Source organism: Mus musculus, chromosome 6, assembly GCF_000001635.26.
Source record: "Mus musculus strain C57BL/6J chromosome 6, GRCm38.p6 C57BL/6J".
Classification (NCBI taxonomy): Eukaryota; Metazoa; Chordata; class Mammalia; order Rodentia; family Muridae; genus Mus; species Mus musculus.
Genome location: NC_000072.6, coordinates 34,867,743 through 35,004,734, shown reverse-complemented (window position 1 = coordinate 35,004,734; position 136,992 = coordinate 34,867,743). Strand labels below are relative to the sequence as shown.

Sequence of the window (136,992 nt, the reverse complement as noted above, 5' to 3'; positions counted from 1 at the left end):
CCTACCAGCTAAATAAACCTTTCTCCCTTCAGTTGCTTTGTAAGTAATTTATCACAGTGGCATTCCCTTAAAGTCATCAACGTATGTAAGCACATTATTTAGATTAGTGACCAATTTTTCCCCTTGGGATATCTAAAAATTTTTTTCCTAATTGAATGTATAGTTTTCTGTAACTATCATTCAAAGGCATTATTATTGGGATATTTAGGTGTTCATTTATTTACAGGAACAATAATATGCTCATATTGTTGAAGCACGTTAATATAATTAGCCCGTTTAGTGGGAAATACCTGTGTTTTTAGGATCAAGTTGCAGTGGAGAGTGGTGTTTTCCTCTTTTGGTCCTGGGGACTGAAGCATGGCTGTGGGGGACATATATAATACTACTGTACTATCCAGAGATTTCTGCTTTTTTGTTACTTTCTGTAATATCTGGGTTAGTGGAGACTGGCTGAATTCTCTTACCTGCTTCTTCATTCAATTTGTTGCAATATATTTTTAAAAATTGTCTTCTATTGCAGTCGTGTTTGAATACTAGAGCCACTCAGCCATTTTCTAGTTAGTAAGTTCCTTCGGTTGCTGTGATAAAGCATCCATACACAAGGAGGAATGGGTTTATCTCATTTTATATTTCCAAGTCACAATCCATCACTGAAGGTAGGCAGGGCAGGAACTCAAGGCAGGAGGAGACAGGGGCAGAAGTGAAGGACGATGCTTTCTTGGCTCATCTTTGGCTGGCTCCCTGGCCAGTGCTCCCTTACACATCCCAGGCCCACCTGACCAGGGTTAGTACTCTTCACAGTGAACTGTACCCTACATTAATTAGCAATAAAAAAAAGTGTCTCACAGCCATGTTGATGAAGGCAGGTGTTCAGTTGAGGGTCCGTCTTTCCAGGGATTCTGGGTTGTGTCAAGCTGACAATAACTAACTAGGACAATAAGCTTTCTCTTTGTCTCATATAGTTTTACCATCATGAATAATGCTGTAACCAAATTCCCTTGAAAGTTTAAAAAGACTGAATGGCAACTGTTGAGGTTTGGTCTGTTGTAATGCTAAACACTGCCCCCCAAAATCTTGTTGCCCCCAGGGACAAGGGGATCCTTAGTACACCAAGTGATGCTTTGTAACCTTGCCCCCCAAGTTATCCCTGATTGGTTAATAAAGATGTCTACAGCCTATAGTTGGGCAGAAGAGAGGTAGGTGGGGCTTCAGTTCCAGGGCTTGGAGTTTGAAGCAGAGACCACAAGGAAGAAAGAGGAGGTGAAGAAGATACTGTGAGGAAGGTGAATCAGGAAAACACCATTTTGAAAGGCTGACCAATTGGAGTAAAAGCAGCCCAGGTAGAACACAGCAAGTTGTAACTCAGGGTTATTGATAGGGAAGTAGATACTAACAGCTTAGAGGGAGATGTCGGCCCAGCTCTTGTGCTGTTTGAGGCTTATTATAAATATAAAGGTTTTGTGTCTTTTACCTGGGAACTGAATGATCAAAGGCAGGGTAGAAACCCCCAATTAATATCAAATGTTTACCACTACAGGCTACTGTAGAGATGGACCAGCCAGTGAAGACTAATTTCTCCAATATATGAGCGTTCCCATTTCCCAACTTCTTTGCTGACAGGAACTCTGACATGTTGTTGACATGTGATTCATTGGGTGTGGGTAAACCTGGATCCGGCTCTATAGGGCTTCCGGCTTCTCACCAGCCGTGTGACTACTGCATAAGTTAACAGTTACCGGACAACAAGATACCTGAGAGAGGTCCCGTAAGGCTCTAGTATGGATGGTGGAGCAGAAGCCAGAGGCCTCAGACCAGACAAATGGCTCATTGCAGTGAACGTTTGCAAGCAAAGAAGTGTGAGCCAAGGGGTATTCTGTGGGACACACTGCAGCTTCCACAACGAGTTGTTTGTTTTTTAATTTGGGTTCTTTTTTTTAAAAGACATGGATGCTGTGTAGGACCTGGGGATACAGCAAAGTTAGCCGCTGCACACTGGGACTTGGCACTCTTTGGCATAGAACGTTGGTTTGTCCTCTTCCCTGAGGTCATCTTTAAGACCAGGAGCTGTTCTGAAAACTCTGGCGATGGGAAGAGGAGATGGGGCCAGAGCGCTCGAGCTGTGGGGAGAGCTTCTTCTGGGTACCTCACCAGGCCGTCCGTGTTCCTTTCCCATTTCATCCTCTGCGTCCATATCCGTGTCACTCATGAAGACAGGAGAGCTAAATGGCAGGTGGGTTCCTAGTACAAGCCCCTAAAAATAGCAGAGGCAGGGCTCCGCTCCAAAACGCCGGCAGTATCAGCAAGCTAATTAAGAAATCTGCTGATGATGACGAGGAGCTGGCGAGCTTCCCGTTCCCATCAACTGCTGCAGACGGAGAGAGCAGGCTCCTTCATGTCAGAGATCCGGAAAAGCCCACGTCTCTGTGCATATGCTCTGAGATGAGATGACATTTCGGTGGAAAGCTGTGCCGGGTTTCCATTTAAGCACCTAGATCCGTGGCCAGTTCTCGGAGTTCCTTTTCATTTTTCTTTCCATTTGCCCGTTTAAGTTCCATGATGCTTAGTTTTGAATCCAGCCCCAGTTAGATGAACTCTGCCCAGCTTCAGACGAACTGAAGAAAGGAGAGAACTTCAGGCTTGCTTTATTTAAGCTCCTCAGCCAGTGCTCCACTACATTTTAAAGTGTGTGTGTGTGTGTGTGTGTGTGCGCGCGCGCGCACACGCTTGTGCCCCCAAGAGGCCACAGGCATCCTGGAACTGGAATTACAGGTGTTTGTGAGCTGCTTCCTATGGGTCCTAGAGACCAAACTCATGTCCTTTGTTTGGATGAGACATCCTTGTTCATAACCACTGAGCCGTCTCGCCAGCCATATCTAATCTTATGTACTCAGCCCATCTCCTTAGGGATAGCACCACCCACAGTGAGCTAGGCTCTCCTAAATTCATGACCAATCAAGAAAATGCCTGCACAGACATCCCTGCAGGCCAGTAAACAGTATTCCTTCAGGGTTCATGCTCCAGGTTCCTGTCTTGACTTCCAGCCAAGGAATAGAATGTCTTCCCTTATTACTAGCTCTGGATTACAGCAGACTGCTGCTCCTCCATATCAAATGGTATGTTGAACAATAGTTAGGGCATGGAGCAAGTGGGTTGGTAAAGGGAACACAATGGGGGGGGGGGGCAGCAACTAGAAGAGCTGGCTGTGCTGATGCTTGTCTATAATTCTAGTACTCCAGGCTCAGAGGAGTCAAGAGTTCAAGACCAGCCTAAGCTGTAGGAAGACCTTTTATCAAAAAACAAAGAGAGGGACAGAGAGAGAAGAAGGGAAGAATAGAGAAAGGAAGAAGAGGAAGGAAGGAAGGAAGGAGGAAGAGGAAGAGGAAGAGGAAGGGAGGGAGAGAACCCTGACCTGTACCTTCCTGGAGTGTGGCTCTCCTCTCTTCCTGCTCTTTCTGTGAGTAGCTGGCCCCTAAGCTAGCGCCTGCTGAGAGGGCTGTAAGCCTTTTCCCTATCTGTCTGATATTCAGAGATGAGGGCCATGGAGGTACCTTTCCGCCTTCTGTTTGTTAGTCTTGCATGTCCAGTAGCTGTCCAGCATGTCCCATAGTCTCCCTTCCCACACAATGCATGAAACCTTCTATTTTGCTCCTTGGTTTTGTCAGTTTAAATAAAGGAAAACGCTTAGCTATTAGGGAAACCATGGGCTAGGGGTGGGCCTAGGTTCTGGTCACCACTGGGAAGATTCTGGACCCGCTGGGAGCTGCCTTCCAGCTATTCCCGGCCACATGTGGTTGGAGTACTGAATGCATACTGCTGTCAAGACTTCCAAGCTCTGTCATAACTTCCTGCCTTTGACCAACTGCTATGAATAGTTTTCTATGGGTCATTATTTGGTGCCTGTGCTCCATATTTTCTGATTGCCCTCTCATATCTACCTTTTGTTTTCCTGCCAGGGAGGTAGAGAGTGGGCAGCTCTTAGATGTTTGGACTGGAGCATCTGCTTGCGCACACCCCGGAGTTCTGGGGCAGAGAACAATGGACGAGCAACTCAATGATAGGAGGGTGGTTATGAGCCAAGGTCTGGCCTCCCTCTGCTACCCTGTTTGAACACAGAGTTCAGGGAGTCTGAATTCCAAGGGGAAAATGAAAATTGGCTGTTAGGTTGTTCTTAAGGAGTATCTGTCAAGGCTGGACGCCAGTACACTGATCAGTTTGCTTGCTTGATTTATAAATTCTGTAACTCTTTACATGACGTGTGAGACCAACGTGTTTACTTTCATGGTATCAGGCCCTGCAGACACTATAGGTGTGTGGGTTGCACTGTTCCCAGTTGCCCCTACTTAGTGGTCATCAGCCTATCTCCTTCCAAAGACTCCCAGGGAAAGAGAGTCATCCCAAGTCCTCAATAAAGCTCTCGGGGACCCCGGCTTCTTTCTGAGATTCCCCTGTCGAGTCCAACTTCTGTCAGATACGACATATGGCAATGGAGAGAGATCTTTCTGGTGCCAGAATGAAGGTTGTTCACAGAGGCTGAGCCTGTGTTTTCTAGTTCAAACCAGAAAAGACTGGGACTGGACCCCATAAAGGACAGAGAACACAGGGCCAGTGTGGTGGGTGGGTGACAGCTCTCCTCATACCATACCACATACCATTCATACCATATCATATCATACCATATACCATACCATATACCATACCATATATCATACCATATACCACACCATATTCTATACCATATACCATACCATACCATGCTCACTGCAGAACTCAGAGAGGATGATTTCTGCTGAAAGCCACATAGCCAGGACTTCCTGGCTATACTCACAGGACCATGGCAGGAACCCAGGGTGTAGCTCCTGCTATCCCTTCTGGGGCAGACAAGGCCTTCAGGAAGCAAGGCCACCTCCATGGGCCTGTGTGGGGAGGCCTGTGGAAAGGAGAGCCCCATGCAGGGCTGGAGGGCACCAACAAAAACGGGGTAGAAGAAGCTGCCCTAAATCCAGCTTGCTCTGCTTGCTGCTGTGCTGACTACCGCTCAACCAATTGCTTGGCTACAACACGACCTGTGCTGCCCATAACTGCTACAGCTCTGAAGGGGGCGGTACCCCTGCAGTCGAGGAGTACCGCAAAGTCACACCATACAACAACCTCACAAAACCACAGAAGATTTGTTAGAAGGGAAAAAACCCAGGAGGGTGGCTGCCTCTGCTTGGGTGAGAAGCAGCAAAGAGCTGAGCAGAAGTCAGGGTTTGAGTAGGGTTTCTTGTGGGGCTGGGGAGGGGGTGGGACTCTTTCCAGGGTAGCCTGTGATTGGAGGGATCATGTGACTTGATCTTGGAGCAGACTCAGGGAATTTGTCTTTTTCCCTATAGTGTGGGGCCTGGCGGGGGAACTCCTGAGGAGGGAGCCTGGGTGCTTGTGCGCCTCTAAGGGTCAGGTCCAGCTCCAGAGGAGGCTAACGGTGGAGCCTGGTAGCCTGAGTTCTCCAGGGGTTGGGCTTACAAAGGGAATCTCTGGAAAGCCACCCCTTCCATTGCTGCTGCTGGCATTGGCATGAGTAGCCAACACTGCCATCTAGCTACTGTTCTTGCTTTTGAGGCCGAGGATATTAGGAGAGGCTCCTGGGTTTTAGGTTTTGCTTTTTGAGACAGTGTTTCACTATATAGTCCAGGCTGTTTTTGAACTTGCAATCCTCTTGTCTCCGCCTTAACAAGTGATGAGATGACAGGCAGGTACCAACACACTCAGCAGTAATTAATCTACAGGGTGTTACATGGGAAAATCCTAGCTGCCACACAGAGGGTTATAGTTATGGACTCTGTAGGGCAGCCCACTCCAGTGCCTTCTGGGTGATGCTTCACCCTGGGTGGTTGCCAGAGGGCTGCAGAGCAATGCAGGTCCTAAGCAAGGGAGCCAGGCCCACCAGCACAGAGCACCCCCATCAGTCTGTCCGCTGCTGCGCTGCCTCCCACACTCCATTTTAGCCCACAATAGGCACTTGTGTGTTCCAAGCTGGTCTGTAGCATCATGCCTGGTTTCATGTAGTGCTCAGAATGGAATCCAAGGCTTTTTGTATACTAGGCAAATAGTACATTCCTGACTCAAGGAAGGATCCTAGCCCAAGAAGCATTTATTTAAAAAAAAAAAAAAATTCAGCCGGGCGGTGGTGGCGCATGCCTTTAATCCCAGCACTCCAGAGGCAGAGGCAGGAGGATTTCTGAGTTCGAGGCCAGCCTGGTCTACAAAGTGAGTTCCAGGACAGCCAGGGCTACACAGAGAAACCCTGTCTCGAAAAAACAAACAATCAAAATCCATATCTTGAGTCCGCAAGTGTGTAGTGCCCTATGAGTTGCAGGTGGTTGTGATCTACCTGATGTGGATGCGGAGCAGTGCGCTTGCGTCATCTGGACAAGCAGCAAGCGCTCAGCTTCTGTGTCACCTCACCAGCGCTGGCCTCTGCTGTCTCTCCGTGTTTGTGAGGATCCCATTCTAGTGCAGTTCTAGTGACCGGACCCTGGACAAGACAGTAAGATCTGGGTCACTCACCCCTTCCCACACCCACAACTTCTGACCTGAACTCTGCACTGTCACACACGTGGCCTCTGGTTCACCCGTTGGTCTCCACTTTTCACCAGAGCCTCAGCGTTCCTACAGTTCCTACCCTCCGGTTGTCATTTCTACTGAGTTGAGTCTCAAGGCTGACGTGTCCGCCGCCTGACAGGAGGTCCTCTCGGGTGCACACAGACACTTGACATCCGATTGGTTATTTCCAAACCATCTACACTCACGTTCCCCTACTCCAAACCTAGCCTCTTTCGACTCTTCCCAGTTCCATAAAAACTCCAGTCTTGCACCCTATCAAACATCCCGGAAGACCCCCATAATTCCTCACTCTCCACTCCACCCTCACCCAGTCAGCGCAAACACACCAGCGACCTTCCCTGGCTCCTCAGACGCAATAGTAGAGTCTTCAGATGGCCAGCAAGCTCATTGCCTGTAGCCCCCTTTCTGCATCCATTAACACCACGCTCCTCTCTGCTCTTTCTACCCGGTTCCGGTCTCCCCGCTGCCCCAGAACCTCTGCTCACGCTGCCTCCTCCAAACACTAACACGTGTCAAGTCAGCCTTTTCTGAGTCCCCGTGATGGGGAGTGGTAGCCTCGCCCGCTGCTCCTCCTCCTCCGCAGCGCAGCTTCTTGGACCAGTTCCACTCAGGACCCCTATTTTCATGTAACCCTGGGTATGTAAATATATAATATAAGTATATGAATTAAATGTTTGCTGATAATTATACATTTATTTTAGAACAACTCTTTTATACACATACATACACTGTTTATTAAAAAAACCCATATGTGAATATTGATGAGATCGATGCCTGTTAATTTTTGGCTGAGTATCTGACACTGCAGAATACAGCATCTTCAGTGTTTTTCAGAATTGATTGATATTTCGATTTCATAATTGTCACTGATAAGAAGACCTCCTTGCATAAATATTCAGTACAAAATGGCAGAAGTATGTTTTAGTACATTTCAGAAGTTTTCAGAAATTCTGTCCTAATCCCAAGCCAAATTTCAGTTAACTTTTTTTTGATGAAACTCAGTGTCTCAAGCAGCAAAATTTAAATATTTTAATTTATTTATGTGGGTGTATATGTGTGTGTGCTCATAGGAGCCCACACGCCACACCCCATAAGAGGAGGCCAGAACAGCATGCAAGAGTCAATTCTCACTTTCCACTGTGTGGAGCCTGCTTGGGGATTGAACTCAGGGTGTCAGGTGTGGGGACACCTGCCTTTATGCACTGAGCCATCTTGCCAGGCCTCTCAAGTAGCAACTTTTAAAATCAAACACTCTAACACAATACAATCCAAAGGTCTGGGAACCTGATGCTTGTGTGCTGAGGAGCAATGGTAGGGAAATGCTAATGTCCTTTCCATAGTTAAGCTACTGTGTTTCTGTAAGAGCAGAGAACCCTGTGTGTGCAGTAAACAGCCTTCACTTTTTGAATCTCAGCCAGGCACTTCAGTCAGCATTCAGTGGCTGGCATGATGGCATCAGTGCAAAGTGACATGTTCTACTCTTGGAGCCAAGGGCGATGAACACCAATGGAAATTCCTCTGATTCACAACGATTTTAATTTTGAATTCATTTTTGGGTCCTTTTACTATTGGCAAGTTCATCAGCACCCTCCCATCCAGGTCCACGACTTGAGGCTGCAACCCAGTTCAAGAGCGAGAACTCTAGCCCTCATCTCAGCCGAGAGCGTGCAGTGGTCCTCGCACTTCCTTGATTAATGTCTTTCTCTCCCGCCAGATGGTGAATTCCATGAGGGCAGGGATGTGTGTCGGGTTTGCTGACTTTGGTACACTCACCACCTGGCACGATGCTCAAAACACCACACAGTAGCTGAGCGCTGTAGGATGTGCTGTGTGGTTGATGGGTGGATGGCTGGGAGGGAGGAGGAAGGGGGAAGAGGAAGAAAGAATCATTTAGGTACTTGTCATGCGTGTGGTGTATGTTCACGTGTGTGTGCACTTGTGTCTGGGTGTGAATGTATATGGGTGCGTGCACGTGGAGGCCACAGGTCTGTGTCTGCTTTCTCCAGTGACTCTCCTCTTCAGTCACCGAGGCAGGGTCTTTCACTTGCACCCCAAGCTTGCTGATTTGGCTGTTATAGCTAGCCAACTTGCCTCTCTCCCCATCCCAACTGCTGGGGTTATGGGTGGCTTTCAAGTTCATCCAGAATTTTCATAGGTGCCGGGATCCAAATTCTGATCCTCGCTCCCACCTGCATGGCCAGTGCTCTCACGGAGCCATCTCCTTGTCCCAGGATATTCATTTTAAACAACACTCTCATTTAGATCTCTCTCACCTGCTCATATGGTACTACAGATTGAAGACAATGTTATTTCTCTCCTATCCAGTCCTCAGTAGACTGGGCAGGGGATCCTTTGATAAAGGCCAGGACATATGCCTTGGCTGGGGAACATTCTGTGCTGAGACAGAAAAGTTCCGTGCCAGGCTCCCGGCCCCCAAACCTCCAGCCCTTTCAGTCCAGAGAGCATCCTGGAATGTCAGCACCACAGACAGAGCCCAACCCTCAGTTCTGGAAGGTGGGGTGTGTTCAGGATTCTGGCCAGGCCGGTAGGCTGGCTTATTTCGCCTCTAGGTGGAAGGGCGCTGTTTTTTATTTGTCCGCTGGGTGGCACTGTGGCCTTGTTCTCTATTTCCTGACGCTCTGACCGGTGATAGGTCAGAAGTTTTGTCTCCCCCTATTCGCTCAGCCCCAAACTTGAGAAAGAAAGACTTGGATCAGTCTAGACAATACAGTCATGGGTTGCAGTCTCTGTGTGCCGCAGGGCAGGCAGTAACCCTGTTCGATTTCAGCAGCGCGGTGCGAGTGGAGTGCTTGCTGAAGGATCACACTGCCTGCAGTGCAGTCCCACAAGCCGGACACCTCAGCTCCCATATTGTTTCTGCAGATACCCAAGCTGAGCAGTCAGATGGTAGGAACACTTGTGACGCTCAGTTTCCCTGCCTCCTCCTAGGTCCCTGTACCCAAAAGGCCCAGCACTGACCGTGGGAGTCCATTGTGTCCAGAACAAACAACCTGAAACGCTGCTTCATAGCATCTTCTCCTGGTGCTAGCATGTGGTCCAGAAGATAGAGACAGCCAGGATGTTGGCAGAAGGCTCTGGGTGCTCTGGGGTGAGCATTTATGGAGGGCTCGGGAGTTACTGGGAAATAGACTTCATGAGAAGTCAAGAGGCAACAGCTCCTGTGAAAGCCATGGGTCGCAGCGTGTTCATTGTGGGTGTGGTCACCATTGGTGACTCCACGTGTCAGCACTGTCTTCCTGGAGACAAGCCAGTACTGGGCTGCCTGTTAGCCGGCACCTCTCTCAGCCCCCAAAAGGAAGCCATGGAGCCCAGTGGTCTGCTACTCAAGGAGCTGAAAGGAGGCAGGCTGGGTTCTTCAGCTCAGGGTCACTACCAACTCAAGAAGCAGTGTCCAAAAGAGGGTAACCTTCCCATACTGCAGGACCCATACCGAGCAGGACGCTCAGCGAGCTTCTACTGCACAACACCCAAGCAGGCTCACTGACCCTGAGGTATGAAAGAGGGACAGGAACCCCGATGGGGACATGCAGTGAAAAGGGAGCCCTAGACTCCCGGGAATTCTCCAGCACAGCTCACATGTGCTGTAACGCTGCGACACTGAGACAATGCTGCTTTTATATAGAAATGCTTTCAAATGAGAAGGTTAAAATAGCAAGAAATCAGGGTTAAGGTCTGAGTGGATGTCTCCTGGTATAGTGCATACATGACCTTAGTCCCTCCCAGGCGTGATCCGGAACCTCGCACACAGGACCGGTAGCTTCCTATGAGCTAGACTTTTATGGTAATCCTGTCAGGTGCTCTAGAAAACTTTTAGAGAGATTCTCCACTTACCATCTATGCCTATGCACAATTGAGAGAGAGAGAGAGAGAGAGAGAGAGAGAGAGAGAGAGAGAGAGAATCATGCATTATGGGAAAGGACACACTTTCGAAAGTAAACGTATTAGCAAGCTACCCATCTATCAATCCACCAATCAAAATAGAGAACTGTGTTATATCCCTTAGCAACCAAGCTCCTCTTCCTCCTCCTCTTCCTTCTCTTGAGTCCCATACAAGGAAGCCCTGACAGTAATCAGGGCCCTGAGTGTGCCCTGTCCTATAGCCAGCTGTTAATCTCCACAGCGTGTCCCTATTTGATCTCTGCTATCAATTTGCTCTAAATAAAATTATTTCGCTGCTTTGGCAAATTTGTATGACTCTTATTTTCAGTTCTTTGGATTAAGAGGCCAAAAACCTGGAAACATCCATACCAAACTCTGACTGCCAACAACAGAACCAGCTTTTGAATTGTGATGAGAACCGCAGTTTGGGGGACACAGTGTCTCTGGGAACTCTAACCCCATGCTACCCTCTATCTTTCATTTCCAAACTTCTATTATATTACACAAGAGAATGCAAAGTTCTCCTATGCATTTGAACTGACTTAGGGGGCTGGAGATGTAGTTAAGTTGAAAGGGTGCTTTCTTAGCATATGTGAAGCTTCAATTTCCACTACTGTGTGAACAGGGTATGATTGTACATGCCTGTAATCCCAGCACTGGGCAAGCAGAGGCAAGAGGGTAAGGGTCCATGGTCAGTCTTGGCTATCTAATGAGTGAGACTATCCTGGGCCACAAAAGACCAGCCTCAAAATAAAAATAAAGGGCACATTATAGCTGTCTCCTGAGAGGCACTGCCAGTGCCCGACATATACAGAAGTGGATGCTCAAAGCCATCCATTGGACAGAGCACAGGGTCCCCAATGAAGGAGCTAGAGAAAGTAACCAAGGAGCTGAAGGGATTCGCAGCCCCATAGGAGGAACAACAATATGAACTAACCAGTACCCCCAGAGCTCCCTGGGACTAAACCACCAATCAAAGAAACACACGGAGGCGCTCGTGGCTCTAGCTGCATATGTAGCAGAGGATGGCCTAGTTGGTCATCAATGGGAGGAAAGACTCTTAGTCCTGTGAAGATTCTATGCCCCAGTATAGGGGAATGCCTGGCCAGGGAATCGGGAGTGGGTGGGTTGGGGAGCAGGGGGAAGGGGGAGAAGGTAGGGGATTTTCGGAGGAGAAACTAGGAAAGGGGATAACATTTGAAATGTAAATAAAGAAAATATGTAATAAAAATAATAAATGGATTCTGCATTCAAGAGGCAAAATGGCCAGGACTCTCCCAGAGCTGGGATGCCTGTGTAACGGCATAGCTAAGATTGAAGGACCATGAGTCCAGCTGTAGCTCAGTGCCAATGCAAATCCCACTTCAAAGGCGATAAATAATTTATTCTGGAGCCAAATATGAATGACCACAACCCAGGAACACAGATTTAGGCTACTTCAAGTTCCACACTCCAAGGTGGTACCACTCTGATGAGCTGTTTATGGTAGCAGAGTAAAGGAGGTCATAAATCAAGACACTTTTCAAATACAGCAAAGCAGGGAAGCCTGTTAGGGACCTCGAGTGAATGACTGTTCTGTGATGACACTTGTGGCTTTGGAGGTGGTGGAAGCTGGTGATCTGCTAAGTTAACTTCCAGTGGAACACCAGTGCTCTGTGTGGACATCCCAAATGATCTAATGGTCACAAAGTTGTCAGGTCACGTACAGAGTGGGGGTTAGGGGGAACATATGGCTAGTAAGGGGAATAAGATGGCCCAAGACGATGGGACTCAGGACTTGCAACGTTCTTAACTCTTCACAGTCATTGGCATCTCCATCAGTTAGGCAGCTCTGCGAAGATCTGGCTGGAAGAGGCAGCTTCTGTCTGGGAGCCTTTGTTCACATCGGTCAGGAGGCAGTGAGTTCAGCGGATCACATACCCCAATACCAAGGAAATCACCTAATTCCCAGGGCCTCTACATCTGCACTTCCACTTGCCAGACGTGCGATTTAGGGTCTCTGTGGCCTCAAAAATGTATACAGCTGAATCTAGTGTGAAGATACACTTGGATTCTGCCAGACTAAGGTCACCATTCCAAGTTCACGTTTCCTTCCCCACCTACATCTTGCAAATATGTGCCCTCTCAGAGAACCCCATCGACCACTCTGTACTCAGTGACTGTGATGTTGCCAGAGAGTTAACTTTTATGAGACTGCCATTGCTTGATTTGGTGGCTCAGGGCTCTCAAATTGTACCTTGGGAGTTGGGATGGGCCAAGAACACTCCCCGGAGCCTTGGTTGGAAGCCAGAGTTCTCCTAGACAGGTGATAGAGAGCAGTACAAGCCAATGCACCTCTCCCACAGCACAGGGACATTCCCAGCCGGTGGCCTGGGCCTCGGAGCTGTGCGCTTGGGAAGCTGCGGCCATCTTCACATGGAGTTACCCTTCTCTCTAGAGCAGCCCCACCCACCAAGCTCAGCGACATTCCCAAACTCTACCCTTGAGCCCGTTTTCCTCCTCAGTGCCCAGTGCCTTCTGCCCTTCTTTTCTCACCCCAAGACCCATTTATCTTTCCTACTGTGCGGCCACAAGAAGAGTACAGGAGCATTTGATTTACTGAGATTTTCCTCTCGATACATATTCCTTGGTTTTTTCAAAGACCTCCCATTTTTGAAAAAAAAAAAAAAAAAAAAGGATGTCAGAGACCATCACAAAGGGGGTCAGGATGAAGGCAAGGTCAGCACTCTATGAGAAACTCTATCCGGTATTGCACCATCTCAATGTTCTGGCCCCTGGATGTGCTGGCACCCAGACTCCCTGATCAGAAAAGTCTACTTGCCCTGGGTGGCCTGTGAACCCCAGGGGTCTCCTCTGGACTACAGGTGTGTGCCACCACTCCTGGCTTTTGGAAAATTAATCAATTTTTTAGATAGGGTTTCACAATGAAGCTCTGGCTGGCCTGGAACTTACTCTGTAGACCAGATTGTCCTCAAAGTCACAGAGATGGGCCTTCCTCTGTCTCCCCAGTGATGGGGTTAAAGGTGTGTGCCAGTGTGGCCAGCTCACGCCACAGTGATTGGCATTCAGACAGACCTCAAGCGCTCATGTCTCTGTGGTAACTGCTGTACTGAGATAGCCCCCTACCATGTTACAGCCAGAGCCTAGAAGGAGGAAGAACACGCTCAGATCAATCTTTCTCGACAAAGATCTGGCTTATGAGATCTGAGAGTCAGTTTAGTGACTAAGAAGGGTTGAGTAACCTTGGATAATTTGATTGGATCCATTTGCTAGACTGGGTATGTGTGTGTGCCAGACCCAGGTGTAGCGACAGGAAGTGGTAAGCAACAGACTTAAGGAAAGAAGTCATGAAACACAGTTGTAGCCATGTGAGGAGTTTCATTTCATCCTTGCGGCTCAGGAGAGTATGAAAGGGCTTTGCTATTTGTTTGTTTAAGAGAAAATGGGACTAACTTTTGTTTTACAACTTTATCCAGACGGTAGAGAGGAAGGAAAGAAGGTTATGGCACGACATTGCAGGCACTTGATAGAGAGTGGGAAGAGGGAGGCTGGGGTTAGGTTGGTGGACTTCCTGTCATTGGAGAGTATTGGACACACACAAGAAATAGTTAAGAGGATTTGCCAGGGTTTGGGAGACCAAGGATGCTGCCCTGGATGGACTCAGGACCAGGATAGATGCTGGTGTCGTTCACCTGAGATGATGAGAATGGAGGATGTCAGCGTCTTTCTCCCCAGGCCTAACTTCCTTTATAGCATTTTAGTTTTCATAGTTAAATCTCTGCCTCCCAGGTCGGTGGACCTGGAGATGAGCTGAATGGCTGGCAGAAGCAGTTAGTTACATGAGAGGAATGGCAAGTCACTTTGTGATCATTCCTGTTAAGCAACTCTGTGTAAATATCAGTGTTCTGCAAGAATGGGTTCAAACAATAGGGTGTGTCTGTGTGTCTGATTGTCTGTGTATCTGAGTTTGTGTGTGCTTGTGTATATGTGTGTGTGTGTGTGTATGTATGCTTGTCTGTGTGTCTGAATCTATGTGTCTCTCTCTCTGTGAGCATGTGTCTGTGTGTATATCTATCTGTGTGTGTGTGTGTGTCTCTGTATGTGCCTGTATGTCTATGTGTGTCTGTCTGTCTGTCTCTGAGCATGTGTCTGTGTCTTTGTCTCTGTGTGTGTCTATGTATATGTGTGTGCGTCTGTGTGTGTGTGTCTGTGACTGTGTGTGTGAGTGTGTGTGTGTGTGTCTGTGACTGTGTGTGTGTGTGTGGGGGGGATCCCAGAAGTGGGGGGAACAGTTCAAGTTCTCAGCTGCACTAGTTTTCTATGTAGTAGTTACACCTGTGAGGGCTAGGGGGTGGCTCAGTGGGAAAAGCACTTGACATGCCGATGTGAGGACTGGAATTCAGACCCCTTGCATCCACATAAATGCTGGGAGTGCACAGTGGCCATCTGTAATCCCAGTGCTCAGAAGTGGTAAGGCAGGGCGTTCCACAGAGCAAGCTGGCCCGCTAGAATAATAAAATGGGCTACCTCTGGGCTCAAGAGAGAGCCGCTGCCTCGGTAAATAAGGTTGAGAGTGATGGAGGATGGCACCTGACATCCATTGCTGGCACTCACGCATACTTGCACCTACACGTGTGCACAGACGTACAAGCAAAAAGAGAAAAGTACAGCAAAAGAAAAAGGAAAACGAACAAACAAAGGTAGGTGCTGAAGGGCCAGGAATGTGGCTCAGTTAGAGTGCTCACCAGGCTGGCATCATTCTCAGGGGCCCTGTGGTGGAATTTGTAACCTGAGCCTACACACGCTCAGTCTGTGATCAAATTAAGCAAAACAAACATAGATGCACACATGAAGCTGTAGCGGGGTGTGGAGTCAAGTCCTTGGAGAATGGCTATTTAGTATCAATGACTTTTTGATCTTGGGGTTTCTGTCCTGGCTCCAGCCAGGTTGATCCCCTCCCCTCCCAACATCCTATCCTGCTTTCCCAGTGCTTTCCCCAGGGATTTTTCTGTGGCCCCTGCCATAAGTTCTGAGTGGTGGGAATCAGGGCTGCCGGTCTCAGAATATTCTACCACCATGAATAGCTGCTGCTTGCTAGGTCTGACTTTCACGGAGGTGGTGTGTGTGTGTGTGTGTGTGTGTGTGTGTGTGTGTACGTTTTTGAAGCGGTCCTTCCAAGTCCTCTGTGCAGGAAAGCAACTCTGCCACCGTAAAATTATTTTTGCAGCTACTTCATGACTGTAATTTTATGAATCCTAATGTAAACACATGTGTTCTCCGATGGTCTTAGGTGACCTCTGTGAAAGGGTCATTCGACCCCCCAAGGGGTCAAGGATCCAAGGATGAGAATCCTTGCTGGAAGTTTTCTGGAAGCTTTTGTCTCCACTCAAGAGCCTTGGAGGCAGAGTGCCCAGAGCGAGCAATACACCTTCCATCATTAATCATTTCATTCATGCATCAACTCCCCTGGGCTCACTGTCTTTTTAATGAGTACTCTGTCATCTCAATCAGTTTTCACTTGGAAAACCAAAAGCTTACCGGTAACTCTGTTTGCCTCCCGCCACCTTCCCTGGGTAGGTGCCTTTTGAAAGACTTTTAAGTCACACCCTGCCCTCAAACTTTATCAAACCAGGAAGTGTTTTCCCCAGGATGCACCTTGGTCTTTATAGACGCTGGAGGGGTATTAGACACCACAGTGGAAGTAGATTACCTCCCCCCCCCCAACCCCGGCCCGCCCTCTGAGTCAGGCGCCTCTTTTAAAGCACTGGACTCCATTCCTGGGGTTATCAGCTTTGTTTCTTGAGGGGAAGACAGAAGGAGAGCTGCCTCTGGTTGCCATGAACTCTGCAGGCGGTAGCTGCGAGTCCCCGGACTGCATGGTGAGTGCCAGTGGTTGGGGAGGGAAACGGGAGCAGGAAGGAGGCCTCAGTGTGGAGCTCAGCCTGGCCTTCGGCACAGCACGTGGCGTCTGCTACCCTCGCAGACACAGTTCCCTGAGCCTTGAACTGCGAATGAAGGGAAGGTGGGCGGGGTTCCTGACAAGGCGCGCAGGGGCGACCCCCGCTGTTTGCTCTACTCAACAACTCAGCATAGGAGCCTCTGTTTGGTCTTAGCTTTCTTTCCAAAGGCTCTGAATGAGTAAAGGGAAGCAGAGACAGCCAGGTTTTCCTTCCTGAAACCCCATCGTGGCAGGTGCTTCTCCTCCTGTTTTATCCGCCCCTCCCCTCCCGGCCCCTCCCTCACAGTAATCCCAGGGAGGCCTCTCTAGCCAGTCCGGAAACCCTGGTCTAACCACCCGCTCCAACTTATTTTGGTCACCTAAAAATCACAGGGCGAGCTGAGTGAGGACCCATGTCTTTGCCATTGCCCGCAGCAAAGACAGGAGGAGGCCTCTCTCTTCAGACCCAGCGGAAGGATTGGAGTTAGGAACGACCCGTGAACCTGAGTTAGGTTCTTGGATTGCTCTCTGGATCTAACCACAGACTCTGTCCATTTGTTCCTATTCCTGGCAAGGGTTCCTAGCATTCTCAAGAGAGAAAATAACGAATCTTTAGAGAAAAGCAACTGATAGTCACCTCAGATTACTTCTGCTATACTTTTTGGAGACGTAAAGGAATATGTTGAAGATTCCATTTTCTCTTTGAGCTTCTGTGAGTCAAATAAGGATTTGGCCAGCAGACGGCCTGCATTAATATTTCCCGGGGTGATATAAACAAATGTCTAGTCACCCTAGACAGGGTGGTGACAGACCAAAGTAGCAATCTCACCCTAGATTAGCATGGTGTACAAGAGTTGATTTGGCTTACTGACAGGAGCCTGGGTGACCCAAGAGCAGCGGCATTATTGAAAAGTCTCACCCCAGCACGGATGATGGCTTCCCAGAGGGGGCTTCCCCCTCAGTTAACCTCAATATACAATGTATGTTCTAGCCCAGTGAGGCTGAGGCAGGATTGCGCAAACTCTCAGGGAGGTGGGAAGGAGAGAGGCTGAACGCTCAGGCTGACTTCTCCAATTCATTCCTCCACGAGGAGCATCAACAGGCCCACTCTCGTGGGTGTCTGTGAGAGGTCGCAACCACCTGATGAGGGTGGCGAGGGTGGCCATGTGCAGACGGAGGTGTTCTGTGACATTCCACCTCTTCCTTCAACGTTTGCAGTCTTCCCATCCACCCCTTCAGCACTGTTCCCCAAGCCTTCCAAGGTGATACGGATACTGGATTGTTTTCTTCCATCTATCGCTGAGTAATAGGCTATCGTGCCACAGCCTCGGGAACTTGACTGGTTATGAGTCTCTGCTGTACTCTTGTGATTGTAAAAGAGTTTCCTTCCACGGGCAAATGGGGCTTACAGGGGCAGTACTGTAGTAGGTGTTGTGTTTGTCTCGCTGCTCCAGACAGAGCACCGGGTCAAACAGTTCCATGTGAGGTTTATTGTAGGAGAGAAGGGCAAAGGTGGCGGGTGAAAGAGAAGGAGAAAGAGAGAGAGAGAGAGAGAGAGACCAGAGGGGTTTTTCTTTCATATGGATAATGACATAGCTGCAGGTAAAGGTGGGAGGTGAACCAAGTGGATTCTGAGAATATGGTGGCTGTTGCCTTGGCAACAGTTGTGCAGGTTGCGCTATTGCCTAGGTATGCTGTCACTGGGTTCGGAGATCCTGATACCAACAGTGGGCATACTCACAAATAATTTTACAGGCATCTCACATCTAGTCAGTAAAACAATAGCATGTGCTGCTTCCTCACCGGGGGCCATGACCTTCTCAGATCCAGGATTGTGCCCTGGATTATAACATCACAGGCGAGGTAAATCCAATGGAAATGATTTTTGATTGTATTTTCAACAACCATACCACTACTGCACCAGTAGTACATCTTGCCTGCCATTTTGACTCCACAGTACACAGTGAGGCTGTTAGTGATTTCCTTCTTTCTCTAGTAGCCCGAGTTAATGTCTCCTGGCTTTACGAAGGCCAATCAGTAGGGAGGGACTGTAAGCCTCAGTTGCCCAAGAAAAGTTTTTTTTTTTTTTTTTTTTTTTTTACAATCACAAGTGTACAGCAGAGATTCATAACCAGTCAAGTTCCTGAGGCTGTGGCACAATAGCCTAACACTCAGCCATAGTCCATCTTAGTCCAGTCTAACTTCTCCACGTCCTGGAGCTAAAATACACAGGTGTCTCAGCAGTCGAGAACCACCACCTAGTTCTAGCATGCAACCGGCAGCCGTGGTAATAGCCTTTGTGGCTGGCAGGGCCTTGGGGGCTTTCCCGGTCAACAATTCATGGGGGGAGTAAGGACCTCAAAGTCGGCTCAAGACACCCCAAGATCAAGTTCTCAGCATAAAGGAGAGACAGAGGGCAGGGATAAGGGTCAAAGATGAAGTTAGAGGAAAAGGGGGAAGAGGGAAGGGAACAAGGGAGAGAGGAAGTAGTATTTGTCAGGGACGGGAGGGGTGGGGCTTGGGAGGGAGGGGTGGGAATGGAGACTGTCTCTGGATGGAGCAGAGAAAGAATTAGCCCATAGGCAAATAGGAATTTATACAGGTAAAAAGGGGAAGTCCTGTGTTAGGATGAGGTGTTTAATTTTGATTTTAATGTTAATTAAGGCAGCCAAAGGGAGCTTTTGATTGACAGACCTTAGTAGTCAGCCTCAGGAGGAGAAAGTAGCCAATTAAGGGAGACTAGACCTTGGTGACTAGCTTTAGGAATGTAAAAGAACAGTCTTTAGTAAGGCAGAGGGGATGGGAGAGAAGGGCAAGACCTGCCAGCCATGTTTGCCATGCTCAGACTGGCTGGAGTTGTGTTAGAGGCAGCCTACCCTGCAATCCATTGGGACATCTTTTCCCACTCACACAGGGTGCTTTCTTTCTTTCTTTTCTAGCCCTGGCTGTCCTGGAACTCACTCTGTAGACAAGGCTGGCCTCAAACTCAGAAATCTGCCTGCCTCTGCCTCCCAAGTGCTGGGATTAAAGGTGTGCGCCACCACGCCCGGCGGGTGCTTTCCTTTGAACTCTTTCAGCGTTATTTTATCGTCTTTTGGGATGGCTGCTCTGGGATCTTCTCATTCACCTTGTTGGGTATCAACTGTCTCACTAATCCATAAGGCTCCTGAGAATGTCATGGCTATGCCTGACCTGTGTCCTGCAGAAGACTCAGAGGTCAGCACCATGCCATGTACGTGATGAAACTTTTCAGCCAGAGCGAGCAGATCTCCAGTTCCTCCGTCGTCTCTTCCAAGCAAGTGCCAGTGGGTCTTAGGAGTCAGGGGCTACGGGGATACTAAAGAAAAGCTGTTAGCTAGGCCTAGTTCCGCATACCAAACAACCCGTCACTACGTCAGCCGTTTTCTCAAAAGATGTTCATTTGTTACAGTAGTATCTTTGGGAGGCACAGCCTTAGTCAGCCCTCTGCCATCTCCGTAAGAGTTTTTCCTTTCTCATTTCAGGGTTGTACCTAAGAGTTCATGAGCATCTCTCCATCCCCAAGGGACAAAGCAAGCCTGACTCTTGTATTTCTGACCTAGTCAGGATCAAGAGGAAGCAAGGTCGTGCTTGTACTTATTGTGGCCTTTAGGGTTTCCCTGCTGCTATCTCTCTATTGATCATATCTGGCTTGTGAAAGGGCTCAGAGCCGAGCGTGCAATCTCTACTCCCCAGGGAAGAAATATGCACAGAATACTCGGGGAGAAATTTACCTACTCCTAGGTAAAGTTGAGTCTGTCTGTCCATCCATTCATCTACCTACCCATCTGTCCATCCATCCATCTACTCACCCATCCATCCATCCATCCATCCATCCACCAATCCATCCATTCATCTACCCACCCATCTGTCCATCCATTCATCTATCCATCCATCCATCCATCCATCCATCCATCCATCCATCCATCTGTGCACACCATTTACTTCCGTATTCATTAGTTGGTATCCATCACCCTTGATGTTCCTGGTTCCAGCATCCACCTAAGCCTAATATCTAGCACATTTATCCGCACTGTGGGGCCTCCTGTCACTCTTCATGGTCTTCATCTTCTGACCACTCCAGCCACTCCTTTAAGGGGAGCACTGTTATGGTTCCCACTCCACAGAGCTCCCTCCTCCATGACAGCTGACACACTGTCACACAACCCCTTTGGTGACCTGTACCGGGGCTTGAAGCTTTCCAAAAGCCAACAACCACAACGTTGGAGTTTTGGCAGTTTTCTCCTTAGCAACCCAGCTCCACACACGTTGCTCTGTAAGCTTCTTGAGAAACCTTGGAAGTCCCCTTTCTCTTGCCTCTTCTTTTTCTCATCCTCTCTTGATGGCTTTAGTATTTCACAAGCCCATTTTGCACCTAGCCCAGGTCACCGAGTGTTGAGGGATACCTAGAGCCACCACCTGGCTCCCCCAGAGCACCTGCTACCTGTTGAAAAATCACATTCCACCGGGAAGCTCAGTCAGTACACAAAGGCCTGGTACCCGTCTGAGGTCCTGGCTGAGTTTTCTTCCTTCTTAACTCTCCAGCAGACACAGTCTTGTGCACCCTGATAAACTGCATTCCACTCACCACCTCTCTCCCACACAGTCTGCCATGATCATTTCTTCCTTACCCTCTCTTCCTCATGGTTAGATTTATCCCGTGGGCTCACCGTTTATGGATCTCAGGAAGTGCTGCTCAGCACCGATCTGATTGGTATTCTGCTTTCTTGTGACTTACTAGCCGGACAAGAGCTTCATTTTTTTTTTCCTTCATTTTTTTCAACTTTCCCCACCAATTTAGAAGCTAGGGAGGACGATGGCATGTGTAGTTTTTGTTTTCAGTGGTGAGTGTTTTCCTGTTATAATTCTTCCTTATGTGTTTTTCTGGGCACATAGCACAGACTCACACATATCACAGATATCACACATATCACGAGTATACAGAATATATGTGTGTATATATCACAATATCACAAATATGTAAACACACATACAAATACATAAATATATAAACATACATGAGAAATTATATAGTCCAGCACTGCCTGAATTTCAGGAAGGAATCTACTGGGAGTCTTAGAAATAGAGGTGACTGTTGTTTTCTAGGTGATAACGAGGCTCACCACCCTCAGCAGAGGCAGCCTCCTGAGGGTCACGGTCCATAAGTACTGCTTAAGAAACCACAGTATGTTCTTTGGTCTGTCAGCCATCCTGCGGACTCTCTTGGTGAGTCCCATTTATCAGGGAGACATGGCATAAAGAGGAAAATTTACCATCAAATGTTTTATCTGGACACATAATAGTTCTGCATAGCAGGGCTGAGGCTAGCTCGGTCGACCCCATATCAGGAAGTATGAAGCCGATTCACGGCTCCCTCAATCACCAAACTGGGCTTTCTTCATTACCAGTGGTGAGGGGCTCCTGGGTATGTACCAGAAAGAAACTGGGTTGGATATTAGTATTCTGCCCCCATGGAAGGTCTGGCTTTCTGCACCTTCAGAAGTTCACAGTGTGGCCTGCGCCTCCACATCTGCCTCCTCTCCAGCCAGCACTGCCCCTAAGTTAGATCTTTCTTGGGGAAAGTGGGAACTGTTCTTACAGCAATGAATTCTACCCAGTCATTGGCAGCAACCAGAGATACATTGGGTTATCACAGCTAGGAAAGGGGAGGGGCCAGGAATGGCACTGGACTTAATTCAGTGCACATTTCAGCCAACTCCAGCCCCAGCCCCAACATGCAAGAGTACTACTCAAAGGGGCACCAGAACACAAAACATGGAAAGGCAGATTAATATCGTATGGCAGCATTGCATGGTGTACAAGAGAAAGTACACGCATGCACATGGACTTATCACAAATATATAAATGTATATAAATGCATAAATATGTATATATCACATATCACATATATATACAAATGTATGTGTGTATATCATGCATATCACAAATATATAAATATATATAATACATAAATATATAAACATAAGTATAAGAAACAATACAGTTCAGCACTATCTAAATTTCAGGAAGGAATCTACTGGGAGTCTTAGGATACATCGCCACAAATAATGGCGACTACTGTTTCTAAGCACGGTCTCTAAACCGCTACACTTCTGACATTTTGGGCTGCATAATTCTTTGCTGTGTTCTGGTGCCCCTTTGAGTAGTACTCTTGCATGTTGGGGGTCCTTGACCACTGTCTTGGGATCCTAAGGCAGTTGGTCTGATATCAGGGACAGCTACTCAGGGAATTACCAGAAGGTAGCACACCAGCGTGGGTACTCTACAAGGAGAGTGTCCTTCCTAGGCATGGTGGGAAAGGTTAGGTAGGACCTCATCTCACTGCTCAGAATGGTACAGTCTAAAATATAAAGCTTATACTGGAGAGGAGGCTCAGGAGCTAAGAGCTCTTGCAGAGGGACCCAAGTTCAGTTCTTGATACCTCTGTTGCATGGTACAGCCACCTGTATCTCCAGTTCTGGGCCGTCTGACACTCTCATCTGCCCTACACACACACACACACACACACACACACACACACACACAAATGATAAAATAAATATTTAAAATGTAAAGCTTATGAGTGTGTTTCTCTCTGAAAATTTCCATTTAATATTTTCAGCCTGTATAGCTGGCCTTGGCTAGCTGAAACCTCCCAAGGTTTCAGACTTCCAGTAATTGGAGCAGGGTATATCTGATACTGATCCCTAGGGGGCGCTTTCTGGAGGTAGTGCGAACAGCTGTCAAATTCTTGATCTGAAACTTTTCTTACCCTCCCCATCTAATCAAGTAGTGGCCTACCGTAATCTTACACTTCTCTGGAGTGGAGCCATCAATCCATTAGGTAGAGAACGCACAGTGCCCCAGTCCTTGATAATTTAGAAGCTCATGAACTTCAGGCCCCGCCTCCTGTCCCTAATAATCACAACTGGTGGGTCTGAGAAGGGAAGCGAAGTGGGACAGCCCGGAGCGAAAGAGACTTGAGGCACCCGTGAGCATTTAATGGGGTGGGGGCAGGCAAAGGCTATTTAAACCTTTGGGGAGTGGGTAGGGGCTTTCAGGGTGAGTGTACATCATTGGTCTGGGCCAGGGTGCTGGAGCATGCCTCCTTAGCATAAGGAGGAATCCCAGGTGATGCTGGACATAACCTTATAAGGGGAAGAGGAAGTTTTACCTGGCTACCAGGCTTCGTGAATCCCAGGACGAGATTTAGCGAGTGTGGACACGTCTTAGCCCCACTCTTGCTCTGGACCTGCTCTCCGAGTCTCCACAGCACTCTAGCCCCACAATGCCGCGATGAAGATGTTTTGATTTGTTTTAAAATAAGGTGGGAAAGGCTGGGGGTGTAGCTCAGAGGAGGTGTAGGGTAGAGGAGGCTCTATGTCTCGACAGCTGTTCACACCACCTCCAGAAAGCGCCCCCTAGGGATCAGTATCCGATATGTCCTGCTCCCATTACTGGAAGTCTGAATGAAACCTTAGAAGGTTTCAACTAGCCAAGGCCAGCTATAAGCTGAAAATATTAAATGGAACATAGGCTCTGGGTTTGATCTTCAGTATTGCCAAATAAATAGATTTAAAAACTGCACTTTGAGGGCGTTTACTACACGACTCACTCTTCCACTGAGGTAGTCCACAAATACTTGAAATTTTTTTTCTTTGAAGGATGGAGCACACAGAATCAATGTGCTTAATGCCAATCTGTGAGGCCACGAGCTGACACTGCTCCAGAGATGTTCCCTGAGGTGGGTTGCAGTGTAGGAGACTCAGGTGTGGCGGTAGCTCTGGAGTAACCTACTTCAACAGCCTTTCCAGGATCGTCTCCCGCTGCCCAAACTACCTTGAGGACAGCCCTGGCTGTGCCTTTGCCTAGAACCTGCACTCTGTGATCTGACCAGGGCCTGGAGACTCCCCTGGGGCGTGTCAGCTAGAAGGACTTGATCTTCATGCAGTGGCCTTGATACCTCTGACCACACCAGAGACGATGTTCCCACGTTCCTCTACTCACAACCAGTTGTCTCAGTGTGAGCCATCACTACACATCAGTCCTTCCATTTATGGAAAGTCATAGCAAACACAACAGCTACCATTCATTGGCACTTGTGTTGTGATAAGCCCTGGACTGTGTGCTTTATACTGCAAAGTGGGTTTTCTCAAACACCTAGATTTATGTAGATAAGAACGTGGAGACAGAAATACTTTGATTTGCCCAAGGTGAATGAGAAATTCAGTCAATACGTCGGAATAAAAATCTATAATTCCGAGTTAATTTCTTGGTTAAACTGTAAGAATGCAAATTGACCTTTGGCTCTGGGTTATGCCTGTGTGCACTGCATCTATTCACGTCAGTCTACCACAGTCATTCAGTTCACCCTGATGGCAAGGACCGTAGTAGAAACTGGCATGAGAAAGCAAAGCAAGGCTCTTACAATTTGCCCCCTCTTCCTCTATGTCCCCTGAGCCACTGATGAGGAGCTGTGATGCAGAGGTATCCGCAGGGTCAGAACTCTCCACAATCTCTTGATCTCTGTTTGCGGTGAAGAGGCTCCTTTGGTGAGGAGTGGTAGCTACACTCTTCTATAGGTATAAAGATGAGATTTCCAACACAGTAAGGAATTATGCTGGTCTGGCAAAATGATGGTAGTTGGTTTCTTTTCTAATATCCATGATCTCACTAGCCCTGGGAAGTTGGCTCAGCTTGTAGCAGATGTAATTCCCCCTCCTGCTGAAGTCCAATTAGACAGCTGTTGGTTGCCACTGATATATGTGTCTGCTGGAACCACAGAGGCCAGATGGTAGGAAAGAGGCTTTCAGGTCAGATTCAGCTCAAGTCATTAGTCCTGCTCAAGTCATTAGTCCTGTATCCTAAGCACGTGGTGTCTTCAGCCACAGTGACCACCCTCCGTTCCTGAGAGGAAATCTACCTACTTTTTGACCTTAAGGTGGGTTTCCATCTCTTCCCTAGCAAATGCGTCTCTCTGCTAAGGCTTTGGGTCAACCCCTCCCTTTCTACAGCCCAAGACTTAAAAGTCTTTAGCACAGTCAGGATCAGGGTAGCCCTGGTCTTTTCTCTGTCCCTGTAATCCTCAGCAGGCTAACACCGCTGCCCCCTAGCCTAGGCCTCGCATGTCTGAAAGGGTGTCCCACCATGCAGCTGAGGTCAGGAAGTGTAGTTATCTTCCCCTGGATTGCTCACACGTGCTCTTTCCTTGTCTTGGCAGGGGGGCGATGGTGTGCTCAGCCTTCACACTGAAGGACAAGGCAAGAAACAGGATGGGGTGCAGAAGGATCCCAACAGTAACAGTAACCTGGCCTATGGCATCCTGGATAGCCCACCATGGTATCTCTGCATCTTCTTGGGGATCCAGGTAAGTCCTCCCAGTCAGTACTAGGTCCAAGCTAGTTCTGTATCAAAGAACTAAAGACCAAATTAGTCGGGTCCAACCTCAGCTGCTGCCGTAGCTTCCATATCAACCCCAGATCGCTCCCTTAACATGAGAGGATAGATGTGAAGATTAGAAAAAGATGCTCAACCATTCTGAGGTGACTCACTTGGGTGCAGGTAACTGATGTGGTTAAAGGTCTGCTTCACTTGGGTAAAGCCCTTGGAAGGCAGAGAGGTACCAGCACTTCCTCAGAGCGGCTCTGTCGGCAGTCTCTCTCTTTCTGTTTTAGCTTTCACCAACTGCTACCTAGTCTCTAGGATGAAGTTTATTTAATAACCAGGTGGAGTTCACCACTGTTGCTGAACAGTATTTAAGATGAAAAGGAAAACACGAGTGGGTTCTAGGCCTGGAGAGTGCTGTGGCTTCTATTGGCCTAGCTGCTGACATGACAATCAAGTGTCTATGTGGAGCTTTCAAGGACTGGTTGGGGAATATCTTACAAGTTCTCTATGTTTGCCTAATGTGTGAGGCTCTGATTTCACTCCAAAATCTCACTAAAAAAGGGCTGTAAAGGATTAAACTCACGTCATTGTCTAAGAGCTCATGGAAGAAAGGAAAGATCATCAGAACGTGCCTTGAAATATTCATGCCTTCTTTTTCTGAAAACTCTCTTATGGCCTTCCTTACAGGGGTTGGGGGGCTGGGGAGGGAGCTATTTTTGTCTGTCAGGGAATTTTAAAGTCTTTCCTGCTTCCAGTATACACCCTTCCCCCCCAATTTGCCAATTTGTCAAAGAGCAGTGCTGGTCACATTGTTCGGATTATTCCAGAGCATTCTTGAGGAGATTAATCTCGAGGGCGGGCAAACCATTGGTTGATCCCTTTGAGACATGGCTCAGTGAGACAACAGGAGTGGGAGCTGCCCATTAAGGAAGACCTGGAGATTTATTTCTGACACGTTACTCTCCCGTTGTCTCCACCTGTATGGTTAGATGTGGAGCTGTGCCCTGAGGAGGAGGAGGAAGAGGGGTACAAGGGATAGATACATAGAAACGGTCATCCTGGTATTGTCATCTAAGGCACTTGGTATGACTCCAAACAGATCTAGCTGCAGCCCATGAGAACAATTCCCTAGGCCTAATCAGACTGAGGCCAAGTTATGTGAAATAGTAGCTCATTCTTGGACCATATTGCTAGCTACCTGTCTCCTGTTTGTCTGTCTATACCCTACATCCATCTGGTCTTTCACTTTGGTACCTGAGGCTGTGTGCTATGACTTCTGGCATGCTCTGAACTCTGAGTCTGATGTGTCCTGCCAACTAGGACTCATTGAGCCTTTTGCTAACAGCTTCAAGTTCACAGTGGGGTCTTCCTTGCTTGAGCCCACCCTTGCTGTGATCTTATTCTTTGGTCCCGTTTTATCCCACTGAGCCTCTGTCTTGGACTTAGTTTCCTTCCCAGGGCATCCTTTCCCAATGCAGTGATCTTGTGCTCAGAGCCCAGCCCCTCTGCCTGGTTCTCACCTGCTTAGGGCAGAACTTCCTCGTACTTATTGCATACCTGCATCTTTGCCTGGCCCTCGCTGACAGCCCCTAGGACCAGCTGCAGGGTTCTCACTTCTGGTCATTGGTGGATGCGCTCTTGCCTTGGGGAATAAAGATGCAGCTGACAGCATCCCATGCCCACCTCCTTCTGTTCTGCTCTCCAGCACTTCCTCACAGCCCTGGGGGGCCTCGTGGCTGTGCCACTCATCCTGGCCAAGGACCTGTGCCTGCAGCATGACCCTCTGACCCAAAGCTACCTCATCAGCACCATTTTCTTCGTCTCAGGCATCTGCACCCTCTTGCAAGTGTTTTTAGGGGTCAGGTAGGTAAAATTGCTCTCTGTGGATTTTGAGTTCTTGCTGTGGTATCAGCGAGGTCTGATTGAATGTTGCTGGGCAACGTGAAGCTGGTTGGAGGGAGGGGTAAGTGATAAACCAGGATGCTTGGCTGAAGGTAAGAGAATTACATCTCAGCTTAGGGGAAAATGTGTTCTTTATTAGCTTATACAATTAAGCTAAGAGAAAGGCAGAAGACACAATGAACCAGGGCTCATCAAATCCCCCCCTTCTATGTGTGTGTGTGCTTATGTGCATGCATGTTCATCTGAATCTGCATGTATGTCTGGTGCGTGTGCATGTATGTCTAAATGCGTGAAGGCCCAAGCACAACTTCAGGTGTGGTTCCTCGGTAGTCACTTACTTTATCTTTTGCGACAGGGTTTCTCAGTGGCCTGGATCCCTCCAAGTAGGCTGGGCTGGCTGAGGATCCACCTGTCTACCTCCCAGTGCTGGGATTACAAGTGTGCCCCGCCGTATCCAGACCTTTTATGGAGGTGGGGTATGTGTGTGTTGAATTTAGGCTTTAATGCTTGAGTAAGAACACAATATGGATTGAACCCTCTCCTTAGCTCCCATATCTCCTTCTGCTCAGGCCTGCCCCTAATATTTGTGAGGCTCTTGATAAGAATAAACCAGGGATTGCCGGGCAGTGGTGGAACACGCCTTTAATCCCAGCATTTGGGAGGCAGAGGCAGGTGGATTTCTGAGTTCGGGGCCTGGCCCGCCTAGTCTACAGAGTGAGTTCCAGGACAGCCAGGGCTACATAGAGAAACCCTGTCTCGAAAAAACAAACAAACAAGCAAACAACAACCACAACCACAAAAAGAATAAAGCAGTGAATATTCAGACTCCATGCTTCATGTTAGAATGTTGTAAAGTTATAAACTGACAAATCCGAACTGAGCCATGAACCCATCACCCTGCCTGGTGGGTCAGAGTTGAGCTGAGTGTGGAACCTGGAGAACCAGGGGCACAGAGATGTTGGAGGAATAAGACGGACAACTGGGGAGAAAAAGAGTGAATTTGCTCCCCCGTTGTCTTTTTGTTTTGATTTGATTTTCTGGAGATGGATTGGCACCTTCCCATTCTGATGAAGGACAGTATCTTTGCTCCATCTGCTGATGAACTGCCAAGTTTTTCCTGGAAACACCCTTACAGATACACTCCGGCTGACTAACTACCCGAACATCCATTAACTGAGTCAAGTTGATACGATAAATTAAGTTGATACAATAAATTAGAAGTCCCTAAGGCCCAGGGAACTTTATAACAGAGGGGCTTAGAAGTATGTGGGAGCTGGGAGATATGAAGAGCTGTGAAGTGACATTCTCTAGACTCAAGACAACCATTACAGTCACGAACTTAACAATAACTGTTGTTTCCTGAAATTTTCACACAAGAGTGGCTCTGTCTCTAACAATAGTGATAGCGGAGGGACTCAAAGGGTCTTATCCTTTAGTGATGAACTATTGATGATTGATTGATAGGTACTGGGAGAAGGGTAGCTATTGTCTTCAGATGTACATCCATTAAAGAGTCCACCATACTACGATGGATAGCTCCAAAAACAGGCAACCCTTGTTAAACTCGGTGGCTCACAACTCAAGTAGAGTTGAACGTTAAAGAGATTTAGAAGAAAGTGCAGGGGTCTGGACTCTCCCACTGTGGAGGGCAGAGGCTGCAGGTCACTGCCTGGGAATTTCTCTCTGAAGAGCCTCTCGATCCTTCTATTCACCTCCTTCAGCTAAACCCATTTGTGTCCAATGCTTCCTGCCTTGGATATTTTCTTAGCTCCTAGTCCTGAGGAGAGATAGCTATTTTTGTTTTGTTTTGTTTTGTTTTGTCTTTTTGTATAGCTTGAGCTGCTAGAGTTTTAGTGTCATCTTTAAGAAAGATCACAGAAAATTATGAATACAAAATTATATAGAAGTGAGAACATTCATAGAGAAAAATGTAATCAGTAATAGCAAATCACAAATTCTCTTTTTTTATTATTATTATTTATTTATTTTTGTTTTTTTTTCTAGATAGAATTTCTCTATGTAACAGCCCTGGCTGTCCTGGAACTCACTCTGTAGACTAGGCTGGCTTTGAACTCACAGAGATCCACCTGCCTCTGTCTCCTGAGAGCTGGGATTAAAGGCATGAGCTACCACACTCTATTTGTGTGTGTGGGTGTGGGTGTGTGTACATGCAGGCATGTGTGTCCATGAACACATGAGCACTTGTGCACACATGCACAAGTTAGAAGAGGATGCTATGTATCTCTTTGGCTAGGAGCACCATTTTGACTAGGATCACTGACTGATGAAAAACTTCCCAGGATCTATCTATTTTTGTCCCCTCATTTCTGGGTTGCAGGCTCACATGACCATCTCTAGCTTTTATTTTTTTTATTTTTCCTTTTGATTTGACTTTGACATCTCTTGCTTTCTTGCGTTTCAGAGCAGTCTCTCCTGATCATTGATCCATTTCTCAGTCCCAAATTGCAATTTTTAAAAAGCAGATAAACATCACATATAGCAAACATTCCCAAATGTAGTACTAGTTTTAAATTATTATTATTATTATTTAGCTGACAGACAGTCACCTATGCTGCTCCTCTTGTGTCTTGTGGTTTCATATCCCAGCCAGCTCTTCATTTTGTAGCAAGAAGGAAAGATAATTCATTGGCCATAGACTAGGAGATAAAGCTTCAGAGTTATTTGCTGTCGTCCCTGCTGGCCTGACCCCACTCTGCCTTCAAGCAGAAGAATTCCCATGAACTCTACTGCACCTTATAAAAAATTTTAAACTTCCAGTGATGGGGTTACAGGCCAGAGTGTTTATCTGCTATGCAATCTCTGGAGCTGCAAGAACTCGAATCTTGAAGATGCCTGGTGCAAGCTGGGTTTTCCAGTCCACACCTATAAACCCAACATTCAGGAGGTTGAGACAGGATTGTAGCAAGCTCAAGGGCAGCCTGGACTACATAGTGATTTCTAGGCTAGCCAGAGCTATTCAGGGAGACCCTGACTCAAAACTGTTAACCGAAAGTAAACAAGCAAACCAACGTGTCTGCCTGGTTTACAGTTGTCCCTGCTTCCTGGAGTAGAAAGATTCCAGCTTGTGTGTTCCATCAATGATAGCCATGTTTTCTCTGATGATTCCTTGTATTTAATTATCATCAATGTTTACAAAGGTAGCTTTAGCTGCGCTCATTTCCAGGCCTGTTTCCCAGCTACCCCTTTCTTCACCCACATGTCAGGGCCATGGACTAGAGGATACCTTGATGTCCCAGCGCCACCCTTGGTCCTAGACCTTTGTGTCCTGCTGACTTTGAGTAAGTTGGCATTGTGGCAGTGGGGATATTTCTGGAAAGCATGATGACACTATAATTAAGCAATAAATTAACTACACACCGGTGTCTTACTGACCTCGAGTCGTATAAATACATCCCAGTCCATTCTAACAAAATTTATTTCTACTCGGCTTCCCCTTAGCAAAAGCCTCAAGTATTCACTGTCTTGAAAATCTGATGCGACACTAGGGTATAGATAGAAGTGACAGTGGAAAGAGATTATATAGCTAATGTCTGACACCATTTGCTCTGCAAATTTTATAACGGTACAGGTACATCATTAGTGAACATATCACTAGGATTTTAAAAATTGATTCATTCTTCAACAGATTCATACATGTATACATAGTAGACTCTGATCACTCCTCCTTTCACCTTCTCTCCACCTACCATATCTATCCCTCTCCTCTTACCACGCCCCCCATTCTATTTTAATGTCTTTTGTTTTGTTTTGGTTTTGCTTTTTGACCCACTGGGCTTAAGCACAACTGCCTTCTTGGGCGTGAGTGTGGAGCTCTCCGTTGGAGCGATGGTGGTTACTCACCAGCAGCTACATCTGGCGCTCCCCCCTCATCTACGACTGGATGTTTAGAGGCTCTTGTGCAGACCCTACACTGGCAACTGTAGTCAGGCCACTCCCCAAACATCTGATGCTATTAATTTTTAAGGCTACTTTGTATCTGTGCCTCTTTTTAATATCTTTTTGTCCATTGCATTCATGCACATATTGTATTTTGATACTTTTCACCCCCATGACCATCTCTGGTCCCCCTGCCACTCTTCGTGATTTGCTTGCTCTTCCCAACCAGTCTTCCCCCCTTTCCTCCTTTTTTTCTCTATTTATTTATATATTTTTTGTTTGTTTAGTGACCCAGCTAGCTTCATTAGGGTTGCTTACAGAAGCACAAGTGAGAAGTGATTTACAGCAGCATGGCACCTTACCAGAGGCTACACCACTGAAGGAAATGTTTCCCTCTCCCCTAGCAACCATTAGCTGTCCATAGCTCCTCCAGGAGGGGCTGGGGCCTTGAGGTCCCACCCCATCCATAGCAGAATAACAGTGCTGTGCTGGCAACAGTTGCCGAGGTGGGTTCATGGGTGCCATGGCTGTGTCGCATCTAAGACAGCGTGCCCCCAACGCTCCCCTCTGTTCCTGACCACTGACATTCTTTCTGCCCCTCCCTCCACGCTGTTCCCTGATGCTTGAGGTAAGTGATGTAGGTGTTCCCTTCAGGGCTGAGTGCTCTGACTGTTCCTTCTCCTCTGCCTTTGGGCCAGAGATTCGGCTCAGCAGTCCCACACACCACGACGAACAGAAACTTCTCTGACAAACGCTGAGGGCATTCTTAATCGTGGGCATCAATGTAAATATTTAGCAGGCAGTGTGATAGGCACACTGCATGCATTTGATGCTGTGAGTTATAATCATGGAAGAGCTTGAAGCCCAAATTCTAGTCCTAGTGTTGAGCTGTGGGAACATGGAACATCACTTTGGCTATCTTGGATTTTCTTATTTGTACAATGAGATAATTGATTTGTTAATGTACCAGACTTTCGTTTCTGATATTATGACAATAAACAGGATTTCAGCTGGCTAGAGGAGTGAACCTGTTAACTTAGCCTTCCAGGTGTTCTGTAAGCCGCCCAGGCTAGTCAGGAGTCAGGGTTCAGGGAATTCAAGGAATTTACACCCGAGGGAAATAAAATTACAAAGTGGATCCTGCTGACATCAGTCGACTATGAGGGAGCAGACAGAAAGCTGAGCTTGGTCCCATTGGTCCCACCCATAGAAATTGGCTTCCCATCACCATCACAGCCTGATGAGTAACTGCCCAGGAGTGAGGTGCAGGTTAAGAGTTCAGAAATGAATCAAAGGCCCACAGAGATGTGGTTAATCTGCCAGCCAGTAGATAATGCAGTTCTTGTCTACCTATGACACACAGATGCTGGTGTTGCCGTAAGAGTTCAGAAAACCAAGCATCTTAGTCAGGGTTTCTATTCCTGCACAAACACCATGACCAAGAAGCAAGTTGGGGAGGAAAGGGTTTATTCAGCTTACACTTCCACATTGATGTTCAACACACAAAACCAGCCAGTCACACCAAGTCAAACCTGGTTAACATGACAAGTGAATTCCAGGAGAGGATAGGACACCCACTCACTGTACCTGGCCTGAGAGCTGTGAAGGCCTTTCCCTGTGAAGGGCTGGCAGCTGTAGCCCCTGATGGTCCTCAGAGCTCCCGTGACATGACTCTGGGGGCTCTCCTGTGTACCCCTCCCCCCACTTACTGCTCACTTCTGAAACCCACTGAGTTTGTAACATGAGACAACGCCATTTATTTCAATCAGGACACTGAGTTTCCAGGGTAATCTCTGGAGGAAATAAAAGGCCTGTGCGAAGCTTTGGATTTAACTGTCTCTGGCATTAAAAGGAGGTTTCCTCTGAAGAGATGTGCTGATGAGGTGTGTCCAGTTTTAGATCAAAAGACTGTGGAAAGAGAAGGTGGCTATTTCTGAGGTGATTTTAATTCACTCTTTATTATGTTTTTCATTATTTGTCATCTACTTGCCTTCAAAGTCCATGAGATACTTTATGGCGAGGAAAGATACTCATTGCTTTGTTTGTCTTGTTGTTTGTTCGGGTTTTGGGTTTTTGTTTGTTTTTGTTTTTTCAAGACAGCTTTTCCTATGTAGCCCTGGCTGTCCTGGAACTTGCTCTGTAGACCGGGCTGGCCTTACTCTCATAGTTCACCTGACTCACAAGTGCTAGGATCAAAGGCCTATGATACCACTGCCCGGCTTACTATTTCTGTTTTTACAGACTAACATCAGTGCATGTTATGTGAGCCTGCACTCTCTAACCTACACTTGAGAGCCACAACCGGTGGTTGCTGTTATTAAATAATATATTTTTACACATAAATACTGACCTTTTAGCTCCTCTGAATTTCTTTCTGAAACTTTTATTATTCAGGTATTGGATTTTCATAGAATAAAACTCTAATTTTTTTTTACTTCTATTTCTTATTTATATGCCTATGTATTTTCGTTGTTTGGAGGAAAAAAGTTACAACTTTTTATTTTTAAAGTCTTTTTTAGGTTCATTTTTGCAATATTGTTTCTAGAGCTATTTTTGTTCTCTGAATACAATGTTCCTTTTTTGTTCATATTCTTTTTGATTTATGATTGTGAAGTCTTTTAGATATGAGAATACTTTCTTTCCTTTTTCTGTTTCTTTCTCTCTCTCTCTCTTTCTCTCTCTCTCTCTTTCTCTCTTTCTTTCTTTCTTTCTTTCTTCCTTCCTTCCTTCCTTCCTTCCTTCCTTCCTTCCTTCCTTCCTTCCTTCCTTTCTTTCTTTCTTTCTTTCTTTCTTTCTTTCTTTCTTTCTTTCTTTCTTCCTTTCTCTCTTTCTTTCTTTCTTTCTTTCTTCCTTCCTTTCTCTCTCTTTCTTTCTTTCTTCCTTTCTCTCTTTCTTTCTTTCTTTCTTTCTTCCTTCCTTTCTCTCTCTTTCTTTCTTTCTTTCTTTCTTTCTTTCTTTCTTTCTTTCTCTCTTTCTTTCTCCCTTTCTTTCTTTCTTTCTTTCTTTCTTTCTTTCTTTCTTTCTTTCTTTCTTTCTTTTTTCCTTTTTAAAGGAAGGGAACTTGTTAAAAAGCCAAGGATGATCTTGAACTCCTATGGAATAATATTTTAAAAATTTTTTTAAAGTTATTTTTATCTGGCTCTTTTTCCTTTGCATTTTTAAAAAAGATTTATTTATTTATTTATTTTTATGTATATGAGTATACACTGTAGCTATACAGATGGTTGTGAGCCTTCATGTGATTGTTGGGAATTGAATTTTAGGACCTCTGCTCGCTCTGTCGATTTATTTATTATTATATATAAGTACACTGTTGCTCTCTTCAGACACACCAGCAGAGGGCATCAGATCTCATTATGGGTGGTTGTGAGAGATTTGAACTCAGGACCTTCGGGAGAGCAGTCAGTGCTCTTATTCCCTGAACCATCTTGCCAGCCCTCCCTTGCATTTTCTTAGTTGTCTGATGATCCCTGTGTATCTACTCATACTTAGAACTACTGTTCCAAGAGGCTGACCAGAGGTTTAGAACCTGAAGTGGAGCCTTGGCCTTCACTCTAGTCCAACATGCAGACATGCTCAACCACCAACTGCCAGGGCCACAATTCAAATTGCCCTTAATTGTGAGTGCTGCACTGGGGCTGGAGAAGTCTGAGTCTCAGCATCTCTATGCTTTCCGTCCCATGCTGCTGTAATATTCTGAAAAAGTTCTCATAGTCTCTTTCCTGAAGGGACAGGAGCTGGCCAGGAGAATTCTGGACTCTGGGTAGATTATGAGCAGGGGTGCTGGTGTTCTATGTGTGCACACTGACTAGAGGGCCCATGTCGGGATGGTCTCCCCTCCAGCCCCCACATCCAACTCTGCCTGCCGTCTGCCTGCCCAGAGAGCCCCGCACTTTGCTCTTTCCACACAACAGACCTCAAGTCTTCTGCCGAGACATCCAGTGGTACTCAAGAGGGGTTTAAACCTGTCATGGCTCCAGGTTTATCCCTACACTGAGGACTATCTCTGAGACTTCTCAAAATGCTGCTATTTACCTGATCCTGTGTAAGTCCTGTTTCCTGGGGGTGGCAGACCTGTTACTGTCCATCATCAAAATGTAGCACAATTGTTTCCTGCTCCATTCTCTTTATCCTTGGGACTTATGCTCCTAAAATATATTTTAATGTCAGTTTAGTGGTATCAAGAAGGGGAAATTTTGAGCCAGGCGTAGTGGTGCACACCTTTAATCCCAGCACTCGGAAGGCAGAGGCAGGCAGATTTCTGAGTTTGAGGCCAGCCTGGTCTACAAAGTGAGTTCCAGGACAGCCAGGGCTATACAGAGAAACCCTGTCTCAAAAAAAAGGGGGGGGGAATTTTAATCATAAATCCATATTTTCTTCTTTTAACTAGAGATTCAATTACATATTCTCTCTGTATATTAAGAATATTGATTTTGTCTTCATTATCATAAATATTTTGTGTACTTTTAATTTTTTTAAAGATTTATTTATTTATTATATGTAATACTGTAGCTGTCTTCAGACACTCCAGAGAAGGCATCAGATCTCATTATGGATGGTTGTGAGCCACCATGTGGTTGCTGGGATTTGAACTCAGGACCTTCAGAAGAGCAGTCAGTGCTCTTAACTGCTGAGCCATCTCACCAGCCCGTATTTTTAATTTTAATGAAGACTTTTGTACACTAAAGGGTTTATGTTTCTAGGGTTGAAAATGATCACTTCTCTCCAAAACATCAATTTTCTCAGCATTATTTATTGAATAATCACCTGTTTTTCAAGACAGTAAGACTCTGTGCACCTTAGACTTAAGTGTTTTGTTGTTGTTGTTGTTGTTGTTGTTGTTGTTGTTGTTGTTGTTATGATGAAATACATCATGCCATAATCTTCCCAGGTTTTTGTGGACATACTGCTCTTAGTAGATACATATCCATCCATAGTAATTATTTTCACTTACAGTTTATTATGTATGAGCAGGGGACGGGGAGTTGCCACAGTGGGTAAGTAGCGATCAAGAGGACAATCTGTGGCTGTCAAGTCTTCCATCCTTCCATCATGTGGGCCCAGGCGCCCAGCTCGGGCTGGCAGGCCGGCAGCTGGGGCCTCTATCTTTCCAGCCCTTAAATTCTTATGTATCCCAGGAATTCTCTTTTAGAATAGACAATACTTCTATGTCTTCAACCAGGATCTCATGGGAGACCTGAAGAAACATCTACTCATTCCTGATAGGGAACTGACTATTGACCAAAGTATGGATACAACCAAAGTCCAAATTAGCAAATGAATGTTTTATTGGGGTTACTTACAGAAATAGGGGTGAGTGTTATTTACAGGAGCAGAAATGACTCCAAGACAACTGTGTCACCAAAGCCCATGCCAGCGTGAGTGACAGTTCACCAAAGTTGGGAACCTGAAGCACAGTGCAGGCAGCTCAACAGGTCTTTGTTTCCTCCAGGCAATCCCACTGAGTCTCAGCTTCTTCCAGCAGATGGGCTTGTTTGGGAGTCTTCTTTGTAGCTTGGCTTATTTGACAATGACCCTCAGCAGTCTTTACAGTTTATATACATCTGGGAAGGGAGGGTGTGTCCTAGTGGATCTGATCAGTTTCAGGAACTCCCTGAAGCTATTTTGAGTTGTGTACTTCCTGTCTTAATGAGATTCCTTGAAATATGTCACCCCTCCTTAGAACATCCTGTTTTTCTTCCCTACAAGCATCCTTTCTTAAGTTTCCCTTCAAAATGGAAGGCTTTAATTTCAGAAGAAACTACATAAGTGTGTGTGTGTGTGTGTGTGTGTGTGTGTGTGTGTCTGTCTGTCTGTCTGTCTGTCTGTCTGTCTGTCTGTGTGGTGTATGTACATGTGTTTCCTTGACCACACATAACTCAAACAGAAACTCGAGGGAGGTGCCAGGTGTCCTCTGTCCCTCTGCTTTGTCCCTTTGTAGCAAGGTCTCTTCTTGAACCTGGAGGTGTGTTATTTCACCTAGGGTGGCAGCCAACAAGTCTTACAATGTTCCTGTCCCTGCTCACCAAACTGCAGGAGTTACAGGGTTGTGTGGGACAATCCAAGTTTTTATATGTCTGCTGGACGCCAAACTCCTCTCCTCCTACATGTGCGGCAAACATTTTTAAAGACTGAGCCATCTCTCAATCCTGTTTCTCTCTGTTTTAAAATTGATAACTTTGTTGCATCCTTTTTTTGGTTGAGTTTGTTTTTCCTCATTATGTTTTCTTTTAGAACTATTTCTAAATTATTCATCATGGACAGCTGCATTTGAATGGTTATTGTACTTTCCTTTAAATTATTCTAGCTTTTTTTTTCATTATTCCAGATTAATTTTCAAAGCATTTTGCTGAGTGAAATGGAACATTTTGGAATGCTGGTAGCATTTGCATTACCTCAAAAGATGAATCTGGGATATCTGGCAACTTTGTAATGTCAAATTCTTCTTTCAAGGGATGTATTGTATATCTGTCGCATCTATGCAAACCATCATTTGTTTTCTACTAGAGTTTTATTCTTTTAAAAGATTATCCCAAAGTCATTTAGGAGTGTTTCCTCTTCTGTATTTTGTGGCCACCTACACTGTTTCACTTGCTTCCTAAAGAAAGTCTTCACTAAGTCTTCAGACCAAGGAATCCTTTACTTTCTTGCTGTAAGATTCTGCACAGGCCAAAGTCACAGACTGTGAGTCACAGTGACATGTCAACATGGTGTTCCTTGCTCTTCCAGTCTGGAACACTTGGGTGTTGACGGCAACTTCTCGATCGCTTGAAACTTTCAGTTTCATTTTGCAAATGGGTCCTGAGCCCTGTTTGGGATGCTTAGTTGCTGTCTGTTAGCTTCCAGGTCAGAAGCTGGCAGTCTCCTGTTTTGTTTACTTCTCCTTCTACGGTAAAGTCATTGAGCTTATAGTTCCTGGGACAAAATGTTCCCTTCATCTTTTATATTTAAAAATTACACTTATTTATCAGAGGAGGTACAGCATACATCATGGACAACGCACAGGAGACAGTTATTTCCTTCCACCATGCAGGTTCCAGGGTTATAACTCAGGTATCAGGCTTGGCCACCGGTGCCCTTACTTGCTGTGTCATCTTGATTGCCCCAGGTTTCCTTTCTTCATCATGGACAGCTTCCAGTATTCTCATCTTCTCAGTGCACTTTAAACTTCTCATTAAGTGATGGAGAGTGGCTCAGAATTCTAAAAGTCTCAGCAGGATCCCTTTTTCCTTCCCTTTTTGTCTCATAAGCTGAGACTCTCAATTCTGAAGGATACAGACAGGATGGACCCTGGGCTGCTGCATCAGCATCATCTACAAGTCTCATCACAACTTCTTGGATCCTCCCATAGATATGTTGGAAGGTCAGACATCAGGTCTGGAGGTTTTAAGAGAACTGCACATAAGCTCATTAGAGATAGGGAATCAAGAGAGATTGGCGAAGTGAGGGAGGGAGGAAGATGCTGGTCTCTTGGTCTGTTTCTCATGGACATGTATCTTGCACTTGGGATAGGTCATCAGTGAGGTCACCTATGAAGTTTGGAGGATAACACTCACGTCAGATGACCAGGAACAGTCTTTATCAATGATGTAGTCACATCTGAACTTTGTTTTAAGGTGCTGCTCAAGGTGTTTACATTTTTCTGCATTCCTTCAGTAGATTAAGATGTGGAAGAGACATATTTAACATATTTAATCACTGTCTTGGTCAGGGTTTCTATTCCTGCACAAACATCATGACCAAGAAGCAAGTTGGGGAGGAAAGGGTTTATTCAGCTTACACTTCCATACTGATGTTCATCACCAAGGAAGTCAGGACTGGAACTCAAGCAGGTCAGAAAGCAGGAGCTGATGCAGAGGCCATGGAGGGATGTTCTTTACTGGCTTGCCTCCCCTGGCTTGCTCAGCCTGCTCTCTTATAGAACCCAAGACTACCAGCCCGGAGATGGTCCCACCCACAAGGGGCCTTTCCCCCTTGATTACTAATTGAGAAAATGCCTTACAGTTGGATCTCATGGAGGCATTTCCTCAACTGAAGCTCCTTTTTTCTGTGATAACTCCAGCCTGTGTCAAGTTGACACACAACTAGCCAGCACAGTCACTCTCTAGGTCACTTCAGCCTTCATTACCTTAGCTCTTCCTGTCTTTTCCCATCTTTGAGATGGGCAGAGCCTGCCCTTCCTGTTACCACAGATACTTGCTTGTATTTCATTTCCTAATACCTTCTCTCTTTGGAATGGAAATAAGGAGAAACCACTCGGACCAATGTGAGGAAGAACATCCTAGGTCTGCTGTGTGACTCACTGTCGGTGAGGTGGGGATACAGTCCAAACACCAGGGCCAGGCCCTGGGCTGACCACAGACCTGATTTGTTCCTCTTTCATGTGAATATAACAGTCATGATGACATATGTGTGTGTGCTGTACAGGCAACACACACATAATTCCCCTGCACCACTTGAAGCAAGTGTAAGTGTTAGCCCTGTTGTCTAGAAGAGGAAATTTATGTGCTGACAGTGAATGATATTGGCTCAGGACCCCCAAGACCAACTTCTCAGCACAAAGAGATTTATTTGCTCCAGAGGGACAAAGGACAGGGATAAAAGACAAAGACAAAAGGAGACAGAGGAAGAGGGAGAAGGAGAAGAGAACAAGGGAGAGGGGAAAGGGCATTTGTCCTGGGAGGGGGACAAAGGACTGACTAGATAGCAAGGAGACAGACAGGACCCATGGGAAAATGGTGGTTTATAAAGGTAAAAGGGAGAACCCTGTGGTAGGATGAACTATTTAATTTAATTTTAATTGGGCATGTTAACTGGGTGAACCAAAGGGGGCTTTTGATTGCTGGACTTCAGTACTTTAATAGCTGAACCTATTAAAGGAGAAGGAAGTGGCCAAATGATGGAGTAGACCTTGGTGGTTAGCATTAGGAATGTGATCTAATGATTTTTAGCATTCAGAGGGAATGGGAGAAGAAGGGCAAGGTTTGGCAGAGCCATGTTTTCTACGCTTGGGCTGGCCAGAGTCCCTTCAAGCACAAAGAAATGAAGTGATTCAGTTGTTTTCCATTGAATTTTGTTTGCTAAGTGTCTTGGTCTGTTTTGCTGCCATAGCAAAACACCATGGGCTGAGTGATTAAACACTTGTCAACATAGCATTTAAAGGGAATAAGAGAATTCATTCTTGAGCCAAAGAGTCAATTATCTGTTGCCCAGGAATGTTGATTCTGGTTGCTCAGAGTAACACTGTAAGGTGGGAACGTTTTTTATAGTGACTCACCCAAAGAAAGTTCTAAGTCAAGGTGTTGTCAAAAGCACTGGTGAAGATGCTGTGTAGACAGGGTCAGAAAGGCAAGGAAGTCTCTGCCATAGACTTTTGGGTTGGTGACAGTCACAAGAACGTTGGGTGAGACACACTGTATCCATACACAGTTTTTAAAGGAATCAAATATATGAATAAAGAAGTAGAGGCACTGTAGCAAGCATGATACTGTTACATTCTGAGGGACGAGGTAGCGAGAGAAAGGCAGGTGACTTTGCCTAGGAAGTTACAGAGAAGATGGTGCTTGAAGAACGGTGGGGGCTGGGAATGTAGGCCAGCTGGTAAAGTGCCTGGATGGCATTCTGGGAGCCCTAGGTTCAATCCTTCGGTGCATTCCTGCAACTCCAACAGTGAAGAATTAGAGGCAGGGGGGATCAGTAGTTCGAGGTCACCCTCTGCCACACAGTTGAGGTTGGAATGAGGAGGGGCTGCTGAGGGCAGAAGCACACTTGTATTCATGTTTTCAGCATGATGGATACCATGTCAGGATACTGGCTACTTAGGTTCACAGACCACCACCTCAGCCCCCTGTATGCCAAAGGAACTAGGGAACAGAATTTGATAGAAGAAATTTAATTTAGTTACAGTTTGGCCAACCCAGAGGAGAGGGTTTCTTCCCCATTAGACAAAGTTGTGAACATATGTCAATTTATCTGTGAGAGAGGTAAATTAAGCCCTTGGAGGGTTAGAGGCTAAAACCCAGGTTGTCTCCATTATCTGTTATAAAGACGTTTATTTTTTTATTTTTCAAATTAAGGTGAGAAAATGGTATTTTAAAGATCCTACATCCTTTAAAGTATTTGTTTTAGTTTAGTTTAGTTTAGTTTAGTTTAGTTTAGTTTAGTTTAGCTTTTCAAGACAGGGTTTCTCTGCATAGCCCTGGCTGTCCTGGAACTCACTCTGTAGACCAGGCTGGCCTCGAACTCAGAAATCTGCCTGCCTCTGCCTCCCAAGTGCTGGGATTAAAGGTGTGCGCCACCACTGCCTGGCTTTATTTTATTTTTATGGGTGTTTTGCATGCATGCATGTCTACATGTGTGCAGTACCCACAGAGGTTTCCACATATATACACACATATAGGCATGCACATTCAAAGCATGTACACATTCCATACACTACACACACATGTAGTGGAGGGAAGAGGAGAGCAGAGCAGGCAGACCACGTCTGCTGTGTTTTCTATGGGGAGTTGTAATGGTAGCAATGGAGATTTGTACCAACTTGTACCAACCCCACCCATCTGAGCCTGGACCACTATCCCTATGATGATTATTTGAATTGGAATGGAGTGGAAGATGGGAGTGAAACTGGAGAGACTAAATATACTGTGGTGAGTCCTTGCTGTGTTGTAGCACATTAACATGATCTCTGATTCCTGTTCAAAACACGATGAATTTTAAGCAAACAGGTAAAAATTAATAAGCAGCTTGTCAGGGACCCCAGAGAGCATGCCCAGTTAATCAAATCTAACAAAGCAGGAACGAAATGAAGAGTGGGCACAGAGACCTAAAGTAGATCCCACAATAACACCAGTAAGATATGTTTTGAAATGAATTAGTGGAGCCAATAAAAGTGAGCCCCTCCACCTAACACGCATTGTGGTATCTCAGGCAACAGGCGCAGAGAAGCACATCTGGGTTAGCTCACAAACTCCAGCACTGCCCGAGAGCGAATGGAGACTAGGCAGTGTGAGCTGCCCTATATGTGTGTGGAAACTAAATTTGGGTCCCCTGGAAGAGCAGCAGGTTCTATATTCCCAACTTAGAAAACACTTTTTAAAAATGAAAATGAGGGCCAGCAACATGGCTCAGTGAGTAAAGGCGTTTGATCACCAAGGCTGAAGTCCTGGGTTTGATCCCCAGACCCACAATGGTAGAAGAAGAGAGTTGCCTTCTGATGGTCATTACCTGGCTCCCACACACATATGTGCGTACACACAAACAAATAAAACATAAAACAAAAAATAAGTTCAGCATCTTTAGGCAAGAATTATTAGAACTGGATTTTGGTGATATCAAAATTCTGCAGTGAGTTTATAGATAGTAAAGGTGGCCAGCCATAGAAACACATGAACAAATGTGTGTCTTTGATGGCCTAATGAAACACCAATGGGTATTTATAAAAGCTTTATGACATACATGCAAAACAAGAAGAAACCCAAAACTGTCTGCAAGCTTTTGGTGTGGCAGTTTCAGGGCTGGAGGGATTCCTGCCCTCCTGGGCACCGTGATAAGGAAATGGCCAGGACCCAAGGACTCACTCCCAAGGAGGGTGGTTTGTAGGTGTAATCAGAATATTTATACTGACCAGACATGGCAAGTTCTTATGAATTGTCACTCTGTGGGGTCAGGGCTTCATGGGTAGCCCTGCCAGAGAAACGACAGCAAGAGTGGAGCTGGTTCCCCTTTGTCTGAAGGGATGAGTTACAAAACCCCAGTGGACACTTGGAATTGCTCTTAATGCTGAGCCCTGTAACGATATGTTTTCTCCAGTACATATGTACCCGTAATAGAGCTTGATTCATGAATAGGCATGGTAGGTGATTAATTCGATGACCAATAATAAAATATGACTATAATAATAATAATAATTATGATACCTTATCATGATAATGATCTCTTCCTAAAGACTTGAGATAAATGCTAATGTTGTCAGAGTACATTTGGCTTCATGTAACTGAAACCATGGAGAAGAAGTGGATAAGGATGATGACTGTACAAGTGGGTGTTACCTCTCCATCCTAGCTCTGATCCCAGGACCTTAGGCCTGCCACATGGCAAGCCCTCGGTGAGCATTTGATGGATGAATCAGATGTGTAGGATTATGCTTGAATGGTGAACTGGGAGCTCTGTATCTTGTATCATGTGTTCAATGCTTACCTTCCATACAACAACATAGACCATGCTTTCTCCTTTCTGCCCCCACACTCTGGGACATTAGCTTTAGGATTCTCAAAGGAAGACAGCCACACGCCTACATTCATGTACATAGAGCTTTTACAATACCATCTGTAAGTTCCAACCCTCTCTGCACCCTGTGATCTATTTTATTTTGGAACTTGATGGCTAGAGTTTTGTGTCTACACTTTAGCTGCATGTTGGCCCTACCTGGGCTCAAAGATATATAGTGACTCTGCTTGCTTTGCAAGGACACAGAACTGATTTCCAGGATCCATAAAACAACAATAACAAACAAACAAACAAATGAACAAAAACCCACCCACCCACCCAACCAACCAACCAAAAACCAGCTGTGGTGATGTGCACTTGTAATGCCAGGGCTGGCGAGATAGACAGGTAGTTAAAGAAATAATAATGTAGATAGTGCCTAATGACCCATACTCAGGATGGTCCACATATGCAGACATGTACCTATGCATCCTCCAAACCTGTACTGCCTCCCCCCAATGAGTGCCTAGATTCAGTAGGTTACAGTGACAGCTGTATTCAAGATGGCAGAGTCCTCTATACACCCAAGTTCTATTGTCCAGAGATGGGATGAGGTAGGTGAACCTGGCCTGCTGTCGAACAAGTTGTCAAAGGCTGCTTACTTACTGCACAGGCTCTGAGCAGTCTGGGGAAGCCCTGCTAGCTGTCCCAGAGGATAGAGGAAGAAGCACCCCAGGAGTGAGGGTTGTCTGGAGGTGACGCATAGGAGAATGGCCCTCAAGCTTGGTGTGAGAAGGAACCTGAGGGCAGAGGCCCGAGACTGCCCTTGGCCCATAGGCACACAAAGGCATCCAGCAACTCCAGTCTGACACTGCACAACTCTCAACAGTGTGGAAACGACTTGTTGGGGACAGGAGATGGAGAACTGCATGGTGTGAACTGTGCTGGGGTCACGGAGGGTGCTTCAGGCCTGAGGTGGAGAGTGGTACCTACTGTATTCTCCAGGTTCCATGCTGCTTTCGCGCAGGCCTCAGAGCCTGACCCCGGGTCTGGATGCCTTTTCCCCGACCACTGCTGCTAACTGTCCAGAGTCACACAGGCTTCATGGCCTTGCCTTGGAACTCCTCAGCAGGAGTTCCCTGCAACTGAAGGAGCAGGGGCCATGTCTTGTCACTGAGCTGGGGATTGGGCTTAAAAGCACCTTAGGTCTTGGGACAGGCCAGTGTAGGAGGATCTTAGTGGTAACCACACCTTTGTCCCTCCTTTAGGCTGCCCATTCTTCAAGGAGGGACCTTTGCCTTTGTGGCTCCCTCTCTGGCCATGCTCTCTCTTCCTGCCTGGAAATGCCCAGAGTGGACTCTCAATGCCAGCCAGGTGAACACCAGCTCTCCTGAATTCATCGAGGAGTGGCAGAAGAGGATCCGAGAGGTAACGGGAGAGCTGGCTGCTAAGTTGATGCATTTGCTTAATAGTTGTTATCCAACTCCCTGTAAGAGAGACGGCTTACTCATCCCACGGACACAGACAAAGGTCAATGTGGACCATTGTGGGAGCTGGCATTCCAGTGGTGTGAGTGTGCGTGGATGGAGACCACGGGAACAGAGGATAGACAGGCCTTGACACCACTCTTGTGTGTTCAGGAGGCAGAGTGCAAGTGACATTCATACTTACTTAATGCATTGGTTTGTGTATTTGTGACATGCAGGGAGCCCTACCTATATCAGGAGTCAGCAAATTGGGATCTTGGACTAAATCTCACCTATGGCCTGTTTTATTTTTTATTTTCATGTGTATGAGTGTTTTCCCCGCATGCATGTATGCACACCACATGCATGTAGTGACCTCATGGGCCAGAAGAGGACTTCAGATCCCCTGAAACTGGAGTTAGAGGTGATTGCTAGCCAGCTTATAGGTGCTAGGAAATAAATCTGGGTCCTTTATGAAAACAGCAAGGGCCCCTAACCACTGAGCCTTCTCTCCAGCCTCTATGGCCCGTTCTTTTATTGCCATGGTCGAAGAATGACTTTTCTATTCTGAAAAGGTTGCTTGGAAAAAAAAAATACTATGAGGCAGAAAGCACAGGTGGTGCTCACAGTCCAAAACGTTTTCCTTGTCTTTTTCTTTTCTTTCTTTCTTTTTTTTTTTAAGGATTTATTTATTTATTTTATGTATATGAGTACACTGTAGCTGTCTTCAGACACACCAGAAGAGGGCATCGGATCCCACTACAGATGGTTGTGAGCCACCATGTGGTTGCTGGGATTTGAACTCAGGACTTCTGGATGAGCAGTCAGTTCTCTTAACTACTGAGCCATCTCTCCAGCCCCTGTAAAAATGTTTTCTTTCTTGGACATTCGCAGAAAATCTACAAGTCCTACTGGATAACACAGGGCCTAGGGCTGGGTTCTGGTGGTCCAGTGTGTGTGTGTGTGTGTGTGTGTGTGTGTGTGTGTGTGTGTGTGTGTGCGTGCGCCTTCCATTTCTCTAACACGGCCCTCAAGAATCCCAGCATAATGAGCCACAAGACCAGTTCTATCTGTGCCTCATCATTAGCTCTTTCTGCTGGCCACGGTTTCCTCCAGTATTGATTAACAGAGAAAGCCCTGTCATGCCGACCTCTTTGCTGTCATTGATCAGTGCTTGGTTATTTAATCCACTCTTGGAATGGAATGGAATCCCCGTGACTGGGTCAACTGAACTACATTCATCTCTCTCCACACCTCAGTTCCTGAAGCCACAGGTGGTTGCTGACTGTGCAGCTCAGGGCCAGTCACTGGTGAAAACAGCCACAGGAAAGCTGAGCTTGAAGAACTATCAAAGAAAAGTGAACGGAGATTTTATTTTTAAAGAAATAGTGGCAGGGGCGGGGATGTAGGAGACAGAAGTGATAACCAGTAATAAGTTTATTGTCCAGTGTCATGGCACATGGACCCTAGTCCACTCAGTGCCAATATATAAAATGATGTTTTCAAATGCTGTTTTAAAGTGAGCTTAGTGGATAAAAAGAATTTAGACACAGCCGAGAGGAGGTTCAGAAGTGAAGGGTCAGCAGGGAGAAGGTGGCTGTGACTGTAGAGAGCAGAAAGCCTGAAACTGAGGTGACAAAATGTGGGGCTAGAAGGGAAATCTATCTAATAGGAACTCAGGAAGGTGGTGGAGAAAACAGAGAAACAGCAATATTAAAGAGAGACAAAGATGAATAGTTTAGAGTTGGGGAATACACAGACTGAAGAAAAGCACAGAAGTCCTCAGTGGGCTAGCTAAACATCAGTGCACAGCTAGACACCCACAACGAAATGGCAACACCAAGTACAAAGGCCGGTAAGAGCAATAAGAGAGAAGCAGGACTGGGAGACAGCTGGGCGGCTCGGTGGGTGAAATGCAAGTGTGGACACCTGAGTTCAGATCGCTAACACATGAAATGCCCACACACAAGACCCCGTCTCAAACTAAAATAAAATATTTGAAAATAGAAGAGTAGTTTCCATCCACACCATTAAAGCAAAAAGGGAGAATGACTCATTCAACTCAACAGATAGAGCAGCACACACCCAAACCTGGCCTGTTCGTGGCTCCTCAACAGCCCACACGCTAGGAATGGCTTTACACTTTCGGTGGTAATTTTGAAAGACACAGAAAGAGGAGTCAAGTACGCTGACCCATCAAAATGACATGAAATTCCAGTTTCATCTCCTGCAAATGATGTTCCAATTTAGGGTCCATCTTGGCCTCTGTGCTGCCTGGGGGATCCCCAGGTGTAATCAGGTTGGGCAGTGTGGGGTGGCCTGGCCCGGTCCCTGCTGAGGCCCACGTCTTTCCTCCAGCTGCAGGGCGCTATCATGGTGGCTTCCTGTGTCCAGATGCTAGTGGGTTTCTCGGGCCTCATCGGCTTTCTCATGCGCTTCATCGGCCCCTTGACCATCGCGCCGACCATTTCCCTCGTGGCCCTGCCTCTCTTTGATTCTGCAGGCAGTGATGCTGGGATCCACTGGGGGATTTCTGCCCTGTAAGTATTCTCCGAGAAAGGCAGGCCATCTCAGTCCTGTTTGGGACACTTACGGGAGTCCAGGATATTGGTAAACCCTCGTGGCTTATAAATACTTCCATGGGCATTACCATACCTTAAAAAGCATCACAGTTGATACTTAAAATTTATTGTTACTATTAGATGTTTTACTCTTATTGATTCACATCGATAACCTGTTCATCACAACAGTGTATAAGAACATGTAGTGTTTATGAAAACTTGGCTCTACCGGTCCCTGCCAGCTAGGATTTCGGTGAGGTGAGAAGGATACAAAGAACGGTTCCACCTTGCAGGCTTGTTGTAGTCTATGAGAGAAGGCTGAGGTCTAACAACCTGCAATACTGGGAGTCAGCCGTGAGTCAGAGGGTGCTGTGTGTGTGCAGGTCTCGGGTGGTGTGACTGACAGCCAAGGAGGCTCGCGGAAACTCCAGAGGAAGTGAAGCCTCCAGCATTTACACTGAACTTAGGGATGCTCTTCTCATTCACTCTGCCCCTTGTGGGCCGAGAGGAGGTGTGTGTGTGCGCGTGGGGGGGGGGGGCACCAGGGATGCAGAACTGCCTGGGAGACATCTCTGACTCTGGCCTCAGTGACAGCTGGCTCGATCCGCTGCCACAGTTCATTTCTCTCCGTCTCCCGGAAGTGACATTCCCCTGGGCCATTATTTCCCTTCAGCCACTAGGGCTCAACCACTCTCGAGGGATGGCAGGATTTTTGCCAGTGCTTTCCACAGGGATTCAGCAAAGTCACTGCTGCCACTGGCACGTGATCGCTCAGCCTCCTGGCCCATTCCTTGGGGTACCTTGCGAACTCACCACAAGGATCCCAGGCCAGCAAAGTAGGCGTGGCCATCTGTTTCTGTTTCAGGACCATCTTCCTCATCGTGCTCTTTTCTCAGTACCTCAAAAATGTCATGGTTCCTGTGCCAGTTTATGGAAGAAGGAAGAAGTGTCACATCTCCAGGTTCAACCTGTTTCAGGTCTTCCCTGTAAGAACTGCCCCTCACCCACTTTTCACTCTGGGTTGGCTCACCTGGAGCAGGTAGGGAAAGCTCCCTATGCCCGGCTAGCTCCAAAACCGATGCTCTCTCCTCTCTGGAGGGAGGCTTCTTAGGAGGCTGGGGTGTGTGTGTATGTGTGTGGTGTCACACCCCCTAGTGGTTGGTGGTGTGCCATCTCAGGTCCCTACTCTGAGAACTGCCTCGGGACAAACAGCCTTAGCTCCTGGCTGCTCTCATAGCCAAGTGCTTAGAACAGCGGCTTCACTTCCGATGACTTACGGGTACCTCCTTTTCCAGAGCTTTCTAGAAAGATACTGCCACTTGTTTCTGACCCTCAGAAGGAACAGCTTCATATCGCACAATGCTCTCCCAGGGGGAGAATTCGCAAAGCATTCTGGGATTCCACTTCGTTTCAGGCTCTATTAGAGGACCAGGTTTAATCCATGGCACAGATGAAGACAAGTGTGAGAGCCAGATTGTGACCCTTTTGCCGCAGGCTCGACTCAACATCATTCTGTCCCACTCTGCCCAAGGTCTCTTTCCATAGAGAATTTTCTGCCTCTGTTTCTAGTCTGCTCCCTTAATGTGCTAATTTACCCATGGACACAGCAGATTCCCACTGTCAGTAGCAAAGTCAGTAACACAGCACCTCTCAGAGCTCCCCACCCCCTCCCCCCATCTAGAGGAAGGGGTGGGGCAGGCAGTGTGTGAAGGGCATCTCCCTTTGGCAGGTACTGCTAGCTCTGTGCCTCTCGTGGCTCTTTTGCTTCGTGCTCACTGTCACCAACACCCTCCCTGAGTCCCCCACGGCATATGGATACATGGCCCGTACAGACACCAAAGGCAGCGTCCTGAGCCAGGCCCCCTGGTTCCGCTTCCCTTACCCAGGTGAGGAGAAATGGGTGTCCTTATGATCTGGGACACGGGCTTCCTCAGACAATCTGTGGGATGCAAGGCACTGGATGAAGGGTTGAAAGGGTTGGGGACAGATTGCAGGGAAAGATGGGCTCTAGGGAGACCGTGTATAACCCCTAAGAGAACAGGGTAAGGAGTGAGGCCCCAGGCTGCTCTAAGGTGTGCATGTGCTATTGGGAAACGAGCCCAGGTTCCATGTTTGTTCCACGTTTGCTACATCTCTGAGATAAAGCCTCAGCTATCTTTTTTGCTTTTTATATTGAGTCAAAGTACTGCTAAATTGCTCAAGCTGACCTTGAGTTCACTCCACAGCCCAGGCCAGCCTTTAACTTGTGGTCCTCCTGCCCCATCCTCTTGAGAAGCTGGGATTATGTTCATTACCCACTAAGCCGTGGTTGTTCTAAAAAGCCCTTGGGAACAGTAGACCAAATGCCATTATTCCGAGAGTTTTCCCAGAACTAGCAAAAGGCCTGTACCTGCCTCCATGTTACCCAGAACCCCCTGGTCTTGGACCCCTTGGCCTTGGGGTATGTGAGGGAAGATGCAAGAGAGGTCGTCTTGACCTCCAGGCAGATATTTGGGTCTCATGATAGGTTCTGGTAGGCTTAGGGCTGAATTAGAATATTTTGGGGGGAGATCAGAGCTTCCTTTAGTCTACTTCTGGTCTCACCTTGAAGTATAGGAAAGTAACCAGGGCTGAAGGTTGGGCCAGCCTGGTTCATGATATGTCTTTCTAGTCGAGACTTTACCTTCCAACAACTCCAAGGTGCCCTTTGAAGGAGGCGCCATTTCTACCCTCTGAGTGGAAAGGCAGGGCAGAAGCTGCCAAAGCTTCTGGACAGCTGAGAACTTCCCAGCCTTGTTAAGCTTCTAGAGACCCTTCTGACAAAGAAATGACAGGGTCCCCTTATGTCCCCTTGGCAGGGCAGTGGGGCCTCCCCACCATCAGCCTGGCTGGAGTCTTTGGAATCATTGCTGGAGTGATCTCCTCCATGGTGGAGTCGGTGGGCGATTATCACGCCTGTGCTCGGCTGGTTGGTGCCCCACCCCCTCCAAAACATGCCATCAACCGTGGCATTGGCATTGAGGGCCTTGGCTGCCTGCTGGCAGGGGCCTGGGGAACTGGGAATGGTACCACGTCCTACAGTGAGAACGTCGGGGCGCTGGGCATCACCAGGGTAAGACCACTGATGGGGTTCCTGGGGCGGGGCTGGGTTCCTGCAAACTAGTTTCCTGTTGTAGCTGTGACAACTCACAAAGACTGGGTTTAGATCAATATCACCCTGCTGATCTAGCAGTCAGAAATGAGGTGGGGACTGTATGGGGGCTAAAGCAGAGGTATGGACATAGAAACACTCCTTAAGGCAGGCCTCTTCTACAGGCTGTCCTGTCCCTAGACTGTGGCTCCTTCTTCCTCGTTCCCCTGTCACAGATGTGAAACACTGCCTACTCACAAAAAAACACACAGAGTTATGCTGAACTACCAGTGTGAGCCAGGAGACCATCCCTAGCTCACCAGTCCCAGCTCAGGCACCTCTGCAAAGTCCCCTTGCCAAGCATGGCAAGGCTATACACGAATACATATGGCCTTCCTACAGGGACTCAGCAAAGCCACAGGTGCCACCAACACATGATGGCTTCCCTTTGGGGTCACACATCAGATACCCTGTATATCATATATTTACATTACAATCCATAACAGTAGCAAAACTACAGTTATGACGTGGCAATGAGGGACGAAGCAATATGGAGGCTGAGGATGACTAGCCTAGGGGCTCAGAATGGGCTATCTCTGCAGGGGTCATGACCCTGATGTCAATATGTGGCCTTCTTTGGTTGTGGTGGGACAGACATTGCCTTTAGCCCGGCCCTGACTATTCAACTGTCCCTAGCCAGATCCACCTCAGGTCCCCAGGGCCCTGACAGCCAGAGACCTCTGAAACACACCCATTCTTCTGCAGTCTGTGTCTGAGGGAACCCATTCCGCCACTCATGTCATCTTTGACGTTCTGAGACATTCCTCTAGGTTCTTCTTTCTCTACAGGCCTCCCTGCCTGTCCCTCTTGGCTCCCTTCCTGATGACTCAGACTGACTGTCCCTGTCCAGTAGGACCTCACATTCTCTCTTAGCAGGATCTTACACATCTCCACTCCACCCATAACTTGACTGCCCGGTTTCTAGAGCCCAATTCTGACTAGTCTCTGTGTAACATCTATTCCACACCTCCACAGCCCCACCACTTCCTCCTAGAGAGTCCAGGAAGGATGGTGTTTCATTATCCCAACTTGCAGTGTCTTGTGGCTCCCTCCCTCCATGGCTCCAGTGTGCATCCTGGAGGAATTGTGCCTTCTGCTCCCGAACCCCAAGTGACCCGTGCTACTGCTGGAGCTGAAATCCACAACCAAATCCCCAACTACCTCCACTGCCGTTCTCGACAAGCCTAGAGGGTTTGATGCTTTCCCAAGGCTTGCAGAGCCCTTCATCCAGGCTGTGAGTGCACCACAAATGTAGCAGCTGGCTGTATAAGCTTGAAGCAGCAACCGTTTCCTTCCTGTTAAAGGGTACACGTCCTGTGAAGAACAGAAAATTACATTCCATCAACAAAACAAATTTTGGTGGGCATAGTTTCTAAGCTGGGGCCTTTTAAGAGAAGTGAAAAAGCAGGAAATAAAGGCCCACAGGAGCAGGGCAAACTGAATCAATAAGAGGTTAGATCAACTGATAGAGCACAGGTGCTAAGACCACTTGCTTTTATGGCTCACACTCCCTGCTGTGGCCTTTTTAGGCATTGCAACAATGGGTTAGTGTGTGTGTGTGTGTGTGTGTGTGTGTGTGTGTATGTTTGTGTGTGCATGAGTGTGTGTACACATGCATGTGTGTGTATCTGTGTGTATGTAGTAAATGTGTGTGTGAATGTGTGTGCATGTGACTCTGCGCATGTGTGTGAATGTGTGTATGTGTGAGCATGTGCATGTGCAAGTGACTGTGTTCATGTGTATATGTTGTGTGAGTATGTGTGTACATGTGACTCTGTGTGTGTGTGCATGTGCGAGTGACTGTGTATGCACGTGTATGTGTTGTTTGAGAGTATGTATAACTATGTGTGTGCATGTGACTGTGTGTATCTGTGTGTTTGTGTACATGTGAGTGTATGTGCATGCGGATCTCTCTGTGTATCTGTTGGGGTGTGTAGTGGGAGATCAGGCTGAAAGCCACAACGCTCCTCTCACTTCTCTAGGAAGTCACAGCTGTCTGCCAAGACGTCAGTTCTGAGGCCAACGGAGACCCAGTCTCCATGACAAGCTCTTGCGGTGATGGGCTTGGGCATGCCACTCCTTGTGAGACCTTTGGCACAACAGGCTGGACCTAACAGACCCACCTGTTTTACCTGCAGTCACACAGTCAGCTGCAAAGGCATTAAACAAAGCATTTCTGATGATTCTTAGTCTGGAAAGTGAAGAATAAGAGCATTTGTAATCTGTTCACTGGTTACTGCATTAGTGGACTTTAGCTAACACTAACATACCTTGAAAAATATTTTCTCACTGTGGGGAAAAACACAAAATGGAAACTCACCAACCTAACTATCTGGAAGCTTAGTTTAGTGTATTTACACTGTTACACACCAGAACGCTAGCCTCTTCCATATCACACAGGTGGGACTGCATGCTGGTATCCTTTAAGAAATTGGACAGACAGAGAAGGAGAGAGGGGAAGGGAGAAACAAGAAAAGAGAGAGTCTCTGTGAGTCTGTATGGCTTTCTGGGTATCTATGTGCCCGTGTGTGTATTACAGACAGGTTTCATGGCAGTAATCAGCCCTCTATTGAAGTGAACTAAGGGAATCTTGTAAGATTTTAGTCTCCCTTTAACATTCTGGATAGACCTGCATTCCTTGAATCCCAGCACTTGAGAGGCAGAAGGAGGTAGATCTCTGAGTGTAAGGCCAGCCTGGTCTACAGAGCGAGTTCCAGGACAGCCAGGGCTACACAGAGAAACCCATTCTCAATCCCCACCCTGCCACCCCCCAAATTAAAAAAAAAAATTCTGTCTAGAAATAGGAAATGATGTGTGGGATAGGTTTGGATGTTACATGACCTCCACACAGGCAAAGGAGAAATCAGAGTTCACACACGCTGTAACAGTTGCTTGCTGAGGAGGTCTGCTGAGGAGTTGTGATGAAATGGCCATCCTGGGGAAGCTTTGAGACTGGGAGTCACCACCTTGCTTTAAAGCCCTCCGGTGAAGGAGTGAAGGAGTGAAGGTTTCTCTTGGTCTTATTTTTACTGTAGTAAAATTTTTTTTAAAACATGAAAATTACCATTATGACCATTTCTAAATGGTTAGTATGGTAGTTTTAAAAAACATATATATTTTAATGCAATTTCATACATAGATACTTTGACATTATTCCCCTCCATCGTTTTGATAAAGAATTTCATCATGTAGCCTAGGCTAGCCCCAAATGTCTGTACCTTCTATCTCAGCCTCCTCAGCACTGGAGTGTTAAGCATGCTGACATTGTACTGCAGCTGCTGGCCTTCCTCGTCCCACGTCCTTGTTCTTCTTCTCTTCCTCTCGTTCCTGCTCCCCGCCCCCAATCCTCTTCTCTGCTCCCCCACCCCAGCTCCTCCTTTCCCAGAGACTGGCAACCTCTTGAGCTCCCTGGCTCCATGGATTTGGAGCCCCTGGAGACCTCCTGTCAATGGAGACATGTTATGTGACTTTCGTGACTGGCTGGCTTGTGTCTCCTAGCACACGGCCTCCAAGGTGTCTGTCAGTTACCATTCATTGCTGTGATAAAATACCAGGGCTAGAAGCAACTTGAGGGAGAAGGTGTTTAATATGTAGTCCCAAAGGACTATTGCCCTCATGACCAGGAAGGCATGGCATGGTGGCATTTTAACCAGGGAGAGAGAGGGAGGGAGGGAGTCAGAGGAGGAGAGAGACATAGACAGAGACAGGGAAATACAGAGACAGAAACATAGAGAGATAGAGAAACACAGAGAGACAGTCACACAGAGAGAGACAGAAAAACAGACAGAGACAGACAGACAGAGACACAGAGAGGCAGAGAGACAGAGACAGAGACAGAGAGAGAACAGGCTTAGGACCACAAGGCTATAAAAGCCCACCCATCAGCAGAAGACTCCTAAATGTTCCATAACTTCTCCAGACAGCACTACAAGTAGGGAACCAAGCATGAGCCTACGGGGGCTTTAAACATTTTTTTAAATTACCACAAACCTCATCCACATGTTGCACCAGGTATCAGAAGTACTTTCCTTAGAGAACCATTGTAGGGCACATTTTGTTTCTGCCCACTCCTGAGCCCCCAAGGCCCTGCAGGCTGGAGCCTGTCCCTTGGCGGGTTCCCTCCACTCTCCCGGGCACTGTAGCCCAGGTGCACTGATTTTCCTCGTGCTTTAAAATTGCTTTTCCCATAGTAGAGCTCACATGAACCACTTTCTCTCTAGAATATTCTCCCACCAAATCTTTGTGTACATGGCTCTCTCTTGCCCCTTCTGTCCTTATATATGGGTTGAATTCTTCTGACTGGTCAAACTAGCCAACCACCATAGAGCATCCCTCAGTGCCTACTGTCCCAAAACTGTCCTTCCTGCTGGGACATTAGATGCTCCATTTACAAAACACCAGATGACACAGGAATTGAGGTGGGCATTGAGAATAAAACCCAGAGGGCGGATGACAGCCGGATGCAGGAGACCCTGGCTTTGTGTGAGGCTCCTTTCTTTCCTTTGGGCTTCAGTATTCTCTTCTACAGAATCAGGGATGCACAGAAGGGTCCCTCAGCACTTCCTTCCTGCCCTGGCCTTTCCTGTATCCAGTAATGTGTATCAGCATGGTGATGTGGACTAGGGATAGGTGTGGGAAGTTGTAATGTGATTCATGTCTTTGGAGGAGTGTGTGCTGTGGTAGGGAAGTAGAACCACTCTCCTCTCTGGGTGTGCAGGTCGGGAGCAGGATGGTGATTGTTGCCGCGGGCTGTGTGCTGCTGGTGATGGGCATGTTTGGGAAGATCGGCGCGGCGTTCGCCACCATCCCTACCCCCGTGATTGGCGGCATGTTCCTTGTCATGTTCGGGATCATCAGCGCCGTGGGGATCTCCAACCTGCAGGTGAGGCACCTCAGTGAACATCAGTGCCGCCCACCCTGAGAGGAGTCCTGGGGTGGAGCTGCGTGGGGGAGGGACAGGAGAGGAGGAGAAGAGAAGAAGGGAAGATGATGAGAGGAGCACAAAGTGGGAGGAGCCGAGGGAGAGGAGGGCGTGGTCCTAAGAGGCACACTGATCCTCCCCCCCACCTCCCATACAAGAAAGAAACAGACAACTGCACGCTAACCCTCAAAGCCAGCCTTATGCACATGCGTAAAGGTGTCTAGGGCCCTGATGAACTCGGGCATCCTTTCTCCCACAGTATGTGGACATGAATTCATCCAGGAACCTCTTCGTGTTTGGCTTCTCCATCTACTGTGGGCTCGCCATCCCCAACTGGGTGAACAAGAACCCTGAGAAGCTGCAGACAGGTGAGTGCTGTCTCGGGCCTGTCACTGCTCCGGGTGTGAAGCAGGGTGGCCCTTGGTCCCCTGGAACCGAACCATCACTTTTGTCGCATTCCAGGGATTCTCCAGCTGGATCAGGTCATCCAGGTGCTCCTGACCACAGGCATGTTTGTCGGTGGATTTCTGGGCTTCGTCTTGGACAACACCATCCCTGGTAAGGCTGCAGGTACCCCATAGCTGGGCTTGTGGACATCTGAGCAGTGTCAGGGCCGTTGGAGCGTCTGCCAGGCTGTTCACGGCACACCCTACATGAGCCCTGGGGCTGGAGTCAGGATAAGGCCTGGCCTACTTTAGTCAGCTTGAGCTGCTGCAGAAAAACATGACAGAATATGGTGAGAGAAACGACAGCCTTCTCTCAGTCCCCCGGGCTGGAATTCTGAGGCAGGTTGGTTCTTCATAGGACCGTTCTTGGCTTGCAGCGAGGGGTCCTCACATTGCCTTTGCTTTGGGCTGGCACATCCCTGCAGTCTCTCTGTTTCACGATCTCCTTTTGTGTGAAGGAGACAGGGCTGGGGTGGGATGTAGCGCAGCCGGTGGAGGCTTCCAATATATAAGCTACTTGCAGGGATGCCCACCTGGGGTCCCAGTGCTGGGCAGGTGGAGGCAGGAGCAAGGGAGAGTCCCAAGACATCTCCAGCTACATACTGAGTTCCATGCAAGCCCAGGATACATAAGACTTTATCTCAAAAACCAAACAGACAGACAGACTGGAGGCCTCTAACAACAGACTCCTTTTAACATCTTTACCTCCTTAAATATTATTGGCAAATACTGACACCCCCAGGATTAGGCTGTCAATCTATGACTTTTCAAGGGATAGAGTTCAGTCATGGCAAGGCCCTAAAGTGGACAATACACCAGACACAAAAGGAAAAAGAGATGACCTTGTGTCTTAGTTAGGGTTTTACTGCTGTGAGCAGACACCATGACCAAAGCAAGTCTTATAAGGACAACATTTCATTGGGGCTGACTTGCAGGTTCACAGGTTCAGTCCATTATCATCAAGGTGGGAGCATGGCAGCATCTAGGCAGGCATAGTGCAGGCAGAGCTGAGAGTTCTACATCTCATTCTGAAGGTTGCTAGTAGAGGACTGACTTCAAGGCAGTTAGGATGAGGGTCTTAAGCCCACACCCAACAGTGACACTTCTACTCCAACATGGCCACACCTCCCAATAGTGCCACTTCCTGAGCCAAGCATATATAAACCATCACACCTTGGTTCTCTTAAACCTATAATATAATTGATGGGAAAACCACACACATCATCCACCCACCCATCCATCCATCCATCCATCCATCCATCTATCCATCCACCCATCTATCTATCCATCCATCCATCCATCTATCCATCCACCCATCTATCTATCCATCCATCCACCCATTCAAACATCCTTGTTTCTAACTATCTACTATGTATGTAACAAGTGCTACTCACTAGACTATAAAGAGAAGTGAGACATTTCTCTTCCTTCCAGAAACCCACAGGCTAATAGAGGAAACAGACAAGCAAGGGGTTGTTAATGAGGCCTGGGATGAGCTATTTGATGGTGCAGGGACTGGGAGGGACACTGATGGTGAAGAGTGTGGAAATCCCATCTCAGCTTCTGGACAGACATCCACACACACACCTCTCTCTTCTGTGTCCCTCCCCCAGGGCCTCTCTGAGAGACTTCTGTGGCTGCACCTGCTTCATGCTTTCTGTTTGCCACATTATACTCTCCACCACACATAAAGTGCACCTTAATTCCACAAACACACATGGACGGGTCTGCTCTTGGGAGCTGGGGAAAGCTCTGGGGTCCCATGGTTGAGCCTGAGCCTGGTTACCACATGAGTAGGGGCTCTCCCTAATGAGCAGAGGGGATCTGTGGTTCCCGCCAAGGCTTGGAGGAGGAGTGGAAGAAAAAGCAGGGCATTGCTGGGCACTCGGGTACTGCCAGGCACCCAGGCCCCCCCCCACCCCCCTGTAGCACTTGTGACCCTAATCTAAACCCAGCCTTGACTTCTCACTGTTGACTTCTCAGGCAGCCTGGAGGAGAGAGGCCTTTTGGCATGGAGTAAAATCCAGGAGGATTCTGAGGAGTCTTCGAAGGTCTCAAAGGTCTACGGCCTTCCCTGGGGGATTGGCACCAAGTTCTGCACATCTTCATGTACCCGACTCCTCCCCTTCTGGCCCAGGCTAGACCACCACAGAGACGAGGTGGGAGTGAGCCAGCTCACTCTGTGTTCCCAGACCTCCTCTGGAAATCACCTGTGGAGTGCTACAGAAACCAAGATGTGAATAGAATGCACATTCCACGCCTCCCCCCAACCTTCTCATAGCCAAACTCTGGCCTGCAAAATGCAAAGATCTATGTTCACAAATAGTCACACAAGGGTCCTTCCCAGGACCTTCCACACCTGGATACCGTGGTGGCCAAACAGTGTTGATGAAGAGCATAATCAGTATGGAGCTGGCCCCAGGGCATCCTTCTACTGTCTCCTGGCTCCAGAGTGGACGAGGGGTCTGGGATCTCCACTATTTCCCAGGGAGAATCAGGCTTAGGTCTTCAAATTTTGATAGGCTCTGAGTCATATGAGCCAGGGAAAGGACCTCTCCCAACCCTACTTTAGACAACAGGAACTCTTTTTGCTTGACCAAACCCACTTTCAAAAGAAAGAAGCTTGCTCTTCGACAATGCTCAGCAATATTCTGGTGGATCAGGAGGAGGAGGCGTGCTGTGGAACAGGGGCGGGCTGTTTGCTGAAAGCTGACGAGGCCAGGCAGCCTTTAAGGCTAGCTGGGCGGCTTGGCAAGATCCTGTCTCAAAATTTAAAAAAAAAGTAAAAAGCAAGCTAGGGATGCTGGAGAGTTGGCTCCATGGTTAAGAACACTAGTTTTTGCTGAGGATCCCAGTTCAATTCCCAGTACCCACATGGTGGCTCACAACCATCCCCAGCTGCAGTTCCAGGGGATCTGACACCCTCTTCTGACCTCTGTACCAGGAACATATGTGGTGCACAGATGTACATGTAAGCAAAACACTCATATACATAAAATAAATAAATCTTTTTTTAAAAAAACAAACAAACAAACAAACAAACTAGGGATGTAGCTCTGTGATCAAGAACTTTTGTAGCAGATGCATGGACCAGATTCAAACCTCAACATGGGAAAACAAAAACAAAAAAGAAGCAACCAACACAGTTGTTTTGGTCCCCTTCCTCCAGAGACCTTGTGACCTTCCAGCTCTTCCTGTAGCCTGTAGCTGATCCCTCAATTCTCACATTGAAAAGCAGTAAGGAACACCCCCTTACCCCTAGACCCCCTCTAGCACCTGTCCAGCTTTAGGACACATGATCCGACCTAAGACTTCTGGGTAGAATTAAGATGACTCGTGCCCTGCTGTGCCCCATTCTTCCCACAATTCTGACACAGCTTCCGGCTGCTCTTCAGTCTCCACTCACCGAGGAGTCACTGGGCCTCAGAACCCTTTCCAGGAGGAGAGGACTCAAGCTCTACTGCCCCCACATCTGCCAGAGCAGGGGCTCAGGTTCCTAGGCAGCTGCATTGAGTCTGTCTGGGATGCCTTCAGAACCCTCCACGATTTCCCGGGGGTGGGGGGAGGGGGGTATCAGGCTTAGGTCTTCAAATTTCGATAGGCTCTGAGTCATATGAGCCAGGGAAAAGACCTCTTTGAACCCCACTTTAGCCAACAGGAACTCTTTTTGCTTGACCAAACCCACTTTCAAAAGAAGGAAGGGCTGGAGTCTGCTGTGGGGGTGGGGAACATCTGGGTCCAGAGGCTGCTTCTTTTCTAAAAGGACTTTGGGCATCTCCACCCCTACCATTCATCTATCTCTGCTTGGCAGTGGGTGGGAGGAACTGACTCCCATCAGAGCTTGGTGATGCTCAGACTGCGATCGAAATGAGCAGAAAGGGGGTGTGCACCCTTGTGAGTTAGACTAGGAGAAGGTGGAGAGGGCACAGCGAGCCACGTGGATTCAAACGCTGTCCATCCTGCTGTAAGGGAGGGCCTCGTGGGCACCAGCGTGCCTTTGAGAGGAAGTGCTGTGGAGGGCTCAATGCTCTCTCTCCCTTCTCACTCCAGCTTTCCTCTCTCCTCCATTAAATTTCTAAGAGCCCCACTCTCTGAGTGACCCTGGGAAGGGGACAGGCCACTAGGTGGGGAGGACCGGCTGGAAGCATCTGGGAATCCGGACACAGGAATATTTCTCCAGGAGGAAAAAGAAATCTGGATTCTTATGGGCAGAGTGTGAGCTTGACGCTTCCGCCAGCCGATGGGGAAGGGGCATGTGTTCATCCACAAGTTCAGAAGCAAGGGATGTGTGATCCAAACTATGTTACGAGGCAGTGGGTTTGAAAAGGCCACCCTTAAGGACTCTTGACCCACACCTGGTGGCTTCTAGAACCGCCAGTGACGCTCCTTTTGAGAGATGAATAGACACCACCCCTGAAACAACTTAGAATTGTACCTCAAAATAACAATGGTTGGGGGGCGGATGGGGGGAGGAGGAAGGAAGGAGAATTACCATTTAAAACAGGGATTTCCAGGCAGGTGTGGTGGTGCAGACCTTTAATCTCAGTGCAGAGGCAGACATCTCCGTGACTTTGAGGTCTGCCTGGGTTACATGGCAGTTTCCAGGTCAGCCAAGGCTACGTAGTGAGACCCTGTTTCAACAACCACATGAATTTCCAGCTTCAAAGTGAACAAAGGGAGGGGTGGAGTGTATACAGCTAGAGCCCACAATGTGCCTTTTAGCCATGTGAGAAAATCTTAACTCAGACACAGAGTTGGATAGGGGCCAGCCAAGTGCCAGGTAGGTAAATGCACTTAAGCTGAGAAGGACGACCAGACTCGCATCCTCAGGTCCCCGCGTGATGGAAGGAGAGAAGGGACTTCCTCAGCTTCTGTGACCACCACCAGGGACCAACATAGACCCCTCCACACACATACACACACAACGGCCACACACACATGCATACATGCATACACACATACACACAAATAAATAAAATAAAATGTTTTTAAAAGAAAGAAAATGGAGCGTGAGATCTATTTATCAGTTCTCAAAGGGAGAGAAGGAAGTGGGGAAGACCCCAGAAACATAGGAGGGAACCTAAGGAGGACTAGATGCAGAGGGGCCCAACCCTCACAGACCCTACATACCGCCTCTGAGAGCTTTACATAGGCTTTGCATAGAATCCAACACAAAATTGTAAACTTACTTAAAACATTAAGAATTTTTTATTTGTATGATTAAAAACAAACAAACAAACAAAAAACAAACCAAAAACCAAACTTGATTGCACCATTCTGTAGAATTCTATAGAAGACAAAATGAAAGGTTGGAAGTACCTGGCAGTGCCTTCCTTCCCAACTCTGTCTGTCCTTTCCCCTCCCTCCCCCTCCCTCCCTCCCTCCCTCCCTCCCTCCCTCCCTCCCTCCCTCCCTCCCTCCCACCTCTCCCTCCCTCCCTCCTTCATTAATGTAGCTGCAGCTTGCCTGTTGTCCTCCTCTTTCTCACCAAAGCTAAAGGTGGTGGCCACAGGCCATGCAGGTGTGTATCGCGGTCACACTGTGACAGCAACGGACGCTTGGGCTGCTCACTGTTCTGAGCACAGCATCTATGGGCCCGTGCATTTGCTCTTGGTGCTGGTCTCGAGGGTTTGTTTCTTTGTTCCCCCATGATGTCTGCCCTACCAAGGCTCGACCACCCCACCCTGCAGCTGCTTCTACAGCTCTGGAAGCCAGGTGCCTGGAGTGGGTCTGACAAAGCTAGACTCTAGGTGTGGCCACAGCTGCTCCCGTCGGCAGTTGCATCTTCCATCTTCTCAGCCCCCTTTTATTGTCTCTTCCCTTATCTACAGAAAATCTAAGAACATTGAAGAGGAAACACCTTTCTGAGACTAATTTGATTCACCTAGTCACCTCCATCTCAAATTCTTAATGGTCTTGGGTTGGTCCTTCTCATCACAGCCCCCTTGGCTAAACTTCCTCACTGACTAGAACCATTCTTCATGACTCACAATGTCACTGGGCAGGATGCAACTGAGTATCCTTGGTCTGGGATCCACCATCTTAGGTTCATAACCATGAACTTCATGTGGGGCCTAACTTACTTCCCAAGCCAACTCAAATCTACAGCCTCCTCCCACCCCGCCCCTCTCCCTCCCCAGGGAAGCAGCAGAAGAGGGCGTGTGCAAATGTCCCCATCTCTTCACTTCCCTCTTTCTGAACTTGTACCCTTAGGTGATTCCTTTGAAAGAACTCCGGGTTCTTCTAAGCTGGCTCCCTCCTCCCAGTCCAGAGCCCATTTTCCGATTCTGACCCAAGGGTGTCCCTGCAACAAGGCTCCATCTTGTATCACTAAATTTTCTTTTAATATTTTATGCAACCACATATATCTCTGTTACTCGTATTATCATTTTAAAAGCCTATTTATTGAAAGTGTGTGGCATGGTGGGCTTGAAGTAAGAGGGTCTGCCCCCTGTTCCCTGCTTTAATAATTTTGTTGCAAACCTAGGAACCAGGCTTAGCTGTTCAGAGGGAACCCAGGGGGCCTCTCTCGCCCTGGAAGGGGAAGGGCCGTAGAAACAATGTTTTTGTACACAGTGTAAAGTTTACCCCCTTGTTATCCAAATGCTCACTTCTCTGGATTCACATACACAGCATTGTAATGCTTATACCAACAATCCCCTGCCTCAAGTTTGTGTAAACAGTCCTGACCATTTATTCTCTGCCTTGTCAATAAATGCTGATCAACCAATGGCTGGGCAGAACAAGAATAGGGCAGATGTCCACCAGCCAAAGGGAAAGAGGGGGAGGGGGAGGGGGAGGGAGAGGGAGATTTTTTTTTTAATGAATCCCAAAGTCAGCAATTTAAGTAGCAATTTTCATTTGTGTCTATTTGAGACAGAGTCTCTCTATTTTGTGGCTCTGGCTGTCCTAGAACTCTATTTAGTCCAGGCTGGCCTTGAAATCACCGATCCACCTGCCTCTGCCTCCCAAGCGCTGGGACTGAAGGAGTCTGCCACCACGCCTGGCAAACACCAACTTTTAAATTCAAATATTCTAATCCCCCACAATCCAAAGACATACTAATTTGTACCTTACAGGTTGAGGAGTGGCAACAGGAAAATATTAAAATTACTTGTTTTCTGTCATTAAACAATTATATTTCTGTAAGCAGACAATTTTGTATCCACAGTGTAAACCGTGCAATTCCTAGTTTAACGGTCTCAAGCCTTTAGGGAAGGAAGCATTTTTGTCACTGCTTGGTGATGTCACCTGGTGTGATGTCACCTGGTGTGACGGCATGTGTGCAGTGTACATCTAGTGTGCACAGAAGCAAACGACAGTGATGCCACGTGATGCAATGTGGTCGGACACCGCCAGAAGCACCCCAGCTCCCGTAGGAATGTTCTGACTTCAGATTCACTCCAGTCTATCAGTCAAGTACACCAGAGAGTCGGAACTGATTGCATGTAGAGATCGGTATCCAGACAAGTGGAGAAAGATTTACTTTACCCAGTTGGTCCATGCTGTCATGGAGGTATAAATCCAACATTCACTGTTGGGGCTGCCTAGAGGGAGAACTGCTATGCGGGCTCTCCTGTAATATCCAAAATTAATTCAAGACTACCCAGTACCTTTCCCCTCCAAAAGGACTTTCCAAACTGTACTAGCAGGCAAAGTGCAGAGCCAGATAAGAAAGCTGGCTGACTAAACAAATATAAAAACATAGTTTTAACGGTCAAAATTACTAAGCTTCCAAAACAAGATTAACAACTCCCCTGCCCCACCTCACACTAAAAACCTCAAGGACAGACAAAATGAGAGTCACCCTATACAAACCAACCAATGTCTAAAAAGGTTATTGGCTACACCAATTAAAATAAGCCAAACTACCCTGGTGCCTATATCCGGCCCTTACAAAGGTATAAAAAGTGTGTTCTTTCTTTGTTCTGGGTCTCTCCTCCGGCCTGCGTGCTGAGAGGGGAGTCCCTAACATGTTGGATAAATAAATCCTCATGTGTTTTGCAGCGATGGCGGTCTCTGTGGTCTTTGTATGACTGGGGGTCTTTTGACAAGCTACAGCACTCCTTCCTTTGAGGAACCCAGCATTTTGTTATTAAGGCCTTTAACTGGATGAGTTACGGAGCATGGTGGGGCTATTATACTCAAAGTTTACTGATTTAAATGGCAGCACAGGGGGATGGAGAGATGGCTCAGCGGTTAAGAGCACTGACTGCTCTTCCAGAGGTCCTGAGTTCAATTCCCAGCAACCACCTGGTGGCTCACAACCACCGATAATGTGACCTGAGGCCCTTTCCTAGTGTGTCTGAAGACAGCTACAGTGTACTCATATCCATAAAACAAATAAATCTTTAAATGGCAGTACAAATGGCATTGTACTGCCCCCTCCCCCATGGCTCTGATGTCATAAAAAATACATAAAATACATTCACAGAAACATCTACAATGATGTATGACCAAATGTAGGGTACTGTAGTCTAGTCAAGTTGACACAAAATTCTCTCTCGTGTCTAGTGTGGAAGCCCAAGGATAGGCATATGCTCTGCCCAGGAACGGCACCCAGAAGTGCATACGACACTGGCTGCTTTGCAGCACCCAGTCATCTGAGGCAGAAGCAGCAGGTGTGCTGGGTTCCGTTCTGTGGCCCTGCAGCATAGGGTTGAGCTGAGCACCGTTCCTGAGTATATGAGCCCTGAGTAACTGGGCTTCAGATCTCTGGAAAAGCCACCATAGCAGCATCAAAGCCACCACAGCAACATCCTGAGTCCAGGACATGCTGAGAGGACTCGATATTGCACTACTCACAGGGCAGATCTCGCCTATCGTCTTCTTGAAAAGCTCATGGCCTAGGCTTTGGCTACTCATGGTATCGCACCCTCCACCACTGAGCAGGGACATAGTGGATGTGTGTCCTGCAGCAGACTCGTCCCTTGTATTCGACAAGCCCCAAAAACCACTGCCAGGACACCAAAAAAATCATTGCTCTTAAAACTTTATAGTAACAGAAACTAAGAACATCAAGAAGGCTTTTGGAAGCAGCCTTTCTCAATGAGTCTTGAAAGACAAGGCAGTATAACTCTAGCTACTGGTATTCAAACTTGAACCCGCCCCTCCCCCATTTAATCTCCTCCTTCTCCGGCCCTCCTGCTTTACAGATCGTCAAAGGTCTCCAGGCACTTCAGCAACATTGCATCATCATCATCTGGGGGCTCTGGTTCCTGCAGACCAGGAAACAAGAGGCTGAGAATTAGCAGTTTCCAGGCAGGTCTTCTGGGTCCCAGCATCCCAGGTGGGCTTCACACTCCAGCTTGGCCTGCAGCTTCAGGCCAGGCAGGAGTCCTGGGGATTTCCATCCAGTTCGATACAACCTTCTCTGACTTTCAGGAAGGGCAGCAAAGAATTGGCTTCTGCCCAGTGCTTGGAGTTTCTGTGCATCCATAAGAGACGGAAAATCTTAAGGCTTTGTCTAAATGCCCATCTACATACCATGACTGTGTGCAGAGACAGACACTGTCCCTGAGAGGAAATGAAAGTGGTGTCAGCAGGGAGAAATGAGAAACCAGTGAGAAAGGGGTCAAAGGACACCTCTGCCCGTGGAAATGGCGCCCTCGCTGAAAAATTGTTTGCCACTACTATGTTACCATTTTAAACAAACAGCTTTATCTTGCTAGGTTAACTGAGAAAAACCATGGCGGTGCATCTGAAAGGGCCTGTCCCCTGGTGGTGCAGTCTCAGCACCCCCCACCCCCATGAGAGTTCAGAAGTGACTTCCTAACCAGGATCCTATGACTTACTTCTCCACCAGCTACAGTGAGAGCTTTCAGAGAGAAGTTAGCCTTCAAAACCTGACCAGAAATACCACGAAAGACTCACAGAAGACCAAATAGCTCACACAATGTTTATGAGTGCCTGCTAGGAGCCAGCCCCTCAGGATCTGACCTTGCTACAAAGGGTTCCTGTGCAGATCTGTCCTGGGGGAAATCCCCCTGTCTCTTTCTTCAGTTTCCCCGGTATCCTCCATTGTACAGAAGGTGCTAGCTAGACTAAAGCTGAACAACTATGAAGCAAACCAGGGAGCCTGAAAGCTCTCTGAGGTGGGCAGAGTCAGGGCCTGCCAGAGTGCCCTCCCCACTAACAGTGTTGGTGGAGATTTTGCTGTCGCCACTCTATCTTACCTGGTTTAATGGAGTGTTAACACAGCCAAGGCTTTTGAAAAACTCAATGATCTGTATGTAGAGCTGAAATTTCTCCTCTGGATTTTCTGAGTTGCAGGTGGCAAACATAGCGCTGACAAAAGAAATAGAAACCATTTAGAACCTGACCCCTCACTTGGGCTTGCTACCACCCACGCCCTAAACACCAGCTCACTGTGCAAACTTTAAGCACCCAGCTGAATTGTCAAGTAGCCCCGGGCTGTTCCTGGGAAGTGTGCACCACCTCACTGCAATGCCATATCTGGAAGAAGTGACTATGGCAAGCCTGTCTCTTGTGTCTTGATGTAGTATTCTAAGCTGAGACCTCCTGAGTGAAGAGATGGGAGCCCCCTCTTACTCTCGGTCTTCTGCAGCAGGGCTCATGGTTTGGAGCCATCTGAGGCAGCTCAGGGTGTCCATACACAGTGTGGGTTCATTCAGTCTCCACTCAGTGCTCTTCCCGTGGCACTCAGCAAATAGTAGTTGTATTTTGTGGGTGGGCTTCTTCTTCCTCTCTATCTTTATGGGCATCCCTGTGCAGCTAGTGCCTTGTAGTCCAGAGGCTGAGTATCATAAGGCAGACCTACCTTTGCCCCTTCATGGAAGGGGTTCCAGGTAGCCCAGGAATCCTTTTATACAAAAGGCAGGAAGATAAATCTTTAATAGGTTTCTCCTTGTCTTTCCAGCAGAATGAGGAGTTCCTAGCGCTGTCTCACAAATGTACTCTGACAACTTCTCGACTACGTTGTTCTTACAAGCTAAACCCAGTGCAGAAGTAGGAATGTGGGGTTCTAGCCATTTGCTGCAATATCATCCCCCACACATAGGTGGGAAGGGCTCCCACTGCATTGTTTCCAGGCAATCCCCGACGTGGAGTGGCAGAACTAAGGTAGTGTTCAGGCAGCTTGAAGTTCTGCTTGAAGCCACCCAGGTCGCAGCTTCCTGGACTACCACTAAGAGGACCCTTCACTCTGATGACAAGGACCTGGAAGTCCTTCAGTCCCATGGCAAAAACCTTACATGTCAGGCATATGTCAGCCAAGACCACAGTCTCTCAAAAAGCACCTGCAGAGCTTCAGTTCTGGACGGTCTCACTCTGGGAAAGTCCCCCTTGATGTTTCTTGCTTTAAATCTTTTCAGGTCCCGGGGCTGGAGAGGTAGCTTGGGGCTTAAGAGCGCTTCCAGAGGTCTTGAGTTCAATTCCTCACAACTGCACGGTGGCTCTTAACCATCTATAATGTGATCTGATGCCCTCTTCTGGCATACAAATGTACGTGCAGGCAGAGCACTCATACATAAAATAAGTAAATAAATCTTTCTAAAAAGTCTTTCTAGATCCCACTTCACATCTTGCCACTGTGGTGCAGACAGCCATCCTTTGCTTTTCTTTCCCTGTCAGTTCCCCACTTTGCACAGCTTAGAGATCCCTTCAACTCAAAGCATAGCCCTGTGTTGGTTCTGTGCGCCCACCAGATTGGCTGCTACTGCCTGCCTTATGGACCAAAGCTCAGTGATTCCCCCACAAGACTTATATTCATATAAAATAAATGATGGAAGATGTAGCTAACCCCCAGAATGATAGAAGGGTATCAGGACTCTTATAAAAGATGCTCTACAGAGATCTGGTTACAAAGAAGGTGCTATCTACAGGGAACTGGTCTCTCCCAGACTTTGTCTCTGCCTTGACCTTGAGTGTCCAATCTCCAGAACCTTGGGCAATAAGCGTCTGTTGTTTCTCAGTTGTGTCGTGTAGGATCGGTCAGTAGTAGGTCTGTGACTGCCCCGAGCAGGCATGAGTAGGACCAAGGCACACTGGGGAAACTAGGCAAGTAAGAGACATGTTCTTAGAACCCTGAGCGTATAACTGGGTATGCGCCGGCGCTGGGCCAGGAAGGATGAATTTCCTCCTGTGGGGTTATGTGTGCATCTGGGGTTATGTGTGTGTCTGGGGTTATGTGTGTATCTGGGGTTATGTGTGTATCTGGGGTTATGTGTGCATCTGGGGTTATGTATGTATCTAGGGTTATGTGTGCATGTGGGGTTATGTGTGTGTCTGGGGTTATGTGTGCATGTGGGGTTATGTGTGCATGTGGGGTTATGTGTGCATGTGGGGTTATGTGTGCATGTGGGGTTATGTGTGCATGTGGGGTTATGTGTGCATGTGGGGTTATGTGTGTATCTGGGGTTATGTGTGTATCTGGGGTTATGTGTGCATCTGGGGTTATGTATGTATCTAGGGTTATGTGTATATCTGTGGGATACAGAAGAGTAACTGCAAACACCCCAGGAATGAGGCACTTGTGCACACTCACTCACATGCACAGTCACATTCATCCTAACACAGCCTTCTCACACCCATATACACACTCACACGACTTCACATATGGACACATGTATACCACACCCTCACCCAGATGTAATCTCACACCCACGAACATACGTACACACTTCCCTATGCCACCTTCCTTACCTGATGTTAGACATATGCTGGGCCTCACTCTTGTCCAGGAAACTTGCCACGTCAAAAGCATCTTCAAAAAGGATCTGAAAGAAGGGACACCATTACCTGTGTCAGAGCTAACACTGCAGTCAGCTGCATGCCCAGGGCTACTGCACCAAGGGAGGCAAACAGGCTCTCTCTTAGCATCCTGGACATCTGAAGGGCACACATGTCATATCTAGCACCAAACTCATGGTCTCTGATCAGTGACTGTCCCAGGGACTTACTAAAAGGAGGAGAAAGAGCTGGGGTCTGCTATCCCCACCCCTAAAAAAGCTAAGCCTCAATTTACAACCAGAAAAGGGCAATCCAAAGCTCTCCAGGCGGAGTTATAGTCAAGTCTGCAACCCACAAGCACATCTCATCCCGAAGAGCTGCATCAGGGTGAGGCGAGGAGGGCTGGCTCCCAGTGCCTGCTCATTCACTGGCAAGACCAGCAAAGAACTTCTTTCAAACTCTCTTTTATAAAACAAGTCACAACAGCCACAGTCAAACGTCTGTCCATTCCAAAACTCTTTAATATCTTTGACTTGGGCTTCAGGGATTGGAGAGATGGCCCAGCAGCTAAGAGTGCATAGGACTCTTGGGAAAGACCCAAGTTCGGTTCCTTGAACCTACACTGGTCAGTTCACAACTACTTCTAGTTCCAGCTCTAGGGGATCTGGTGTCCTTTGGTCTCTGTAGGCACCCGTACTCATGTGTATGTATGTATGTATGTATGTATGTATGTATGTTTGTTTGTATGTATGTATGTATGTATGTATGTATGTATGTATGTATGTATATGAGTGAATTAAACTCAAATATGTTGATAGTATTAACAGTCATCTGCTTCATAAAAGAACTTTGTGTACACCGTGGGAGTTCTGAACCAGGAATAGGTAATTAAGAACCACGGAGTAACTCTCTGGCCAGAGAGACGCATGGCCGACACAGTGACCTACTTCTCTGCAGGCATTTCCTTCATCATGTTGTAAGATAAGAATTACAAAAAGAAGAATTACAATGATCAGTAGCATGAGAATACATTCGTTGTTTAGATAGTTTTGAACCTGCTTTCTTCTGAGTTTGTGTTCGAACACAACGCTAAGTATTCAAAGAAAATTGATTTGTACCTCAGATTGGGAGGCCACTCATTCTCCTCACATACACAAAGCCCTCTCAGGAGTCACCTGCTGAGGGACACTGAGGAAGTCAAGGCGAAGGGCCATCTCACAGGGTCTGCTCAAGGCAAAGGGCCATCCCAACGGGGGCTGCTCACCTCTTCTGGGGTGGACTCCAGCGAGCAGCTCGCTCCCTGGCTGTCCACGCCGCTGTCCTTCATGCTGCCCTCCACCCCGGCCAGCTCTAGACAGGCCTCGGTGAGGTCTGCGAAGGCGCTGTGCTGCTGTTCCCACACCTGCAGGAGTCTGGCCTTTTTCTCCTCAGAGAGAGTCTGCCACAGGTGGGAGATGGCGGCAGAGACAATAGGAAGTGTCACTTCATGTGCAGAGATGATGCTGTTCATGGTCAGGAGGTCCATGGTCTGCTTGTAAAAGTTGAGATACCTGCAACAGACATGGTTTGTCCCTCAGACACGCAGTCAGATGCTTAAGATCAGACCACAGCTCACTGCCGTGGCCACTGTCCCTTGGTTTATCAACAACATAGTTTTGTGTCTGCCTTCCCCTGGCCTTATGGATGCAGCAGTCATCTTGAGGGCCACGGGGGACGTGGATTTGTGCCTCTCTCATTTCTTCTGTTCCCAAAGCTCCCTGCCTTGTTCGAGGCACGGCTGCTCTAGCCCTCCTCACCATGGGTATATTCTGAGACTATAAAATACCAGGCCTGCTACAGTCCTGCTTTAATTTCAGGCTTGAAAGACTCAGCTCCGTACGGAGTGATCCTCCATGCCTCTGGAAGCCAATATGGCTGCTAGAGGGTCTTAAGTCTGTGGAGGAGGCATTAGAAGTTTGAGCAAGCCAGGCACTCTCTTTACATAAGAGCAGTTGTGGCCCGGATCTCAATTTCCAAAAGTAGATTTCTGAGATGAGTGTGTGGTCGAAGGAGTATGAAAAACAACTGCCAGCAACTGCTCCTCCCCCAGGGACCCCCAGATAATCACCCATTCTAAATAAAAACTATATTTGCTCTACAAATGTAACTTTAACATTGCTTGCCTAGGCCCTTAGCTGGTCTCCATTGGGGTGCTTCCTATATGGAAATCCGTTAGTTTGGTGATTTGGAACCTGGGTTGAATCATGCCTGCTTGGAGGCTGCCATCCAGGCCAGCTGGAGTGTCTGTCCCTTTGCCAATAGAATCCCCCTGCGCACACAAAGCATCCCACCCAGTTGTTCTTACCGTTCAAATTCCATGAGGTCCGGCAACAGAGTGGAGGAGGAGTGGGAGAGATCGACTTTTTTCTCCTCCTCCTCTTCTTCTTCTTCCTCTTCCTGGTACTCCTCTACCTCTCTCTCTTCACCGTTTTCTTCTTCTTCTTCTCCTTCTTCGTCTCCTTCCTCTTCTTCTTCTCCTTCTTCTCCTTCTTCTTCTCCTTCTTCTTCTCCTTCTTCTTCAGCATCTGGTCCAACAGCCTCAGAGGGGAACCACTCAGGGGGACTGTCCTGAAGAAAACTGTTTAGGAATACACTGGGGGGGGGGGACACAGAATCAAGAGGGTGCTTGGCAAATCTCACCAGTGAGTGCACACACTGAAATTCATAATACAATTTTACTAGCTATGTAATGCAAATATATAGATAATAACCAAGTGGCTCTGACAAATATAAGATTGCTGGTGCATTGTTTGGAAGGCAGTCAATTTACCATATCTACAGGCTATAGAAGAAAAAGCATGTGTTTATCTCATTTGATTTCTCTGTGAACAAGAAAGTGATAAAGTCTGTATGAAGGGAGACTGGAGGTGGTTTCTTTTTGACACATTTTTTTTAACGTCTTCACATGGTGTAACTTGATTTTTAACAAAAATTTCCACTAGGCTATAATATAGTTAATATTTAATATATTTTTAATTTAGTTAATATTAAGTATTAATATATATTTAATATATTCAAAAATTATTTCACAAAGGCTATAATACATATTTGTTACTTAAAAGTTTAGAAAACAGGGCTGGAGAGGTGACTCTGTGTTTAAGAGAGCACTGGCTGCTCTTCCAAGAGGACCTAAGTTCAATTCTCAGAACCTACATAGCTGTTCATAACCATCTATAACTCCATTCCTGGAGATCCAGCATCCAGTCGCCAAGTCTACTACAGGCACGTGCAGGCAAAACACCCATCCACATAAAATAAAAATAAATAACTTTAAGCATTTAACTTAAGAAATAAAATAAAATTCTGGAAACCAGAGGAAAAATGTACAGAGAACAAAATGAACGTTCTAAGCGTTCATACCAAAAAGAAAAAAAAAAAAAACCTGACCAATACCGTAACGTCATAGATTTTGGTGGGCTATAACAGCCAATCGATCACAGCCCTCTCTGATGTGGGGGAAGACGTGACTTGCATTCTGGGTCTCATCAGAGGCCCACCTGGACCTATATCATGCCATTAGAGACTGACATGCCATGGGTCCAGTGGAGACAAGGGCTTGACGGTTGCCCCTCAAGTACAAGATGTAGTCTGGGGCCTGCAGGTTCCATGCATGAGAAAGGGGCATTATGTCATCTTCTGACCACAACACAGGCAGAGAATATACCCACACTCCATGCACACAAAACACCAGCAGTGAAAAACTTAAATGTAGACTTGACTTCACTTAGAGTTTACATGTGAAGTCCCCCTTCCCCCGAAAAGTCTCATGTGTGAGGGCTTTGTTCTGTTGGTGGCACTATTTTGGAACACCCTGGACACATAAGATTGTAAATCCTAGCTAGACGACATAGGTCACTGGGGTGGGGCTTTGTCCCTGACCCCTTCTTATCCCTCTCTCTGCTCCCTGTCTTCTGTGAGCTGAAGAGCCCTCCCCTTCCACATTTCTGCTGCCATGATATCCTGCTCAAGCCGGTGGAGCTAAGCAACTATGGACTGAACTCTGCAACTGTGAGCAAAACCGTGCTCCCTCCTTTGTGGGGTCTCTCGGGTGCCTGGGTCACAGTGGTGAGGAAAGTGACTAAGAGTGGGGCAAACATAGAAAGACATTTCCCAAACCAGTCTCCCTGTTCAAACTTGACTACAATGTCAGCATAGTCTTCCACATAATACTATATAATATATAATATATAATATATAATATATAATATATAATATATAAACTATATAATAATACTATAATAATATGTATATATACATACACACACACATATGTATACAAGCATAACACACATGTGTACACACTTGCCAAGATATATGGGTAAACACTCTCTAAAGTAGTGTGAAAACCATAAAGTTATCAGATGGGTGGACATCCATCAGAGTTAACGTGAATTTTCAGAGAGGTGAGATGATACACAGTCCCACATTTTTTTCTAAATTCTGTAATAAGCACGCATCATTTAGGAAGACTACCCAAGGCAGGTCATGAGGATGAAGGAAGGTTAAGGCTGTAAGGAATGGGACAGCTGTAAGTAGTGAGAGCAACCCTGATGGCCTTGCTCCCTGGAGGCTGCTGTCACACAGCGCTGCAGGCTCCAGGCTCCAGTATCTGCCAGGTCTCACCTGTCATTCTCGGAATACATTCTGGCATATTCTTCCTTGACCTCCTCTAAGCTGTTGGGATTCCCATCTTGCAGGTTGAAGGATGCTATCGGGGACAGGAGAGCAAGAGTCATAAAGAGAGAAAAAACCAAAAAACCAAAAAACAATAGACCTTTGGGTCTCTCCTGCCTGTCTAGTTCAGGGACCCCAGGAGGAGGCACAGAAATCCCAGACCCTCCCAGCTTTAGAGCATGCAGAGCCATTTCCCACTTCTCCTCCAAGGCATGAGGAGAGAGTCAGGTCAAGTACTAGTCTACTTCCTCTCTGGGCCCTAAAGCTGAGGTCCGATGCCTTTAGCTGTGTCCCATTAGGGAACCCATTGAACCCACAGAGTCTGGGGACCCTTGCCCATGCTGCCAGGGTGCAAATTCCCTGGGGTGGGGGACCAGCTATGGCTGAAGCACAGGGCCAGACACACGGTAGGTTCCTAACATGCATCTCTGCCTTCCCTGGAAAGCCCAAGGCAGCCGTCTCTAGGGAGGGGTCTCTTGCCTTTGAGCTTCAGCAACTTATCCAGGCTTTCTTCCTGTTCCTGAATATGAATCTTTGTCCTATTCAGTACCTGCCACTGAGGACACAGACAGACATTGTTGAAAAGACAGTCTTTCACTGCTGCTGGAACCCTTTTCTCTATGGGCCCAGGAAACCCCTGTCACACTGAGGCCATACTCCCTGCCCCCCGACACCCCCCCCCCCCCCGCAAGTCCCATCCTTGGCCTTGTCTGTGGAATGGATAGGAAGTTGGTCTCAGTGCACAGAATGTATGGGGACATGTTTGCATTCTATAAATGGAAGCTCACTGAAATACCAAAGTGGGAATAAGATGTGTTGAGAAAACGACCCCAGCGGCAGCAGCTGTAGCGTCACAGATGTGTGCACAGGCTGCTTGCGGGTGGGGCACTATGACACGGGGGATCAGCAGACTGAATGTCAACCCCAGGTTTGCACAAAGGCCCACTAGACTTCTGCTCACGTTGTGACCATGTGCAACTCAGTATCTTTTTCTCAAAATGTTTATTTGCTGAATTCATAGACTCTGTGTAGCTAGGTATATAGCTCGCTATGTAGCTAGCTACAGGCATATGCCTATAATCCCAGAACACAGTAGGTAGAGGCAGAGGATCTCGGGAGTTCAATGTCAGTTGCATATTGAGTTCAAGGTCAACCTTGAGATACACGAGACCCTGTTTAAGACAAAAAAGAAGAAAATAATTAAAATATTTTATGTTATCTAAACATATCTAAAAATAGCAAATGTTCTGTGGATTTGAATTCGGAATTTCCCGCCATCACTACAAGCCAAGGGACGGCGGGGATGGGTGAAAGATGCCGGAAGCCAGCAGAGGCGTGAAATTTTCTCTTCTGAGCTCTGTTTCTCAGTAGGGACCCCACTCTTTCACCCTGCAATCCCAAACTTGGCTTTCCTTCGCTACTCACCAGCCCCTCACCTTTTCCAAGGGCAGGTAGGGGGTCTGTGGGGGGGACTCCTGCAGCTGGAAACAGTACAGGTATCAGTTGGAGCCCTGTACCAAATGGTCAGGAGCTACCCTTCTCAAATTTCCACAGAAGCCTAGGCCTACTCAGGAGCTCTTCTAAGGTGTCTTCCTACCTCACCCCAAACTGGGAATCCTCTGGCAATTCTAGTCACAGAAAAGTAAAAGGCTCTGGTTGTTGCTTTGCTGAAGGCGCCATCCTCGGAAGGAAACCAACCAGCTGGGAACGGGTTCCCGGGCATAAAGAGCTCAGGCAGGGAGATGTGAGAAGAGTCAGGCTTGGAGTGGGAACTTTTTTGGCCTTGCCTTCTACCAGAGGGTAAGTGTCTCCCCTCCCCTCTCCTCTCTGCCTTCCTCTCCTCCTCCAGCCTCTGTTAAGACATGAGGAAATACAGGGACTCTCCACTGTGCCTGCCTGTAACGCTCTCACCATTATTAACTTGATTTCTTCTACCAACACCCCACTTACCAGGCCTTTCTCCAGTCTCTGGACAATAATTAATTCATTAATGTATTGTTAATTAGCAGCTAAAAAAGATAACCGAGAAGAGAAAGAGCTGTGTGGTACACACCTGTCATCTGATGGACCAACCTGACTCCATTTTAAGCCATTTTGTCATAGGTCAGAACAAGTTCATTTCTACTTCCTGAACAATTCAACTTGACTGTGCTTTAACCTGTTTCTGAAATTTGACATCTTCCCCTTCCCGTGGAGTTGGACTCACACCTTGATTATACTCTGATTAGATGCTCTGCCAAATAATTTAAAAATGTTCGGCCAAGTTCCGATGTAACCAAAGTTCCTCTGGAAATCCCCTTGAAACCTCCCTAGTCTGGACTGTATAAACTCTACCCTCCCTCTCCTGTGTTCAATGCTGTATTTCCAAACCTCACTTTTGGGGGAGACAGCCCTAACAGATAGAAAATAAAGCTTGTTTAATTTGACCAAAGAATCTGGGGTGATGGCCTTTACTTTCTTTGGTGCGATTAACATCATCCTAGCACCCGGGGAGGCAAAGGCAGGAGGGTGTGATTTCAAGGAGGGTCTATTCTCTGGAAAGTTCTAGGCCAGCCTGGGCTACATGGAGACTGCCTCAAACATCAGCATCAACAAGAAACAAAAAGGGTAGGAAAAGATAAATGTGTGCCTTGAGATACAGGCATACTGAGCCTGCATATGAGTGCCAAGTGTGTATTCACTTCTAGTATTGGTATTGTACATATGTATATGGTGTGTGTGTGTGTGTGTGTGTGTGTGTGTGTGTGTGTGTGTGTGTGTGTAGATAGATATACAGGGTCCCAGAGCATCCATTGGGGGATGACTCTTGCCCACCAAGTAACCACATGATCTCCCTCCAGCCCATAATTTCCTCTCTCAGGTCAGGCTGCTAGGATGCTGGCAGAGAAGCCGGGCTTTGACAGTTTTCCTATGGGCAGCAGGGCTGGCAGCTCTTGGCCAGTCCTTACTTTACAGTCCTATCATGTGGAGACATGTTTCACTATCCCCAAGTCCCTGTACCTTTGAGGCTGTGATATCAGACTGGGAGTAAACTGCCTTCCTTAGGTTGTTGAAGAGCCCTACCAGGGTGGCTCGATGGCGGGCCTGTGACAGGCGTCTGCGGACCACCCGAGGCTCAAGCTTCTGCAGCTGCGCCAATGGCTGGGGTGCCCCATCATCACTGGGTTGGTTGCCTTCTCCAGGGGTGGCCATTATAATCTACAACATAATATACCCCCCTTTAGCCTTGCATAATAGAGATACAACATTGAGGAAGGCAGACAGAGCAAACAGAAAGGACGTAGCCCGCAAGGCAGTGAATATGACCAAGACCCACAATAAACCACAGGTAACCCCAAATCTCCTACTGGAGCTTGGCTCCTAAAATTACAAACCATTTACAGTGGATTTCCAGTTGTCCGGTGAGTCATGAAAGACTGTACCCAAACCCTCTTGACTGGTAGGGAATCTGAAGCTTTCCCAATGCCCATGGCCAAGAAAACTGCTTGGCTGGTGGGAGCCCTGGAGAAATGTGCAGTTCTTGTCTCCACCACAGGGGGGAGACTGTCTCCTAACTTGCTCTCACTGTGGTTGTCAGTCTTCGCTGCCCAGCTTAAGGAGTGAGACTAGCAACAGAGCAACCCCACGGGCTACCTGGCATTGTGGCCTTGATCTCCTTCCATCAGCCTTAGGTTCTCCCAGGTCAGGAGCTAAGGAGGAAACTTGGAGACTCTGCCCCGGGGAGGAGGGTAAAGGCTGGCAGATGGCAAAGGACAGTTGAGTGATTTTCAGTGGCCTCCTGCAAGCTGCCCCCTTGTCATCACCAGCAAAGATCTTCTGCAACTTCCCAAAGATCGTCTCTCCTAATTATTATTATTGACCTGGATTTGCTGTTGTCCCTTACAGGGGCCTAGGTCTATCTTTTTCTGACCAACCTTTTTAAGGGCCTGCTTTGGAACTCCCTATATAGATCTAGCTGGTCTGGAACTCATCCATCCCTGCTATCGGAGTGCTGAAACTAAAGGGATATGCCAGAACATAAGGCCAGGCTGGATGTTTTTATTTAGCATTATTAATTTGTGTGGGTGGGGGGCGCGCATGCGTGAAGGTCAGGGGATAGCCATACAGAACGAGTTCTCTCCTTTCACCTCTTCAGGACCCCAGGGAAGAGCTCAGATTGTAAAGCTTGCATGGTGAGCGCATCTTGCTCTCTGAGCTTCCCAGACTGAACAGCAATGCACTTGGATCCAGGTCAATAGTAACTGTGATTGTGTGGCGCGGCCTCACCCTGGAAAAATACCTCCAGAATCTCCTCGGGATGGGAAAAGGGAAGGCAGGACTGAAGTTAGCGCTGTGCTAAGAATGGGTGACCTAGCACACAGTGAGTGGGGGACCTACTACAGTGTAAACTTAAGGTCAATAAGTGGTTGTGTATGTGTAGGACAGGTTCTTATCATGCAGCCGAAGACAGCCATGAACTCAAGATGTTCTTGCCAAACCGTCCTGAATCCTGGCATTACAAGTGTGTGTCTGTGCCCACCAACTAAGAAGTGAAGTTTAAAAAACAAAACAAAACAAAACTGTTTTAGGGGCGGGAGAGTTGGCTCAGTAGTTAAGAGTGCTTGCTGCTCTTGCTAAGGACCCAAGTTCAAGTCCCAGCATTCTCATTAGGCAGCTTATAACCTCCTCTAACTCCAGCTCCAGGGGGCATCCAAAGCTCTTGGTTCTAGGGGCACTAGTGGGCACACATTTTCACTTACTGTCCCCCCCCCCACCTCTACAAACACATATATTAGAATATTTTAGCTAGGGGTGTATCTTGATGATACAGCACTTCCTGGCTGTGCCTAAAGTGTTACAACAGAACAAACCCTTTTCTTTAAAAACCCTCATAGATTAAGATGTATGAAGAAATCTGCCCTCAGCAGCTTAACGAGTCAGGTCTGTAGAGAGTCTGTATACCCTGGGATTCCAACACTAGGAAGAGCACATCAGCTTGCAACACTCTTAAAAACTCCAGGAAGTTCTGAAGATATGCTTCCTCTAGCCCCGACCCCAGGCCCATGAGTCTGCTGAGTAGCCCAGGCCGACCCGGAACTCTCCTCCTTACTCAGCTTCCAGAGAGCCGGGATTTTAGGCACGCAAGCCCATCCCTTGCATGGTTCTCTAATGGGAGAAATGTTCCCTATTCTGCCCCCTGACCCCCATGCGGCAGCCTCGTCATTTTTGTCACCTAGAACATCACATATCTGTCCTCAGCCCTGGTTTCTACCCATCTAGAGCTGGCTTGTTCTCTGTTTCTTTTGCTTTGCTTCGGCTGGCCTCAAATCCAGATCTGCCCACGAGACCCTTGGTGAGGCTCCATCTCACAGGCGTTGCTGGCATTCTTCCAATCATGTGGCAAAATGCAGGCATCTGCAGGTAGATGTGGCTCAGGCCAACACCCTTGTCTGCACTGCCTTTTCAAATTGAAACAAAGAATCCCATTGACAGCCCTGCTAAGACAAAGATCCCAGGTTAGAAGGAACAGCAGAGGTGATTGATGAAGGCAAGGGCAATGAGACTTAAGAGGAAAACACAGAGCAGAGCGTAGAAGAATCAGCATTTTAGTTCTCCCTAACCATACAGAACTGTTTGTATTCCAAGCATTCACTATTTCACCAATTCAGTTCTTAACAGGCACAGTGAGAGGCGACCAATTAGAGATGCACTAAAGAGCCATGGGAACCAATACTGTGCATCTGCTGACTAAGAAAAGAAGAGAGAGATGCTACAGGGGCAGCAAAGTCCCATGCTCACTCGAAGAAACTGGCACGGCCAGAGGACTGAATGTACGCACCCAGATGAGCCAGGATGCAGGGAACTCAGGATGGAGATACCAGTTTGAAGAAAAGTACTGATTTTGTTGTTGCTGTTGTTGTTGTTGTTGTTGTTGCTGTGGTGGTGGTGGTGGTGGTTTTGTTTTCGAGTCTCAAGACTGTACCTTGGCCTATCCTTAAACTCAGGATCCTCCCGTTTTGGCCTCCCAAGTAGTCGAATTAGAGGTTTGTGTTACTATCCCTAACTGAAGATATTTTTCTCTGAGAGAGAATAACGGCTCACCACTGCAATCCCAGTGTTTGGTAGGCAGAGGCAGAAAGATTGCCCAGATTTCCAGGCCAGTCTAGACTAAGAAGCGAGATTCTGTCTCAGAAATTTCCAGACTTGGGTTGGCTACGTAGATCAGCTGGCAGACTGCTTGCCTAGCTAGCGTGGACGAAGCACTGGCTTCAGTCCCCAACGCCACAGAACCAGAAAACCAGGCAGGTGGCGCTTGAGAAGCAGGGTATCCAAAGTTCACGATCATCTTTACCTACACAGCAAGCTCAAGACTGAGCTCACATACATGAGACCACCTCAAACAAACGCATCAACAGCCCCTCTCAAAAACAAACAACCAAAAACCCAAACAAAAACAAAAACAAACCAACAACCCAAAACAAAAAAAAATACCAAAACCACAACCAAAACCAATCATCACCACCAAAAAACAATAAAAAGAAAAAACAAAACCAACTAACAACAACAACAAAAAGAAAAGAAAAAGACAAAGAAAACACCAAGCAAACAAAATAAAGCAAAAGCAACATAAATATGCCATGAATTCATTATTTTGTATGATAAATGAAAAAAAAACAATTAAAACTTAATTACAGGTAGTGTTACCTAGTATATCAAGATTTTACCTAAAATAAAAGACAGAAAAAAAGAAAGAAAAGAGAAATCTAGGTGGTGGATGAGTAAGGTGTTTCAGAGATGATACAACACATGGTCATGCTATGTAAGGAATGGCAGGCCAGCTTCTGGGTGCGTATAAGGCCAGAGTCACATTGCTAGCTCATTTAGCCAGCCATACGACCAAAATGGGCCAAGAATTCTCTAGATCTTAATTTTTCTACCTGTAACGAGGAGGCAAAAAGCCCTTCAGTAGACTGCAAGCTAAATGCTCTCACTTGGCTTGATTACAGTCTCATTATGTAGCCCTGGCTGGCCTTGAACACATGAACCCTTCTGCCTCAGCCTCCTCAGTGCTGGAGTGACTAATGTATACCACTAGGCCAAGGTCTAAAACAGGCTTTTCTCAGTGCTGGAGTGACTAATGTATACCACTAGGCCAAGGTCTAAAACAGGCTTTTCTCAGTGCTGGAGTGACTAATGTATACCACTAGGCCAAGGTCTAAAACAGGCTTTTCTCAGTGCTGGAGTGACTAATGTATACCACTAGGCCAAGGTCTAAAACAGGCTTTTCTCTTGTCCCCTGCCCCTTTTTTGAGACTTGACTTCACTCTGTAGCTCTGGCTGTCCTGGAACTCACCCTGTAGACCAGGATGGCCTCAAACTCACAGAGAACTGCCTGTCTCTGCCTCCCTAGTGCTGGGATTATTAGTGTGTCCGTCACTGCCCAACCCAGACCACATTTTTATAGCCAAAGATATTTTTTCTATACAAACTCCACTTAATACCAACTCGGAACTAACATTTTGTAAAGTTCCCCAAAGCTAGATGTGGTGAAAGACACCTGTCTCGATCCAACAAGCAAAACTAATGGAGAAGCCAACTGAACTAAATTAATTACTTTCTTTTATTTCCCTAGATTAAATAAAAATAAGTGATCTTATTTTTTTCTAGGTTTCAGAAAACTTTCAAAATTTTTAAGTATCTCTGAAAACCCCTTGCATGTGAGCCTTCTTATTAGCAAGTGGTAGGTAGAAAGGAGCAATATGCTGTACTTGGGCTTTCTTCCATTCCTTATGCTTATGATTGTGTAAAAATGATTATGATTATGTAAAAATCCAATATCACTATCAAACATGAAAGAGTTGTGGGTGATATAAATACACATGCTCTAGGAATCCCTGCTCTCTCTCTCTCTCTCTCTCTCCCTCTCTCTCTCTCTCTCTCTCACACACACACACCACACACACACACACACACACACACACACACACACACGGAGTCATGGGTGACCCACACACTCTCTAGAAGTCGTGAGTAAAACACATATCCTCTAGGAGTCGATGGTTGACCCTCTCCCCCACATTCTAGGAGTTGCAGGTGACCCACACAGGCTCTAGGAGTCGTGGGTGATCCACACACACATCCTCTAGGAGTAAGAGGTGACCCACACACATGCGCTCTAGGAGTCGCAGGTGACACACACATGCTCTATAAGTTCCGGGTGGCCCACACATCCTCTAGGAGTCACAAGTGACCCACGCATGTTCTAGGAGTCGTGGGTGACACACACATCCTCTAAGAGTTCCTGGTGGCCCAACACACACATCCTCTAGGGATTGCAGGTGACCCCCACACATTCTCTAGGAGTCCCAGGCACCCCACATATCCTCTAGGAGTCGCAGGTGACCAGCACACATCCTTTAGGAGTCACAAGTGATCCACACACATCCTCGAGGAGTCGGGGTGACCCCCCCCATACTCTAGGAGTCGCAGGTGACATACAGATCCTTTAGGAGCCGTAGGCAACTCCCACACATCATCTAGGAGTCGCTGGTGACCCCCACACGCATCCTCTAGGTGTCGCAAGTGACCCCCCCCCATTCTCTAGGAGTCTCAAGTGACCCGAAGGAGTCGCAAGTGACCCCCCCCCCACACACACACATCCTCTAGGAGTCGCGGGTGATGCACAGATCCTCTAGGAGTCGCTGGTGACCCCCGCCCCATCCTCTAGGAGCTGCAAGTGACCCACACATCCTCTAGGAGTCGCAAGTGAACCACACATCCTCTAGGAGTCGCAAGTGACCCACACATCCTCTAGGAGTCGCAAGTGACCCACACATGCATGCTCTAGGAGTCGAGGAGGACACACAGCACAGATCCTCTAGGAGTCGCAGGTGACTTCCCCCCTGACTCCGCTCTCCACTCCCTTCCCCCCCCCCCCGTTCTCTAGGAGTCTCAAGTGACCCACAAATGCTGTAGGGGTCGCAGCTGACCACCACACGTTTTCTAGGAGTCGCGGGTGATGCACGGATCCTCTAGGAGTCGCAGGTGACCCACACACATCCTCTAGGAGTAGCGGGTAACACCCCCTTCTCTAGGAGTCGTGGTTGATCCACAAGCACAATCTAGCAGTCACTGGTGACTTACACACTCTCTAGGAGTCCCGGGTAACCCCTACACACACGCTCTAGGAGTCCCGGGTGATCCCCACGCACGCTCTAGGAGTCCCGGGTGATCCCCACGCACGCTCTAGGAGTCCCGGGTGATCCCCACGCACGCTCTAGGAGTCCCGGGTGATCCCCACGCAAGCTCTAGGAGTCCCGGGTGATCCCCACGCACGCTCTAGGAGTCCCGGGTGATCCCCACGCACGCTCTAGGAGTCCCGGGTGATCCCCACGCAAGCTCTAGGAGTCCCGGGTGATCCCCACGCACGCTCTAGGAGTCCCGGGTGATCCCCACGCACGCTCTAGGAGTCCCGGGTGATCTCCACGCATGCTCTAGGAGTCCCGGGTGATCCCCACGCAAGCTCTAGGAGTCCCGGGTGATCCCCACGCACGCTCTAGGAGTCGCAGATGACCCTCACACAAGTTCAAGGAGTCACAGGTGATCCACACAGAAGCTCTAGGAGTCGCGGCTGACCCACACACTCTCTGGGAGTTACGGCGATACACATACACACTCTAGGAGTCGCGGCTGACCCTCCCCATACACTCTAGGAGTCACGGGTGACCCACACGCACTTAAGTCGCCGGTGACACACACACACACACACACACACACACATACACACAAACTTGTGCAAACAGATTAAATATCCACTGACAGGGCATGCATTCACAAGCACCCACTTTTACTCTCAGAACACAAACGGTAGGAGAGTACTTACCTTTAAGGCCACCACGGTGAACCATGCACCTTCGACACTTGTGGAACACGCAGGAAACTGCACGAAGCCCTGACGAGTCAGTCACTCACGACTGCCCGTCGCAGAATAAGAAGAGAGGCTCTTGCCTCAGGTAAAAAACTGACCTGGTACCCCAGGCTGCGAACCAATCACAGCCCTGTCACTGCCACCATGACCAATGGGGATGCATGGTGGGGCGCCAATGGGGAGCGTGGACATTGGTGAAAACATTGTAACAACTTGCCACAGGTTGCAAGAGGGTGTGGAAGGAGCAAGATGACCTTTTCACCCCATCCAGGCGGCTAGCGCCAGTTCTTACACCCCTCAACCAGGGCAATGCCACCTATAACTTTCTCTTGAGATATAGAGGAGCCATCTTCAAGGTCCCAGTAGCAGTCCCCTGTTTCAAGGAAAAGAAAGAGAAAAATGAAGATGTGAGAGGGAATAGGTACAAAATAGGAGAGGGGAATAGGGGATTCCCAACTAAAAAAGCAGAGAAGAGAACCTTAAAGGTGGACTTAAAATGCAGAGAAGAAAAGAGAGAGAGAGAGAGGATGTGTTGAGTTGTTTGTAGTAAGCAACAAGTTTTCTCCAGGTTGAGGGACTACAACTCATTTTCCGCCTCAAATCAGATGTGCTATTATCTTTAAACCACTTTTTTCCCTCGCATCTTGAGATATCTGCAATGGTCCTGACACCACCACATCAGTTTGGCACACTACGAGCGCCACCATATCAAACTGGCACACTAGGAGCGCACTCTTGTAGAGAAAGGAAAGCAAGCAAAAGCCCCTTGGAAGGGGAGAGGCTCAGCCTGTGAATAGGAGGGAGGGTGCCTCCTGCAGTCTGACCTGAGGTGAGCTGCTTCACCATCCTCGCCCCCGCCCCTCCACAGAGGTTAAACGGAGGTCACTTGAGGTAGCAGCTGCAGCCACGACTTTGGTAGCACCAGAAGTTGGATTCCAATCCGGGATCTACCTCACGGTGACTGTGACTGGCTAGAAAGGAGCCCCTTTCTAAAGTATGCAACAGGGTACCTTAAATTTGACTCTAGCGAGTCCTGGTGTCATCTTTCAAATGGTTTTGGTAGATTGTGGATTTTAAACAAAATGAAAACTGTTCAGTGGGAATGGTGGATCATAGCTGTAGTCGCAGCAATCAGGTAGCCCAGAAAGAAAAAAAAAATGAAGTTGGTGGCTAACCTGAGCTTAGAAATGAGGCTCTTGCTCCTGACAGAAAACAGATCTGATGCTTAAGGTACAGGAGTGGGGACCAGTGGGGACCCAGTTACCAGCTCCCCTCTAAACTATCAGGGATATGGCTGGCTAAAGGAGCTGGAGCTTTGTAAGACACTGTAGTGAATTGCCAGACCGATACAGAAAAGAGTGCTGAGGACAGGAATGGCAGCAGGGCCTCTCTCAAAGGCTTGTACCAGGTCCAAAGAGCAGCTACACCTTACCCCCTTGGAGGCAAGTTTTAAAAGTATCTTTTTACTTCCACGCTCTGCTTGGGTCATGACCTATCCCTTCTGACTCTCGGGCGGCCTTCGTTGTGGGTTTCCAGGTGGTCCCGGGCCTGCATCTATGGTCCTTCTCCTGGCTCTGCTTAAACCTCTGTACCTGCTGCTGGGGCTACTGGGTGCAGAACGGGTACTGAAACTGTGAACCTTTGTCTTGGAGAGCCTTGTCCTTGACCTGTGAGGAATGTGGAGGTTTGCAAACTTTGACCTCTGACAGGTCTCAGCCTTTAATTTAGTTGCCATTCCCCTGCCTACTTCACACACACACACACACACACACACACACACACACACACACACACACACACACACACATGCGTGCTTCCTTCCATACTTTGACTTCCACAGAAGAAATGTAACTCTTGCAGTAGCCTGGTTTCTTTATTGAAAAAGAGATCTTTAGGCAATTCCTCAGCATCAAGGCCAGTGGCTCTGCTCCTGAATGGTAGGGACTTCCAGGGGTCCTAACAATATCCATATGACCACTATCCTTTGAACTTCATCTCTGCTTCCATGTAACATAGCTCCTGCCCTACCCCCACCCTACAAGGGCTGGAGAGACAGCTCAGAGGCTAGGAGCTCAAATTGTTCTTCCAAAGGATAGGGAACCGAAGGTAGCTCACAACTGCCTGCAACTCCAACTCCAGGGGCGATCCAGTGCTCTGGCCTCTGCATGAAGCTTTAAAAGCCCACCCCCTCCCACGTATGCCCTGTGGCCTATGACCGCATCCCTGCATTGCTGAGCGCTGCCCTGAAATCCTGTGCTTCTTTCCTGGTTTCACCACCCTCCTACTTGATCCAGATACCACCTTCCTGTCAGGAAGGCTTTCAAGATCCCCGTTCTAGACTAACTCAGAGGGCTGCTTCGGTTCAATGTCCTTTGGTCCTGGTTTGTAAGAAAAATTAACATTTCTTCTCACAATTTCATGTGTATGGGTATTTTGCCTGAATTTATGTCTGGCAGATGCCAGAAGAGGGTATCAGATTCCCTGGACAATTGTGAGCCAACATGAAGGGGCCAGCAACTGAACCCAGGTCCTCTGCAAGAGCAGCAAGTGCTCTTAATAGCTGAGCCATCTTTCTCTGATTGGATTTTAGCCATTTCATCTGTTAAAGTGTGGAGGCCTAAAATTAGAGTTCTGGCTCGTGAGTGGATGGGTAAATAACCTTATAGATAGATAAATGGGCAAGTGAATGACTTACTAGGAGATGTGGCTCACATGATTATGAAGGCTGAGAAATCCCATGACAAGGGTGTTTCCCTGTTCAAGACCCTGGGGTGTCAATAGCATGGATTCAGTTCTGATCTAAAGACCTCTGAGCCAGAGGAGTCACTGAAGTAAATGTCAGTTCAAGGCGGGAGTGGTGGTGGTGGTGGTGTCTAAGAACTTGGGGAGACACTGGTGTAAGCTCTGGGGTCTAAAGGCTCGAGAGCCCAGGACTCTGAAGGCCAAATGCTGCAGGCAGGAGAGAGAGGGAGAAAAGGAGAGAAGGGGAGGGAGGGAGGGAGAGACAGAAGGATGGAGAAGGAGAGAGGGATGGCGGGGGAGTGAGAGTTTTCTCTTGTTTTATTTATTTGGGCCCTCAGTCAATTATGTAGTGTCCTACACTGAAGACAGTGCTATGTAAGGTTACTGTAAAAGTGCTCTGGGAGGCGTGTCCTCAGGCTGTGAAGTGACAGGAAGAGGATCCAGTGAACTTGACTTTGGGCTCTTTGCTCAAGAGGCCACTCTTAGGAAGGCTTGCAAGTGGGTTTCTCCCTTCCTCTCCCACCCAGTCCTCATTCCCCTCCTCTCCCCTTCTCTCCTCTTTTTCTTTCTTTGGCCTGGTGTGTGTGTGTGTATGTGTGTGTGTGTGTGTGTGTGTGTGTGTGTGTGTGTGTAGCTCAGGCTAGCCTCAAACTATAACATCATCTTCCTCAGCCTCCTGATGGCTGGGGATACAGTGTGCCAACATACCCGGCATTTCTATGTCTTCTCTCTCTCTCTCTCTCTCTCTCTCTCTCTCTCTCTCTTTCTCTCTCTCTCTCTCTAGGCTGGCAGCAAGATAGCTGCAGAGGGAGGTCCTGAAGGCACAGAGCAAGCTGGGGTGAGGTTGGGAACGTGGAGGCTGGATAACTCCTTTACATTCCCTCACATGAATTTGATAGATAGGGGCCACTGTCCCAGATCCTGATACAAGGGGACAGAAACTTTCTCGAGGATAAGCAGAGTGGCTCTTGACACAGTGGGCGGGGCGTGAAGAGCAGAACCTCAGGACTGGGACATTAAAGAGGGATTCCTGGAGAAGGAGTGAGAAGGGACATTGTGGGACACCCCTGCCCAGCTTCTTGCAGAGGCTGGGAGATAGGCTTGGTTCCCCGTGTGCTCCTACAGTTGGCTCTTGCAAAGGCCTCCCTAGTTATTAACTTAGGAGATGCGAGTTGTTTCTGTAGCGAAAGTGATGCATTTTATAGGCTCATAAACTCATAGCCTCCAAGGCTAGCCTATCACCTTTATTGGTGGCCTGCTGCCCTCTGCAAATGGTGATCCCTGCCTTAGGGGTGGAAGGCAGGGTAATTAAGAGGGTGGCAAATTCCTACTCTGACCTGACGCTTCTCAGGAAGTTTTAACAGTCTGTGATCTGAAAGAAAGAGCTTTGCTTTCTGCATTAGTAGTAGCCAGACAAAGGTTCCTACCAGGTTCCAGCATGAGGCTTGGGGGCTGTAGGTTGGCAGTAGGGCACTTGCCTGTCGTGAATGAAGTTTCCTGTTCAGTTTCCCATGCCGTTATAAATACATATAGAGACATACACAGAAAAAGGGAAAGTTTTAGTTCATCAGCTGTTTATGTGTAAAAATTTTGGGGGTGGGGGTTAGTTAAGAGCTTTGAATGTGTTAGCACTAAGAGATGGCTGGTCCAGTCAGGCATGATGGTGTACATCCGTAATCCGAGTACTCAGGAGGCAGAGGCAGGAGGATCGTTGCCAGTTCAAGAACTGACTGTTTTATATATGGAGTTCTGGGCCAGCCTGAACCACATACTGAGACCCTGTCTCAAGAAAGAAAGAAAAACAGACATATAGCTGTTGTAGGATATGAAGATGCTATTAAATATTTCATTCATGGGCTGGAAAGATGGCTCAGCAGTTAAGAGCACTGCCTGCTTTTCTTTTCTTTTCTTTTTTTAAAGATTTATTTATTTTATGTATATGAGTACATTGTAGTTGTCTTCAGACACACCAGAAGAGGGTGTCAGATCACATTACAGATGGTTGTGAGCTACCACGTGGTTGCTGGGAATTGAACTCAGGACCTTTGGAAGAGCAATCAGTGCTCTTAACCACTGAACCATCTCTCCAGCCCCACTGCCTGCTTTTCTAGAAGTCCTGAGTTCAATTCCCAGCAACTACATGGTGACTCACAACCATCTATAATGGGATCTGATGCCCTCTTCTGGTGTGTCTGAAGACAGTGACAGTGTACTCACATACATAAAATAAATAAATCTTCAAGATAATATTTCATTCATTATAGTTATAAATCCAGCTGAATATATATTTGTAGTAAGGAATTTGAACAATGTTAGAAAATATCAAAATTCAGGTATACCCACAAATATAGTATGTCCATTACCTGCAACCAATAACTGCTAATAATTTTATGTATGTTCATATACAGAGTATAAAAATGTCACCTAAAGTTGGGCAGTGGTGGCACACGCCTTTAATCCTAGCACTTGGGAGGCAGAGGCAGGCAGAATTTTGAGTTCGAGGCCAGCCTGGTCTACAGAGTGAGTTCCAGGACAGCCAGGACTATACAGAGAAACCCTGTCTCGGAAAAAAAAAAAAAAAAGTCACCTAAAGTAATGGTATTGCAGCTAGAATCTATACTTTTAATGGTGATGGGGCAGTGGGTCAGCTAGTATAGTGCTTGCTGTACAAACACAAGAAGCTGAGACGTGGTGGTCCATGCTTGTAATCCCAGCTCCGAGGAAGTAGAGGCAGGATACCTGTGGCTTGTTCAGTCTAGCCAACTGGTGAGCTCCAGGCTCAGTGAGAGAGCCTGTCTCAAAGAAAATGAGGTGAAGAAGCAATTGAGGAAGACATTTGACATTGACCTCTGACCTCAACACACAGGTGCACCTGTGAATGCTGGAACACAAGCACACACAAACATGCCTACCCTTAAATGTATGGTTTTAGAATAACTACTAATGTGCAACCCCAAAGAATAATACAGAAAGACTTGTGTAATCTTTATTTGTTTTTCCTTGCTTATAAAATCTTATAAAAATAAAGCACAATATAGCATAGTCACAATATTGATATTTTTAAGTTAATGGTTTTAGTGAGATCTCTATGTGTTGGCATGTATGTGTTTCTTCACACACATGTGCATCCACAAGCAGCCATGATGCAGCCCAGTTCTACCATATGAACCCCTTGCATTGCCTTGCATTGCCCCTTACATGCTAACACTCCCCTGGCTTCTCGTGTCCCTCAACCATTAACCAGGGGTACGTTTTCTTTATGTCTACATTTCACATTTTCAAAGATATCCTATGAATTACTCATGTTGTCAAAGGACATCTAGAGTATGTCCAGTCTTTTTGGTTATGATGAATAGACATTTGTATACAGTTTTATTTTAGAGATTCATTTATTTTTATTTGTGTGTATGAATACCTGCACATATGTATGTGTACCGTGTATGTGCCTGGTGCCCACTGAGGCCAGAAGAGTTTCACTGGAACCTCTGAAACCCAAGTTACAGATGCCTGTGAGCCTCTATGTGCCTGTTAGACGCTGAACTTGGGTCCTCTGCAAGAGCAGCCAATGCTCTTAACTGCTGAGTCATCTCTCTAGCCCATGTGTACTGGTTTATAATGTGAAAGATGTCTTCCTTCTCTGGGTCAGATCCTCACAGTGTGGTTATTGCATTCTGTTTTCTCATCTATAGTTTTGTAAGCCTCAATCACAGGTTAGAACTTACAGTCTCCATCCATGCTTTTCAGTTAGAGACACCTATGGGATAGACATGTGGAAATGTCCTTGGGAAATCACGTAGGAGTTTAGGACAGAGGCCTGGCCTGGAAGGGATATTTCGTAGGCATCAGTATAAAGATGTTATCAGATGCATCTGTGGGAGTCAGGTACCAGGACTTTGTTCTGGGTCCCCATGTTGGCTGCTCAAACCTCCTTGGTTGGGTTTCCATTTGAGACTGTATCTCTCTGTTTCCTCAGTTTTTCTCCAAGAATGGGCTTGCCTGAAGGTGGCTGGCCCTAATTGATATTGCCCGCAGTAAATGTTTATTGCGTATGGGCTATGAGCCAAATGTTATTTTGCGCTCTAAAGATATCATAATAAATAAGACAGATGATAATCTCTCCTCCCATCTATCAAGCGTATGTTTTAATGGAAGGAGAGACAGACAAGTCATTAATTGCATTAATTGATGAAATTTTTTTTTTTTTGAGACAGGGTTTCTCTGTGTAGCCCTGACTGCCTGGGACTCACTTTGTAGACCAGGCTTGGCCTCGAACTCAGAAATTCGCCTGCCTCTGCCTCACAAGTGCTGGAATTAAAGGCGTGCACCACCACACCCGGCTGTTCAATGCTATTTTGAGGGCAGTCAGAGAAGCCTCTCTAAGAAGCTGACTACTCTGGTCTGAATGTTGTAAGCTGAAACCCAATCCCCAGTGTGTTGGGAGATGAGGCTCCCCCACCACGCCCCTGCCACGTCCCCGCGTGAGACAGGGTTTCTCTGTGTAACCCTGGCTGTTCTGGAACTCACTCTGTAGACCAGGCCGGCCTTGAACTCAGAAATCCGCCTGCCTCTGCCTCCCAAGTGCTGGGATTGAAGGTGTGCACTGCCACCACTTGCCTGGCTTGGAAGGTGAGGCTTTTAAGAATCTCCTGGTGTGACTGCCCTGGTGTAGGAAGGAATGTATATCCTAAAGAGGGACACTCCTGTGTGTCTCTTCCTTTGCTATCAGACTACTGACACAATGGTTCCCAGGGAATTGGTATTTCCCTGGCAACCTCGTGCTGCGGGGAGGTTGGGATCTGGTGTCAGCCATAAGAGGAAGTTCTCTCCTGGGAAGAGAGTTCACTAATTTCTGACAACTTAGAACACTTGCAGGAAAAGGCTGGAGTTGAGGCAGTGAGGGCCAATGATGTCCTGGACCACGATTGACCGGGAGGTGCTTACTTAGGCACACATCTTGCCGTCTACTTAAACCTTAACCTCATGTCAAGAGAGCAGATCTGTGGGCCACTGGGTCTTTAGAAAAATTCATTCCTCTTTTCAAGATGGCTACGCTGAACAAATCTCCTTTCTCTGCTTATTAATTATTATTATTATACCATAGAGGATGGAACTTAGCTCAACAGAGCTGCGGGGGGGGGGGGGACGGGGGACGGGGGACCGGGGACGGGGGACGGGGGACGGGGGGGGGGGGGGACACGGACCCGGTCTTTGATCCTAAAATCTGTGCTACAGCCGAGCCTGTATTTTTAACTTTCTGGGCACCAGAACTATGAGAACTAAGTCCTTTCAAAGCCACCCAGTTCGTGACACTTTGTTAGGAAAGCAGACAAAAACTGAGACATGACATCTGAACAAACGCTGGAGGGAGAAAAGGCAGCTAATGTGAGTGCCTGAAGACATTTCAGATTGAACAAGGGGTGTATGAGAGGGCACAGAGAGACTGCTTCTCATTCATTATATAATATAAATATGTAAAAAATATATTTTATATTTATACAATATATAAGTAAAAATTTATATTTAACTATTATATAAATATATATTATACCTTGTATAATATATTATATATTGCATAATATATAATATATGTATGTATTATATATAAATAATATATTATATAAAATGTATTTATATTATATATAAATATAATAAAAATCAATGTACTATACATTCTATATAAATAATTTTATATATTTATATGTTTATATATATAATACAATCTTGAGGCTGGAGAGATGGCACAGTAGTTAAGACTGCTTGCTCCATAATCATGAAGATCAGAGTTTGGGCCCTAGCACCCATGTATAAAGCTGGATGTCCCTATAAACAAGCATAACCTCAGCTCTGAGGCGGGCAGACATAAGGGACTGTGGAGGCTTGCTGGCCTCCAGCCTAGCCGTGAAAATGAGAGCCCCAGTTCCAGGGAGAGACCCTGTTTCTAAAGGAAAAAGTGGAGAAAGACACCCAGTACTCTCTTTGGGCCCCCACAAGGGCATAGATACCCACACCCATGTGTGTATGTGTGTGTGTGTGTGTGTATGTATGTGTGTGTGTATACACATAAATAATTTGATCTTTTTGATGCCTTTTTTTTTTTTTTTTTGGTGTTTTTGAGACAGGGTTTCTCTGTGTAGTCCTGGCTGTCCTGGAACTCACTTTGTAGACCAGGCTGGCCTCGAACTCAGAAATCCGCCTGCCTCTGCCTCCCGAGTGTTGGGATTAAAGGCGTGCACCACCATGCCCGGCTTTTTTTTTTTTTTTTTAATTAAGAATGGCTGGCCTTGAACTCACAGAGACCTGCCTAGCTCTGTCTCCAGAGTATACACCACCACGCCTGGTCTTCATGCACTATCTTATCAAATCGTCATTATGACTGTGCCTGGTGGACATTATCAGTGCTCTCTCAAAGATGAAGAAATAAGGCAAAATGTGTATGTATGCCTTGTAAAAACTTCAAATAATTTTCTAAACAAGAAAAAGAAAGAAGGCAAAAGGAACTGGAAGTCCTTCAGAGAATAAAATATAGGTTGTTTTACAATTTTCCTGAGTTTAAAAACTGTTCACAAAACCACAATTAATTGAAAAAACTAACAAGAAACTGGGACCATAGGTCACACCCTTCTGAAACTTGCCTTTTTTAAAATTTCTCTAAGTGGTACATCTTGGTTGGTATAGTTTACCCTTCTTACTCAGGAACTCAGGGCTAGACAGGACTGGTGGTGGGGATTTTTTTTTTATTGCAAGTTCAAGATCTGTGTGGTCAATTTAGTGAGACTGTGACAAAACCCAAAAGCAGCTCAGCGGTAGGGTGCTTGCCTAGCGTGTGTGAGGCCCTGGCCAAAAAAGAAGGAAAAGAAAAGAAAAGAAAAGAAAAGAAAAGAAAAGAAAAGAAAAGAAAGGAAAGGAAAGGAAAGGAAAGGAAAGGAAAGGAAAAGAAAAGAAAAGAAAAGAAAAGAAAAGAAAAGAAAAGAAAAGAAAAGAGGTCCAAGCTGGACTTTTATGAGTTGACTTCACACTGGCCACTTTACCTGTTGGGGCTCGAGTTTTCTCCTTTTGTAAGAGGAGGATAGAGGACAAAAGATTCTGCAGTGTCATGCCAATAAGCTGGGAACATCACTCCCTCCCCGCCCTGTGAATATGTGGAAGGTTCGCAAGGTCCAGCTTTACTTTACTTGGATCGAGGCATCAGTGTTAGCAACTCAGGACACACTCTGTATCACCAGAAAACTTCAGCAAGCCGAGACGCCCGGGAGCTGGCTGAGAGTAGGGAGGGGCGGGGCTACAGGGGGAGATGGGCGGGGCGCCTGCGGGGCGGGGCGGAGCGCAAGGTTGGTAGGTTGGGCGTGGCGTGACGTACGAGGCGCCCGAGATAGGCTCCGCCCCGTCGCTCCAAGCCCCGCCCCTCCGCCCTGAGCGGCTCGGGTCTTTTGCAGCGCGCGCGCGCAGCGATGGCGGAGGCGGTGGAGCGCACAGACGAGCTGGTCCGGGAGTACCTGCTCTTCCGTGGCTTCACGCACACACTGCGGCAGCTGGATGCGGAGATCAAGGCGGACAAAGAGAAGGGGTTCCGGGTGAGGGGTCGGCAGGGGCGGCGGAGGCGGCTCGGGGGGCGGGCCTCCTGCTCCAACCCTGCCCTCCGGGGCGAGGGCGGCGCTGTCACTGCATGGTAGGGGACTGAAGGCGTCTCCGGTCTGGCCCTCGCTTGACATAGGAGGAACTGAGGGCCGGAGATGGTCGTGACATGCCCGAAGTTGCTCAGTGAGTGAGTCAGGAGCATCGGGACTCAGGTCCCTGGTTCCCGGTACAGGGCTTCACTCCATGCCAGCCTCTCAGCAGGTGCTAGCCAATGGCTGGCCGGCGTGGTTACAACACTTTAAGAGCCATGGTTGAGCGCAAGTCTGAATTTTGATGGAAGAAGCGGGAGCAAAGGGGGCTGCGCCCAGAAGACTGGGTTCAGGTCTGGGAGGTAGATTGTAAGAATGGCATCAGGGAATCATTGGAAGATTCCCTTCTGCTTTGAAGCACAAAGTTCTCTGATACTAGTTTCCACTGAGAGGCGCTTGGGATTTCTTTGCTTATGATTTGTATGTTTGCACGTACAGAGTTAAATTGGTCTTGGGCAGATGGATTGAGGGAGGTGGTGAGCTAGTTGTTGGCGCATCAGAAGGAAGTTAGGATATTGGTTTCTACCTTTCGAGTTTATTGGTTGCTTGGTGGCAAAGCAAAGCATTTCCCTACTCCAGACAGCAGTGGTATTCAAAACACTGTCATGGTGTGATTGTCTTTGACTGAAGGCAGCAGCCACTGAGGCTCAGGTGGGACTCTGATGACCCGCAGGGAGCCAGTAATCACTGTGTCTCTTGGAATTCAGAAACTGTGGAGCTGGGACGAGGACCCTGGCAATTGTCTCTGGCTCATTGGCTCTTACTTATTTTTACAGTGTGAGGCAATCAAGACTGCTGTTGAAGTGACATTGCCAAGTTGGTCAAGGAGACTCAACACCTGGAGCCAAAGCTCTTGCTTTCTGGAATTTCCGAGCTTGCCAGAGCACCAAGTCCTGTATCTAGCATGAGAAAATAACTTGAAAGCTAGTATGCTAACATATCTTGGGGATTTTATAGATTGCCAACTGGACTATATGTTTTTACATCTGGGAGCCATAGGAAGAAGATGAAACTATACGATGTATAGTGAGGTGAGAATTTCCTTCTGTCTGTCTCCCCTCAGGTGGACAAGATTGTGGACCAGCTGCAACAGTTGATGCAGGTTTACGACTTGGCTGCCCTTCGGGATTATTGGAGCTACCTGGAACGCAGGCTCTTCAGCCGCTTGGAGGATATCTATCGACCTACCATCAACAAACTGAAAACCAGCCTGTTCCGCTTTTATCTTGTCTACACAATCCAGGTACTTCTTGCTTTTGACTGTTTCCCCATCCCCAGTGTCTTATGATCTGTAGAGATCATCTGATTGGTTTTCCCCAGTTCTATGTCCTTTTGGTTTTAAGCATGTAAACTTGTGTGGCATTTTAAGGACTATAAACGTTATATATATTTTATATATAAACTATATACAAAGCTGGAGCTGGCAGTGGTGGTGCACTTCTCCCTTCTTTCCCAGCACTCAGGAGGCAGGGGTAGGTGAATCTCTGAGTTTGAGGCCAGTCTCTGCTGCAGAGTGAATTCTAGGATAGCCAGGGCTGCACAGAGAAACCCTGTCTCTAAAAGCAAAACAAAATGTAGCTGATTTGGGGCACTAATTTAGATTATTTGAGCATCACCTAGGGATTGTTTTCAGTATGGCACTTGTCAAGAGAACCTCAGTTGACTTTTGATTTTGAAATTGGTTGAGTCTCATGTGTCCTGGGCTGGCCTCTAACTTGATATGTGTTGAGGATGACCTTGAACTTCTGATCTTCCTGCTTCAGTATTTCAAGTGCTAGGTAGACAGGTGTGCCGCGTGCCTGGTTTTAGCTGGTGCTGGGGATTGAACCTAGGACTCTGTGCATTCCAGATGAATGATCTACAACTGAGCTATCCCCCAGCCCCAGAACTGCAGTATAAATCAGCTTTGAAATGAGAAAAGGCCGGGCAGGGGTGGCACATGCCTTTAATCCCAGCACTTGGGAGGCAGAGACAGGCAGATTTCTGAGTTCGAGGCCAGCCTGGTCTACAGAGTGAGTTCCAGGACAGTCAGGGCCACACAGAGAAATCCTGTCTTGAAAAAAAAAAACCAAAAAACAAACAAAAAAAACCAAAAAACAAAAAAAAAAGAAAGAAAGGAAGGAAGGAGAAAAAGGTGATGATTTTCTTTATATATAGATACTGTTTTACTGGCCTGACAGGAGGTATGCGAAGGCTGCTGCTCTGCAACAGTGAAGAACCTGACTACCTGACTCGGGGGCTTGTCTTTCTCCTCCCTTGCAACTTTCTTTGTATCTTGGCAGACAAACCGAAATGACAAGGCACAGGAGTTCTTTGCAAAGCAGGCCACGGAGCTCCAGAACCAGGCTGAGTGGAAGGATTGGTTTGTCCTGCCCTTCTTGCCGTCCCCAGACACCAACCCCACCTTTGCTACCTACTTTTCTCGACAATGGGCCGACACATTCATTATTTCTCTGCACAACTTCCTGAGCGTCCTCTTTCAGTGCATGCATATCCTTTCTGCTGCGTGTGGCAGTGTCCGTAGTCTGAGGGACCCAGGCACGGAGGTCAGGGGTCACTGCTCATGGGACACCCGTTTCTTTCACAAAATACCCAAAGATCCCTCTCAGGTGTCATGTGAGCGGCTTGACAAATTGCGGGTTATTTTTGTCACGAGTCCAGGGAGTCATAGTTCTTAGTTCTGCATCTGACAGTAATAGCTGATATGCGTGGACAGGGAAGTTGGCAGCTTCTGGGTGCTGGTACCGGCTCAGCCAGGCAGCTCAAGGGTTAGGAGCAGCCGGGCATGGTGCATGTTTCTGGGTGTGGAGGGGTGCTGTTGCTTGCTTTTGCTCGGGTTTGGCGGCAGATGAAAACAGTTTGGGGGCTGGCGCTTGTGTTTGGATTACCTTCTGGGACGGTGACATCAGTGTGGCTCCACTTGCCAGAGTATAGAGTAGCTTTAGGAATATATTTTCAGGTGTTTGAGAGAGAGTGGGAGGGAGAGAAAACATCACTGTAATTCACTGCCTACAACTATGTTGTTGAAGGCCCAGGATCTGATGTGAGAATATGGCTGCCTGGTGAGGGACTGATAAATTTGGGTGTGGTGGAGGCCCAGCCACTGCAGCTGTGTTGACCTCTGGGAGGGACATCTTCTGATGGAGGTTCCTGCCTTTGCTCCCCCCCCTCCTTCCTGTTGTGGATAAGTGTGAATCAGCCTTTCTCTTCTCCTCCTTCCTCTTCTTCCTGAGGACTTTCCAAAGAACTTAGCGTGACCACGTTAGTCCTCCAGGGAAGCTGGAACCTGTTGTTCATTATCTTTTCAGTGCAAAACAGGTCATGACCCTGCAAACTAGGTCATGCACATTGGAGCTGCAGTTTGCCTCCTACCCACTCTGTGCTTCCAACAGAACTCTGGGCAGCAGCTGGGGAGGACCAGTACCCTAAGCTGGAGTATAGATGGTCATGGGGTGGTGTGTGGCTGTGCAGTCTGTAGAGTGGTTTAACCATTTACATGTTTGCCATGGAGAGAGACAGCCTGGAGAAAGGAAAGGCCTCGTGGTGGATTCTGCTTCCAGTTTTGCTTCCAGCTGGATGTTGGCATGAACCTCACTAAGGCTTAGATTGTGACGTCTACTGAACACGGGCTCTTTACTGCTGGTGCTGGGGAAAATGCTTGAGTTTGGGATTTATGGCTTATGCAAGACTTGGCCAGGCAGATTGTCATGTGTCTCTTGAGTCCAGAAGAGTCAGGTGGTCTAGAGTAGCAGGCCCAGGGACTGGGAAGAGACTCTTCCCACAGTGCCAATTCTGTCCTCTGTTCCCTGGGTTTGAATGTTTGGCTGGGAAGGACTTTGAAATCTTGCCAGGCAGAGACTTATTCTTTAACTTTGTGCACCGGTTCCTGTGATCCTGAACTTTGATGCGGAATGCCAGAGGACCAACCAGGTCCAAGAAGAAAATGAAGTTCTGCGCCAGAAGGTTTGTTCCCTTGGCTTGCTCTTTGGGAATCACTTCTGCTTTGGGGTAGCAGTGGGAGCTGGTTAAATATAGAAAAGGTGAACTGGTCTCAGATGAAAGAGAACCACCAGGCTTGGGGATCTGGGGCTGCACCAGCTCTGGTAAGATTAATGTTTGAAATCAGGTGTGCTTCATGAGCAACGAGGCAGCAAGAACAAGCCTGTAAGAAGAAAAAGACTGTGTTTTTGCAACCCTCGGCTCTTTTCATCTATTTTTCTTTTACATTATATGTGTGGTATGTGGGTGTAGGCACCCATACAGGCCAGAAGAGGGTGTCAGATTCCTTGGTGGAGTTAAAACCCATCATCCACCTGATGTGGGTCCTTTGCAAGAGCAGCACTCACTCTTAACTGCTGAGCCATCTCTCCAGCTCCAGCTGCAGCTGTTAGTTCTTCCCAGTGTCTTTCCCATGTAGCCACACATACACTGTTTATAAGCCAAGTAGAATTGTTCTGAATCAGCAACACACTTGATAAAAGAGGAGCTCCAAGGCACCTGTGCCTGCTTTTACATTTTGCCCCATGAGTCTCCCTGTCTTGGAGTGAAGATCTGTTGTCAGTGATATTGCAGGAAACAAGAGTTAGCTTATAAGCTATTATTGGGGGAGGGGGGTGAAATTCTTGGATGCCACATCATCATCTTCAGGCAAGGGCTAAAGATGCTGCCATACCATAATTATTAAACACATTTTTCTCTGCAAGTTTCAAAGGCTCATTTTGTGGATTTCACTCCAGTGAATTCAGAAAGAAACAGTTGAAGTGGTCAAAGGAAGTAAATCAAACGATTAAGAAGAAAATAAACCCACAGTGATTTTGGGTGTCCAAAAGTGTTTTGCCTTTTTAACTCATTATTAGCTGTCGCTCTTTCATTTGCCCACCCTTTGATGAGCAGAAATGGTTTGGATGTGGCGTGTCTAGGAAGCTCCCTCAACAGAGGGAAGGTCCTGTGATGTCACTGGCTCACTGGGCTTTGCCCCTCCATAGCTTTTTGCACTGCAAGCTGAAATCCATCGACTAAAGAAGGAAGAGCAGCAGCAGGAAGAAGAAGCAGCAGCTTTGGTCCAGCATAAGCTGCCGCCTTATGTTTCCAGTATGGACCGCCTTGGGGACTCGGAGCTGTGAGTAGGCTTGGGGTTCGAGAGGGGTGGGGGCTGCCATATGTGTGAGGTCCCAATTTTTTAAGGTTCTCTCCTGGATGGGGAACTGTATAGCTAGCTGTGTCAGGTATCATGATAACGGAGTCCAGGGAAGCTGCTTCATAGGTGAGAAGGACTGGTCCCCACAGGTGGACATGTTCCTCAGGAGAAGCTGCTGGGGTTATAAAGAGGTAGACAGTATGGGAGAGAAGTTTGAGTGACCTTAAAAAAAACCAAACCAGCCAGTCTGATCTCTGTAGCTGGAAGTCAAGTGCCAATCACAGATGCAATAAGGTTTTTATTAGAGATGTGGAGAAAGTAAAAGGGGACCCATCGGGTTCGTTTATTAATGAACATATTTATTTAACCTCATTCTCAAACTACTCTAATGCATAGTAAATGGTAATCAAACATAACGAACTCCCCTGTATTTTTTTTTCCACACTATGTCTTTGCATCCCATCATGGGGCTCGCCCCTGTTCATCTCCATTGGGATTAACACAGTCAGGTGCTCAGTAGCACACGTGACCAGCAACCATTGGACAAAGCGGCTCTGAGATCTCCTGGGTCTCTAAAAAGAGCCGCCTCAGACTTCACTTTTGGGCCAGATGTGCCTGCAGGCTCTTTGGTCAGGAAATGGTACCGAGGGTCATGCTACCTTTCAAACTCGGGTCTCGGAACCTAGCTAAGCCCCCAGTCACTAACTTCAGTGGGGAGTTGTGTGCTCTGGCTCTGCCTCCTTCCCCTCCAGCCCCTAATGCTGTGCTGTGATTACTTGGCCAGAGCACTGGTGTGCAGCCAGAGGCCTGCCTCCCTCTCCCAGTCTCCTCGAGTGGGGTTCCTGTCCTCACTGCTGCCTCAGAGTAAGAAGAGCCCTTCGAGGTTGTCACCTGCCCAAGGCCCCCCTCAGGCTCAGAGTTCAGCCAAGAAAGACTCCTTCAGCAGTCAGGTAAGTGTGGGCCCTGCCTGTCTAGTGCTTATCAAGACGCTTCCGATGGCCTGCTCTCAGGCCGTCTGCCAGGGCTCCCGGTCACTCATGGGCTTGTGGGTCATCTTCTCAGGGCTAGATTTCCTGGATGTGATATGATATCCCAAATTCAGTTCCCCTTCCTTTCTTCCCTTCTTCTCCCTTCCCTGCAACACACAACCTTACAGCCAGTGATGTCATTGCAGGACGAGAACAGAGAGAAAACCGTAGAGGGAGATTGAGTGGGTGAAAAAATATTCAGAAAATCCACCTAATGAGCCACTTTTCCATCTCTCTTGCCTGTGTCTGGCAGTGTCAGGCGTGATGCTGAGCCGGAGGGTAGAGTGTGTGTGTGACGTGCCGACAGGACCGGCTGAACCTCAGACTCCCACTCTCGGCCTCTCAGCCCCACGTAGCTTTGTCCTCCAGTTCCCCTGCACCTCTGTTAACAGCTGCCAGTCTGCCGCACTCCACTAGTGAAGTGTCAGGTGGCAGCGGGGAGGAGATGTGGAGGGGTTCCTTCCCTTTGCTCAGGTTTCCCGGGAACTTGAGGGGTTTTGAGTGCTTAGATAGCTCAAGTGTGAGTTCTGAACCAAGTTTTGGAATTTTGAAGTTTGAGGGCTACAAATGAGTGTCTGGCCAAACAGTGGATTAAAGACTAAAGTGAAAGTATGTGTCTTTCACTTAAATGTTGGTATTTGCTGATTCTACAAAAGACTTCTACCATTCTTCACATGTATATTATATGATAAGAGGCCTTTGATGCCAGCTTATGTCCAGAGCAGCCAGGAGTCCTCTGAGAGGTTTTACTGGTGGAGTCTGTCAGAGCCCACTGCTCTTGGAAACGCCCAGTGGGCGTGGCTCAGGAGCGCACTTCTGTAGCACACTTGAGATGCTTGCAAGTTTAATAGACTTGGAGTTTTAGACTTCACTCCTTTCTCTTTTCCTATGTTTACTAAGACTCTAAGGGGGAGGTTCTGTCGCTAAGGTCTTGTTCCCCAATTGGCTCTTTCTTGACTTGTCAATAAAGAAGGCAGGAGGCCAATTGCTGGACGAAAGGTACACGTGGGTCTTCCGGGTCCCAAGAAAAGGAGATGTAGGGAAAGGGTTTTGTTTTTTTTTTTTTTTTTTTAAACACAAAAAACTACCTGCAACATAAGATGGCAGGTTATCAGTCTGTCCCTTCCTCTTCACCACCTGTGACTTACGTTGTAACTGCTGGAGCAGTTTAGGGTGGCTGTTTGTGCCCAGGATGCTGTGGGTGAGTTAGTATTGTTGAGCTAGAGACACTGAGTAGGATTCTGGGGGAGATGGAGCATGGACTCGGGGAAACTTTCGTTGTCCCATACTCAGAATGTTTAAATTCTCCCTGGTTTTCTTGGGGAGGAGCGGAGCTACAGAAGTGCCCGTGGTATCAGCAGTGTCTAGCAGAGGTCAAACAGTAAATTATAGTAAGAGCTGGGCTCCTGCAGGTCCTGGTAACCAGCTCTCATATTCCCTGTCAATGCTGTGTGACTGTCACCGTGGCATGCCTGAGTGTGGAGACAGTCACAAATCACCCAGCGCTACCTCTGTGACTGCTTTTTCTGAAAGTCCAAATCTTACGAGTAGAACTGCAGCTCTTGTAGAATGGGGCTAGGTCTGCTCCACTGTTTGCCTTCTGGGTCTCACTGAGCAACATGTAAAAGCTTGATAGATGGTGGGTGGAGCCTAGAGTCTCTTGAACTCCAGCTTCACTAGGGTGGAAAGCAAACACAAAGACTGCTTCAGGTAAGCCATGCTTTTGATACGTCCAGGAATTCTGGCTCATGTAGTAAGTTTGAGTGGTGTGGTGTATTGAGTGTGTGTGATCGTAGTTTACAGCCAAACAGCGAAAAAAGAATCAGCTCAGTCATTTTCTTTCCGTTTATGATGATGATGATTTGATTTTATTGTCTGTACATGCCTCTCTGCAGTGTATGTGCACGTGTGTATGTGTGCATTTGGAGGACAGAGATTAATGTTAAGAGTCTTTTCTCTGTCGCTCGTAGAGCTCACCATGGGTGTCTGGAGCCAACCTCGGGCCGGCACTCATGCTCACAGGGCAGGCTCTTTACCCGTTCAGCCATCTCCCCACCGTACTCACTTCCTGTTTTCAAGTGATGGTAGATATTTAGGCTCAGCATCTGTTTCAGTTCTAATAATAGCTAGTAGATTGGGGGCTTGAGGGACGGCAGAATTGTGGAGCTGACCTTGGATTTCAGGGTCACCCCTCCCTAGCCTACTGTGAATCAGAGTAGAGGCTCCTGCGATGTGGCTGGCCTTTCCCTGTGGTCTCAGGGGCATTTGCTTAGTATGAGCCCGTTAGTGCACCTTTGATGACCTCAGCTTGTTCCCCCAGCCTACACAGAATGGGGCTTGTGTAGAACAGCCCAGCTCTTTCCATGCGGAGCTTCTCTGTCCACCCACTCTCTGTTTACTCCTGTTGCCATGGTATCGCTCATGCATGTGGCTCTTCACTCTGGGAGGACTGCATAATGTCTCTGTCCTTTGGTCATAGTTGATATTCAGATAGTGTTGTAGACTTCTCCCTTACCAGTGTCAGATGCAGTATGTGGTAGGGGCACTTCCTGTGATGTGGTAGCATGTTCCTGTGTACCCTGTAGGCGCCGACACTGGGCTCCACACCAGCTTGCTTGACCAACATATGTTGGGCTCAATCTTTTCCCACCATGGCTATCCTAGAATTCTTCTTTCTTATTTGCTGTTGAAGGATGAACACACAGAAAACATAAATGGTATTTTATTGTTAAATGGGCAACATATCAAATTACTAGACTTTTCTACCTTAAATATTATTTACATATAGCGTTGTAAATTTTATTCACAGCATTTTGCCTGCTTAGGATCCCACACTGTATGTAGCTCAGGCTGGCCCCAAACTCTGGCAGTCCTCCTTCCTCAGCCTTCCAAGTGCTGCGGTTACAGGACAGAGGCATGACATCTGGCTTCACACCATTGTGAACACACACTCTCCAGGCTTTCAGGAGAAATCTGGAGGCAGAATTGGGAATGAGGGGACAACTGTAAAACCATGGTCCCCAAGGTCTTCTGGGATCTCTAACTGTGAGAGCTAACAGGTCATGTTCACAGTAGCAGGCGTGCAGTGCAGGGGGCTTCCCTGCCATTGCATTCTTTCCCAGAGTGATAATTCTCAGCCTTTCACATCCACTAAGGGAGCCTGGGGCAGCAGGTGGGAACTACCTTCTTATGGAGATAGCCCTTAATTGGCTGTCAGGTAGAGAAAGCAAAGAACAACAACCTCTGCAAATTGCCCTGTTCCCTGCTGAGACCCCAGTGGTGAGGCCATCTGGCTTAGGCCTGTGCTCCAGGAGCTAGGCAGGATGGGAGAGGATGCCGGCTACAGTTATGTTTTAGGAGGTCTGCCTTCTGATGCCTTGGCCTTCAGGTGAGATCTGTTTCTCAGTAAAGCTGGACAGCTCTCTAGGAAGAATTTTGGAATCCTCCTGCATGTACCAAGGCTGTCTCCAGAAGGAGCAGATCACAAAAGGCAGGTTACAGACACCTCTCCTGAACTGTTGGGAGCCAGGGAGATTGTGACTGGATAGAATTTAGGCCATTTGAATGTTGGATGAATCCACTTGTTAGGATTGTTTTAAATGTCTATTTTTATTTTTATGTGTGTTTGCCAAGGTGCATATGTATTCAACACATATGGGCCTGGTGCCTGCAGAGGCCAGAAGAGTGTGTTAGATAGCCTGGGAGTCATAGACCTTTGTGAGGCTCCACATGGATGCTGGCCACTGAACCTGGGTCCTCTGCAAGAGCAGCCAGTGCTCTTAACCCCTGACCATCTCTCAGGCCCAGCATTAGTTAGGACTTTTATGAGTTTTTGGTTTTTTCCCTTAAAACCTGCAGTGATGAATTTTTTAAGTTTTTTAAGTTAAGACACACGTTCGCTTGTTTACTAAAGTGCTTCGTGGACGACTGCCTTCCACAGATGTCTGCCATGTTGGTATCCCATGACCTCCACAGTTAGAGCTAAAGGACCCTGTCTGCTCTTCTTCACCAGCAGCTGACAGGTCACACTTAGGCCCGTGCTTCTCGGTATCAATGACTCTTTTGTTGCCTCTCTGACTTTACTGTGTGCTGATTGTTAACACCCATTTGTATTTTTTATTTTGGGAAATAGAAGTTTTGGGGTCCCAGCATGATGACATACCAGATGACCTCTCTGCCTTTCTGGCATGTGAGGGAAGGCTCCCTTTTTAGTTCCTGCTGGCTTTTTTTTTTTTTAAGATTAAAAAATACTGTTATTGTTAGTGTTATTGTATGTGTGCACATATGCACATGAACACACACACCATGGCACATGTGCAGAGGTCAGAAGACAATTGACAGGAAGAGGTTGTCTCTTTCCACCATGGGTTCTGGGGACTTAACACACGTCCTCAGTCTTGCATGAGTGACAAGTGCTTTTATCCTCCAGCCGCCATCTCTCTGGGTCTTTCTGCTGGGGACTCTGCATTGACTGGGGAGGTACTAGAGGGGACTTCTGAGAATCTTCAGCCTCTATGCTATGTGTTAGTGGCTGTCTTAGTTAGGGCTTACTGCTGTGAACAGACACCAAGGCAACTCTTAAAAAGGACACCATTTAATTGAGGCTGGCTTGCAGGTTCAGAGGTTTAGTTCATGATAACCAAGGCAAGAACATGGCAGCATCCAGGCAGGCATGGTGCTGGAGGAGCTGAGAGTTCTACATCTTCATCTGAAGGCTGCTAGCGGAAGACTGACTTCCAGGGAGTTGGAACAAGGGTATTAAAGCCCATACCCACAAGACCACACCTACTCCAACAAGACCACACCCCCCAACAGTGCCACTTCTTGGGCCAAACATATACAAACCATCACAGTGGCCATCCGAACTGAGCACCCTCCACACCACACACACTGGAAGAGAAAAGGGCACTGCTTACTGGGCGTAGGAGGTAAATTTGCAGACAGGAGAGCTACAAAGTGCTGAAGCACTTCCCACTTCTTGTCCTGAGGTGGGATATTCCTGTGCAACACAGACATGGCCCGGGACAGGCAATACAGAGATCTATGTGGCTGCTTGGTGCCTGCCTGCCTTTTGGCAGCTTTCCCTGTGCTTTCAGGTCATTATCTGAGGAAGCATGTGACCACAGCAGACCTTGTCCTCAGCAGTGCTCCCATACCATCCCCCCAAGCCCTATCTTAGAAGCAGACACTCTCTCCTATTGCATGTGTCTTCCCAGGACCCATCCACAGCCATGGGCTCATCTCTAACCCTTGGAATTAAACTGGGCCATGTCTAAGTGGTATGCTTTACCATTCTTGTTCTCTGTGGACTAGCGTAAGGTTTATAAGCATGTCTCTGTTGATCCAGCCCCGGGATTGTAAGCACATACTTCCACACCAGACTTGATTTACGAAATGGGGATTGTAGGCTTCTCTCAGTCCTCCTGCTTGTGCACTGAGCCACCTCTGCACTCCCCTTTCTTTTTTTTTTTTTTTTTTTTTTTTAAAGATTTGTTTATTTATTTATTTATTATATGTAAGTACACTGTAGCTGTCCTCAGACACTCCAGAAGAGGGAGTCAGATCTCGTTACGGATGGTTGTGAGCCACCATGTGGTTGCTGGGATTTGAACTCCTGACCTTCGGAAGAGCAGTCGGGTGCTCTTACCCACTGAGCCATCTCACCAGCCCTGCACTCCCCTTTCTAGTACTTTCTAGGTTTGCATTTCTCTTTATGACTTGACTGCACCTCTCATTCCTATAGCTGTTTGCTCTCTTCTTCGGCATCTAGTGGCCAGCATGGCGTGCCTCGGATCTGCTGTCTCACACATCTGCACGCTTACCCTTGAAAATCCCTCCTTTTCTCTGGATATGTTCCCAGAGCCACAGCCTGGACCTCACTGCGCTAGGACACCCCCCTCTCTCTCACATCCTCCTGGAGTCACTTTCCCCTCAAGACTTTTTGTCAGCTAGATGAGCATAACCAGCCAGCTGCCCAGTGTGGTAGTCTGCTTCCCACTTCTTTACTCTCTGTTAAATGGAATTGGCAGCAAAAGAATTCCTCAGAGGCTCTGCTTATACAGGCCAGGCACCTGCAGCCCAGGAGCAGGAAAGCCAACACAGCCAGAGTGAGTTTGTTTGTTTCATTTGTTTTCTGGTACTAGACTCCGAATCCAGGGCCATGCACATGATAGGCAAGCACCCCCCTGGCTCTTTAAAACTATTGTATAAAATTACCTTCAGGCTGCAGGTATAGAAGGTATATGAAGCATAGATGCATTTTATGTTTAGATGTGTGTCACCTCCCCCAAGATATTTTATAATACATATGCAGATATCCTAAGACCTGGAGAAATGAAACCCAAACACTTCTGGTCTTCAGCTTGGTGGGTAAGGAATCCCCAGTCTGTAGTAGAATGAGAGAGGTCAGTGTCCCTGCAGACCCTCACGGCTCTGGTGGCCTCACCTAGCCAGCAGCCAGGCACTCCTAGGGCCTGGGCAGGGTGTAGGTTGCTGGTAAGAGGATTGTCCTATGAGAGAGGGTGGAAAGAACTCTCAAAGGGCTAAGTCTCCTGCCGGGCGGGTGTCAGCATCTAGTGAGCACACGGTCCTGGTCCTCCCGGCATCTCCTTCCCTCTAGCTCTCTGTCCACATAGAGAATGCCAGCCAGCATTTTGGGGTCTGTTTGAAGGGATCTGCTTCCATCGCATTGTGGCTTCTCCTTCGCTTCTGGTTTAGCCTTTTTGTTCTTACCTGAAAGGATAATGCAAACAAGGCTCTCTCTTCCCTACCATCTCCCTTTGGGTTTTATCATTCTGTATTGCCATCAGGAACTGATGAGTGTTCCTGGTTTTCCACAGCCTCACCAGCAGCTGCAGCATCTGGTGCCAGCCCCAGAACTGTGGCCAGCATGATGTGTATAAAATGGAGTCTCAGACCAGATTTTAAAAAAATTGAAGTGTGTGTGTCAGTGTGAGAGGGAGGGAGGGAGAGATGACAGACAGGACAGACAGACACCAGATAGACATGTATGTGCATGTACCGGAGCACAGGTGTGGAGGTCAGGGGATAACTTTTGGGAGTTACTCTTTGCCATCCAGGTCAGTAGACAGGAGAATGGTAGATTGTGTCTTGAGGGTTGGCCCTCCAGGACACCATCCTGCCTCAGCACTTTGCAGACAGTGGCCCACAGCTGTCGTCACCTCCTGTTGCTCACAGGAAGGGAAGAGCTGTCTTGGGGTAGGTGGAGGTTACTAGATCCATCCCTTTGTTATAGATTTGGACCTTTTCACTCTTGGTGTGAAAAAGTGAGAACATTTTCAGTGTCTTTCCTTTCTAATTTACCTTACACAGAGATCCTCGAGTGTCTAGCGTGAGTTCGGTTGAAAATGTCTTTTAGTTTAGTCAGTTGCAAACCAAATGACTTAGTGGTCCTGGACTGTTTTTTTTTTTTCTTTGACTGTTGCAGCAGGGTTTCTCTGTGTAACAGCCCTGGCTGTCCTGGAACTCTCTCTGTTGGCCTCCTTCCTCTATTTCCAGACTGCTGGGATTAAAGGCCTGTGCCACCAGGCATGGCTCCCAACTTTTTGTTTTATTTTGCTGTTTTTGAGATCGAACTCAAGCTTTCTTGCCTGCTCTGCCTCTGACACCCCTCCCCCATAGCCCATTTTTTTATTTGTTCACAATAGCCAGCTTAGTCATGTAGTTGACGCAAAACAACAGTCTGTATTGTGTTTCTTTTTTACTACAGAGAAAATTGTGTGTGTGTGTACTTAATATTGTCCAAATGTTGTTACATATAAATTCTGATATTACCCATTGTGAAACTTGACCTGTTATAAAGTACTGGGCTCCTATAACAAAAATTGATCATTTCTGTTGGCTCATAGAGATTATCTCTGCCTCTGTCCGGGCGAGAGTGCAGGCTAAGGGCAGCAAATGACCTAGCACAGAGGAGCTCAGTCTGGAGGCCTGCCTGGCCGGTTTGAACCTCCTGCCCAGGCCAGCCGAGGAGGGCCTTTCCTAGGAGCTAGTCGGGGGAGGGGTGCCATCCTTCCCGCTGCAGACACTGTCTGGACAGCCTGAATGAGACTTCCCACAGCCTGCTTCTCACCCTCTAGGCTACCAAGGGAAAGGACTCAGTGCCCGGGGCCAAGGATGGGAAGAGCCTTCTGAGCGGGCCGGTCCCCGGGGAAGCCAGCTGGACACATCAGCGACAACGGCGTCTGCAGGACCACGGCAAGGAGAGGAGGGAGCTGCTCTCTACGTCCTCCTCCCAGGTATAGGGTGCCTGGGCAGCGAGGGATCCGTTGGGGGTCCCTCTGAGTTCTGCTCTTAGGCAGGGCCTGCTCTGGCCTGGTTGGTTGGTATCACACTGTGGTTTTGGTGTTCTGTTTGGCCTGCTCTTCTGATAGTATTTTCTCAAGTGGGACCAGAAGGATCTCTGTAAGATGAGTTCTGAGGACCCCCACATACCAGACTTTCCCATGGGTGAGCTGTATGCGGCATCACGGCATGGGGCCCGTGACTTGATCTAGGTCTGACCCAGCATCCCTTTCCTGTGCTTCCCATGGTGGCCCTGCTGTGTGGCTGCTGTGCTGACAGCCATGTGCTTGCTCACTAAGATGATGTAGCCATACCTTCCCTGTTGGGAGCCCTGGAGACAGAGGGACTTGCTGTGGGGACGGCAGATGGCATCCGCTTTTCCTGATGGTGTCAGCTGTTCCTACCAAAAGCCCGAGGGACTTACTGGCTCACTCCCTGGGACACACTCTCCTGGGTGTGTCCTCTTGTCCACAACTGTGCCCTTATGCTAGTAGCTTAGTGGTGGCGAGCACACACTGTGGTCTTTTGAAAGATTCCAGCTGCTTCTAGAGTCTTGTCACAGCCCCGTCGCCCCCTTGGTGTTGCTGTCCTGAGGTATAACTGGAAGGCTATCAGGTGGCCCATGCACTATAGGTCTTGGGTGGGTCTGGATGAGCAGTGAGGGAGCGTAGTGAAGGACACTGGTTGCCACAGGAAGGCAGATGCTGGACTGCCCCTGAGAGCCCTGAGGCCTCTCTTCCTGCCTTCACACTAGCCTCAGTTTCCTTGGTCCACGCATCAGGAACATATCCTGGTTGGCATGGGTGCACTGTCACGGCCAGGCTTCACTTGACAGCTCTGTCTTCACACCTTTCTGTGTTTTCACCTTTGCCAGCCGGCACTCTTAGGGAAGGTGTTTAGCATCTGCCTCAGTCTAGTTCCCACACATGTAAGTGGGGTGGTAGAGACATCATCTGGAAGTGAGTTAAAGGTAAGCTATAGCCACTCAGCACAGTCAGCTCCCATTAAACGCTGTTCCCTACCTGTGCTGGGTAGATTTATGTCAACTGCATAAGCTATAGCCATCAGAAGGAGGGAGCCTTAATTAAGAAAATGCATCCATAGTATTGGGCTTATAGGCAAGCCTGTAGGACTTATTTTAAGTTAGTGATTGATGGGGAGGGCCCAGCCCAGTGTGGGTGTGGTCATCCCTGGGCTGGTGGTCCTGGGTTCTATAAGAATGCAGGTTGAGCAAGCCATGAGGAGTAAGCCAGTAAGCAGTGCCCCTCTGTGGCCTCTGCATCAGCTCCTGCCTCCAGGTTCCTGCCTTGTTTGAGTTCGTGGTGTTTCATCACAGCAATAGTAACCCTAAGACACTTGTACTAGGATAGTCGGGTATCACAGTGACAGACCTGATCATGTTGTTTTGGGGAGGATTGTGGAACAGCTTTGTAACTTTGGGTTAGAAGATCCATTGGGTCTTCAAAGCGTGGTCAGCTATTCTGTGAGAGCTCAGAAGGAATGGCTGTTGAGAGGAATGCAGACAGCGGAGGCCTGGCTTGGCTTGAAGTTTCAGAGGGAAATTTGAAAGCCACGTAAAGGCTATCAGGGCCATCGCATGTTTGCTATTTGTGGTTCTGGACCGCTGGGGCTGAAGAGTCACTTGTGACTTATGAGAGACCAGCACCACTGAAGTGAAACCTGTGTTTTCCTGGGACAATTGATGCTGGTCAGCTGGAGCTGAGAAACTAGCTGTGATTAAGAAGAGACCAGCATCACTGAGGTGAGATCTTCTGGGAAGGGTTTCCTGAGAGTCAGCACACAGAAGCTGTGTTGCAGAGGCAGACAAGATTGTACTTGTCTGGCAGCTGAACCTTGGTAACTGTACTGGGTTTGAAGGCATGAAAGGGTCGTGGAGAACAACTGAGGTTTGGTACTGTGAGAAGCCATTGCTGAAGGCACAGCCTCAGTAGCGGTTGAAGGCCCAGAGTCGAAGGGATCATGTAGAGAAGTTGAACTTGGCACCATGAAGAGAGCTGGGGAGAAGCCATTTGTAGTAGGAGACCCCAGCATTTTGGAGGTGCCAGTACCATGGATGGTGACCACCAGGACCAGCAACAGTGATGGAGTGGAGGCTGCCCATGCTTAGGAGACAAGCTGAGTGTGCTGCAGAGGGGGGAGCCAGAGGAGACCCTGGAGGAGCCCAGAAGATCCCAAGTGAATCCCGGATGCTGAACCTGGCGTTTTACACTGTTGGATTCGGATTTGCTTTCTTCAGACTGTGGTGCCTGTGCCCTGGTTCTTGCCTTTTGAAGTAAGAAAGTCCTTGCTTTTAATGTTATAGGAACTCAGTTGAGACACTTTAAGCTTTGGTTTTGGTTTTGGTTTTGGTTTTTCGAGACAGGGTTTCTCTGTGTAGCCCTGGGTGTCCTGGAACTCACTCTGTAGACCAGGCTGGCCTTGAACTCAGAAATCCACCTGCCTCTGCCTCCCAAGTGCTGGGATTAAAGGCATGCGCCACCACACCCTGCATTAAACCTTTTTTTTTTTTTTTTTTTAAAAAGGGAATTTGGAGTTTTACAGGACTTTAGATTAGAGAGACTAGATATTTTTAAAGAGTCAACTTTTAAAGTGTTTGAATTTGTAAGGCTATGGGACTTTTTAAGTTTATGAAATGTTTTATATTGTGCTGTCTTATTTGTATGATCTTGGGGATGAACAAAAAGGGAAGGGTATGGTTTATCAGCGACGTGCTTGTCAGGCTGACAATGGCTCAGTTTTGCTGGTTAGTTTTGTGACAACTTGACACAGGCTACCCTCATTTGAGAGGAGGGAACCTTGATTGAGAAAATGCCTATATGATATTGGGCTGTAGGCAAGCCCTTAGGGCAGTGGTTCTCAACCTTCCTAATCCTGCAACTCTTTAAGATAGCTCTTCATGTTGCACTGACCCCCAACCATAAAATTATTTTCTTGCTTCTTCGTGAATGCATTTTTGCTACTGTTACGAAGCACAATATTGTAAATATCTAATATGTGACCCCTGTGGGGGTTGAGACCCACAAGTTGAGCACCACTGCTGCAGGGCATTTTTCTTAGTGATTGGTACGGAAGGGCCCAGCCTATTATGAATGTTACTATCCCTGGGATGGTGGTGCTAGATTCTATAAGTAAACAGTCTGAGTAAATTATAAGGAGCAAGCCAGTAAACAGCACTCTGCCTACCATGGCCTCTGTCAGCCTCTGCCTCCAGGTCCTTGCCCTGCTTGACTTTCTGTCCTGATTTACATCAATTAAATAAATAAAGCCTTTCCTTTCCACCTTGCTTTGGCCGTGGTGTTTCATCAGAGCAACAGCAAGCCTGGCGCAGACATTACCCTCCGTTTGGCCTGCATCAACACACAGCTATGCCATTTGAGAGGACAAGCCCAAACCTCTCCCCACCTAGGGTCTGTGAGAGGGTTGCAGTTTCCAGGGAGCAAGCACCCCACTCTTCCCAGGGGAGCGGTGCGGAGCTCTCCAGCTCAGAGCTGACCCGTGGCGGCGAGCGCCTGTAGTCATCTAGTGTGTTTTTTACGGCGGAGGAGACCCTTTCTAAGCTGACATTCCACGCTTTGCCAGTCACAGTGTGCAGAGAGGAAGCCGGAAGTTAGTGGCGCAGAGGCTGAGCCCTGCCTGGAACTCCACATGGGGCCAGTAGAGGTGCTGGCCCGGGTGTCCACAGCCGGGTCTGAGGGAGACCGTCCGGAGCAGCCCTTCATAGTGCTGAGCCAAGAAGAGTATGGAGAACACCATTCATCCATCATGCACTGCAGGTAGGCCTGGGGAGTTAGGGTGGGGCTGGGGGTGGGGCCAGGGTGGGATTCTAGGCAGTTTGTGAGAGTGTTAGTGGCGGGAAGTGTCCCTGAAAGGGTCAGTAGAGTCCTGCAGGATGCTGCTTTTGTAGTGGTCACCCTTAGACCACTCAATTTTCTTGGCTTCATGTCAATGTTTGGATGGAAAATTTTACCAAGTTTGTATTTAGACTTAGTGAAAGCATGGCCTTGAAGAACAACCCTCAAGGCACAGGCAGCTTCCTGTTTAGACACTCCTAAAGTGCTTGGTCCTTGGGTTGATCTGGGGCCTCCTGAGGGAAGAGCTCCAAATTTCAGATGGCATCTCTTAGGGCACACCCTCTGCACATCTGCTGCTGTTCATCTCACATGTTCACTGCATGGCCTTGCTTGTCACAATGCGTATTGTTATTCCATATGCTTATTTATGTATTTCTTACTGTGTGCATGCGTGCTTGTTGTGTGTTTAAGTGTACACATGCATGCAGAGTTGTCCCAAAGGACAACTCTTGGGAATTGGTTCTTCTACATTTACGTGGGCTCCAGGGTATCTAAGTCAGGTCTCCAGGCTTCTGCAGGATGCATCTTTACTTTAATCAGAAAGATGAGCCATCTCTCTGGTGCCCTATAGTATTTCTCGAGTAGTCTACACACACCCTTTACTTGTAGGCTGTGAGCATCATTTTTAATGCATTTGGAAAGTTGGGAAAGTATCATTGTTGGGCTTGATGTTAGCCTGAGAGGACGAGGCCAGGACACTAATGCCTCCCTTTGTCCCATCACAGAGTGGACTGCTCTGGTAGGAGAGTGGCCAGCTTAGACGTAGATGGGGTCATCAAGGTGTGGTCCTTCAATCCCATCATGCAAACCAAAGCGTCCTCCATTTCTAAGTCACCACTGCTCTCCCTAGAGTGGGCCACCAAGCGAGACAGGCTGGTAAGTGACACTGTGTGGGCAAAGCTTGTTCTGTGCTTCAGTCAGAAGTTCTCAGAAGCTCTTGACAGGCTGAGCTGAGGAGGTAAACTGGATCCCGTCCCCAGTGCCATCATGGGGCCCAGGACCAAAGCTCTAGGCCTGGCCCAGCTGACATCTGCCTGGAGTGGCAGAGAAGTTATTCCTGGAGATTGTGAGAGACTTTATCCTGTCTGCTGGTGTATCTCAGGAGGCCCTGGCTTCCCATCATCCCTCTGCCTGTGTTTCTGATACAATATTAGTACACACTCTTCTCTTATTAAGACCTGACTGTCCCCGCCCAACGAGCCACAGCTTATGAGGGCTGTGCTAAGCTTGTGCCTTCCACAGGCCCTGTTGCTTGGGAGTGGCCCAGTGTTGGTTTTCCCACTGGACTTTCTATTTTGAGGCAGGGTTTGACATTAAGGAGTTAAGATTGATTGCTCATGGCCCAGCAGACAGGCGCTGATGTTTCTGGATGCCTAGGAAACACAGGAAGGAATTATCTTCATAGATGTTCTTCTCAGGGCTGTCCCTGAACTGGTGTCTACTTGCCAGGGGGGTGTGGAGGCCATTGTCTAGCTAATATTCCTGGGAATACCCCACACCGGAGCTGCTCTGGCATTAATTTGTTATTTTCTTCTACACTTTTATCCAAATGAAGTCCTAAGCTCCAGAGGTGGGGAGGACCCACTCTATATACTTCTGGAGGCCTTGATGGAACTAGAGCCAGAGCTGTCCCTGGAAGGGCAATTGGAACAGTCGCCTCCATCCCAAGACTAGCCAGGGCCAGTCCTACAGGAGGGAGCGAGCAGGAAGGGTGAACAAATGGGATTTAAAGCTGAAAGGAAGGAGCGAAAGATCAAAGGGTCTGAGGTTGCTAGTCCTGAGTGTTTCTTCTCTTCTAGAGATTTCATAGAAATTCTGTTTCCTGTTGCTGTAACAACATGCTCGAAGCTGGGTGTATTACAAAGAAGTTTCTCTAGCTCACAGTTCTGTAGAACCTGGTTCTGGCGTCTGATCAGTTCTGGTGAAAGCTCCCAAGCTTGGCTGCAGCACTTGTGTTATGATGGGAGCTCAGGCCAGAGGGAAAGATCCACGGTGGAACAGGAAGCCAGAGAGGGATGAGGGGCAAAGCTTGCTCTTACAGCTCTCAAGGGAGAATGAATGCATTCACTTTGAGCCCATCATTAATTCCCCTGAGGGTGACTCCCTCCGATGCCTGCTCCCAGTGGTTCAGTCACCTCTATTTATCCCACCTCTTCTGGATCCTGTCCCCCTCACTTCAAAATACTGCTTGGCTTTCATGACTTAATAACATTATTTTTTAAAAAATCAGCCAGGCGGTAAGTGTTTCACACCTTTAATACTGGCACTAGGGAAGCAGAGGCAGGTGGATCTTTTGAGTTGGGGCCAGTCTACAGAGTGAGTTCCAGGACAGCCAGGGCTACATAGAGAAACCGTGTCTCAAAAGTTTAAAAAAAGCCGGGCGTGATGGCGCGCGCCTTTAATCCCAGCGCTGGGGAGGCAGAGGCAGGTGGATTTCTGAGTTCGAGGCCAGCCTGGTCTACAGAGTGAGTTCCAGGATAGCCAGGACTACACAGAGAAACCCTGTCTCGAAAAACAACAACAACAACAACAACAAAAAAACAAAATAAAACAAAACCAAAAAAAAACAAAAACAAAAAAAGTTTAAAAAAAAAAAAAGAATCTTCATGTTTTATTTGCAAGTGTGTCTCAGAAGAGGGCCTCAGATCCCCTGGGACTGCAGTTTTAGATGGTTGTGAGATGCTATGTAGATCCTGGGACTGGAACTGGGTCCTCTGGAAGAGCAACCAGTGCTCTTAACCAGCCCCTCTCCATGGCATTTTAAGTGAGGTCTGTTGTGGCCCGAGTTTCCCTGGCTGCCTGGAGAAGGGATTTACTTACCCGTGCAGTCTGCCCAGCTGCACACTATGTGGGAGTGAGCCTGGCCTCTCTCACCATGGTAGTCCTCCCTGACCCTTGGCCTCCTCAGCCTCCTGCCTCTTCTCGCTGCAGCTCCTGCTGGGCAGTGGTGTGGGGACAGTGCGTCTCTATGATACAGAAGCCAAGAAGAACCTCTGTGAGATCAACATCAATGATGACATGCCCAGGTGAGTGGGAGCCTCAGGCTGCTATGGGTGCCCTGTGGGCCCCACCTCCTGGAGCGGGAATCAGCTCAGAGCCTGTGGTGGTGATTGTCTGACCCCGGCCTGTGTACGTTGCAGAATCCTGTCTCTTGCCTGCAGCCCCAACGGGGCCTCTTTCGTCTGTTCAGCCGCAGCTCCCAGCCTCACCTCCCAGACAGACTCCTCCGCCCCGGATATCGGCAGCAAAGGCATGAACCAGGTTCCTGGCAAGCTGCTGTTGTGGGATACAAAGACCATGAAGCAGCAGGTACGGGATCTGCCTGCCTGCGGGTCTCCTGGAGCCGGGCAGGCTGCCTGGAGGGCACCCCGTGTGAAGGGCGCGCTGCCCACACTCCCTATGTTTTTGATGAGTCTTCTCCCTTCTCGTTTCTTTCCTAATATTCATGGGCCCTTCTCAACTCTGTCGCCTTTCTCCCTTCCCAGAGATCGTGTCTTGAGTTTTGGGTTGCTGTCTCCTTACAGCTTAACAGGTGCCTTAGCACATGTGTAGTTACATGTGCATACAGCCTACCTAGTTCTGCTTTTTGGGCTTTCATACTTTATGTGTGAGGAGTTGCAGGGTGCCTTTTTTTGGTTTTTTTTTCAGACTTTTGTATTCTAGTTGGGAACAGGCCCATCCTCTAACCGCGGCTGTCTTCTCTGGCATTGTGCACTGAAATCAAGAGGTTGGCTCCTGGTTCAGCTCACCCCTCTGTCTGGCTATTAAGATCTTATCTGAGTATCTCAGTATGGATTTTCTAAGCTAAAAAATGTTTTTTTTAAAAACTCTTCCTGGTAGTGCATGCCTGCACAGTTAAGTATTTGGGAGGTCGAGGCAGGAGGAGCAGGCGTTCTAGGTTAGCCTTCCTCTAAATAAAAGAATAAAATTTCCACCCTCAACAAATAAATAAAGGTAAACAAAATTAGAATTGCAGCTTTGCAAGAGGATTTGTGTCTTTGTCCAGTTCTGGGCAACTCTTAGTCGTATTCTTCCAGTGTTAGCACGTCTCTGGTTCTCTCTTGCCTTCTCGAGTACCAACTTGACATTCTTAGGACTCTTCCTTTGTCTCACTTCACTGCCCTCATGACATCGTTTCCTCGGCTTTGACAGCGCAGGTCCTCCCCAGCGTCCCATCTTTAACTAGTCTGTGGGGACATTCATTGCAGGTCCTGTTTCTCATTTCCAGGAACACAGCGTCATCCTTACATACGGTGTGGTCCTGCTGCCGTCTCCTCTGTAGTCCTCGCGCTCTGGCTTTGAGCTAAACATTTTGAAAGCTCTGGAGTTCTGCTAACCCCACCCCTGCTGTTTCTGAGGATGCATGCTCCTCTCCCCTTACCTTCCCGTGCCCTGTGAATTTCTACTTCAGGTTCCTCTTTCTGGCCCTTTATCCTTGGGGATAAAAGCCTCACTGAGCATAGGACTGAAAGGGACTTGCTTTCACTTGGGCCAGGTGCCCAGAGGCTCCACCGACCGCTGACAACTTTGAAATCCATTCTCAGACTACACAGGGATTGTGACCACACTAGCCTGAGGTTGTGCTTAGCAGAGAGGTGCATTTTCTCAGCACTTTCTGTGAAGTTCTAGCTCATTCTTGTACGGAGGGTGTTCCTTTCCAGAGTCTTAGCAGCGTGTGGGGATTGGCCAGACCATTCACTTGGGGCTCAGGCTTCTGAGTGTTTCATGCCTGTTGGGTTCACTGGTCCACAGGGCTCTCCCCCTCCTCTTGTCTTTGGTCTCAGTGGACTCCTTTGTTTGCAGGTCACTACTGTGCCTGTGTGTGAATGACATCATCTGACATCAGCCTTGCAGCTTTTGTCCCCAGAGGGGTCTGCATTGTTGGAATGCTGCTCCTCATTGTCAGATTATAGCCTTAGATCTTATTTACATCACTGGCTTTGTTAGGTCCTGTGGATGTTGGCTCCCGTAGGAAGGGCCAGGGGCAGCTTTGGGATGTGTGTGTCTTAAGTGACTCAGGGCTGCCTGCAGTGGAAGGCAGCTGTTGGGGCTTAGTTCCGGCTGGCTACAGGAGTGTTCAGTAAGCTTGGAGTCCACTGGAGGGAGGAGAGCATGGGCTGCTGAAGTATGGCTTGCTCGTCAGTGCTTTGAAGTGGATTGTTGCCTCAGTGTAGAAATAGAATATCTGTAGGCCCAGTGGCATTGCCTCTCAGAAGAGCACATCGGTCAGTGGGCTTTGACAGACGCTCAGATAAGTCTCTTCAGAAGCAGGCCTTGGCAGGGGGAGTCAGGGAGGTCTGCGCTGGCCTAGCCTGCTGCTAATGGTGCTTCTGTCTGCATTCCCAGCTTCAGTTCTCACTGGACCCAGAGCCCATTGCCATCAACTGCACGGCTTTCAATCACAACGGGAACCTGCTGGTCACAGGGGCGGCTGACGGTGTCATCCGGCTCTTTGGTATGGAAGTGTGCTGTGGCAGTCCTGATCCCCTCCTTAAATGACCGAGCTGGGGTCAAGGCCATTGCAAAAGCCCAGTTTCAAAAGCTTGTTCTAGAGCTTGACTTTGGGCAGCGTCTTCAAAACTTCCACCACAGCCCACTTGTATGTGCTCAGTGTCTGTAGACACGGGGCGGGGCAGAGCCCAATAGTCCTTTGACCTTGAGCTGATTGTCCTGAGTTCTTGTCACCTGTGGGGGGCTACAAGGGGTCACAAGAGAACAGTGCCATCCTATTCATGTGCTATAAGGTGGCTTGTCTCCTGTCTCCAGGAAGATAGGCCTAGGCTCTAAAATGGGATAAGGTGACACCCATGTAATCCATCTCCATGGTGCCCGGGGGTAGTTACAGAGGTGTGATAGGAAGGACTTCTGTCTCCCTAAAACTTACAGGAACCCCAGGTGAGCTCTGTCCCCAAGGATCCCCAGTCCTCCCTTTGACCATATCAGGAGGCTGCTCAGAAAAGGTGACCTGGAAGGGTCAGCACTTTGTGGCCCAGGAGGCCCCTGGCCACTAGAGCAGCTGTCACAGAGGGTAAGGGGACCCTGCTATGCCCTGTGACCTTAACAGGTGTGGCCTTGCTCTCTCAGACATGCAGCAGCACGAGTGTGCTATGAGCTGGAAGGCCCACTGCGGCGAGGTCTACTCTGTGGAATTCAGCTGTGACGAGAATGCTGTGTACAGCATCGGCGAGGACCGCAAGGTAGGCGCCAGCAGCAGTGGTGGCAGCTGGACCGTCTGAGAGCCCTGGGACCGTGGCCTTCTTTCTGCCTCCATTTTAGCTTCCGCAAAATAAGGATACATACAAGTCTACCTCAAAGCATCTTCGTGGGGTTCAGTGAGTGCAGTGGGGTTTGGCTGTTCTAGTAGATGGGAATTCCATAACCTTCTTCCTAGTTGTAGCAAAACTGACTCATGTCACCAGAGAGGGAGCCACATGTGGGGAAGATATTCTTTGGTGAGTGGGGTTGGTCATGGTCACAAGACAGTGCATGGGGTTTGCTGACGAGTTGGAATGAGGATCCTAATGGGAAACAGATCCGAGCAGAGCCCAAAGAAGTAAAAAGTAAGCAGACCCCTGTCTCCTAATCACTATAGACAAGGCCCTTGTAGATTTCCTCTGTGCAAAGGCGTGTTAGGAAGTGGGAATGACAGTGGCCTTGCACTGAAGTCGGGGGTACGAGAAATAAGTAGGAGAACGACTTAGCTGTCTTATATACCCTCCTAAACCTGTGGGATTTTATACTGAAAACAGTGACTACAAAACCGTGTCTGTCTGTCTGTGTGTCTGCATGCATGCATGCATGTATGTATGTATGTATGTATGTATGTATGTATGTATGTATGTATCTGCCTGCCTGCCTGCCTGCCTGCCTGCCTGCCTGCCTGCCTGCCTGTCTGTCTGATCATATCTTTCTCTATAGCCCAGGGCTAACCTCAATCTTAGGGCAGTCTGGCCTCAGCCTCTTAAGTGCTGGTATGCCAGATGTGAGCCATCACACCTAACTGTATTGATTTATTTATATATTTCCTTAACTTATTCTGAGACCACATCTTAGTGTGTTGTCTAGGTTGGCTTCAACTTCTTTGGCTCCAAGGTGCTCCTGCCTCAGTCTCCCATAGGGGTGGGATTATAAATGCGTACCACTGTGTCCTGATTCATTTCTTCCCTGGGAAACTCTATAGGGCTTTTACGTTAAAGTTCGGCATCCTGTTCTGTGGGTGGGACTCCCAGGAATGGCGAGCGCCTGTCTGCAGTCTGGGCTATTCACTCTCCACATCACAAGTGAAACGCAGAGTGTACCACTCAACATGTGATTGATTGCACTGCTGAGCAACTGAACAGTGTTCGTAATCAGCCCATCTATACTTTGTCCCCAGGTCCAGAAACTCTAACTGGGCCCCAAATTCTGATAATACAGGGAGGAATAATGACAATATGAACTGTAACTTAAAAAGCACCTCCACACACTGGCCCACCTGCCTTGCCCAGGAGACCAGGAGGAGGCCTTGCAAAGCCGGTGACTATCTCTTTCCTCCCCTGTGCTCAGGCTGGAGGAACGAGGAGGGCTGGGCTTTGATACGAAGCTGTTAATTGCTTTCTAGATTTTTTTTTTCCCCTGAAGAAACGTGTATTGGTGAGAGACAGGACTGGGAGTAGACCATGGTCCCCACAGCCCTGTGTTGCTTCCTGCTCTCGAAAGGCTTTTCTGAAGGCTGTGGAACTGGTGAGGGAGGCGGTTGCCCCAGCCAGTCACTGCCCGAGGTTGGCCATGGCTCTTGTCTCCCAGGCCTAGGCGGTGACTGCTGTTGGGGGATCGGAGGGAGTCTGGGTAGTGGCCTGTGTGACTCTCTGAGGGAGCCCCTGTTGTGCCTTGTATCTGCAGTTCATCCAGTGGAATATCCACAAGAGTGGCCTCAAGGTGTCTGAGTCCAACCTCCCTTCAGATGCCACCGGCCCCTTTGTCCTGTCTGGCTACAGTGGCTACAAGCAGGTTCAAGTTCCCAGAGGCCGGCTCTTCGCTTTCGACTCTGAGGGCAATTACATGCTGACGTGCTCTGCCACAGGGGGCCTCATCTACAAGGTAAGTGGGTGGCAGAGTACTGGTGGGCAGGGACCTCTCTCTGGAGGTCAGCTTGGCTCACCTGAGTTGAGTGTGGCCCTGTATCCTGCATAGCTGAGTGTGGCCCTGTGTCCTGCATAGCTGAGTGTGGCCCTGTGTCCTCTGCCCTGCATAGCTGAGTGTGGCCCTGTGCCCTCTGTGGCTGTGCTCTCTGTGCATACATTGTTATGATTCTGCCCTTTTCTTGTCTTATTTTTGGAAATAGTATATATTCTCAAAGATGTCAGTAGGGCAAAGGGCTTCGGAGTGTGGGCCCATGCGCCTCAGGAGTCTGAGATAGGTAGGTTGCTTTCATCACTGAGTTAGAATAGGCTGTTTTACAGGAGGCCTGTGGGTCAGGTACACCAAAGCCTACATGGGAGACAGAAATTTAAGATGTTCTTTGTCAAGCTAGGATACAAGTTATCTACATAGTTCTGACTTTATCTTTGAAGATTTATTTTATTTATGTGTGTGTTTGTGTGCTGTATGTATTTATGCATTTGTGTGTAGTGGTATCAAGAAGAAAGCATCAGATCCCATAAAATTAGAGCCACAGGTGGCTGTAAACAACCCTAAGTGAGACTAGGCATCGGACTCAAGTCCCACTTGGCAAGAGCAAGAAGTGCTCTTAATTCCTGGGGATTGAACTCAGATCCCTGGCCTTGGCAGCATATGTCTTTACCTTCTGTATTAGTCGGGGTTCTCTAGAGCCACAGAACTTATGGGTAGTCTCTATATAGTAAGGGAATTGTTGATGACATACAGTCTGTAGTCCAACTCCCAACAATGGTCAGCAGCAGCTCTGAATGGAAGTCCAAGGATTTAGCAGTTGCTCAGTCCCACACGGCAAGCAGGTGAAGGAGAGAGTAAATCTTCCTTCTTCCAATGTCCTTATGCAGGCCTCCAGCAGAAGGTGTAGCCCAGATTAAAGGTGTGTGCCAACACGCCTTTAATCCCAGATGACCTTGAACTCAGAGATCTCCCGGTCTTTCTTATTTATTTATTTATTTATTTATTTATTTATTTATTTATTATATGTAAGTGCACTGTAGCTGTCTTCAGATACTCTAGAGGAGGGCGTCAGATCTCATTACAGATGGTTGTGAGCCACCATGTGGTTGCTGGGATTTGAACTCAGGACCTCTGGAAGAGCAAAGCAGTCAGTGCTCTTAACCACTGAGCCATCTCTCCAGCCCGAGATCTCCCTGTTTTAATCTTCTGGAATTCATAGCCACTATGCCTCAAGATCTCCATGCCGAGATCCATGTCAGAAATGTGTGTCTTCCAGCCTCCAGATTAGGATCACTGGTGAGCCTTCCAATTCTGGATTGTAGTTCATTCCAGGTATAGTCAAGTTGACAACCAGGTATAGCCACTACACCTACTAAGCCTTCTTGCTGGCTTGTCCACGTTGTTTTTGTTCCTGTTTATATATTGAAAAACACAAACAAAAACAAAGCAAGCAAGCGAACAAACATCCTCTCCAGTCAGAGCTGCTCAGTTTGATTCAGGTTCTGTACCACTGAGAGACTGAGTGGTGGGTGGCCTTCACACTTGGATCTTCCAAAGATGAGTGCTGAGCCCTGAGCCCAAGACCACGTGTCTGGTGCTGTGAGTTCCTCTCCCTCCTTCAGTGCTCATTTGAGAGTGTTTCCCTGACAATGGTGGTTAGTCTGTGAGACGGAGGGGTCCTCTCAGTGTCTGATGCCTCTGCTTGTCAGTCAACAAACAGCTTGGGTTTGAACAGCAGTTGTGTGCTAGGCCTGGCACCACTCTACTGCGGAATAGACCAAGGGGTTAAATAATGCCTGTGCTGGCCTGGAGTTCAGATGCAAGTTAGCACTGGAAGTAAGTGATAGACAGCTAAGCCCTGAGCAGTTCCCAGAGAACCTGGGTGGGGTCCAAGTTCTCAGGAAAACCTAGAGGGAGGCTGCAGTCTGTGGACTGGAAAGAGAAGGGGCTGGGAACAGGGGAGAGGACACTCCTAGGGCCCCAGGCTGGGCAGAGGCCTGCCAGTAGGGGACTCTGTGTGGGCTGAGATGGGAAATGAGAAGCTTCACACAGACCCAGAGGCTGCTCAGTGAGACCTGGGCTTGCGGTCAGTAAGGCTCCTCTTTCTGCAGAGGGCGGCAGTACTGTTCTCATCCCCCTGCTGCTGGTAGCTGCATGAGCTCTCGGGTGGATCTGTCTCTCCTTCAGGACACCCTAAAACACTAGTTACAAGGCTAGTTTTCCCCTTTAAGGCTTGCGGTACTTGACATCCGGGAGAGCTGTTCTTTGTTGTCTATATGGAGGAATAGCTGGATATGCATTTTATTTTAAGGCATGCAGCCTTTTCTCCACCCAAATATGGAGCATAGTCAGACTTGCTCTATAATCAGACAATGGATTGACGGGTTTTCCTGTGTAGTTTTTTAAAGTGTCATGGATGGTTCCAGTTACTCAGGGTGCCTGCTAAACTTCAGGTTGTATTTTTACAATCCATAAATAATTTAACCGATAGCTTTTTTAGTTATCTCTTCATGAATGTGAATGCTTTCTGCCGCTTGCTCTCAGGTGTCATAGTGTTGCTAGGAGTCATATTGTTTCTGATTCCCTGTGCAGTGCCTGTTAGCGTCTGGTCATTCACACGTGTGCACAGTTTTAGACGCGTGTGCGTGTGTGCGTGCGTGCGTGCGTGTGTGTGTGTGTGTTGCTGGATGGCAGGCTTGTTCACACATTCATCAAGGCCTTCCTATGCCTGGCCCCATTTGGAGTGATGCAGCTGGTCTTAGAGGTCCTGCCCTCCAAGGTTTATGTGCCCACGGTGAGAACTGTATGTGTAAGACCACGATCTAGAGTCAGGCAGTGGCTGGCAGGTGATGCTGTAACAGGTGGATGCTGTGGGAACACACGGGGAGGTGCAGGAGCACTCCCCCACAGATAGGTCAGGCTGCAGAGAAAACGCCTGCCATCTTTTGAAGAGCATCTCAGGGACTGGATTTCCACAAGAGGCGGGCTGACTACTGTCAGGAAAGCGAAGGTATAAACAGGCTTTCCAGAAAAGTGGGGCGTGGGCCAGGCTACATTCTCAGATTGGGGTGGCCGCTCCCAGGCTCAAGGTAGTTTTTGGACACTGAAAGTTTTTGGTTAGAGTGTGTATGTTTGTGAGTGGCGTCTGCTAATGCTGCTTCTTCACTCCTGTCCTCCTGCAGCTGGGCAGTGAAGAGAAAGTTCTAGAAAATTGTCTGAGCCTGGGTGGCCACCGTGCCCCTGTGGTCACCGTGGACTGGAGCACCGCCATGGACTGTGGGACGTGCCTCACAGCCTCCATGGATGGCAAGATCAAGCTGACTACCCTCCTAGCCCATAAGCTCTGATGTCGGGCCCGGCTGACACGGCACGGGAAGCAGAACCGTCTCTGGCAGAAGAGAGATGAGACGGGGGACAGGACAGGGCTCTGGTTCTGCACTGCCAGGGTGGTGGATCTTCAGGAAAGCCCCCAAGGGGGCTCAGTCGTCCTGACGAAGCCCCTGGAGCAGGAGATGTGGAGCAGGCTGCGTGTACTCCCTGGAGACTAGAACCGTGGCTATAGCGGAGCATGCTCCAGAGCACAGGACTGATGCTAAGGAAGGAGCCACAGTGGCCGGCGCACCCTGTTCGGTCCAAGAGGCATTGACTGTATTTTGTACATAATTGCTTATTTTTCTTATTTAAGGGGAAAAAAAAATCAGAGCAAGGTAATGCTCTTACAGTCACTTGGTGTCTCTTTCTGGACTATGTGAGTCGCCTGGCCCTGGTGATAGCCACAGCTCCCTGCCTTGGTTATTGGATGTCAGCTCTCACTAGCCTCAGCTGCCATGCCTTTCTGGCAGAATCCGGTTATAGTTGAGATGTACACCACAGTGCCCTCTTCTGGTCTCAAGCCGAGATCTGAGTGTCTTCTGCAGAACCTGAAAGCTGGGTAAGGTGCTGGCTAAGAGGCTTCTCAGGACAGCAGGCCTGAGATCTGGGCCCACCTCCAGCTCCTGCACCTTGGGGTCTTGTGGTCCCAGAACTCTCATTTGGTGGCTTCCTCCTCCTTCCATCGTGAAGTCTCTTAGCTTGAATAGTACCAGCTGCCTGCACCTCTGCCTGGCTCAGCTGCATCGGCTGTGCCTGTGCTCTGGTCTCTCACTTGGAAGGAGAGAAAAGCAGGAGTGTTGAGGCCTGGGCTCCCTTCTGGGATGGAAGGAAAAGTGGAAAGCGATATATAGGAAAACCCTATATATCATAGTTACTATTTATTATTGGTGTGCCTGTGTGTGTTGGGTGGGTGGGTGGGGGGTGGGGTGGGATATGCCACAACAAAGATCACAAGACAACTTGGTGTAGACTTAAGTTCTTTCTGTTCATCTTTATGTGTATTTGGGGGATCAAACTCAGGTGGGCAGGCTGCATGGCAAGTGGCTTTCCCCGCTGCGCCATCTCCTGCTCACGTGTTTACCCACGTCCACACTGACATGAAGGGGTCAGTCCGTTCTCTGCCGTGTCTCCACTCCGACTGACACACAGCCTCATCGTCTGCCTCACCCAGCTTTGTGGGCCTGGGTTCCGCCTGAGTCAGGAGCCCGTGATTTAATTTCCTCTGGTTTTCCTGTCTTATGGCGTGCTCTTTCTTCCAGCATGTTCCCCACAACTTGCTGAACCAGTGGTTTTAAGGCTCAGAGACAGAAAGAACATTCCAGAGCTTGTTCCTCCCCAACCCCTCCCAGGAAGAATGCATCCTTCAAAGCGCCTCTTTGGAACCCCTGAGGGCCTTAGTAGGGCTCTGTCCTTTGCTGTCCTTGAGTGAAGGTGTTGTGGGGCACAACCAAGAAGGCAGGTCACACTGCAAACCTTGAGTCACTCTTCTGGGGGCTGAGAACCTCGCCTGGCAGGTGCAAGTCTGCATTTCCCTCCCTGTGCCCTGGGGCCCTGTCTCTGCTGAGCCCCAAACCCATGCCCAGGAGCTCGGTGTGGGGTCTGGAAGTACAGTCACGATTACAGTGCCTGCTGACTAAATGAAGCTGACGGACACTTGTTACTATAGCCAATAAATTTATCTGCCAATTTAAAAATAATAAAACCCATGTGGACTCCAGCACAGGCAAGTCTCCTAGCTTGGTCTTTCCCTCCTGCTGCTGGGGTCTTTGCTGACAACAGGCTCTGTATGCAGCCACACAGGTCTTTAGCCTTATTTGCTGGGTGGCCATGGAGAAGTTTTAAGAGATGTGCAGGGTCGGGAGAGTTATTAAGAATCAAAGGAATCCAAGAATGGAAGGATGCCCTCTCACCCAGCATTAGGCTTGCTTGGCTCACATCAGATGAGGTAGAGGGCCCGCCCTATTTACAGTCAATGAATGCTACTTTCTTGACAGCTAGGGGCTGCCCTCCCAGAAAGGTGGCAGCCTGGCCTGGTTCAAGAGCAGCTAAAATGACTCTAGGGGTCATCTGTGGGATTGGAAGCCATTGGTTTATCCCATTAAGAGTTGGGGCCTTTAATTTCCTGGTCCGAGCTATCAGTTTAGGATTGAGGATTAGCATTAGGGAAAGGCTATGGAGAAACCGTGCTCAATAGGGGAGCTGTGGGTGCCCCAGTCCAGAGTGCGGTGTTGACCTGCTGTTGTAAATCGAACTTGGTCACTCTTGATTTCTCCGTTTGGGGGCAGACAGAATCAGATCTGAGGTTTCCTTTGCTCCAGCGCTCCAGAGAAGAACCTCCCCTGTGAGGGCCTCCTACTGTGTTTTTTTCAGTCGTCTTCCTTGGCTTTTTCCCCAACCACCCAGGTTGCCTTAAAATCATGCATGCGTTTAGCTGAAAGATTCCGGACACCTGGGAGCTAGCTTGGCGCCTCCTCCACTTCTGCAGAGGGAACCTTTCTTTGCTTCCCCTAGTTACTGACTCTGGCCGCTAAGAACCAACGGCTGCGCCTCCGTCACAACAGCTGACAGAAACAGGAGCCTGCGGATGTGACCCGCGGTCTGCAGGGGGCACCCGGGGCCCTAGCGGCCAGCCAGCGCCCGGGTCCGGAGCGCGCACGCCGGGAGCGCGCAGGAGCCGGAAGGGGCGGGCGGTGGGATGCGTGCGCGTCTCGCAGTTCTGAATCCCCGGAACCCACGGGAAGGACCGCAGCGCTGCCCTCCCCTCTTGCCCACGGTTCCATCCTGTCCCCAGGCCCCCGGCTCTGCGCCCTCTGCGGTAGGGAGGGAGTGGCGCGGCCAGCTCCGCGCTAGTGCAGCGACGTCCCGCGTGTGCCTTCTGGGTGAGATTTTCCAGGGACCCAACGGGCCCGACCCGATCAGCGCTGAGCTCCAGAAACCTTGCGGCGGGCAGGACCTGGCTGCTGGCTCGATGGTCGATATCCAGCTTTCTACGACTTTGTGCACGCTAATTCTTAACCACGTCTGTTTCTCGTCTATAAAATGGACATGATACACATGTACTGCCGGGTCTGACTCATTTCTGTACACTGTCACTCACTGGATGGTATTCCTCTTAATCGACTTCTGTTCTGTGGCTGGACAAGTTGTTTGGTTTAAATGAAGTTATAAACAGTCATTCTGGATGAGCCAAAATTGTCTACTGGTGTATGTTGGGGGCAGGGGGAGCACTGCCCATTGAAATGTGTGAATTAGAAAGCCTGGGGGATTTAGTAATTGATATGTTTTGTAAAATGTGGTATGGGAGGGAGGGAGGGGGTGCCTTAAGCGGGCCCAAGCTGAACCCCCTCCTACTCCCAGGTATCAGCCATATGATGGGTCTAGTATAAAAAGAAGTTTATTTGGGGACATGAGAAGGGGGGTTGAGAAGGGAGTAGAGGCAGAGAAAGAGGGGACAGAGAGGGACAGAAAGAGAGAGAGGGACAGAAAGAGAGAAAGGGAACAAAGAAGAGGGAACATGTGGAGAGAGAAGTGGGGAGGGGGGTTCAGAGAGCATGAGAGAGGCCAGATAGTCCTTTTATAGCAAGCCAGGTTTGTACCTGGCTGTTGCTAGGTAGTTGAGTGGAGCCTAGAAGGAACGTTAGCATGCTAACAGTAACCAAATCACAGTAGAGGTGAGAAGTTTGTGACATAGATGGAGATGGACGATTGGGCCAGAATCCCCTTTCTTCCTTCCTTTGGGCTGTAGAAATGACAGGAAAGCATTTCTTGTTGCTGCAACTGCCTGTGTGGGGCACAGAGCAGGGGAGGGGCTACAGATATCTGTCTGCAGGCCCCATGTCCTATCTGCTGCTAGTCCTCCATGTGACACAGTGTACATGGCTTGGCCTTCTGGGCTCTGCTCACCTCTGGGTCACCTCAGGTCTGCCCTACACTGACTAGTAATTACTGCTGGTAAGTTGGAAGAGCGTTGACTTACTAGAATCTACTGACTTGGTTCCTCCTTGTAGGCATTGAAGATCGGCACCCACTGGGGTCAGATGAGCCTGGTGTGACAAGAGAGTGTGAGTTTTGGTCCTGTTCTAGAGAAGCAAGCCATGGAAACCCTAAAATCCAAGACCAAAACGAGGGTCCTCCCCTCTTGGATGACAGCCCCTGTGGATGAGAGAAAGGTTGTATCAGTGAAGACAGCCACAAGGAAGCAGACAGCCGCCTGGGCCCAGAGAGTGGGGGCAGCAACAAGGTAGCTAGCTGGCCTGTCTGTCAGAGTGGGCGGGGCAATGAAATCCGTCCTTCCAGCAGAGCCCATCGCTCTCAGCTTGCCCCTCACAGAGAAGCACCACCACGTGAGTGTGTGCTGGTGAGCTCTGTCCTGCCGTCTAGCTGTTGATGCAGGCAGTGAGCTCTGCCTACAAACCATGCCTACACCCCAGGAACCAGTTGTTCAAAGTGCTTATCTCTTCTTCATTGGTGACAAAAGCAAGATCAATGGATCTGAAGTCTAGTCACCTGAGTGGTGCCTGTCTTTCCTGTACACAGGGCTTTTCAGTCAGTCAGTCAAGAAATCTGACATTGCAGAAGTGACGGGTGAATGCTGGTAGTCAGGGCGGGGAGAGCTTATCAAGTAGGAGGGAGGGAGCAGCCATTCTCTCAGAAACAGGGGCAGGAGGCTTTCAGGGCCACACTTGCTGGCTCTTTCCTGTTCCTTACGTAGTTGTCACAGCCCCAGTCACATTCATGTACAAACTGGGCTCTGGCCTGATGGCCTGTACTGGCTATGTCCTCTGTTTGCTTTTGAGACAGTGTCTCTCTCTGTAGCCTAGGCTAGCCTGGAACTTACTATTTAGGTCAGACTGGCCTGGAACTCACAGAGTTCCACCTGCCTCTGCCTCCCCAGTGCTGGGATTACTGTGTGCCACCACACTCAGCCGTCCACTGTGTGTTTCAAGGAGTAACAGTGGGAAGCCAGCCACTATCCCCACTCCCAGTTCTGTGTGAGGGAGTCCACGAAGGGAGGGTAGTCCTGTGCCCTGCCCCTGGACCACTAGGCTGAGGAAACTCTACAGCTCAGAGAATCAGTAACTCCCCCCCCCCCCCGGGGGTGCTTCCATTTCCTTCCTCCTTGTGAGTCCCTCTGCCCTCAGCTGTGGCTCTGCGTCTCTGTTTCAGAGCCCCAGCCACGGAGACCGTGTACTGCATGAATGAAGCTGAAATGGTAGACGTGGCACTGGGGATCCTGATTGAGGTAACATCTGTCCTGTCTCTTGTGTCTCCTATGCCTGGCGATTCCTCATGGGTAGGAACGAGCACAGGTCCCCCGCTCCTGGTAAGAGAGATGCTCTCAGGCTGCCTCAGGTCTCACGTCTTCTTCTTGCTTCCTCTTCTCAGCCAGGTTTCCCTCAGCCGCTTGCGTGTCGTGTGTCACGTGGGGTGAGCCTTTGAGACTAGCTGCACGGTTGGGATGTGGGTGTGAGGGGGAGCAGTCACTGTGGGGGAACCATACTGACGTGTATGTGAGGGGCACAGTGTTCACTTGAGTTTTTGGGAAGGCTACCAGTTGGGTAAGAGGACTCCTTTCCAGTGTGCCTGTCCTTAGCAGAAGGCTGTGGACGTTTCCTGGCTTCCTGAAGGCCTGAGAGCAGCTCTCCCATGTCATTGCATAGTTCTCGTGTTTTCCGTGTGCTTTAAAGCAGTGTATCGTCTTCCCAGTGCTCATGGTCACCCAGTCTGCACTGATCTGGGATACTGCTATCCCCAGGAAATCAAGGCTCTGTGGCCTGGGCTCCTGGTGTTCTCATGCCTCACCTTTCCAGCCATGTTTTTTTTTTTTTAGTTCGATCCTTTCTCCTTCTACTCTGCTGTTCCTCATATGTAGATCCCTGCATCTGTCCCTAGTGGGTCCTGATCCTGAGGTGTGGGGTGGAGAAAGCTTGGGTGCCCATGAGGTGGATGGGAGCATGTCCCAACTTGGTCGTGTGCCGTGCTGGCTTTTCGGTTGGCTCAGGGTACATCCATAGCACTGTCAAACTCGTGCCTTGGAGAAAGGAGCCCTTTGTGCCGAGACAGCTGTTTCTTCTGCTCTGCAGGGCCGCAAACAGGAAAAGCCCTGGGAACAGCGGTCTCTGGAGGCCACTGATAAGCTGCAGCTCTCCCCTCCCTGTTCCTCGTCCCCCGGGAGCAGCAGTGAGGAAGAAGACAGCAGGATCAGCTCTCTTGCTCCAGGCCTCAGCCCTCCCCGGGGACCAGAAGCTTCGGACTCTCCCTGTAGCAGAAGCCCGGAGGAGGAGAAGGAGGAGGAAGACGCGTTGAAGTACGTCAGGGAAATATTTTTCAGTTAGTATGAATTGTTCACTGCTTCAGCTGAGAGCTGTGGGTGCTGCCCACCCCTACTGGCCCCTGCCACCCACGAAAACCAGGCTTTGCTCCCAACTTCCAGTCCCAGGAGGTTGTCAGTTTGGGTGGGACTTTTTCTGTAGCAGGATGCAGAAACGCATCCTGTTACAGACTTTCCCTGCTCCACCCTCGGGCCCTGAGGGATGGCAATCCCAGCCCCGAGTTTCATTCACAGTAAAAGTGAGGTCTTGGGCCTACTTGCCAGATGCAAAGGAAAATAGAGCTGCCGAGAACATGGGTATTCTAGACAGGCAGCCAGATCTCGACTTAAAGAGACCTATGAACAGTCTCCCTCACGACACAGTCCAGCAGTAAGCTTCCACCCTCCCAACCAAACAGGCTGGCAACTGCCCACAGTTCCCTGCCAGTCTAGGAGCCTCCTGCTCCTAGACTGTGAGGCTGGTGAGCCACACAGGCCCTGTCTACCACCAGTCACCTCTCTTCCTCCTGGGGCCTCCACCTTGACCCCTGTAAGGGAGAGTGGGACACGGGTCGCTGAGGACAAAAGATCACACCAGAGTCCAGGTTTCTTTATATTCACTTTGGCTTTTGATGAGCACAGAATGAAGAACTCATTGCCACGTAGGTTTTCTGATATACAGGCACTGAACAAAATATATACTGATGCCGCGATGCATAATAAAGACCATGCCTTCTGCCTTTCCAGTTCTGGGTAAGGTGAGGGGACACGGTGTGTGTTTGTGACGACTATTCAATCCTGTTCACCTTCCAGGAGTTGACACATTTTGCGTCTGCATCCCTGGGTCACGAGGATGGCTTAACAGCTGATTCCTGTTTGCTGTCAGGTCCAGGGACCCCTTCAGGGGACCCTAAAAAGCCAGTGAGGCTTCTCTTTGTGCTGACAGGACTCGGTGTTAAAGCAGGTTGCTTGTTTGTTTGTTTTTTGTTTTTCCCCTAATCATCCCATTTGTTGCCATAACCATCACAGAGTTCTAGTTTGACACTTTGCCAAGATAGCTTGGAAGTTTGGCCTCTGACAGACTCCCACCTGCCTGGGACTATAGGAATCCCTGTGCTAATGAGCTACATGGTACCCTAAGAAACTGCAGGTACCCCAGCCCTCCAAGCCGCCTCTGGGTTCCTTGACACCACAGCCCGTCTGCACAGTGAGTGGTCCCCTCTGCTGTGCTGGAGATCAACATTAGCTATGACACAGGGTGACTGAGAAGAACTACTCAGCACAGGTCCTCTGGCACCTTCTTGGAGCACAGTTGGAACCGAACCCTTGCAATCCCATAATAAGCCTTTGTAAGACCGGACTAACAGTTCTCCCACTGGTTCTTGTCCTCCTTATCCCGTGGCGGGAACCTAACCGTGGCCACAAGCAAGAAGATGAGTAACAGCTGGGCTAGGCATAGAGCTGGCAAGGCAGGCCCCAGGAAGGAGAGCCTGAGCCACTTCCACACGAAGGAGAGGAAGAGGCTTAGTCCTCCGGCCAACAGAATGGAGGATGCCGCCAGGAAGCACACGGCCAGCCGCCACTCTCCCTCATCTCTGTTGTACTGGGCAAGGAGGAGAGGCAGAGGGACGAACACTGTGAGGACCAGGGCTCCATACACACCGAGCCTGGCCAGGGCTAGTCCAACCTGAGGAATGCCCAGCACGTCCAGCTCGGGAAAGTTGTAACATGCTAGGGAGCCCATGTCCTCCTTCCACAGACAGAAGTTGTAGAAGCCGATTCTCAGGCTAGGTAGGTCAGCGAGGTTGCCAGCCTTCCAGAGGAGAGCGTAGAACATCAGGCACAGGGCCGCGGCCAAGAGGATCATGATGCCCACGAAGGGCAGGTGGTTGTTCCGCCACAGCCTGGAGAAGGCCATATCTTCTGCTGTTGCAGGGAGACCTGGAAAAGGTCACAGCAGTGAATATCTAGCCCTTTCCTTGTGTTTACAAGTTCCCATTCTTTCTGTCCTCATGAAGATAGGAGGTCCCAAGTCACAGCCAGGTCCCAGTCACAGTGGTCCACTGCTTTGAGGTTAGAAGGAACTGGGCAGCTGTGGAAACCTGAAGTATCCTGAGCCGCAGCCCTCAGGTAAAGGGCTTTCCCGCAGCATGGATATCACAGGCTGTTGGGGGCTCTCTGAGAGTGTCTCAGGTCCTCATAAAGGTGGGTTTGCAGGTGTGAGGGTGAAGGGCAAGCCTCACGGTTAGTTGGGACGGCAGCTTGAGGTAGGTGCGCGAGGCTTGACTGAGCCTAAGCTCAGTTGCTGCTGACAACCACTTAGATGACTGCAGAACTACCCAGCTAGGCTACATGACAGTCAGCCCAGTGTCTGCAGGCTGGGTGTGCGTGGTCAGCAAAGCTCTATGGCTCAGTTGGTTGGATGTGAGCCTGAGTGAAGGATCAGTGGCCTGTGCCTCCTTCCCCGTTTAGGGAACTGAACCTCTCCTTGGGTGAAATCACACTATTGTATGATGTTGCTTTTAAAACATGTCTGTCTGTCCCCTCCTCCCATAACAACAGTAATCTATTAGTCTAGGAAATTCTGGAAACTTTTTAAAAGAAAAAAATTAAAATAACCCTTTATCCTACCACCATAGTAAAACCACTGTTCATATTTCACAGACATTTCCCCTATGTGATTATATGTCTTTAAAGCACAGTGTTTTTCACTGACTGTTGTGGGCATTTTTTCATAGCTGTTGAGATATATTTTCAAACATGATTAATGGCTACATAATATCTAATCCATAGGCCGACTATGTATTGCCAGATGGACCTACAGATGTCAAGCCCTCTCTTTAAGTGTATATCAAAGAGCCTATTTTACCACACTCTCATTACTTAGAAAAATCTTTTCATTACATTTTTATTCAGAAGGACTTTTCCCAATTGCCTCAAAAATAGTAGTCTGCACACTGCCCTTTTCTATGTGCATTTCCCACTAAGGAATAAAAGAAAAGACAAACAGCAGGGGTGACGAGGAATGCAGAGCTGGGAACCTTGTGAGACCCAAGCACCAAGGCCCACATACCAAGTCCCAGGGGCTAATCCACAGAGCTGGGTGCGGCCCAGCATTGGTGGCTCCGGGGAAGGACCCACAGACCCTGTGGATCTCAGGGGACTCCTTGGGGAAATGGCTCCTCGCACACGGTGCAGTACAGTCTCTGTGTATCACGTTTGTTTTACAGGAACCAAAAGGAATTAAGAGAGAAAGAATGTTTGCCAGCCTTAAAGAGGTGGGGTAGGGGCGAGTGGGAGGAGGGGGCATCCTTTTCAAGTATTACACAACAGGGATTCATTGGTTGGCTTTAGCAGCCACCTGGCAGTAGACAAGTAAGGTTAGAACATTGAGGTCTGAATCTACATTGCCTCTACCCAGCATCGAGCGGTGCCTGGTTCTCATTGTAGCTTCCCTCCAGTGGAGCCCAGAGGCCTTGTTTGAATGTACTAGGAATTCTTGAAGCAGTGATGCTTGTTCCAGAGGGATTTGCCAAGACTAAAAGGCAGCTCTTGTCTGTATGCCACTAGGTTCGAAGGATGAAATAATTAATCCATGCAGCCGTGGTATGGAAAAATTCCCAGCATATTTTAAATGGTTTTGGTCATTTGGAAATTTTTTTGCCAAGTCTATATGTGTATTTTAAGAGGGGTTAGATATTTAAGGATATGGGGTGCGTTTCTGGGTGGGGAACTCCTGTTCACCCAGTGGTGCTGTAGGAAATAACCGGTGCACAGCCTGCATTCCCAAGAAACAACCAGGATTCGAACTGGGAGCCTCCTGTTTGGATCGTGTGTGTTTAGGTTAAACAGTACCACGCTTGAAGCTCGGTCAGGCAGTGAACTTGGCTTCTCAGAGGAGGCCAGGGCCACCTCAGCACAGCTCCTGCCAGGACCCCTTGTTTGTGGCTTCATTTTTCTCCCAACTGATTTTTTTAGAGGTTTTGGTGGGTTATTTTGTTTTGCCCTGTTCTGAAATAAGAGTCTCTCTATGTAGCCCAAGTTGTCCTCAAACCTTAAGATCCTCTTGCCCCGTCTTCTGAAATGCTGATTACGGGCATGTACCGCCATGCCTGACTTCCCAAAAGTTTGCCGTGGAGAGCAGAGCAATGGAAAACAGGAGGGGAAGGAACCCAGGCCCGGGCATGTGCAGAAGGCCTGCCCTGGCTTTGCTCTGCCTTGGGGCAGGCAGAGTTCAGCCCTTGCTCCTGTGCCTGGCTCTCTAGCATCTGGTCTGTCCTAGAACTTGAGTTTTACTGGGACTCAGGTCTCTTTGTCCTCTGCCCTTACTTTCTTGTGGTCAAGCTTTTCTGCCCAGGCTGTGCCCACGCTCAGCCTCTCTCCAGCTGCCTCAGGAAGGCTGGAAGCTGGAATAGATACCGGGATGCAGTGTTCCTGAGGGACAGTCTTCATCTGTCCCATCCTCAGAAGGATGAACGCTTTGTGGAATGAACGAATGCAGATGCCCTCTGGTAACCTTAGGCATACACCGTGAGAGGCAGCACATTCTGAGGGGCTCTGTCCATGGCTTGCATTTTACCCCCAGTGTTGGGGCGTCCGTTAGACTTTATACTGGAAACCCAGAGTTCTGAGGCTGGTGACTAGCCCTTCTTTCTCCACTTCCTTGTCACGGTGCCTATATACTTGGTTGAAAACCTGATGACACTCTCTTAGCTGTCCCGGCAAGTCTACCTCGTCCTGGTTTTTCTAACAGCCCTGGCAATCACACTGTCAGCACAAAGGACCCCAGTTTCCTGTAATGATAAGCCTCATACTTCCTTCAAAGAGCAAGAGGCTCTCGAGACTGCTGAGTCACCGTGGGCACTTTTAGATGAACTTCTTCTTCCTGTTTGTAAGAAAGCAATGCATCCTGGTTTCAGAAAACTATCCAAACATGTCAGAGTGTGGAGAAAGATTAAAAAAATCATCTGTAACTGCTGGTCAGAGTGACCAGTGAGCGCATCTTCTCGAATGCTCTGCAGTTAGGGTCGCGTCCATTCACGAGTGTATCTCCCATATGTCATTATAGCGTGCATGTTTATATCTTGGCAATTGCTTCCTGTCACCTTTAAGGGCTTCCTGGAGCTGTTAGGGCTAATAGGTTTTTATAAATGATTCTTTACATTTCATAATCTTATGAATAATGCTATGTGAAATGCTTGTGAATACATTCATCTTTATAGCAGCTTAACAATAAAAAACAAACAACCTTGTTTTATGTTCTGTGTGTGTGCCCATAGCACAGGTGTGGGGCAGAGGGCCGCTGGCAGGAGTCTGTTCTCTCCTCCCACAGTGATGTGGGTTTCCAGACCTGGCGACTATCTCCATTATCTCGTTACTCACCCAAGCCATCACCAGGCTTGAGCTTAACTCGTAAATTCCACTTTAGCGATGAGGTCACTACACTGCCCAGGCTGGTCTTGAGCTATGGCCTCCTGAATAACTGGGGCGTGGGTATGCGCTGCCTGCTGGCAAATGCCTATCTGACCCCGACCTCTCAAGTGTCGCCTGTTCTTGAGTCACCTCATCTTGGATATTGATGAGCCGCTGCTATTCAACGCTCCCTTCAGAGACAGTAAGGTTCAGCCTCTTCAAGTGTTTACTGACCGTTTGTATCTCTTTGGTGGAGTCTCTTTGCTTTTGAAAGACAACGTTTTGAACTCGCGCAAGGCCCTGGGTTTGCTCCCAAAGCTACGGAAAAGGAACCATCTGGAGTTTTAGCTTCCCTGTCCTGTGAATGCTCTGGAGGGCAGAGGCCCCCAGGCTTGTCCCTGGGCCACAGTAAAGCAGAGACTCCCTGCTGCACCAGTCCCCAGCTGGAACTCCGAGCTGAGCTTCCAGTTCATGTGAGTTTGAGGGCCACGGCATGAGAACGACCCAAGAATTCGGTGATTGAAGTCTGCTTGATTTCCTAGCTGTGGAAAGAGGAAGGCCAGTCTGAGTTTGGGGTTTGCTTGCTTGCTGTTTAAGCATTTCTAGAATTATCCTAGTGGAGAATGGGCTAGTGATCCAACGGGCCATGGCCACGAAATCATTTCACTCCGAATTATAGTTATGTTCTTGTCAGGATCATTTTAAAAGTGAAACCGAGAGAGACCTCAGATCCCTGACCACTGTTTTAACAGCCTTAAGGGTTGGTAACTCAGTGTCTCCAGCGGGAGAAGCTGCGAGTGAAGCAGAGAACCTCCGCACAGCGCAGCCTTGTATCTGCAGCCCTGGCTCTAAGACGACTACCTCCCCCCCACCCCGCCCACCCCCCCCCCCCACCCCCCGTGAGGAACACTGGACAAGCATGGAAAGGCAGGGAGGCTGTTGCTTTTGACACTTGCTCCGAGTTCAAGATTCTGAGTGAAACTGCAGACTGCTCACAGTACCTGATGCTCCCTGTCACAGGGAAGGTTCGTAGCACCAACCTCCATAACTTAGCTTATTAAACCTGACAGTTGTCTCCTTCAATGCAAAACTGGTGATTATCTAAACATCAAGGGCTCCCCTAAGCATACACTTATTTATAACTTCTAGTCTGTCACTGCCCTCATCACGATTCAGCTAGCACGGTCGGTATTTGAGAATCCTTGAGTTCCCCTTTCTCTTCTTTGTCTCACATGGAAACAACCTGCAGTGTCTGGTAGTTTCACAGGTCCTTCCCCAGTGTCTTGTGGGATTCAGGTCTAGATTTCAGAGGGC

The 136,992-nt window shown here is 48.1% G+C and overlaps 5 protein-coding genes across 14 annotated transcripts in view; 3 read left to right on the top strand and 2 right to left on the bottom strand.

Moving 5' to 3' along the window:
* Window positions 1-16,239: 16,239 nt before the first annotated feature.
* Window positions 16,240-59,449, top strand: Slc23a4 (solute carrier family 23 member 4). 3 transcript variants are annotated; one of them, XM_006506134.4, is made up of 12 exons: window positions 16,240-16,382; window positions 25,680-25,826; window positions 27,552-27,709; window positions 45,121-45,280; window positions 47,677-47,858; window positions 48,745-48,865; window positions 49,609-49,765; window positions 50,717-50,970; window positions 55,766-55,930; window positions 56,229-56,337; window positions 56,432-56,527; window positions 58,399-59,449. In XM_006506134.4, the coding sequence occupies exons 1-12, from the start codon at window positions 16,341-16,343 to the stop codon at window positions 58,653-58,655; spliced, it is 1,848 nt and encodes a 615-aa protein (XP_006506197.1). In that variant the 5' UTR covers window positions 16,240-16,340; the 3' UTR covers window positions 58,656-59,449. The 3 variants fall into 3 exon arrangements, with proteins under 3 accessions (XP_006506197.1, NP_001020744.2, XP_006506198.1); NM_001025573.2 differs by lacking the exons at window positions 16,240-16,382; window positions 25,680-25,826; window positions 55,766-55,930; window positions 56,229-56,337; window positions 56,432-56,527 and adding an exon at window positions 26,736-26,929 and having other exon boundaries at window positions 58,509-59,441; XM_006506135.4 differs by lacking the exons at window positions 16,240-16,382; window positions 25,680-25,826; window positions 27,552-27,709; ... (1 more) ...; window positions 47,677-47,858; window positions 48,745-48,865 and adding an exon at window positions 48,924-49,410.
* A 5,941-nt stretch (window positions 59,450-65,390) lies between these two features.
* On the bottom strand, window positions 65,391-84,572 carry Stra8 (stimulated by retinoic acid gene 8). Of its 3 annotated transcripts, XM_011241270.1 has the most exons (10): window positions 84,550-84,572; window positions 83,681-84,098; window positions 76,819-77,016; window positions 74,299-74,374; window positions 73,768-73,852; window positions 71,450-71,737; window positions 70,370-70,655; window positions 69,079-69,152; window positions 66,591-66,702; window positions 65,391-65,633 (listed from the first exon to the last, which is right to left on the bottom strand). In XM_011241270.1, the coding sequence occupies exons 3-10, from the start codon at window positions 77,008-77,010 to the stop codon at window positions 65,565-65,567; spliced, it is 1,182 nt and encodes a 393-aa protein (XP_011239572.1). In that variant the 5' UTR covers window positions 77,011-77,016; window positions 83,681-84,098; window positions 84,550-84,572; the 3' UTR covers window positions 65,391-65,564. The 3 variants fall into 3 exon arrangements, with proteins under 3 accessions (XP_011239572.1, XP_006505892.1, NP_033318.1); XM_006505829.2 differs by lacking the exon at window positions 84,550-84,572 and having other exon boundaries at window positions 76,882-77,016; window positions 83,681-83,794; NM_009292.2 differs by lacking the exon at window positions 84,550-84,572 and having other exon boundaries at window positions 83,681-83,787.
* Window positions 84,573-93,903: 9,331 nt separating this feature from the next.
* Wdr91 (WD repeat domain 91) lies at window positions 93,904-124,309 on the top strand. The gene is made up of 15 exons (NM_001013366.1): window positions 93,904-94,038; window positions 95,195-95,374; window positions 96,414-96,621; window positions 98,012-98,094; window positions 99,117-99,250; window positions 100,053-100,218; window positions 108,396-108,554; window positions 112,201-112,394; window positions 113,198-113,348; window positions 115,404-115,498; window positions 115,613-115,781; window positions 117,819-117,927; window positions 118,557-118,669; window positions 120,354-120,551; window positions 123,767-124,309. Exons 1-15 carry the CDS (start codon window positions 93,916-93,918, stop codon window positions 123,929-123,931), a joined length of 2,247 nt encoding a protein of 748 aa, NP_001013384.1. The 5' UTR covers window positions 93,904-93,915; the 3' UTR covers window positions 123,932-124,309.
* Window positions 124,310-126,669: 2,360 nt separating this feature from the next.
* On the top strand, window positions 126,670-132,964 carry Cyren (cell cycle regulator of NHEJ). Of its 4 annotated transcripts, none has more exons than NM_001135611.1 (4): window positions 126,670-126,835; window positions 127,964-128,196; window positions 129,123-129,198; window positions 130,040-132,964. In NM_001135611.1, the coding sequence occupies exons 2-4, from the start codon at window positions 128,051-128,053 to the stop codon at window positions 130,289-130,291; spliced, it is 474 nt and encodes a 157-aa protein (NP_001129083.1). In that variant the 5' UTR covers window positions 126,670-126,835; window positions 127,964-128,050; the 3' UTR covers window positions 130,292-132,964. The 4 variants fall into 4 exon arrangements, with proteins under 4 accessions (NP_001129083.1, NP_001334030.1, NP_954596.1 ...); NM_001347101.1 differs by having other exon boundaries at window positions 129,123-129,279; NM_199145.2 differs by having other exon boundaries at window positions 126,670-127,160.
* Window positions 129,789-136,992, bottom strand: part of Tmem140 (transmembrane protein 140) — an 11,801-nt gene continuing 4,597 nt past the window's right edge. Inside the window, exons 2-3 of one of the 3 annotated variants that reach the window (NM_001368365.1) lie at window positions 135,913-136,220; window positions 129,789-132,207 (exon numbers count right to left, since the gene is read on the bottom strand). In NM_001368365.1, the coding sequence (NP_001355294.1) occupies window positions 131,627-132,184 (558 nt within the window). In that variant the 5' untranslated portion in view covers window positions 132,185-132,207; window positions 135,913-136,220 and the 3' untranslated portion in view covers window positions 129,789-131,626. The remainder of the gene's footprint in view (window positions 132,208-135,912; window positions 136,221-136,992) is intronic. The other 2 variants (XM_006506541.2, NM_197986.3) reach the window with 2 other exon arrangements.

Bases quoted from the DNA above. Each gene is read 5' to 3' on its own strand.
- Cyren (NM_001347101.1), top strand. From the start codon at position 128,051: ATGGAAACCCTAAAATCCAAGACCAAAACGAGGGTCCTCCCCTCTTGG. The intron at 128,197-129,122 runs GTAGCTAGCTGG...TCTCTGTTTCAG, and splicing joins AGAGTGGGGGCAGCAACAAG to AGCCCCAGCCACGGAGACCG. The intron at 129,280-130,039 runs GTAAGAGAGATG...TCTGCTCTGCAG, and splicing joins GCACAGGTCCCCCGCTCCTG to GGCCGCAAACAGGAAAAGCC.
- Stra8 (XM_011241270.1), bottom strand. From the start codon at position 77,010: ATGGCCACCCCTGGAGAAGGCAACCAACCCAGTGATGATGGGGCACCC. The intron at 70,656-71,449 runs GTAAGAACAACT...TGTCTGTTGCAG, and splicing joins GACCTCATGGAATTTGAACG to GTATCTCAACTTTTACAAGC. The intron at 66,703-69,078 runs GTAAGGAAGGTG...TTCTTTTGTCAG, and splicing joins CAGCATATGTCTAACATCAG to CGCTATGTTTGCCACCTGCA.
- Slc23a4 (XM_006506134.4), top strand. From the start codon at position 16,341: ATGAACTCTGCAGGCGGTAGCTGCGAGTCCCCGGACTGCATG. The intron at 16,383-25,679 runs GTGAGTGCCAGT...TTGTCTTGGCAG, and splicing joins GCGAGTCCCCGGACTGCATG to GGGGGCGATGGTGTGCTCAG. The intron at 45,281-47,676 runs GTAACGGGAGAG...TCTTTCCTCCAG, and splicing joins GGCAGAAGAGGATCCGAGAG to CTGCAGGGCGCTATCATGGT.
- Wdr91 (NM_001013366.1), top strand. From the start codon at position 93,916: ATGGCGGAGGCGGTGGAGCGCACAGACGAGCTGGTCCGGGAGTACCTG. The intron at 98,095-99,116 runs GTTTGTTCCCTT...GCCCCTCCATAG, and splicing joins ATGAAGTTCTGCGCCAGAAG to CTTTTTGCACTGCAAGCTGA. The intron at 117,928-118,556 runs GTATGGAAGTGT...TTGCTCTCTCAG, and splicing joins CGGTGTCATCCGGCTCTTTG to ACATGCAGCAGCACGAGTGT.